The sequence below is a fragment of the Phalacrocorax carbo genome, chromosome 3 (genome assembly GCF_963921805.1).
Source record: "Phalacrocorax carbo chromosome 3, bPhaCar2.1, whole genome shotgun sequence".
Lineage (NCBI taxonomy): Eukaryota > Metazoa > Chordata > Aves > Suliformes > Phalacrocoracidae > Phalacrocorax > Phalacrocorax carbo.
Window position 1 is genome coordinate 31,279,829 of NC_087515.1, and position 142,213 is coordinate 31,422,041.

The 142,213-nt window shown below is 44.1% G+C and overlaps 4 protein-coding genes and 1 long non-coding RNA gene across 10 annotated transcripts in view; 3 read left to right on the forward strand and 2 right to left on the reverse strand.

Moving 5' to 3' along the window:
* The first annotated feature begins 353 nt into the window (after positions 1–353).
* On the forward strand, positions 354–64,905 carry XDH (xanthine dehydrogenase). 6 transcript variants are annotated; one of them, XM_064446403.1, is made up of 39 exons: positions 354–401; positions 802–899; positions 9,577–9,782; positions 17,388–17,445; positions 19,820–19,916; positions 21,131–21,239; positions 22,385–22,511; positions 23,347–23,408; positions 25,613–25,681; positions 26,499–26,567; positions 27,018–27,104; positions 28,421–28,562; positions 29,353–29,445; positions 30,232–30,383; positions 31,333–31,426; positions 32,482–32,591; positions 36,314–36,498; positions 37,020–37,194; positions 37,655–37,744; positions 38,411–38,580; positions 41,135–41,258; positions 41,670–41,789; positions 43,390–43,486; positions 45,456–45,580; positions 46,284–46,417; positions 47,932–48,019; positions 48,654–48,740; positions 50,150–50,341; positions 50,834–50,979; positions 51,569–51,650; positions 52,243–52,338; positions 53,054–53,182; positions 54,191–54,265; positions 55,108–55,160; positions 56,293–56,407; positions 57,062–57,127; positions 58,891–59,079; positions 60,357–60,524; positions 61,511–64,905. In XM_064446403.1, the coding sequence occupies exons 3-39, from the start codon at positions 9,726–9,728 to the stop codon at positions 61,559–61,561; spliced, it is 4,083 nt and encodes a 1,360-aa protein (XP_064302473.1). In that variant the 5' UTR covers positions 354–401; positions 802–899; positions 9,577–9,725; the 3' UTR covers positions 61,562–64,905. The 6 variants fall into 6 exon arrangements, with proteins under 6 accessions (XP_064302473.1, XP_064302475.1, XP_064302477.1 ...); XM_064446405.1 differs by lacking the exon at positions 9,577–9,782 and having other exon boundaries at positions 355–401; XM_064446402.1 differs by lacking the exons at positions 354–401; positions 802–899 and adding an exon at positions 7,921–8,021.
* LOC135312503 (carbohydrate sulfotransferase 9-like) lies at positions 64,784–68,605 on the reverse strand. Its single transcript, XM_064446408.1, has 2 exons — positions 68,361–68,605; positions 64,784–66,904 (listed from the first exon to the last, which is right to left on the reverse strand). The coding sequence occupies exons 1-2, from the start codon at positions 68,458–68,460 to the stop codon at positions 66,096–66,098; spliced, it is 909 nt and encodes a 302-aa protein (XP_064302478.1). The 5' UTR covers positions 68,461–68,605; the 3' UTR covers positions 64,784–66,095.
* Positions 68,606–72,534: 3,929 nt separating this feature from the next.
* Positions 72,535–81,161, forward strand: LOC135312504 (uncharacterized). The gene is made up of 2 exons (XR_010372068.1): positions 72,535–73,225; positions 77,522–81,161. It is a non-coding gene; the product is annotated as an uncharacterized LOC135312504 (long non-coding RNA).
* A 12,656-nt stretch (positions 81,162–93,817) lies between these two features.
* On the reverse strand, positions 93,818–123,872 carry EHD3 (EH domain containing 3). The gene is made up of 6 exons (XM_009510369.2): positions 123,219–123,872; positions 116,502–116,678; positions 111,386–111,483; positions 98,571–98,983; positions 97,358–97,522; positions 93,818–95,864 (listed from the first exon to the last, which is right to left on the reverse strand). The coding sequence occupies exons 1-6, from the start codon at positions 123,443–123,445 to the stop codon at positions 95,337–95,339; spliced, it is 1,608 nt and encodes a 535-aa protein (XP_009508664.2). The 5' UTR covers positions 123,446–123,872; the 3' UTR covers positions 93,818–95,336.
* A 6,731-nt stretch (positions 123,873–130,603) lies between these two features.
* Positions 130,604–142,213, forward strand: part of CAPN14 (calpain 14) — a 22,254-nt gene continuing 10,644 nt past the window's right edge. Inside the window, 10 exon segments of the mRNA XM_064445483.1 lie at positions 130,604–130,646; positions 132,643–132,984; positions 132,987–133,000; positions 135,434–135,503; positions 136,462–136,580; positions 137,200–137,336; positions 138,463–138,637; positions 139,355–139,420; positions 140,949–141,002; positions 141,004–141,035. Of these exon segments, the coding sequence (XP_064301553.1) occupies positions 130,604–130,646; positions 132,643–132,984; positions 132,987–133,000; positions 135,434–135,503; positions 136,462–136,580; positions 137,200–137,336; positions 138,463–138,637; positions 139,355–139,420; positions 140,949–141,002; positions 141,004–141,035 (1,052 nt within the window).

A 142,213-nucleotide genomic window follows, 5' to 3' on the forward strand; every position in this document is an offset into this window, starting at 1 on the left:
ATAAACAACTGGTTTTGTGGGTTTTTTTGTTGAAGTTCAACATAAGTAATGCTGTATGAGGGGATCTCAATGACTATTTTAAAAAATGTTTTTCTTTTTTCCAGCCTAGGCGAGCTATATTTTAAATCAAATTTAGCTTATACTATGTCTTTCCAAATGTTTTCCATCTTGTGTATTAAAACCAGAAGAGGACAATCAGCTTGCTGAGGTGTATTCTGGGTGTCCCAATGTAACGTGCCTTGATTGCTTAAACAGATTTTGTAATCTTTTGCCCTGTTGCTTGCACAATGTGGATTAAGTTAATTATTTATAGTTTGTTAGGGCAGCTGTTGAAGTGTCCTATGCAATGCAGGAGAAGTTGAATCTGACAGGAAGCCATCGACTCTGCCTTGTGAGTCTGGGTAGGGCCAGAGAACTTTTAACTGATAGATGAAATTTAGAGATCTTTTTCCCGGAGAAACAAACGTATCATATTTGTGCCCTCAATTTTCCTGTGTGTAACTTAAAAAATGGCTTTAAAAGTGTCTTTATTCTTTCCTTTCTCTAGCTATTGTTTTTTCATCTTTTGGTGGTTATATTATCTGTGTGTCTGTCTCATGGCCCTCCTAGCAATACCAGGTGCTCCCAGACTATTCAGTTAAGAGACTATCTCAAGTTGTAAAGAATAGCCCCTAGATGGCATGCCAGAGACTGAGATAAGGGCAGGGAGATCCACTGAGGCTCAATGCAGTGTATATACTTGCTCACCATTATAATTTATATAAGCAGTGGGATGTCTGATTTTTTTTTTTTGTTTTGCAGGTCTGCTTTCCTCCTTTAAGGTCTACTTATGAGAAGGTTTGCTGCATTTAACTGATCTCCACAAAGTCTGAGCCTGGAGGAGCAACCCTCAGTGGATGGTAAGCCGTATCACACTGCTGGGGTCCTGCTGAGGGCTGTGGAGTGACTAGAGCAGGGCAGGCAGGAGAATTACCCTGCTGGCCATCGCTGCCTGCCCTTGCTGGGCACAGGGCCCAGGCACTATCTGTCGGGCCATTGACCTTCCCCCACAGTCCTGCTGCTGACCTCTGCAGCTGACCAGCTCTGGGATCTGCTCCCTCTCCTCATCCAATAGGGGCCTGCCTTTTGCAAGTTGCTACTGAGTCAGGCTTTCACAGATCAGCAGACCCTGACCATGAAAGTTCTTAAATTTTTTTCTTTAGTTTATCCTGAACATTGTGTCATCTTTCTGCATTCAAACTTCCCCTGACGTTGGTGTAGGGCAAGGGGTCACGGACAACTATGTTTTTCTTAGAAGAAATGTTGGCAGGAACACTGGTCAGGTTAGGACACCTAAGAAACTTGAAGCATGGGAAAAATATCTCATAAAAACAAAGATGTCATCAATGGTGCCCCAAAATTGGTGGGTACTCAATTTTATCTATAAACTTTTTAGCGGTTTTAATGTAAAAAGCATTTCTTGTGCTGAAGAGATGTGAATAACTATAAACCATTCAGTTTATATCTTGGGAGACTGCAACATTACTCAAGTTGAGTGGCTGTACTCACTACAAATCTTTATCCAAATAAGACATAATGGATGTCTAGGAATTGTAGTAACAGAATATGCTTTGAACTCTAAACTCTCCTGTTCTTGGAAATTCAGTGGATTAGGCATTGTGGAATAAGCTACTCTATAGTTGCTTCTTATTCCAGAAAACAAAACTCTTCCAGGAAAATTGGTAGTTGGTAGTGCTGTGTTAGTCAAGCTTATGTTGCTTTCATGCCTTTCAGATCAGTGTGGGAAAACAGTCTAGAGTGTTTACTTTTGTTTTAATTGATCTCACTTTGACTTTGCATCCTTTTGCTGGGGCATCAGTGCTGGGAACTGTAAACAAAGGAAAGATATGCACATGTTGTGTTTCAGTCAACAGGGTAGAGGTTCTGGGTTCAGATTCTGGTCTCAGTGAAAACAGTGGGTGGTTTCTCACTAGGGGGAATTTTTCAGAAAGCATCTGATGTTTATTTAACTTCTCTCCCACAGAGTGTAGTGAGAAAGGAGCTCAGCACTGAGCATTTCTGAAAATTTCACCTTGGCGTCATCATCGTTTGTCCTGCTGTTTGGTCAGGTCATCTAACTTTTCTGTACTGCAGTAATATATTCTGTACGATGAGAAACTCAGACTAGCTTTTTTATCTACGTAGAAATGAGAAGTGTTGTGTTTTTAAAAAAAGCTGTTTCTCTGAAAAGGATGTTTTCTTAAAAGGTTGGTTTTGTGCACTTTAAATAACCTAAAAGGTAAATATAAAAACAATGTCATTTTTTGTCCAAATATTGGTTCTGCGCATAGAAAAATGGAGACTACTCAATGCATGACTCCAATAGATGGATCGAAGTGGGAGTTTGAAGGCCGGCTTGGTCAAGGTCTGCATCTCAAAGGAGGAGACAAGTATAAGAAATAGGCCCTGCCTTCATAGAATAAAATGTAGCTTTCAAGACAGTCCAGTGAAAGCCTGTCTGCCATTACTTCAGAAACAGCAAAAAGTAATAATCATCATGTATCTGATTGGCTGCCAATCCTTGATCTCATGGGTGTTCTGAGGGATTGTGTTTTTTTCCCCTAGTCTGTAGCTACTTTATCTAAAGTGGAAGTGGTTGAGCAGAGACTGACTCTGTACTCTGAACTGGCAAAGAGACTAACAGACTGGAGCGCTGTTCTTGATCTTTGTTCACTGTCACAGTAAAAGTGGCTGGCAATAATAAACTTGTAGATTTGGGAGATTAAATGTAAAAAGTAAAATCTATGAACACACACATTAGTTGACCAGTACAACAGATAAATTCACTAAGATGAGGATCTGATAAAAGATTGCTCCTGTCATGCACAGTTGTGATATGGGATGATGTGATCATGGAAAAAAGAGGTCAATTCAGATGATTGAAGTTCCTTAGGATCTGGGTATTTGATATCAATGGCTTAGTGTCAATGATGCTAGAATCTTGTCAGTTCTTCTTGTGTTTCGGCTCTCAGTGCAGGTTACTGTTTGCATTTGTGTTTCATATTCTGTAAGACATTGAATATACAGCAGGTTGCATGTTACAGGCTCCACACTAGTCCCTCCTAAAAGCTATTATCTCCTGCAGTAATGAGCACCATAAAAATAAGAACTAGGTCTTTCCTCTGGGCTCTCTTAGCCTTTTTTTTTTCTTCAGAGGCTTTTAGTTTAGATTGCAGGCTTTGGCACAGAAACTGAAATCTTTCCCTCTTATTGGAAGTATTCTATTGTGGTAATAAACCAGATAGTATCATAGGACCACTGCTGTAACTCTCCTGGGACAGAAATGTCAGAGCTTTTGTGTAGAATTCAATTTAGGATTGGAACCATCATAGTTTTCAAGGGAGATGGATTTGAAATTTTGCATTCAACTCCACTGTTTTTATTTGTATAAAATACCTTATAATTTGTTCAAGGGAATAAAATCTTTTTGTCATCTTATTAAAGCAAGTAATGTTGGGTACTCTGACCACTTAAACTTGAGATGCTTTGTCTAGGTCTGATTTATCTCCTGGAAGGATCACTGAAAAATAATTGCAAAGAAACTGCGGGCTTAATCAGCAGAAACCAGACAGAGGTGTGATTGGACATTCCTGTATTGCTAGTAAGAGAGATAACAGAGCAGAAAACAACTAGTAGTCTGTTATCAATTTCTACGATCCTAACCTTGTTAACCTTTAGGGCACACTTACCTTGTCCTGGGAAAAGCAGCTTTGAGAATTCCAATATACACACATCTTTATACCTTATCTTACTCTTTCATCATTTTTCTCCAAGTATTTTTCTAAACTGGTTAAAGTCCATCTTATCTTAATTTAACAAGGTTGTTAATCATGTTTACATCAAGATACATCAGCAACATCCTCCCAAAAGTACAGATATATCTGTACTCGTTAGGTGTCTGCTTTAGTCATGCTGGATATCCTATTGCAACAGCCTGTAGCCCCTTTGTTGGTAAATATCTGAACCTCATTTTGCCTGCTTGAATTTGGCAAAGTACCCTCCTGCCCACCCATGAAACTATCAGATCTCTCTTTTGTAGTTAGATACAAATAATACAGGATATAAAACAACAGTGGGGTGAAAACAGTTTTATTAAAAAAAGGAAGCCACTCCAATTCGAAAGGGAGATGAAAACTTTGTTTGTCATCAGGTGGTTCAAAGGGCAATCATGGTAAATGATGAGAAATACCTGGGATCTGTACATGCATCATGCAAATATAGGAAGAAGTATAATGGCAGGAGTACATTAATATCTCAACTGGTTTCCAAGTGAATTCTTGAAAAGTGGAGGTAACTTTCTTCATGAATTGGAAAGCTTCAGGAATGATGAAGGTGTAAGACTTCTATTCAGTGCCTTTAAATCTTCATACTTGGGCACAGTCTATCACTGAAGGCAGCGAGTCTAACTAATGAGGTACTTATGCTTGAAAATAATCTAGTTAATTAAGAATCTCTTCTGAGTAGTCAGGGATTCATAGACATGTTTAAGATGTGTATCTTTCTAGGCTTTCTATATACACTCAGCTTGCTTCCCTGTGCAGTATTAATAAAATAACTGGGAGTATGAAGGCTTTTTTATTTCAGGTTGAGACTGTAGAATATCAAGAACATGACTTAAGAAAATCTGTTTTATGGACATGAGGTAGGATTGGAAAGGAAACACAGGACTTGAAAACTTTCAACTTCTGTAATATATGCCTAACAGTCCAGTTCTTAGGCTGTTCAGGATTCCTTTTGAAAGCAGTTAATCTTTTTCATGCACTGCTTCTCATGGAACGGTGTTCTTCAGTGTTACCGCTATAATGTTTATGGCTTTTCTAATTTTCACCTTAAATGATTCATGCTGAGTTTATAGCAATTGCCCTTGAGCCAGCACCGTCCATGGTTTCCCAGTGGGGCTTTTCCTTTCCTGCCTGATGTTTGTTGTCTGTTACTATTACTTAGTGACAAATTATTTAGAATGAGTTTGTTTTGAAGAGAAGTCAAGACAGTCTGGAGGATACAAGCTGACCATGATGGCTGTAATTTGAGACAACTAGCCTGTTCCAGCAATGATGGCGCCCGCTCTCCTGCGTTATACTGATAACAAAGCTCTTCTGAAATTCTCTGGGGGACTGACTCACCATACTTGTCCAGTCTAGATAAAGCATACTTTTGACAGCTGTCAGCCATCTTAATGGTAGAGGCTACTTGGGAGCTAGAAGGAAATCTAGTACAAGGTTCTAAGTTATACAGGGTGTTTAGGCAGGGTCTGTGAAGAGGAGCAGACTTCTTAGGGACAAACTTAAGTAGCTGGAGAATGCTCACAAGCTTTTGGCATACAATTCCTTTCTGGACAGAACAGTCAAATGTTAGGCTGATTCAGGAAGCCTTTTTTGTTATCAGAAGCAGCTGTGGAGGATTTCTTGTCTTTTGGACAAACTGTCCACCAAAATACTGCATTCTAAAATGAGAAAGTGATTAGCAGTGAGATACACAGGACAGCCAGAGGGCTTGCGCAAATGCCCAGACATGTTTAGGACAGTATGTTAAATATAAATTTACATCATATAGCTGGTATCACATTTTTGACAAGGAGCCATATGCTAGACTGCATCTGGTGTATAGACAACAGAAAACTAGATTTAATGGTCTCCTGAGCAAAATTCATCCATACCTTTGCAGAGGAAGAAGAAAACAAGGGAGACAGACCTATGTGTAAAGAATGTCTCCTGTGGAGAAAAGCAGTAGAAAATTAGCCGTGTACTATGCAAGCTAGGTGTGGGAACTAGCTTTTACTTATTTAGACTGATCCAGAAGCTCCTACTTGCCTGTGCAGGGATCTCGGAAGATCAGGGTATTATTTGATGCCAGAGAGGAGGTGCTTTAACAGCTCTTCAGAAGAATGAAGAGCTCTATACGTTGGTTGCAGTTGCCTGCCCCCTCCAGCCTTTCCTCTTTGAAACACTCACTGGAGACAATGCTTCTATGGGTGACAAAGATGACAGCCACTCTCTGCAAGAGGACCCTGCTTCCTTCTCATGCATCCTGGGACAGAATTATAATGACTAAATACAGAAGATACTCCTAGAATATCAGCAGAATAAAAGAAAGGCCAAGAAGAAAGATTGAAATACCTTACTGATTTTATTGAGTTAGATTATCAGGACAAGTGTCTGAAGCAAAGAAAAGACATCTGATGGATGTCAAATTAGCTGCTGCTGAAGACAAGGAGCACATTTTAAAAAGCCTGCTTGAAAAGAAGTTGCGTTTCAGGTCAGGTATCTAAAACATCCTTTTAGTCCACTGGAACTAGGTTATGAAAGAAACTGCAGATGAATTGGAGCAAAGGTCTTGTTTTGCTAAATGTTCTGAAGACTAGTGACAATCAGTACTTCTCAACAGAAGGTGGAATTAGCTTCGTTCATTTCTTCTTGCTGTCAGGAAGTCAGGTGTTAGGACTAGGAAAATAACTATAATTAAACTCCACCCTTTTTCAAATGCAGGCGAAGAGATCATAATTCATGACATGAATCCATACAATTAGATTATATTCATACAATTGTAAGCTGAGCACTGAATTAGTGATTCATGAATAATGAGCTAGTATCTACTCACAAACCTCAATGAGGATATCCAATTTATATTTGCTTTGTGACTGTGATCTTTTTCAAACCTATATCTGTAACCAGAGAGGAATTTAGATGCCTCATAAGAGAGCGTGGAACTTACGTTTTTTTTTTTTACCCTGAGAAATGCCTTTGAAAAAAATAAGCAGTTCCTTACTTCATACTCATTTGGCAATTTTATGGATTTTTTGTTATTGTAAAGCAGTAAGTTTATCGCCTGCATTAAGATCCTGAAAAAATTGCATTGCCTTAAGATCCTTTGGGAGACTTTGTCAATAAAGCATGAATGTCCCTGTCTGGTCAGGTAAAAAGTCCACTTATTTCAGAAGCCTGTCTTCAAGAGTGGTCAATAGGTGGTGCCAAGGGAGAACAGACATCTTCAGGCAACACCCTCTGCCTTCACATTCCCAGTCTGTAATTGACACAGTGATTTATTTTTTTCAAACTTATTCAGAGAACACTCACAACAAAGCAACATAACCACTAATAGTTTATGCTCTCAAAATGAGTCTTTAAGAAGTAAGAGATATGGTGTGTAAAGCCCTAACTAACCTGGTGTGCACTCATAGTTGCCCCTAACTTTGGCAGGTGGAGACCTCTTGAGATGCCTGGAAAGAGTGCCAGTGCATGTTCCCAGAAAGGATACCTGTGCCAACTGAAGAGGGATATCTAGATCTAAAGCAAACAAGTCATTTCCACTTTAGCTGAAAGATGCTGGCCATGTCTTTTAGGAACAGTGGATACTTTATGAATTTGTAAAAGCAGTCCAGCTATTAGAGAGGGGCATCAGTCACACAGATTTAATATGAAAACACTGGAACATTGATACACAGGGTACTGCATTAAAGCACTGACTTGGGACTTTGCTTTACCAAACTGCTCCTCAAAAATCCCTCCACAGAATCCTCTTCGGAGCTGCCTGTACTTTCTTCCCTCCCATCTCCTGCAATAGGAGCATGAGAACAAAGCAATAAACCGTCATGCCTTTGTTTTATTTACTTTTCTTTTATTGCTGCTGGTATTGGTTTGTTCTTGTACTTTCATGCATTTACCTAATTCTGGTGGTAGATTCCTTAGGCAGGAATGGTGTTTCTGTGAATTTCACTGTATTGAACTGTGCATATGATTATTTGCAGAACAGATTATCATTATGATTGCAACAGCCAGATCTGCAGATTAACTAGTCAGAAAGAGAAAATCCAGCTGCTTTCTTTTTTTTAAGTTCTTGACTAATATCAGCTGGTTTCTGAGCTCTTTAATAAGTGAGTGAGACTGCAGGGAATTTTGAACTTCTAAAACATACCCATCTCCAAGTTATGAATGGGCCATGGGATGATTTCTAAAATGGGAAACTTGCTAGACTTTAACTGACCGGTAAGTCAGAATACCTTGTCAAAGTTTGATTGACAAAAGTTTTTATTTTTAGCTCATTTAAGGTAGTCTATGCTAATGGAGATGTTCTTATTTTATAGAAGTTTACTAACAGTTTGGGGTTTGTTTGGGGTTTTTTTCCCACCTTTCTCCTCAGTCTTTTCTGGTAATCCTCTGTCCTGTTTAGGGTGGGATTTCCAAAAATGGTTAAGGGACTTTAATAGCACAGGCTGTCATGCTCTAGAGTTATTTAGATGATTTGGAAAATTCCTGTTCTAAGTGTCTTGCTTCTCTGCCTGTGAAATCGTTATAGTAACAGGCTATCCCACCAGGGTGGTGAGAGAATGAATGGATTTGGTATTGTGTGATCAGTGACACTGTTGAGATGAGGTCTGAAGTTTTATGTTACTGTGTAATCTACATATAAAGGTCATTATCATGGATGTATTTATCTTTATTTTTATACTACACATACAGTAGGTTGACGGGTCAAAAATAAATGTTATGACGGAATACCATAAGATGATGTTTACTGGTTTAGCAGAGAGGGATAGTTAAGCTATAAGGCTTTCACCAAGGTTAGGCAAAAATTTGCGCATGGGATTCCTTAAACACGAGATGACATGATTACAAGTGTTCTTTAAACCTAAGAACATCATGGTGCATTATGGAAAACACAGATTAGGAAGCTAAGCATGCTTGATTTTGGTGTTAATGCTGTAATGTCTAGTTGCTTTAAGGTTGCTGTAACATGTTACCTGTGGTTATGAGTAATAATTATTTCAAATATTACAAAACTATTTACGAGTACTAAGCTTGCGTACGCTAATTTTGAGATTGATATTTGCTACGTGTGGATAGTGATCATGTAAATTTGCACATAGATATAAAGCAATAGAGCTGAAGATTTGTTGGAGGAAATTGTAGTTTTTCTAATATTCCCATACTACAAAGTGGGAGGTGCCAGACAATAGGTGTCAGTACTGTTTCAGCTATGCACAGCTTCACTGCAAAGGTAGATTAAGGCAGCTGGTGTTAAGTGCAAATTTGCTGTGAACTATATTTTCAACAAACTGAACACCTGTAAAGAAGTGCTGAGACAATGTTTGATACTTGTTATAAAATGGATTTTCTAGGGGGTAGGTTGGGCAATATAATACATGAGTCAGAAGATAAAAGTTGGTAAAAATAACATATGTATTGTATTTATTCTGACATATTTCCAAAATACTGAAGGAAAGACTGTTTCTGAAAATGGTAGTTTAATTAGGTTTTGTAATTTTGTGAATTGTACAGAGAGGTTCCTGGGAGGGAGACTTTGAAGTAGTGCTTTCCCAGGGATTTTCAGAAAATAAAAGAAATAAATTGAAACTAATAAACCTGTTATGCTGAAGAAGGAAAGCAAAGTCACAAAAATCAGAATGGAGCAGACAGGATGAACTACAGTGCTAGGAAACTTCCATGAGACTTTGTAATCGTGCTGTTTTGTGGAGGAATTTTAAACTGGAACTAGGAGGTTAGATATTTTGTTCATGAAACCAACGCATGTCATATCTAGGGGTCTGTGGACAACTCTGACAACTTTGGAGTAAAAACCAGGAAGACTTTAACAATGAAAAATGTATGGTTGTGTAATGGAGAAACCAGAAGAAACCATCACCAAAGAAATGGAAGACAAAAAATTCTTTAAAGAATTGGAATTCCTCTATGTTTCACTGGCAACATGCACCTAAGATCCGGCACGTGAGGATTAAGCCAAAAAAGGTAAGTCCAAAAGCTTTAAGAGCCCAGTGAAAACATGGTCTTAGCTCAGCACCTCTTTTGAGGCACTGGATCAGAGTTTCAGTTCTCTAGAATTGCTTTTATCTAGACAAATACATATCTGTTTAAATTATGTGCTCACAGGTGGAGGACACTGTAGCTTTAAAACTCAAAGGAAAAATACTGCAATAGTCTTGCAGTCAGTCTACTAGCTGATGTGCATATATAAAGGAGTTTTTAAACAAGCAGGTGCTCTCCTTAGACACCTCTGTGTGGTGAATGCCAGGGGGATGGCTATGCACAGAGCAAGGGAAACAGAGCTTTTTCTTGTCAACATTCAGTGAAGGGTAGTTGGGAGAACTGCCCCCTCCCCCCCACCCCGAGTTTGCGTTGTATTGCAAAATACAGTGAATTCCTGGCAGCCATTGCAGTGGCACACTCCGAGTGCCCTAACCCTGGCAGTATAATCTAAAGGGAATGCAGTTGAATTGTAATCTATTGCTATATAAAAGGGGGCGGGACACTGCTCGTTCCAGCTCCTTTTCTGTCATTACTGCTGCAGAAGCACCAACCAAACGCAGCTGGCACGCCTCTTTGTTGGCTCTTATATAATATGGGGTTTCACAGGGCACTGATGTAGAAATAAAGTCAAACATTCTTGAGGCAGACTCATATTACTTGTGATATCGCTGGTGCTCACTGTGCTGTGGGGTGTAGGGCTGCTCCTGGAAGGGTGATCTGTGGCCCTGTTTGTGTGAATTTTGGAAGGTGTGCAGGATGGCTCCAAACGAGACAGGGGATGAACTTGTTTTCTTTGTGAATGGTAAAAAGGTAAGGAAGATTCCAGCTTTCTGCCTGGCTTGCTCCTGGATTGTGGATCGATTATTTATTTTTCTAGTATCTTTTTCCTCCTCTGGAGTTTTCTAATACCAGCACAATTGCTGTGACTTTTAAATGTTAAATTGTGAAGACTATTTATTGCTTTGCTAAAGTGGCTTTTTCTTTTCTTTGACTTTACCTTGTGAATTATTCAGAGAGTAACACAACTATATAATGATCCTTCTACATTTTAGATTTGTTGGTGATAATTTACAGGGTGTACTGACTTAATACAGGCATTTCTACTAGAAATATATTCAATAATTACAGCAGATTTGGTAAATGTAAGTCAAATGTGAGCATCCATATCTAATTCGTAGGTTCAGTAAATAATTCTGACATTTGATTTTTAAATGGGATTTAAGTAAAATGTTCATTCCATTTCCATTTAAGAAGCGAGAAAACTCTAAAATCAAAGCCCATTAACTGATTGATAGTGTTTCCTAGATCAACAGCTGACACTTAACCTAAGAAGTGACTGTGTCTCACTGGAGTGTGAGGTGGTCCTTGCACATGATAGACACCTTTGAACAGTTTGTCCCAGAGCCCCCTTTCTCAGGCTGGACTTCCCCTGGCTAGCCTTACAGCCTTGACTCTTCAAAAGCTTGTAACAAGTCAAGGTCGCGTCTTTTGAACGATGAGCACCAAGTTGGTTCTTTTTCTGAGCTCAGCCAATGCTAGTCTTGCCCTGTCACCTTCGCCTTGCCTAGATACTTGGGCAGGGAAACTTGTGCCAAAGCAGCTTCCAGCTCAGAAATCTGGGGAGAGGGTTGCATATCCACTGCGAACTGTGGAGCAGAGTTTGTGGATCTTCCCTGTGTACTGCTTAGGGTTAAATCACATGCAGCACTAAGTCTGGGTTAGACAATTTTCTGATCCCTTGAGGGATCACACAATGTTCTTAGCTGGTTAAAAAGCTCTGTGCTCTGCCCTACAGATGGGCACAGTATTACTATAAACTTTGCTTTTGTTGATCTTTCATGCTAATATAATCAAGGGTAAATGTGGATAAGATTGTTGCCACAATTAAGGTGATTTATTTATTAATTTGGATTCCAAACTTGATCGGAACTTGAACTTTCCAAGGTACTACAGCATTTGATATCAAAGTTCTGTTTTATCTAAGTATCAATAGTTAGGTGAAGAATGAAGTTTATCTAGTATGGATTATAAATTAGTCAAAGAGCTTTTGAATGTAATTTTGATGGAGAACCCAGCCCTGGTTCTGAGGTTTTATAAGAAGGATGACAACCGAAGCTTTACTCACACAGATCAGTAATGGTTCATATGTCAATGCTAATTGACTTATCAGCCATTCATTGTTTCTAGAGGGAGGTGAAAACTTGAAGCTCTGAGTTAATCATGACTAGCTAATTGAGTCTGGTAAATTGAGATAGTGAAGCAGTGGCACAGAACGATCTGTGAATTTCAACCGATTATGATAGGTACAGGTGATGTACCATTAACTCCTCATCTTCTGACTCTGTCAAGGTTTTAGTGACTTCAGATCCCTCCTCTGTGAACCCCAATCTTTAGAGGGTGAACTGGGAACTTTCTGAGTCTTGCAGTAGGAGGTTGCCACAAACATGTTGGGCAATCCAGACCCTAATACAGGCCAAATGTACTGTCCTCTTTTTCTGGTATGCTGTCATGAAAGAGAATTGTAGTTCTGGTGTCAGACCAGTTAAGGTTCAAAACCAACACGGTAGGTATGAGGAGTTTATAAACAAATTCCTATATACATTTACAGCTGGTGTCTCCGCATTGGTTGGTGCCCAGGTATTACAGGAGCATTGCTCTGTGTAAGTTGGTAGAAAAGTCCCTCTTCCTGGAGATGACTCCTGGGTAACAAATGAAAACGTGTATTAGTCAAAGCAGGAGAGAAGAGACTGAGCTGCACAGAACTGGTTCTGTGGGACTCATGCATGTTGGGTGAGGCAGAGAAGGGGAGAAAGAGCAACCTAGATCCTGCAGGCTAGCAGCAGAAGATAACCAGTTCCTTTCGTATCTGCTGTCTGTCCTTGTGATGTGCTGGAGCTAACAAACATGCTGTGAATGGCATTGCCCTTTGTGCATTTCCGCAATTTTTATGGAACTGTAGTTCCTGTTTATAAAAGCCACATCTCAGACTTGACCTTGTGCACGTGAAAGGGATTTATCACAGTGTGATTTTGGCAGTTGTTGGTTAAAAAAATAAAAACCAACAAAACCAAACCACATGGGAATGATTAATACTACCAACAGTATCAACTCATTCCATGTGTCAAGGCTGTCTCGGCACCCTTCCCTGCTGGCTCATGGAACTGGCAGTGCTAGTGAAGGAGCAGGTTCCACTTGCTCAGAGAGGAGAGGGCTTCCTGGGTTGTGCTCTGCCCAGAGTCTCCAGTGACTTTTTTTTCTATTCCCTTTTTGTGTATGCTACCAAAATGGCTTGAGTTACACCCCCACCAAATGCAGGTTTGAGAGACTTGGACTCATGGGACAATCTGTTCCATGGCAACAAATATGGAGTTTGTTGGACATTTCTGCACACGAGAGGCTATGTGTCAGAAGGGGTGGTGGGAAGTGCCTGGGCAATGCTGCTGAAACAGCAGGTATCAAGTTAGGATGTGGCTCCATGCATCTGGATTCCTGACTAAATATTCTGGTCAATTCACTGCAAAGAATGTGATAGCATGGCCAGTGGGAAAGGTTGCTGCTGTGTGAGTTTTGACAGCTTGATATTGCTAATGGGCTGCTGATATTTTGTCATAGTACAAAACTGCGTGATAAGAGGTGGCTGATAAGAGAGGGACTTTCATAGCAGCAAATCCTTCACTCTTGCATTAGCCAGTCTGCGATGCTGTCAAGAAAAAGTCTCCTCAGAACAGCTGAGCATACTTCACATTCAGGACTATTTATTTTAAGCACCTGTTTACTTCACTAGACATAAAGCTTGGCACACAACTAGCACGAAGTTATCTTGATAGTCTGCCTAGACTAGAATGGAAAACAACACACACAGTTTAAAGCTAATAGTGGCAATTTTGGTCTCCTCAGCTGACACGTCTGTCTCATGCATGTAATTTTAGTTCAAACACGTGGAGTCAATATTTCTATTTCTATCCTAAATGTTAAGAGGGGATCTATGCTGGAAGCCACATTAGGCCTTATCCAAAGCTTGGGATGTTTGACTGCAGACAGGACTGGCCAAAATACAGGATTCCTTTGAGATTTGGGACCCTCTGGGTTCTACATAAACAGTGAATTACAAGTTTTTAGTGTGCTGGTTTAAAGCAGAACAAAATATTCTCATGACCAATAGCAGATTTACATTGTGTGGTTATTCAGTTTGTTCATTTGTGATCTAAGCCTTTTCCTCAGTAAATTAATTTGAAATCTCTCACTGACTCCAGGGAATACACATTCACCTATTTTAATGTCCTAGGGGACATTTGTTGTTGACTAGTCTGACTTGCTGTGTGGCAGTCTGGTTAAAACCTTTCATCTTCTCTTCTTGCAACTAACTGAGTGACTCGGGACTAGAGATTGCATGGGAGTTTGTCATTCAGAAAAGCATGTTTCTCATTTAAAGACCCTAGCTGATGGAAAGCTTAGCATGTTGTTTGGTAAACTAGGATAAATTCTGCTTTCTTTCCCTTTTTGTTCCTCTATTTACCTTGCTTAACTACTTTTCTTTTAAATTGAAAAATCCTTTCTTTAACTTTCTGGGAATACTAATTTAAATATGTTGCTTTTTGTTGTAAAGGCAAAGTTATCCGAGTTAGTGAAAAGCAAGTAGAGAAAATAGCAAACAAAATATTTATTGAAAGCCAAGTTTTTTTACATTAAATCATGGGGAGGTGAGTTCAACACCTGTCTGGACCAGCCCACGGGCACTAAGTGCGTAGAGTAGTGCTTAGGAACTTTTTTCAGTGTTGTACTTAAAGCTTGAAGAACTGTAGGCTCAGGCTGGGCTCCCTGCCGAGGTGATCTGAGTATTTAAGATTCCTAAAATTGGTAGAAAAAAGAGATGTGTAGTACAAACACAGCAGTACAGAGCAAATCTTTTGGGAGTCATTTGACTGTCAGTGCAATCCTAACATTTCCAACAAAGTTTCTTTCTGCATTTGATTAATATTTAAGCTAACACATGCAGTAAAATCCACAGTTTTGAATCTGTCAAAATGTAGCCATCAGTCTGAAGTATCTGGCAACATGAAGTTTGGTTTAAAAAAGCCCTAAAAGCCAATAACTGAGCAAAATGGAAATATTTCTTTAATTGCAATATCTAAGGAGGCTGATCCTACTCCTACTAAAGGCAATGGATGGAATTCAGTTTCCTTCTGTACAAGGACACTGGGGAAACGAGCAAGAATTGTTTTGATGGGTAAGATATTGAGCTGTGAATCATACTGTTCTGGGCATCAGAAAAGAGAAGATGTTATCCCAACCCACAAGGTTTTAACATATTTTAAGAACAAATCACAGCAGGTGATTGTAACAAACCACTGGAGGAATGACCTACTCCTCAGAACCAGCATCAATGGCAATGAACAAAAGGCTGCAACAGTAAAAAGTTCTTGCTCTGTAGCCAACAAGAGACACTCATAAACAAGCATTCCCCCATCAGGAATTTGAGTGCAAATAAATTACTCTGCTCTCTGACGTGTGAGATTTGGTTTAATCGAGAATGTTTTCCAAACTCTTACTCCTTATCTCCCTCTAATCCCAAGTCTCTGCCAGCATTGCAGATATACAGCTACAGTGAAGTAGTTCGAAGTGAATGAAGTAGGAATCCTGGGCTATTGGTTCGAACAGGATAAGAATATGGATTGTTCAAGACATGTTCTACTGCATAGTGGGAGCCATGTTATCAGAAAGTTGAGCAAAGGTTTGACTTTGGGACTTAAACATATAGTTAAGTACTTCACTAGGGGTGTTTGGAGCTGCGTGTCTAAATTCTTTGCTGAGTGAAGTCTTAGGCCTGTGTTTTCTTTCTTACTTAACTTCCTGAAAAGGAACCATTGGGCCAAACTTGATTGCTCAGTTTGAACACATAATGGAGTGCTTCTTGGAGTCTTTCAAGAAAACCGCTTGAGACCTTTTCTTTGGTCTAAGCATAGAATTATGTCAATAGTCTTTACCATTTGGAAAACTATTCTGAAGCTTTTTTTCTGTGCCTGACTATCTGGGAAGGGTTTGCAATGGCCATTGGCACAGACCTGAGAAAGAAACTCAGCTTGACAGTGAGGGTATGAATTGCTGGGGAAGGCTTTTTGCCTGTGAAATGGCTGTGAAAGGCCTTTTGCCCATGGGACACTCATAGTCACAGGAATTTTTGGATTTATCTGCTTATGTCTGTCTGTTTACCAAATTACTGTAGCGGGATATATGTGCTTACACTGAACTGACTGGTCATGAGAGCACCACTGTGTGCTCTTCTTTCTATGCATCCAGATGGTGAGGGAACAGGAGCACTCTGCTCTGAATAGCAGTAGTGAGTGCTGCATGATTTACAGTAAGACATCCCCAAGGTAGAAGAATGAACTCCGTTTCCTTGTAGATTATCCCCAACGCAGGTATGAGATGTGCAAAAAATGACCAGTTGTGTTTTGAAGGAGCAATTTTATTGGATAGTTCTAAAAATGTGGACTGAAACAGGAAGTATGAACCTTGTCTCTTTAGAATAACTCTGTCATGTGCTGAAGGTGTAAAACTGAAGCAGTACAGAGGCTGTGAAGGTCTCTTATCGGTAGGAAAAAAGGCTTACACAAAAGATCTTTGTTTCAATTTGCCCTTCAAACTAGGACTGATTAATTTAAATAAACTGTGACTATTGTACTTAGGACTTGCTCAGTGTAAGAGCTGAGAGCACATGATTACATTCTGGCACACAGTGAATTTGGAAAAGTTTCTTGATTCTCTATTAATAACAGAAAAAGGGGAAGACAAGCTCTATGGTCATTTGGAGGCAAGGGCAGAACTTTGGTTTCTGACCATCAGGCAGAGGTTAAAGTAAAATTTAATTTTATGTCTAATAGGTAACTGCTAATAGTGTTGTTCACTAATAGGATGGAGCTGACTCAAAATGTGCAGAGAAAATTTCTCCTTGTTTGGAATTTTCACATTCCCACAGTTAGGATGGCTGTTAATGGAACACTGATTAATTTAACATTAGCAGGGAAAAAAGAGAAACTTCAAGATGATTGGCACTTGCTGTCTGTCCTGCAGCACCTGTATTGGTCATATTAGGGTTTCCACTGTTGTGCTTTTTTTTTTTTTTCTCTGCAACACCTATTACTGACGCTGTTTCTGTCATTCTGTTTATTTCCTCATTTTCTCTGTCTCTTCTAATGGTAAGAAGGAGAAGGGACAGAGGTCAGTTATGCATGGCCAATAAAGACGAGATGCAATTTGGGGAGGTGTCAAGAATTCAAAATCAAGTACAAAACACAGTTCTGTCTCTGCTCACTACTAATTCTCTTTGCCATTTTTGATGAAGGGTTTTTGAAGGTTTGCCTCAGTGTGCTGTGGCTGAAAAAACTCTGAGGCGTGTAACACACATACTTTTCTCTGTCACAATAATTTCAAGGAAACATTGTGTCTGGGTATGTGACGAACATTGCTGAACCCAGTAAGGGTGGTGGTGGTTCTGCTCCTTGCTTTGGAAAAGAAGTTGCAGAAAGACCAAACTTTGTCCTTCCAACTAACATACCTGTGTGTAACAGTACCTTTCCCATTTTTCAGGTGGTGGAAAAAGATGTGGACCCAGAAACAACTCTGCTAACCTATCTACGAAGAAAATGTATCCAATGTCAGAAGAAACTGCAGAGGCTTTAAATGTCTATGGCATTTCATAATTGTTTACTGTTCTGCCTGTCACTTGAGTGCTAGGCAGATATTGTGCACAGAGTATAAGAGGGAGTGCTCTGCATGGTCTCATATTTCTTGCTGGGCAAAGATTACAGCTGGTACTCCAAGCTTAAACAATAGCAATTTTTAAATAATATACATTAATAAATTATTTGAAGTTTATTTAATATTTAAGGGAAAAGTCGCAGAATTGCTAGGAATTAGAATATGATGGAAAGAAAGCAATATTGAGATGACAATAAAATTGAAGGACATTTATGTATGTTTCACACAAATCATAAAGAATTTTCTGGCCAAAACATTAGAGCCACTTGAGCTGCTTGCTGTATCATCTGATAATTTGGATATTACTGGATAGTTAATATCCAATAACTTGATTATCCTATGGCCTTTTTATCAGATGGCCCAGGGATGCAAACTCAGAGGCAGGAGTTCCCGCCATATACCATGGGCATGTTTACATGGGTGGATGCAAGCAGTCACGTTTCACTCCAGTTTGAAACTGGCCAACACATGAGTCAGATTAGCTTCAGCAGCTGGGTAGCTATTACTGTGATGACCAGCCTGGTGATACTAGGTCTGGTCCAGTAGGTAGTGTCATTCCATGTTTTCTGAGTTTTTGTCTGACCAGCTGAGTGTGTACATATGCCAAACTGTTCACATCTGTGTTGGTGTATTCCTTAAAAAGAATCATGCATGCTTATTTTGCCATGCTGCCATGTTCTATTTGTCTGGGATCTGAAAGAAATACAGGGATATAAATCACTCCTCTTTGGGGTTTCCAGCAGAACTATCAACAGCCCTATTCTGTCTGACTGTGTCTTGGGCAGATAAAGTTCAAGGGGAAAAATAAGTGGCATGACTCTCCTGCCAGTGTGTGCTTCTTACCACTAGACCTTTTATATCTAAGCTTGTTAGTATTTAATGCAAATAGCTTTGTAAAGAGATAATTGGAGCTCTTCAAAACCTTCTGATCTTCTACATGAATATGCTGATGAACTTATTCTGTAGATGTCTGGTTAGGGTCAGACAAATACTTTGAGAAATGTTTCAGTGAGGCAGACTAGCACTGTTGCCAAGAGAAACATTGGATGGCATAGAAAAGTTATATTTCTGCTGAAGCAGGCAAGTGATTATATGAAAAGTAGATGTGGTGCTTCAGGACATGGTTTAGTGGGGGACTTGACAGTGTTAGGTGTACAGTTGGACTCGATGACCTTAGAGATCTCTTACAACTTAAATGATTCTATGATTCTATGAAAATAGTCAGTTCCAGAATCTTTGCAGTGAAGGAAAAGATGATTTGAGTACCCTATATTAGGATGCCTGTTGCTTTTAAACAGGCCTAAGTTGATTATCTCAACACAGGCATGTATCCATTGCCAATAAAAGCAGCTGGTCTTTTCCCACCAAAATTCTCTCAGTATCGGCCAACCCTCTTCACAATAAATAACAGCATCTAATTACCTTCTAATGAATGAAGAAACCCAAAGCAGAAGTGACTTGAGGAATTCTCTCCTGAAATCCTTTTGCAGAACATTTGATGTAGTGCCCGATTGTACAGATATGTACTCTGCAGGCTGTGGAGGAATGTACTTAGGCCAGTCCATATACTTTGTGAGTTCCCAGGTGTCTGTGCAGTGGTTCTGTGCATATCTACTAGTTCTGGCTCTCAGTGTCTCCCTCCTGTGGTTTTATTGGAACCAGGCTACTGGGGAGTGTGCTTGGCTGGTTTTGTCCCTAGCAGTGGGGAAGCAGTCATAAATGGGGCCAAAAGAGAAGCTGGGGTGGCCAGATCATGACTCTTGAGATGCAGGTAGTTTGTGAGCAGTTCAAGTGCAGCTCCGTGACAATGCTAAATGCATGACTGCCCTGCCTGGCTGCCTTCTAGATGGTAGGAATCACCAGGTGTAGGAAGAAGTCCACCACCACTGGTGAAAGGTGCTGAAGGAGATGTCAGAGTGTGTCTCAGGGATATGGCTGCATGCCTGAACAGCTCCTGCTCAACAATTACTGGGTGCTTTATCTCCCTTATGTCATTTCCTCTTCTGAGTCTAATGGAAAGTGGGAAATGTTGAAGTTCAGAAATTTTTTGTTTATTCCAAGGATGGGGACTGCCTCCTTATTAGAGCTTTGGGTGTTGATCTCAAAGCTCACATGCCAGCATTTGAAACTTTGCTTGTGTTAAATTAGGCAGAAAAAAATGGGTGCTTGGTTTCCAGCAAGAATTTATTGCTAAGCCTTGATTGACAACTGATTAGGCTTCTGCCAACACTCTGTGTTTTCCTTGATTCCTGTTCTCTCAGTGGGCCTATGTGGAACCAAACTAGGCTGTGGAGAAGGTGGATGTGGTGCTTGCACTGTTATGATATCAAGATATGATCCTTTTTGGAAGAAAATCCTGTATCCTTTGCAGTCTGAACTGTTCAACAGAGAAATGAAGTGGGGACAAATCCAGGTTCTTGACATTCCAGACATGGTACTATTTAAAAAAAAAAAAAGTTATGTATCTTTCTGCCAAAACATAATTTTTCACTTTGAGAACGTAAAATCATAAGGCTAAGACAAGAAGGTACTTTTTCCTACAGCACTTCACAGTGCTGGTGGGAAAAAGATTCATTGTGCCCTGAAATACCTGCACGGACTCTAGCACGTGGGCTATCTGCCTTTCTCAATTCAGAAAACCTTCATGTTCCTTACTTTCAATGTATGATAACTTTTTGCTGTGATGACCCAAATGATTACTATGATAAAATCTTTATTGCTGTTGTATTACTACAATAATCTGGTTTCTGTATGCCAGCAGATATTAACTTTTTCTCTACTTCTATTGTAACCTTCAGAATTACTCATTTCCTGAGACATAAACTTTCCTTCTGTTTTTTCTTTAATCAACTGAAGAGAGAAACAGTAGAATCAAACAAAAAGGGGAATGGAGAGAGGGAGGATAAGGCAGAGGGACAGGCCCCAGTTTATTTTTACTGTGAGGAGTCGAAAGTACTGAAATCTTGGATATATCTGGAATAATGGTTAGACATACTTTAACTTGGGATCATCTAATTTAGTGACTCTGCTTAGTAACATGGCCTTGAATAGAATATATTTAGGGTCCTTATTCTGTCTTGATAGAAATAAAGTGGGTAGTTCTTATAGGAACTTTGGCAACATTATTCTATTTTACCTTCAGCCTCAATGTTTTCCCCATGTGTGCCATCTAGAAATGGTTTCTTAGGTAAAAGGCCAAGAGCTCCATGCTTTTATGTAACTTTGCAAGTGGGCCAGGCCAGCTGTACAATATCTTGGTATTTGTAGTCTGCCCCTATAAATTACTTACGTGGGTTCTGTAGCTTAACATGCGACGAGGATGTATAAAGTTGTTATTTCTGGGTCAAATCCTGTGGTGCATACTCAGTTTAAACTTCAAGTGAAGTTGATGAGAACTTTGGCTGACTAGGTGCTATAGAATTTGTCTTGTAACTAACACCTGTATCACATAGATTTAAATTCTCCTGTTGTGTCTATTGCTACAGTTTCTGAGTGGTCTTCAGTCTTCCTTTTCCCTTTTTCCTTTGTTGAGCAGCACTGTCAAATGAAATGACCTTAATTTATTAATTTAGCCACCATACTGCCAATGCTTGCCTCTTCCCTGTCTGTGCCCTGCATCATGTAGCTGTAACTACAGTTGAAGGCATAGGAAACACAAAATCCAGGCTGCACCCAGCCCAGGTAAGCTATTAATACTGATAACTTTAAAACCCTTTATCCGTGTTTCTTCTTATGTTAACTAGTCCTGTTCCAGGGTGTTGGGACCTCCATCATAATGTCAAAGCCAGGAGTTTGACTTTCCACATGAATAGTCTTTACTTGCAGGAATGACTAAGTGATGAAATCAAACTCCTGGGTCAATGCTGCAGCTCTGTTACATCCTAATGAGTTAACTTGGTGCTATCCTGGCTGAATTGCTAATGCTTTTTTTCTAGGGCTGTGTGGCTGTATTTGATCCATATCCTGGACAAAATCCCAGGAACTGGGAAGGCTGATGTTGTGGTGAAAGCCTATACAATGACTTGGAGCTAGGAAATCTGAGTTGGGTTTTGGCTCTCCTTTGGCCTTCTATGAATGGCCTTGGTTTCTTGTTGTGCATAGTTAGGAACCTCCCTTGCAGTGGTGCAGTAAGATTGGGTCCAGCAATGTTTCTGGAGTCCCAAAATATTCTTGGTGGGGAGGAGTGACAGGAATGAAAAGTTTTGCTCTTCTAGCAAGGTGCTATAATGCACATTTTATGGAAGCAAACTTGCTTCAGCTTTGTCAGAGATACTGCTTAAAGGTAACTATGATTCATCTCAGTTTCTACAGTCAGTAGGACTTGTGCCAATATCTGAGACAGTAAACAGCAAAGTGAAAAATAAGTTAGACAAGCATGAATGGCTGGCAGCTATTCTGACTGTTGTTTGCTTGTCATCTTTCCCCTACCTCCCCTGAAGATTCTAACAGCTAAGCTTTGAAATGCAAATCAGGTCTATACAGGTAGACCCAACCTTTCTGGCATGGTAGGTCTAAAGAATTCCTGGTCTGACTGGAGGGTCTAGTTGCCTTCAGTTACATTGGGAGTTCAGAGCCTGGATGCAAGCTTTTCAGTGTTCTCGTCTTTGAAGTCTGCTTCATAGATTAATTGACCACCTCATCAGAGAACATCTTAGGTCCCCTGGTGAGATTGTTTGGTTTCTTTGGTTTTTTTTTTTGGGGGGGTGGGTGTTTTTTGTTTGTTTTTGGGTTTGTTTTTTTTTTTTAACAGAGGTGTTACAGAAACAAGCACAAGAATGAACTCACCTTAATATTATGAGCTGATGGTTGTTTTTACTTTTTCTCAGGAGAGAATAGCAAAAAGTCATGGATCCCAATGTGGCTTTTGCACTCCAGGCATTGTCATGTCCATGTATACATTGCTTCGGAACAAACCTGAGCCCAAAATGGAGGACATAGAAGATGCTTTCCAAGGTAATACTCATAGCCCTGCAGAGATGAAACCTATTCTGCCTTCATTGTGTCTGCTTCACCAAATGGGAAGAAAATGCACCTTTTAAAAAAGTATTTCTTTAAAAAGAGCCGATTGTTGTAAGGTTAAGAACTAGCTTTTTGACCAGGAGACTGGCCAGGTGCTATGAAGTGAACAAAAATGGCCTGTGGAAAGTCTCACAAAAGCTCACTTTTTGTCCTGAAGCTGGAGCAAGTGGCCTCAGTCTTGGATTAGGACCCCACTAAGCTTAGCACAGAATAAAAGGTGACCTGTCCCAGGGGGGCTTATAAGAGCTTCCATGCCTGCTTGTTTATTCATTGCCATCACATGAGTCTGCAGAGGTGACAGACTGCATCTGGACTAGCCAACCTCAAGTAAAGGACAAAGACAGCAATATACCTGATGGAGAGGAGCAGAATCCAACTGTGTAAATCATCTGAGAGGCTGCTGTTACTGCTGAGGTTAGAGCTGTTACCATGCTTCCAGAAATCAGGAGAAAGCAGAAGAAAGCCACCTCTTTGTAATTCAGGAGACTGGATAGTTGGTATACTGATTTGACTCACACAATTGAGGTAAATCAATACTGAATAGGGAAGATTTAATTTTTTTTTCTAAATTAATTTCAATTTAAAATTTCAACAAAAAAAGTTGTAGGATTGTTGTAAGAGTACTAATGTAACTTTCCTCCTCCCAGTTTTTTCATTAGTTTTATCTATATTTGACAAGCTTTTGTAAGAAGCAATAAAATGTTCTAAAAGAACAGTAGTTCTCAGCCAAATGACACTAAATCTTTATCCTTTCTCTCTGGCAATGCAGGGAACTTGTGTCGGTGTACAGGGTACAGACCCATTCTGGAAGGATACAGGACATTTGCTAAAGTAAGTGGCTTCGGAAAATTTTTTAAAAAGTCTGGCTGTCGTTCTGTTACTAAAGTACACCATGAGCTGAAATGGAGAGGAAGGAAATATATATGCTACAACAACCTAGCTCCAAGTCTTGATCCCTTTGTATGTGCTTCATGCATTAATAATGCAGGAAGACCACCCCCTTTACTCGCTCCATTTGCTGGAAGTGGAGCACTTTAATAAGATTTGCCTGGTTGTCCCTTTTTAGATCACAGGTATCAGGTATTCAGACTCTATTCTTTTCTGTAAGTCTCCAAAAAACTCAGCATCTCTGGATAATACAGCTTGCAGATGATCCCTGGTATGGTTACAGTAAAAGGTATGGTGCATGAATAGGGACATACTCTAGGGGAATCTGAGAAAGTTGCTGTCTTGAAAGATCAGCTGCAGAGCTGAAATAGCTCTGGAAAGAAGTTGAAGTCACTGCTATATAGCTCTTGCCCAGAACTCATCTGCTGGTTTGGGTGAGGCTTTGCCCTAAGTTTTTTCTAGTCCCTTTTTTCCTGAAAGACTGCTGGAGGCTGTGAAGAAAAGTTCTTGGGTACTTCAGTGATTACTAGCCACTTATGGGGCTACACTGGTATTAAATATCAAAAGTAAAGGGTTTAGAATGCTGCCTGTTAATTTCATTCTATTATCCAGAATTGCGATCAACAAAAGAGCATACAAGCAGGAGTGAGATCCATTACAAATGGTTGATAAACCCAATCAATACAGTCTACTTGGATTTCCAACAGGTTTTCAGCAGTGTCTCACCAAAGCCTTTTAAAGACAATAAGCAGCCATGGGGTAAGAGGGAAGATGTCTGTATGAATGAAAGATTGGTTAAAAGGCAGGAAATGGCAGGTGGGAGAAAATGGCGTATTTTCACAATGGAGGTCACTGGTGAAGTTCTGCTGGGACCCATGGTGGGAGCAAGGCTGTTCAAGATAGCCCTAAATGAGGTGGAAAAGAGACTGAGCAGCAATGTGAGAAAATAAATTAACTGATACCAAGTTAGTCTGGGTAGTGAAGACAGGAACAGACTTTAAGGAATTTCAGAAGGACTTTAGGAAGCTGAGAAACTGGAGAACAGAATGGGGTACAAAATTCAGGGCAAATAAATGCAAAGCAATTTAGAGAGTGAAAGGGGGTGCTGATTTCACATAATAAATGATAGGCTGTGAGCAGACACAAGATCATCTTCCTGTTACCATGCAGGAAGATGATCTTGGAGGTGTGGTAGACAGTTCCAAGGAAGCATTGGCTCAATGCTCACTGGCAGTCAAAACAACACTTCAAAGGGTAGAGAACAAAACAGAAAACTGCCGTGTCACTGTCTGCATTGTGGCTCTTCCTACGCTTGAGTACTCTGCGCAATTCTGGTCCTCTCATCTGTAACAGGGTATAGCAGAATAGGAAAAGATTCAGAGAAGCGGAATAAGGATCACATCTATGGTAATCTGGCTTCCATACAAGGAAGCCCTGAGTAGGCTGGGATGCTTCAGCCTGGAAAAAAAGATGTCAGGGAGGGGAAGGGACTTTACATAGCCCATATGGTGTTTTGTGTTGACCTCTGATAGAGATCTACAAAATTGTGACTGGCAAGTGGAATGTGGTGCAACACAAGAGCAAGGTGTCAAGAAATGAAACTAGTATGAGTCAGGTTGAAAACAAACCAAGGCAGATGGTCTGCCATGTACTAGGTAGCTGACCTGCAGAAGTCACCGAAGTGTGTTGTGGGCACCAAAAACTTATGCAGGCTCCAAGTACTGAGCAAGTGCTTGGATGGAGATCTACTGAGGGTTACTAAAGAGACAGAAACTACACTGGGCTAAGGCAGTCCACTGAGCTGAATGCAGTTGGATGCTGGTAGAGTGCTAGGTATTGTATTGTATATCCTTGTCCCTTTTACTCTTCTCGCATCTCCAGCTGGACCAGAGATACTGGCTGAACAGTCAGAGTAGTTCTAAACCAGAACAAGATGTCTATCAGTAGACTGGACATGACCTAGCCATCACAGGCAGGGTATTGCCTTCCATTGGCAAGGGAAACACCTATTTGCTTGGCACCTTCCGTATCCCATTTCTGCTTTGGATATAGTAAATGTGGGATCAATTTCTCTCAAAAGGGAATCAAGCCTACTTCATTTCCTTGGAATATGCACGTTTTTCTCAGAACAGTTTTTGTCCCCACAGGACTTGAATTGCTGTGGCAGAGTAGCCAATGGCACTGGAAGGTGTCTTAGTGAGAGGGAAAATAGCATGGTAAGCTGAATTTTAAAAGCCATAACCTCAATTTGCAATATAGTATTAGAGTTTTGATGTAGTAGTCACCTCTCTGGCTGTACTGTGGTGCAGATATTCAGAGCCGTCTGACCTGGTTTGAATGTCTGTCTCTTGGAAAACACTGTGACTGCATATGTCCTGGTTAGTGTGACTAGCCATCATGACACAGGTTTTACAATAGTGAGATAGATATGTTCCTTCTGAATCTGTGAGGTGCAACACCTGTGAAATAGCATGGTGACAACTGTAAGCAATGTGTTACCAGCTTCTGGTACATTGAAGGAATCCATCTTTCTGTGAAAACGGGTCTAAAACCCAGTTAATTCCCCACTATGATTCTTCCCAAACTTTGCAGTCCAAGGATGAATGAAGTAATTTAATCACCATTCCAATAAATTGTACAATTGGAACCTTTTGGAATATCTGGAGGGAAAATAATCACATTTTATGTACCAGTTGAGGTACAAATGATGGAGGGATGAAAATGAGGAATTAGGGCATAAGGTACTGTGAGTATAAAATGTATTTAGAAAAGAGAGATTATAATGAAATTCTTTGCCAGGAAATGCCAGTGAATTCCTGTGGATTCTTTGTAAGGAAGCATCCGGTGTTGCATGGAATATTCCAGCAATTAGGACTGCTTGGAGTTCTTTTGTCAAAGTAGTTTATTAATGAAAAACATCACTGAAAATTTCTGTGATCCAGGGATTGAATAAAGGGAAGGAATATATCCTGTAAAAATTGGAATGTTCTGACTTTGTGTAGAATAGCTGAAGCGTACATGTTTCTTCTTCAGAATGGGGGCTGCTGTGGAGGAAAAGCCAATGGTCCAGGCTGCTGCATGAATGGAAAAGACAACAACGTGGTAAGGTGCCTCCCAACTATTCATGTTTTCCTCTATTTCTTCTGTTTAGAAGTCTTAGCTCTGGCTTGTTCTCTGCCAAAGCCCAATGCTTTTAGTTTAGCTGTATTTATGCAAAGCGGTTTAGACTAATTTATATTTTATGCTGGGCTTACCTCAGAAAAGGTAACTTTGATGTAATTTAACATGCCGATATGAAAGTGATGTCACTTTTGATAGGCAAAAACCTGTTAGTGTGTTCAAGGTTCATGTTTCTGACGACATGCATTGTGATCAGAAAAATACGACTGAAGAACCTGAAACAGTGGATCAGGTGGCACCTTTTTGCTGTGTTTGCCATTCTTTGCTCCGTGAAACAGTAATAGGTATTTGACTGGAAAGAAGAAGAGTTAGGGTTGTGTGTGGATACCTTTTTCCTCTGCTGCTCATCCATTTGCATTTTCTCTGTCATAGACAATGATCTCCTCCAGCCTGTTCAATTCTTCTGAGTTCAAGCCGTTGGACCCTACGCAGGAGCCAATCTTCCCACCAGAGTTAATGGTAAGTTCAATCAAAATGAAATAGTGTGTGGTTCATTGGCTTCATTGTTCTGCACGGGGTTTGAGTGTCTTGTAGCATCTCTGCCCTGATTAAACGGCAGTGCAAAAGATGGCTGCTGGTAAAAGATGATGAGTGGGCATGAACACTTTCCTGTTTTATAGAAGGATAGGCTTTTAAGCCAGGGTGGCTGAAAAGATATGCAGGCCAAGTGCCAGCCCCAGCTGGCTGGCTTTCCTCTCTGTTTCTCACCATACATGCCTGCTCTTGGGTTGCTTTCCTTTACAGTCACTGCCTATCCAGGGGTGGAACAGTTACTGATATCTGGATTTCAATTTACTAGGTCAGATGTGAACTTCTACATTAAATACAGCTCTACCTAAGCTAAATGCTCTGTGCTCTCTTTATAGTGTAGGAAAAGAAGTAGGAGCTATAGGATGTAGCTGAATATATGTTTCAACTAGATGACTTCCCCAAAGCACCAACTTCTCTCTACTCAGTGTAGCAGGAGTAGAAGTTGTCTGGCCCACACTGACATCAAAAGTTAAGTGAGATGAGTTTCTCTCCATGTTTTGTTCCTTTCTTGGGGTAGTTTTCCCCTAAGCAAATATGTCCCAGCCAGGAATCTAATTCATCATACAGCATGTTTACAGCTTCCTTCACATTTAAAAAACAACTGAAATTCAATTGTTAGTTCTGCTGCTGCACCCAGCCTAAATGTGTCATGAGCTACAGCATGAGTAGGTTCTCATAGACCGTAGCATAATATATGTTCAGCTTGAAAGAGGTGCCCTCTGTTTCTTCTCTAAGGTGTTCTCCTCCCTAAAGTTTCATCTGATGTTGCTGGGAGGCAGCCATGTTAGTCTGTTTTCTTCAGTCACTGGATGAAGGAATTAAAAAGGGAACCAGAATCTGGCCTTACAGCTGGTAACTCAAATTCAGCAGTACTAAAGACTGACATTTTTGCAGCGAGGTGAGAATGGAGAACCCATTAATTCTAAGATGACTGAAGCCACAGGCATCTGCCAGAACTTTGGTCAGAAGGAGCTTGCTGGCAGAGGTCTTGGTAGGGAGATGTGGCAGCAGGATGCATCTGGCAATATCAGGAAGGGAAAACTTTTGTCAGCATGAAAAAGACTTGTCGCTGCTAATAGAACCATGAGGAATGGCTAACTGCTGACAACAATGTGGATATCACAGCCACCTGTCAGTTACTTGAATGAGATGGAGCCTGGCCTTGGCATAGTCATGGCCAACACGTGAGCAGGGATTCTTGGCTTGATGTAGGGTCTGAGCTCTATCCAAATTCACTTTTGCAGACTCAGAGTAACAAACAGCAGAAACAGCTGTGTTTCAAAGGCGAGCGTGTGATGTGGATCCAGCCTACAACTCTCAAGGAATTGGTGGCTCTCAAATCCAAGTACCCCAATGCCAAGCTTGTTGTGGGGAACACGGAAGTGGGTAAGAAGAGCTGATGCTCATTATGTGCAGTTGGAAAACTTTCCACGGAGTATTTTGTGAGAACCATGCAAATGTAAACCTCCCTCATGCCACTGCTGTTAAATAGCTGTTTAACCTTCAGGTTGTACATAGGAACAAATTTTCTTCTCTGGTAGATTAATCTCACAGTGAATGTTTTACCCTGTTTTTTGCTGTGTTGGGTGGAAAAAAAATGCTTATCTAGACCTCTGAGCTTTTGTGCTAGTTTTGTGGAATTTTGAGAAGGCGCGAGTGGCACAGGGTGAAATACTCTCATAATCAAATGAATTTGGTTGTGAAACCTGTGTTCTGAAAGATTTTTCAGTGAGTAAACTCTCAAGACTTGAAATCTTACTGTGTTTCTTTCCTCCCTTCTAGAAACATAAGTGCTGAAGAGGAGAGTTCAGATGTGTTTAGTAATTCTGGTATCCTGAGCAATTGGTTCAGGAGACAATCCCAAACTTTGTATGATTCATTGTATTAATTGTTCTTTCATGAAGGATTATGTACAATAGCCAGATTACACAAGTACTAAACAGTGTATTTAGAGTTATTGTAAGCCTAGAAAAGAGTCTCTAAAACTTTCCTGTGAGAATTCTGGTACTCGTGGAAAACAGCTTTTGGTTTGGCATCTCTGTGACTTTATATAATCTTTGTAACAGATGGTCAATGAACTGACTCTTTAACAGGCCTGCTGCGTTTCATTGGGAAACAGTTAGCTTAGGCTCTCTGTCACCTGTGTGTAACTGAAGGAGTATTACTTTTTCTTAAGGTATTGAGATGAGATTAAAGAACATGTTGTATCCAGTGATAATAGCACCGACATGGATCTCTGAAATGAACGCTGTTCAGCACACTGAAACAGGTGAGCAAAAAAGAGGCAGAATGCCTGTGAAGTGAGTGAGGACTCCACAGAATAAGAAAGAGGATATGAAGGAAAATCCCCAGGTTAAAAACTGCTTTCTGTATGCATTAATGCCTCTCCCATGCAGGGAATCAAGTGAGTGATATGTAAAACCAATTTGAGAATCAGAGAGGGCTTTCACTAGAAGGTTTATTAGATATTTTATCTGTTTGCATGGTGTTTTACGTATACTAACTGGGTTAATAAGACGTTTCAATGGGCAATACTTTTATTTAGAAAGGTTTTAAAACTAGTAACTGGGGGAAAGATGCTGGATTTGACATGGATAAGTGACTAAGTGAATTATTGCATTTATCTTTGTGGTGGAAACAGGTCAACCTTACAAATAGAAGTAATTAGGACAAGGTAGTGCATATGGCCCAATGCCTGGTAGCATGTTTAAGGTGTGGAAAGTGGAGAGGAGTTGGAGTTCAATTCTCAAAGGACAAACTAATACCTATAGGAGGGCAATATCATTCATAATACACTGAGGCAAAAGGGCGGTGGGTTACTGTCATGTGAGAGGCAGTACCACCATGAGCTGTGATTTAAAGGTGAATTTTGTTCGAGGGTGTGACGTTTACATACAGCACATACAAAATAGTCTAGCGTGACTGAATGTCTTCTCTAAACCCTGCTGTCTAATGAAACTCGGTAGCATCTAAGCTTTGCAGACATAGATATAACCGTCCTCCTGTACCTTAATGTTTGGGAGAACAACAATTCTTTTCATTTGTTTGTTTATAGGGGTCACCTTTGGTGCTGCCTGTACCCTGCGCTTAGTAGAGGAGGTACTGAGAAAAGCAGTGGCAGAGCTTCCTCCTTACAAAACAGAGGTCTTCCACGCTGTCCTTGAACAGCTGCGGTGGTTTGCAGGGCCACAGATCAGGAACGTTGCCGTAAGTGACTCAGGAGCATCAGGGGTTGGAATTGAAAGCTCAGTCTGAGGAGCTGGCCTGCCTCATCCAATGTCAGTGTGCCTTGTGCTTCTCACAGGAGAACATTTGCAAACCTAGGCAAAAAACTCTAGTACATATAGACCATCTGCAGGAACTGATAGCAACGTGGGTCTCGGTGTCTGTGCTACACTGATATCACAGATTTAGCAAGCAAGGGAAACATGGCAGCTGTCCAGGCCTTCTATTGCTGTTATCAGAATAAGTGGGGGAAACTGTCGCGAGATTTGACTAATTTAACAAAAATATATTTAGACTGCTGGACAAACTTCAGAGAAGCAGGTGTGTAGATTTCTGACAGCACAAACTTGGTAGTCATTGTGTCAATGCATCAGATCTGGTAAATTTTCCTCTATTTTTAAAGGGAAAAAGGAGATGGGTTTGGTGTGTTCAAACTCTATATACTAAAAGAAAAAAAAAAAATCAAGCAAGCAGATGAACCAACCTACCAAACAAAAAGTTTTAACCCACAAGATACTGTGCCATACCTTTGTATTGCAGCAAAAAACTTTCTGGATGTTACTTAAAAGAGACTCTGTACTTTTATGGATCTTCCCTTAATTGCGGCTACAATGATTGAATTTTGGCATTGCTGGGCATGTGGTGTGTGGTTTGAGCATAAGGTAGTTTTGATGCATTAACCAAACACTGTTTCTAAAACTGCTTCATGCAAATGTTAGCGTTGACTGGGACAGCAATGGATTTCATGGGTTTTGCATTTTCCCACTTCATTAAAGGTCTAAAATTGCTGTGAGAAAAAAGATTTTATCAAAGCAGACTCAAGCAGAGCTAACCTAGTGCACTGTGTATGGAGTAATGCAGGATTTCAAGACGCTATTTCTGTATCTTCAGGTTTTTTAAGATTTATCTGATGCATATATTATCACTCTAGGCTCTTGGTGGGAACATAATGACAGCAAGTCCAATTTCTGACTTAAATCCTGTGTTAATGGCAAGTGGAAGCAAACTGACTCTGATATCAAATGGTAAGTTACTTATATTTCCTTGTGGCACGGAGGGGAGTGGGATAGTCAACAGTTTCCTGCCATGGATTGTAAGGTCAGGTCAGAACTTGAAAGCGGAAGTTAACATTATGTAAAGAATCAGAACCACAGGTTGGAAGGGACCTCAGGGATCATCTAGTCCAACCTTTCTAGGAAGAGCACAGTCTAGACAAGATGGCCCAGCACCCTGTCCAGCCAAATCTTAAAAATGTCCAATGTGTTGGAGTCAACCACTTCCCTGGGGAGATTATTCCAATGGGTGACTGTCCTCACTGTGAAAAATTTCCCTCTCATGTCCAATCCTGATGTCCCCGAGAGCAACTTGTGTCCGTTCCCCCTTGTCCTCTCCATGTGACTCCTTGTAAAAAGGGAATGTCCATCTTCTTTGTAGCTACCCCTTAAGTACTTTTTGAGGCTGAAGTCTAAAGGCTAGGCCTAAGGTTGGCTTCCTAAAGAATTTTGGACTGCTGTGCCAGAATGAATCTCTGGTACTGTGTATGTACTTACAGACATGTCCATGTGAAGAACTGGTTGAACACGTCTATTCATGAAAAACAATAAGCTTGAAACTGTTTCTGTCACTATCATACTTTAATGCTTGTGGATTTTTTTAGATTGAGATTGAAACTTTTTTTTTTTCCTATGAAGAAAGCCAAATGTGTCTCAATTTGTATTTGCTCTTAGGAGGAATTTTTTAAAAATAGGATCCTTGAAGTAAGTGGACTGTCTGCTCAGTGACTTTCTTTTGTAGTGGTTTGTGTGCAGGCTAAGGAAAGAGGAATGCATGAATTACATTGGGATGTTGGGAACTGGTTCACCTGGAGGCTCAGCTTTAATTAGATAGAAAGGGAGGAGGTCTCTTTGATCAGTTCCTGTGCAAATAAAATTCCTTATGGTGGATTTGGTGGAAGAGGGTGGAAAAATGAAAACTGGTAACATATCAAGACAGATTTGTGTAGGTTGAAGGCTCTTTCACACATATTATTGCCATTCTGCGTCTGAGTTATTCATCCACCATTGGTCTCCTTGCTCTACAGAGGGCAAAAGGACTGTCACGATGGATGAGAAGTTTTTCACTGGATACAGAAAGACAATAGTTAAGCCTGAAGAAATACTTCTCTCTGTTGAAATACCCTACAGCAAGAAGGTAAGCTTGTAGGAAAAGACTTCAATGTCTGTGGAGCTAAAATGCTGTTATTTGAGTGTTATTTTCAATGTTAGGCACTTTTCCCTTGGCAACCGACCTCTGAATGCTTATGTAGTCCCAAGTGGACAAGGAAGAAAGTAAACTATTTGGTGAAAATCTAGCAGCATACACTGTTTGAAAAGCAAGGGGAGCTGAGCTCTGTGATAAAGTATGGTAAGCTCAAGAAGTTTTCTAGTGCAAGAAATAGAAATTTTACTGTATTGTCCGCAGCTTTTTGAGTGCATACAGTAATGATGAAAGGTGACAAAGTGATGTTCCTAGAGGTCTAAATTCTGTTTGCAAAGCAGTACAGCAAGGATGCTAGCAGTTCCTGAAGTAAAGTGAAGTGAAGTTTTCCAAGATTCCTGATTCATTTCTGTGACCTGAAATGGGAAAAGCGTGTATGGATAAGAGGGAAGTTCAGTTTCTGCATCCTTGCCTTGCAAGACTGAAACCACAAGGGCTGATTATTAGGGCATTTTGGCAATGTAGTCTTGCAACTTCAACTGAACCTGCAAAACTTCCTTTGGACAGAACAATGAACACCTCTCCTGTGTAGCAGCATGAACCATAATAGATTCAGAGTGTCTAAGAGGTAAAACTCTTTTTTCCCTTTAGGGCTGAGAACATCAGACTGTAATTTTATGGTTGTGAAAGTATTTACCTTTTCAGGGCTTGAGGCTACAAGTTATAAGATGCAAGGATTCACAGTATAATGACACATTTTCTTTATAAATGGAAAACACTGATTTACTTGAAAGCCATCATATTATGGGATAGAACCAATAAATCCTTTGTCTATCCTCTCTAATTTTGGTATCTAACTATTAACGGAACACAGTTGTTTTATTTATGGTGTTTTTCCATCTATTTCTGCGAGATTCTTCTTTGATCTTGTGGTAATTGCAGGAAGCATTGCTTTTTGCCAAAATGAGAATCATGCTGAGGTAGTCAGTGGAAAACACCATATTCCCCCATCCATCTAACAGTCATATGGCAATTTCACAAAACAAACAAATGTTTACCAGCAGGGCAATGTCTTCATCCCTAGGTTATATGCATCTGATTGATCTGAAGGACTAAACCAACTCTCTACTTCATGGTTTCTTGGCTGATCTTTGCTCACAAACATGAAGTCAGGGGGAGTAAAGTTCTTCAGGGGATGTCTGAAGGTGCAGGCATGTGGCAGGCAGAGTCTTCTGCAACTGTTGTGATTTCCTCACAACTGGAAGGAGGGCTGTGTCAGCAAACAGCTAGATCTGTTTTGTGTTGGGTTTTTTTGTGCTTACGTTTGTTTAAAACTGATGTTATCTCTTGTATTGATGTGACTTGTCACACCAAGGGTAAGACACAAAGAATTAGACCAAAGTAGTTTAGTAGTTTACACCATTCAGTTACTGTACGAGGACTGAACTCAGGGTAGGGTTTATCACAGAGAGAATGTTAGGGGAGAGGAGGTAACATGTTTTTCTCCTGCTAGTTTGTGTGTCAGATATTTAAGATATTCAGGGAATAAAGGTTTTTGAGTCTCTACTTGTAAGGGGATTGCAGTTGAGGGAAGACTGTATTTAGAAAAGGAAAGAGCTCACTGGATTAAAGATAAAATATGAACAGATTCCAGAAAAGGAAACTCCTTAGCTTTTTGTATATAACAAGGCATTCCTAGAACAGGACATATCCTTTATTTAACAACCCTCTTTCACTTCTGGGCTATAAAATAATTTCTTGTGTTCCAGATAATGTTCACAAATATTATGCACCACTTGCATTATTACTCAGTGACCATCTGTTTTTCATGTCCTTTCCTCTACATACACCCTTCCCTTACTGTTACTGTTCTCATATTGTTAGTTAATTTTTATAATACTGTTCTGTGTGACATAGACACTTACTGGTTTTCAAGTAGGAAAAGCCTGACAACACAATGCCTATGTATTTCTATCTTTGGAAAACAATCTTAACTTACTGTTTGCTCAGTATTGCCATCATAGGCTCATAGTATCACAATGCTTGCCCTGCTGAACAGACAGAAAGCAGTTGTGAAGTCTTACTTCATCCTTTAAATTAGTGTCCTCCAACTTTCATCCATTACTGGTCCATATATTCCACAGTGGTGAACTGAAAAATTGATGTGGAAACAATGTTTTTGCAATCATGAATATTGCCTATGAATCTCTTAGAGCCTATGGATTTCTTAGTGTGCTCCTACCTGTTGCTGCATCCTGTCCAGAAGGGGAGACAGGAGACTAATCTAGGTGTCTAATATGCAGCCCTTAAGACTAAAAGTTGCTTGGTTTTTCTGTGAGAATTACTAACACCTAGAAACTTTCACTGTGATATTTTAGAGCAGATGTGTTCTGTTGTTTTACCAAGAGGTAGGGCAGACGTGGGCAGCTGATGTAACCGTTACCTTACCTACGCTCCTAGTGAGGAAAAATAGCGAGTGCCATTTCTCCCACAGGACTCTGAACCAAGAAAACTAAGGTGTCTTGCAATGACTGAAGGCAAATATTTCCCTTTTGTTGCTATCATGTTATTGGAAATCTTTTCTGAAGAGTGCAGTAAGAGAAGAGGCTACTTTATCTCCTCTTTGAAAGCTAATTGATTTAACAAGCAGAGTGGCAGAATGTCCTTGTTGGGAGGATGCTATTGATGCTCCTCTGCTATTATCTGCTGGCTGCCCATTAATTACTTGAATCCAGGAAATGAAACACACCCTTCAGTTATATCTCCAGTAACAAGTTCTTGATGTGCAAAAGGGGCCTTTTGTGAAACTGTTCTCATTGCCAACAATAGAGGGATTGTTCTTTATAATAATGAAGAGAATTGCTGTCCACTTCTGATTAGAAATAATTAATGGAACAGACTGCTGTGCTGTGCAGAGTCACTTGGCTAAGCTGTTAGAGAAGAAATTTGGCAGAAAACTCCCCAGAAGGGCCATGCAAAGACATCGGCTCTGATTACTCTCTTACTCTGCATTATGTCTGAGCAGCAATTTGTCATAATGTGCAGACAGGCAAGAGCAAAAACTGTACTGTGACTCCACGGTGATACTGTTACTCAGTGTATACTGGTAGAGGGTTAATCTTGTATTTACTGTCACTCTTCACTGGAGCTGCTGGTTTTTGTGACTTGTAGTTGCTGGTGCATTTAAAAGAATTTTCTCACTCTGTGGAGACCAGCAGAGAATTCAGAATAGTTACTGAGAATTGTATTTGCAGTAACAGATTGAAATTGTCTTATATTAATTATTCTGATATATGCTAGAACTGTGAAATGTGTAATTATTGATTTTAGTTCTTGTAGAGTTCAAAGACTTCTGAAGGGGTTTAGGATATGGGTTTTATTACTTAGTCTTCCAGCTTAGCAGCCTGGGAGAAAAAAGTTGCTGAGGAACTGTAATAAGACAAGTATGAGATGATCTCTGTCAAAGCTCGTTTCCCACACAGTCCTAGGTTGGCTGATAACCACTGAACTAATACATTAGAATTAATTGTTGAATCATGTGAAAATGTACAGTGCTGCTTAAACAAACATGTCCTACTCGGCCCTGCAAGATGAATCAACTGGTTACAGTTTCCTGGAATAGCTCATCAATGTAGAGAGAGGATAAAAGCTTGTCCATATTTCTACTCCAAAGCATGCCAAGGTAGAGAATAAAGAAATCTTTTCCTGTTTTCTAGGGTGAATACTTCTCAGCTTTCAAGCAGGCTTCCCGTCGGGAGGATGACATTGCTATTGTGACCTGTGGGATGAGAGTCTTGTTCCAAGATGGCACTAGCCGAGTGGAGGAGATAAAACTAAGCTATGGAGGAATGGCTCCTACAACTGTCCTGGCGCTAAAAACTTGCCAGGAGCTCACTGGCAGGTAGGGATTTTTCTGTGATAGAAAGGCTGTCTAATGGAATGGTGCTGATTTTTACAGGAGTAGTTCAAATACCCTAAATCCTCTCTGATAGTACACAGAAGGAGAAAGGGGAAGAAGTGTAGCTACACTTCTGTATCAGTCTATGTTTTGTGTGATGCCATGCTTCCTCCAGTACTCCTTACCCTCAAAGATCCATGTCAGCCTCTCATTCAGAGAGCCATTTCCTTGCTAAACTTACTCATCTGTTGAAGTGGGCAGAAGCTAGATGTGGGCATGACCTACAAAACTGATTTTCTTTCAAACTGGACTGAGAAATCTACACCTTTATCATTTAATAGCTTTGCCACATCTTTAGAGAAGATGACATGAGCCCAAGATGAGAGCAAAGCTGACACATACTATAAACAGATAGAACAGGTGGCTGCTGCTTAAGAGCTTGCAATGCTGCCGTGGAAGAGTTAGTCGGTCCAGTGATACTTATGGCTGGGCAAGGGCTCTGTGTTGCTTTTGTTCCCTTGCAGAGACTGGAATGAGAAGCTTCTGCAGGATGCTTGCCGCTTACTGGCGAGTGAGATGGATCTGTCTCCTTCTGCGCCTGGTGGGATGGTGGATTTCCGACGAACGCTTGTGCTCAGCTTCTTCTTCAAGTTCTACTTGACTGTCCTTCAGAAACTGAGCAAGAACAACCATGGCACTGTGAGTGCTGCTAGGGAAGGCAGATTTGGGGAAGGATGACCTGTGTGTGCTCTCTTGATGGGGAAAGCATGGGGAGGGTTCAGATTCAAGCAGAGTCATACCTGATAATGAACTCCATTTTGCAATAGCTGCCAGAGCCCCCCTACTCCTTACCTGCATGACAGTGACTAGTGTATCTTCCCACTTGCTTCCTTGTGGCATCCCTACCTTGCTGTGAAAGGATGCTGACCTGTGGGTTCACAGGAGGATCCCTGCACCTCTCCCCTTTGTTGCATTATGACTGCTCTTGTGGGTCTGTGGCTATTCTCTGCGCAGGGCCTGAGCTCTGTTGGCCTTTCACCCAGTAAAAGATGAATTATCTTCACTGGAGGACGGAGAATGGAGAGTATCCTGGGCTATTGGGGAACATGAGAAAGGGACTGGCAGGGAGGATGATTGTTCTTTAATATGTCTCTGGCAGAACAATCTGTGTGAGCCCATCCCTTCGAACTACATCAGTGCTACAGAGCTGTTTCACAAAGATCCCATTGCAAATGCCCAGCTTTTCCAAGTAAGTAGGATTACCTGCATGATGTAGACCCAGGCTTTTCTGTAGCTTAAACTGTGCTTCTTATCTTGTTGTCTCCCTGAGTAAGGGCAATACGTGAACTTATATAATGCCATTCCTGAGGCTTCTGTTTGGGTCTCAGTCCCTTCCTTGCTTTAGGATGCAATGTTCTTCCCTCGCATTACCCGAGACTGTTCCTGACATGTACAGCTTGATAAAAATCGCTGTTGGTAGCACTTTCCTCCTGCACCCAGCTCCATATCCAAACTGAAAGTGCCCTTCTGCTTTCCCTAGTTGCAGCCTGCCTTTCTTTGCATTTCACAGGCTTCGGATTCAGGATGCATCTTCTTCCTTATTTCTCTTTTAATGACCTGTTCTCTTCGGCTTTCAGACTAGAAGCCAGCTTCAGAACTTGAACCTTTTATGCAAGCTGCCACATCACACCCTTCTATTCCACAACAGTCTCAAACCCTGAACCCCTTTTACTTAATTCTCCATAGCCCATTCTGTGTATCTACTCCATCTTGTTTACCATCCTTTCCCACAGGACTGAGCCCCCATCCCGTTCCCCATCTCGCTAGAATGTCTCATGGTGCCTTTTGCTCTCCCATCGATGATTCTGTCCCCTGCAATATGAGCAGTAGTAGTCAGTCATATGTTTTACTCCAGGAAGTGCCCAGGGGGCAGGCAGTTGAAGATATGGTGGGCCGGCCTTTGATGCATGTTTCAGCAGCCAAACAAGCATGTGGAGAAGCTGTTTACTGCGATGACATCCCTCACTATGAGAATGAGCTGTATCTAACACTGGTGACCAGCACCAAAGCCCATGCTAAGATCCTGTAAGTGTTGCTTCTGAGTTTCAAATATTGGAACCATCCAGTGCCTGGTGGCTTAGAAAACATTGACCTGTCAAGTGGCGGGTGAGGGAAAGGTTTTAGCATTAGTGGGAACTCCAGTTCATTGCACATTGTTATACAGAGTGAGCTGTATGTGTTACAGCTGCCTTGCAAGTCTGTGTCAGTGGGAATATGAGGGAATTAACACCAAACTCCGAGCTTTGCTGAAGCACAAAGCCCTCAGACCTAGGCAACCTTCTTGCATGTCCTGTCTCTTATACTCAAGCATGCAGGATTAAAAAGGAGCAGGGTAAGAGAGTACCACAATGTTTGAGATGTCATTTTAATCACTAACCAGAGCATGGAGCTTGACCATGCTCTTTCCTATCTGCCTAAAAATTTAGGTTGTAACATGCAGTTCTGCCACAGCAGTCCTGTGGCTCACAGCACCGGTGAGTAAGCTCTGTGTGTACTGTCTTCTGGTTTTTGCCTTGCACAACGCTTGCTTGCACTGGCTATGATCAAGCCCTCTGCATAACAGTCCTATGTGAGTTAGCTTCAGCTATTATATGTAGACCTGTTTGTGCTTGGCTGTAGCAAGGTGGATAGGGCAGTATTTGGAAGTGCAGCTGCCTCTGAAAACATCTTGTCCATGCAGGGTGTGACTGATGAATAATTTATTACAATAGTGACTAACCAACTCTAAAATGCCTATCCTGGCAGGTAATGCCATCTACATTCTCATATGAGTTTCAATACTGTTATATTGTGGGACTGACTGCCCCCCACAATCCCTAATTTTACTTGCATTGTGGTGGCTCTGCAGGCTCTCTTCTGCCCTCAGCTGATTTGACGTGGGACACTGCGTTACATTGCCTCGTGTCATCCTCAGTAGCCGTGCTATGTGCTGTTGGTTCCTTAGGCAATACTTCCTGCCTACGTAGGCTTCCCGTCCAGAGGTTTCCCACAGTGGTCTAACATGGGATGGGCAGTGTGGTGGTCATGGATGCACAGATGTAGTAGCTGACTCCCAGGTTATGAAAGAAATTGGTCTGTTATATCATAGCTAAATCTTAGGTGTCGCAACATGGTCATTGATGAGTGCTGCAAACATAAGCATTGTTACTACTACCAGTGCCAATGAGGCAATAGAGGAAGCATCAGATCTATGCCTGTGGCCACAATATGCAGTATTTTCTAGAGGCTGCTGTACACATTCTCTGCATTTGCATTGTGCACTCACATTTCAAGCTGTGAGTCTGTGTTTTTCTGTAGAGGAAGAAGTAGAATATTTCTCCAGGTGACAAAAGTATCTCAGTCTACAGTTTTGCTGGTCAAAATATTGGCTCCAAAAGCTTCCACTTCACCCAAGTTAGATTTTTATCACCAAGTATAAATTAGAAATCATCTGCCTCTGTATTTCCAACTAAGGGAAACTGTCAGGGGATTGTGTCTGAGGAGTTACTGCAGAAGCACGGGAAAGTGAACTTTCCAAGGAAAAGTAGCATTGTCTGCAGTTGCTGCAGTCTAAGAGTTCATGTGGGAAAGTTCATTCATACATTTAATGTCTTTTTAAAAAGGTCTGTAGCTCACTGGGATACATAAACAGCTACTTTCATGCAGTTTGTATCAGAGTTTCAGGAATCTAAACAAGCAGGCTGAAAACATTGCAGCAATTTACAGAAGACAATAAATCATTCAGTTAGCAGAAAGAGGGCCACAGCTTTTGTGTTTGCAACAGTTCCCTTGTCAAGCAAGTCAATTATGTAGCCAATGACAAAATATCAGAAAAGGAGCTTGGAAGTCCTTTATAATACAATTTTAATGAAATGCTCCATATAAAAATTAAATTATATTGCACTTTTCTAATTACTTTCTGTCCTGCTTGTCAATTAGTTTTAAACCTGTATATGATTCAAGCAGACAAGCATCTTGGTTAGATACCTCTTTTGCTGATGACTGAAGAAAGCCTTTCATGAAGCTTTTTGTCTTTTGGAATGGCATTTCTTTTGCATCCTTTTAAATACTCTGCAGCTTCCTTGTGATTGATACTCAACAACTTCTCCCTGACTCACAGCCACATTTTTCTCTAGAGGTGAACCCACAGTAGATGACATGTGTCTGCAGGAATTTTTCATGTTTGTCAATAGCCAGGGAGGAGTCGTACCTTCACAGAATCATGGCAGCCAAGACAGTGGAGGCATACCATCACTAACAGCAATCTGTATTTGGTGAAGGGTGTCAAGGCATCTTTACTATGCATGGTGATTGGATCAAGTTCAGATATGTCTAAGGGAAAAGTTGTATGATGCAGTATATTTCAAAGAAGCGGACTCCCAGTCAGGATTCAGATTATCATATAGATCATAAATTATTTTAGTCTAATATGTTGCCCTTTCTGCATTGGTCTCACATGATATTCTTGTGACAAACTCCTCCTCTTTTGCATAGCTAGACTTCAGGGAATCAAGCCTGAAAGTGTATGGCTATCTCATAAGTGCTGATAAAAAGAAAAATGAGAAATAATAATGTTGCCTCTCCTCCTTTCTTTCTTTAGTTCTGTAGATGCATCTGAAGCCCAGCGTGTTCCTGGGTTTGTGTGTTTTGTTTCCGCCAAGGATGTTCCTGGAAGTAACATCACTGGCATTGCTAATGATGAGACTGTCTTTGCTGAGGACGTGGTATGTTGTTAAGAATAGCCTTTTTCAATCACACTGCTCAGGAGATGAGATTTCTCATATTGCCCAGTGAATTCCTATACCATACACAGAGATAAATCTGAACTAAACTGAAGTCAATAGAAATCTTGGTGCCAAATTCAGTAAGGCCTGAGCCCTGTTGCCCCATGCCCCTCTCCTCTGTGTTATCTGCACTGTTCTCCTCTAGGATGCAAGCCACTGGGACAGGCTCACTTGCTTAGCGTCCAAAGTTGTCTGTGACTGTTTTCCCTTGACCAGTTTTAAATAGACCAGTCTGAAAAGACAGATGAAAAACTGTACAAAAGGAATAGATGAAGAGAATTATCTTGAGCTTCTCAGTTACTGCATATATATACACACCAAATGATAGCGGGTCCTAATCTTTGCCTGTAGGTCACTTGTGTTGGTCATATCATCGGTGCAGTTCTTGCAGACACACAAGAACATTCCAGAAGAGCAGCTAAAGCTGTGAAGATTAACTATGAAGAGCTTAAACCTATTGTCACAATTCAGGTAAGATGTCTCACAGCTGTTTCTGCAGTTAGCTTGAGACTCCCTGATGTCCAGTTAACTTCTATTCCCACACATGTGGTTATTTGGTCATGTGTTTTTTAGTCTTTGTGGGTGCAGCAGGATATGGATAGAAGGAATAATTTGTATATTTAAATATAAAGAGTACAGACCTTTCATGTGGTGCTGATTGGGAGTCCATTAACTTGTTCTGTGTTTTTTAAAGCTAAACCAAATAAAAATAGAATGTATTAAAAATATATTAAAATATAATCTGGTAGATATATTGTGCTCAGCACAAATTTGTTTAAATTAACAAGGTTACTGTCAGTTACATTCTTACCCACAGGCACTTGCTTTCAATATTCTCTGGTATGACCCTGCTGGCTTCACCGGTGTTCATTCTTTCTTCATTCTCTGATTTATAACACTCAATAATAGGGTATGAAAACATCTCTTCTAGTTCTGTCGCTGCATTACTCCTCTGAGATTTCTGCAGACCATTAGTCTAGTTTCTAAGCTGATTAAATTAATTTTCAGGAGTTCATTCTCCACTGTGAACATTTCCACTGACCATATGGACACAGCCCTTAAGTGGCTTTTCTCAAAGCTGAAGAAATTTGTGATCATTTCATGCCTTTTTTTTTAAATAGAAGGCTCATTGACAAGATTTCCTTATATGACAATAAAAGCAAATGTTAATATCTAACACAGTGTTCACATCTAGAAATGAGAAAAAATGCATGAAGCCATTCTTACTGGGGAGAAATTAGAACCATGGGATTCTAATTAATTTTTTTAAATGGTCAGTATTTCATACCATGTATTTTGTAATGTGAATTGTATTCATGCAAATACAAAGAGTTTGTGCACTGTGTAGTACAGACTGTCATCTGTGGACAGAGGTTTGGTTTGTTTGCGAGATTTGTGGGTTCACAAAGAGTGTGTGAAAACTTTTCCTTTCTGAGGATTCTAGCTGTATATTCAACTAGAGGAGACGAGAGTGGAGCCAGAAATGTGCTGAGTTGTTGTTGTTGTTGTTGTTGTTGTTGTTGTTTGATCATTCTGTGGGTTTTTTTGTCATTAAGGAAAATTTCAGTTTTTGCAAAAGTGAAATGCGTTAGTAAAACTTCCCCAAGAAAGATTATTGTGTATTAGCTCAGAAGTGAACTACTTCTGCAGAAGTTCTCATCCCATCTGAGAGATTTAGTTTTCTCCTTCTGTCTCTTTTATTTTCCTCACTTCATTTTTTTTTTTTTTTTTTTTTAATTTACCATTCACCCCCCTTCTGGGCCTCAGACTATAGTTAACATAAGTTGTAAGTCATAGCTTTGGTATCTACAGACCTTGAGGTTCTGGGTCTGTCATTTAAAATGGGTCACAAGGAACAACCCAAGATTTTCCAATTATGGTGCTTATGTGAAATTGCTGTGTTGCCAAAAATTATTTAGTACTGCTTTAAGTCAAGTCACTTGGCTATTACCATAGTTAGTGTCTGATAAGTTTTTGTCCTTTTTATCTTGCATATTTCTTATTCAGTCAGAGGAAGCTTTGTTTTCACTCCACTTCCACAAAAATTTCATTGTGTCATTATGTTTCCTAGGAAGCTATTGAGAAACAATCCTTTCTTAAGTCTATAAAGAGGATTAATAAAGGAGATGTGAAGAAAGGATTTGAAGAATCTGATCACATTTTGGAAGGTGAGACTAAGCAATAATCCTTCTTTTAAGATAGGATATTTTTGACAAAAGAAGTCAAGCTGCCACCTTCCTTTTTATGCATACGATACTGAACTCATGAAAGTAAGGCTTGGGGGGACTAAATTAATTTAATATTAAGTTTCAACTAACTGTTTGTATACAGATAGCTTATGAAAAATTTAATTTTGGTTTCAAACTTGGATGCTCCAAGCTATGCCCCTGTAAACACTCTCTTCCAATGTAAGGACACATTTTTCTTAAGCAAATATTCTACAAAGTCATTTTTTTTTCCTTCCATGAAACATATCCATATAGGAGCTTTTTCCTGTCCAGACACAGTCTGGCCTGAATTTTACAGACAGTCAGTTTCCTTTAACCTGGTATATGACTGTATCTTATGAAAATGGGACATACATGTGTCTGTAAACCTGATCCACCCACAGTGGTGGCCGCAGGTATCATGAAGAACGTGGCACTGCTCTGTCACTCTTTCTCAACGTTGTTGGTCTGTATTTGAGGAAGGGTGTTTCTTTTGTGTGCTTCTTGGTTTCATTCAGTTGGAGTCTGCCAAGCGGGTTGTAGAGACATTGGTAAACATTGCAGTTATCAACAACTGCTTAAAACCCCTATGTGTTAGAAGTGGAGAGTGCCAGAGCTGTGAACGGGAGTACTCTGTCAGACCCATGTCATTGCTTGGTGTCTGTATCACTGATCAATAGCTGCTGAAAGGAAGAGTCTCAAACATCAGACCTTTGGAGAACTATGTATTTATCGAAAACAGGGTGTTGTATCCCTCTTACAGATCTGAGAGGGAAGTTAAATCAGTTACAGACACAAAGCCTGGTTGTGAAGGGATTACTCTTGAAGATTAAAGAAGCATGCCCCCTAACCTCCCCATGGGGAAAGTGGGGCATTATTTAACTAAAACACCCATTTCCAGGTCTGTCATTTGTTGTATTTTTATATGCATTGCTGAGATTTTCTTCTGCAGTCAGCGATTGGTGCTGGCACTTCAAAGGGTGTCATAAGCTGTTGTTAACAGTTTCTTATAGTGCACTGTAATATACAAAACGAAAACACTGCGCCAGACAAGGCAGAAATTTTTCTGAGCTAGAAGAATAGGTTATTTAAAAGGCAGCAATCTTGTGTGAATGTCAGGCCAACCCCCTCGAGGAGACAAGAGAAAGGCCCCTGCTACATATCAGAGTAGGCGTTGTCTCAGACAAATGTGCATTTATCACTGATGTATCTAAAGAAGGCAGCTATTTTGTTGTTGCTGAATTGAATAAAAGGAAGAGAGGAACAGGATTTTGAGAACTGCTCTGAATTTTAATTTTCATGGCAGCTGAATAGACATGGGCCATGACTGAGAAAGGAGGGGGATTCTGATGTTTAATAGTGTGTAGCATGACTGGAAGTGGTACCCTCAGCACTGCTAGGTAACACATGCAGTGACAGAGAGTTGATTCCCAGTTAGATCTTAAGGCATTTTGGGTTTCTGTTTTTGTTCCCCCGTTTCAAAGTCTCTAACTTTGTATTTGATCTGCTCAGATAGACTATACTTGATTTATTTTTATCCTTCATCTCAGTGGTGTTATCAGAGCAGTCTGAAAGGCATGAAACACTGCATCTTAAGGGATGCTGGGTCAATGGCATGGTGTGCTGGCTTATCTTTGAAATGCCAGCCACTTGTGTTTTGGATTGAAGTTTTCTAGAAAGTGGAGGGGGAGACATGTGTCTGGACTTTTTGGTGTTTTTTTGTTTGTTTTGTTTTTCTTTTCTCTCTTCTTTTCAGTTTTCAAACCAGAAGTGTCAGTTTTAGAGCTAGGGATATCCAGTGTTGGGCAGTGCAAAAGGTTGTCATTTAACACATGTCAAAAGGGCAGTAGCTTGCAGGCAGCACATGATGGGACATGCCTTATAACACCAGGGACACACTATCTTTGGGGAATTTATTTCAATTTTCTAGGGGAGATGTACCTTGGTGGGCAGGAGCATTTCTATCTGGAAACTCACTGCACTGTGGCCGTGCCAAAGGGGGAAGATGGTGAGATGGAACTCTTTGTATCAACCCAAAACCTAATGAAGACACAGGTACTGTCTCATTGATCTGCTACTTAAAAAGCATTTTTTTTCTCAGTTTCAGACTAGATAAACAGTTGTTTTACAGTTGGTCCTCTCTTGTCTTGAACAAAAAAAGCATATAAGCTTAGAGTTGGGTATGGGATCTAAAGTCCTCATCCATCCTACTGGTATTATGAATCCGCTTCCAGGTGACAGAGGTGTTTCTAAATGCTTACCCTTTCTGGAGTGGGTGCCAGCTGGTCAGTAGGCATGGCTGTTGAATGATATATCAGAAAGAGAGGTGGTGTAAACACTGAGTACGTATACGCCAACTCTGTTATCTTGTGAGATAGGCAACTGGCACTATGGGGTCTCTTTGGCCTGTTTAGTGACTCACCAAGACTGTCCAAAGGTCTCATAATAGAGTGAGGAGAATGGTCACAGTGGTATGGACGTCAAACCCTGTGCTAAATGAGACCTATGTCTTCATAATCTCATCTCATGTCAGCCTCTTCCTGAATCTGCTGAGGCACTGTGTGCCTTCCCACCTCAGGGAAGACATACTGGGCTTATTGGTTCCAGTTGCATCAAATCCAATTGCAGGACCGATAGGATCTGCAGTGTAACAAAGTATTTGTACTGTTGCAACGGTTGCAGAAAGGCAATGTGTTGGTATCTAGTTCCTAACACCAGGTCAGCTCTGTACATGTTCTGCTGTTTTGTTTTTCTTTAGGAGTTTGCTGCTAATGCATTGGGAGTCCCTTCAAATCGGGTTGTGGTTCGAGTGAAAAGAATGGGAGGAGGATTTGGAGGAAAAGAGACTAGGAATACTATTTTAACAACTGCAGTGGCTGTTGCAGCCTTCAAGTAAGTTTGGGTATGGGGAACAGGGCTCTTTCCTTTCAGACTGTCCCAGCCTGCCTCTTTCTGGAGCACTTTGAAGACTCTTCATGTCTTCTTACTGTACAGCTTATAGCAAGCCTAGGATTCCCAAAGGAGGTGTCTTAGCTCTTAGCTGGTAGGAGAAATTGAACCTGCTGAGAGGGGCTAAGCTTATGTGGGAATGTCAGCTTTTGATAGGAAAGGGGGAGAAAACCCTTACTCTGCTGTCCCTTTGGTGTTCTCTGAAAACTCTTGTATCTCAAATTATCTGTCTCTCCACTTCGCCTCAAACCCTTTTAAAATCCAGCACTAGCCATGCTGGTTGTTCTGTATAATAGAGGTATGACAGTCTCTTCCTTGCTCAAAACTCTACTGCACCAGCCTTGCACCGCTGTTTCTCTGCTCTTCTGCAAACCCTCTCTTTGGATTTTTCCCTAGGAAGGGTGGCAGGCCACTGAACAGAAACTCACTCCTTTCAAACCCCTGAAAGCTCAGGGAATGAAACTAGACCATAACCATTTGTGAAGCGTAGATTGGAAATGTGCTTCTGGTTTCTGGAATTTTTTTTTTTGTTCAAAACCCAGAGTATTTTGATATGTGCTCATCTTTGTGCAAGTTTCTGTGGTTATAAGTGAACACAGCCTCTGAGATGACATTTGTGCGCTGTGTGTAACACTGCCCTTCCCAGTACTGCCCTTGTAGGTGAGGATGTACCCTGCTGGCAGTGCTAGGTGGGTCTAGCAGCACAGCAGCAATTTGATAAAATACCTTCAGAAGAGAACAGCCAAAGTGAAGTTTCTGTACTTAATTCAGATTTATTTTTCCTGTTCTGAGTAAACCACCTGCTTCCACTAATTAATCAGTAATACATGTACATATTTTTTCTTTCCTTTATCTCTGCCAGCCAAACCACTGTTTTATATCCCAGAGGTTATGAAATAACATCCATGGCACTCCCTAGATATTTTTACAACCTGAGGGGAGGCATTGGGAAGGCAGAATTGTTAGAAGATGAAGACCAACTCCTCCTCTCCTCCTTGTTTCCCTCCTCAGATAATAAATAAGCAAACAAAAAACAAGGTCAAATTGAAGGCTAGTTAATACTTTATTTAGCATTATTTTGTAATTCACATGGCATTCTCTCTTGCAAAGCCAAGAGAGTGCCTTGAGAAACAGTCTGGAAAGCAGTAATTGCTCAGTTATTAGCATCTGTCTTGGTAAGAAACTATCCTTTTTATTATTAAAGTCTCCACAAGAGTTTGCACGGACAGGTCCCAGCTTCTAAGGGCTGGGGTGTTTGTTTGTTTGTTTGTTTGTTTGTTTTTTTAACCTCAATATTGCCGTTTTCTTAAGAGGAAGATATATAAACCAAGCAGTTTACCCGTAATTCTCCATTGCCACTCTGGAAAGACAATCCTAATAAAAAAGAGGAGAGTCTTGCTTGGTAGGAACTATATTGTGCATTTTAGGCTTTGCCTGATAAATATTTCCTCTAACAGAACTGGCCGCCCAGTAAGGTGCATGCTTGATCGAGATGAAGACATGCTTATAAGTGGTGGGAGACATCCCTTCCTGGGCAGGTACAAGGTATGCATACATATGAAATGAATGCATGTTGTCTCAGTGTTGTCACCTGAAATATCAGAAAGTAGTAAGATACTGTGAAAAAATTGCTGCTCTGGTTGTTTCACTGCTGATCTCCTCTGCTGCCGATGGATCAGCTCAGCTGGGTTAGAGCATTTTTCCTGTTAAAGTACCGCAGAAGTTCTTTCTGTTCAGATGGTTCCTTTCTTGTGACCTCAGCATAAATACTTCCCTCGCCCTTGCAACCAAGACTTTGTCCCTGTTGACAATCACATTGCTCTTAGATGCTTCCCCTTTTGTTTACAGTGTCATACTATTGTTTGTTTTTGTTACCTTCCTTTCCTCTTCAATCCCCATCCAACTGCTTCTGCTTTTCAGAGCAAAAGCCTGTTAAGGAAGGTGTATCTATGACAAGTGGCCAGCACTTATTTTAGAAGAGTTCTCTGGAGCAAGATTAAGATGCATACGTGGACCCTTTACTGGGAAGCTTCCTCAGTTGCTGCCTGCACTTGTCCTGTGCTGCTGCAGCAGAGGACAGTCAGCCTTTTTCTTGTATGAGGTCCATTCAGGTTTTAGAGGGAAGCATGAAACAGAATGTTTTGTAGAAAACGGACTACTGAGGAGACTCTCTTGACAGGTTGGTTTCATGAAGAATGGGAAAGTCAAGAGTCTGGAGGTGTCATACTACAGCAATGGGGGCAACTCTGTAGACCTCTCTTATGGTGTAAGTAAAATTTTCTGATGGCTAACTAGCTGGAAGACGTTTCCCTGTGCAACCTTTTGCTTTGCTGCCTACAGCACTGCTTGCACATCCTGTTCTCTGACATGGCTGAAAACAGACCTTGATGGGTTTTTGGAGCTTCTGCAACTGCTTTCTGAGCCAATTCACCTGCCTTGGCATGTGCCACAATTCTTATCAATGTTGCAATAACTTGGATTAGGCAAAAGTGTCAGGAAAGTTTGCTTTGCATTACAGAAGGCTGTGATGGGAAACTTGTTGCACAATGCAAGATGACTGATAGTTCCCCAGCGTTGGGGAAAGGTAATCCCTTAGAATAAGAAACATCCAAGTCAATAGGCTGATGAGGGCAGAGTGCCTAAATCAACAAGCTTGTTAAGGACTGGCTAAAGCTAACACTGGGTTCACAAGCACTAAGGACAAGAATGGGCCTGAGTTCTGAGTTTGCCTCTAAGAATTGGTATGCTGCTGAGTAAAAAATGTCTCCTTTTCTGTCAAGTGAGTGATCAATCCAATAGCCTAGCGTCAGTCACGTTTATTCTAGCCTTTCTCTAATCCACTGAGTCTTTGATAATTTTCTACCAAAATGAATCCATTTCAGTAGGAGAGAACTGCAAGAGCTCTCTACCAGAGCCACCTTTGATGCTAGCAATGTGGTTGGTGCTGTGCAGAGCAGTATGGCAGGCAAGTGTCTTCCCATAAAGTAAGGGCCTGGTTGAGATTAGATCTATGTGAATTTTCTTTTTGACTGTATCTGAATCAGGGGACTGGAAAGTGCTTCATGTTGAAATAAGGTTGCTGTGTGCATAATCTCCTCTCTGTGCTGCTGCTGGAAGGGAAATCTGGGAACACAAGCCAGAAGGAAGCTCTGGCCCTGTCCCAGGTTGGACAATTAGTGGACAGAAATCTCAAATCTTGCAGTTTAGATGTAGCTATTGAAAATATTCATTTCATATAGTTGCCCTTACTGCCAGAGCCCAGCTGCTGAGTCACTTGATATCAGCAAGACTTGTCCAGTAACAGATTACTCAGTATAATTAAAAGAATATTCTTGCTCTTCCAGGTGGGTAATGGCATTTAGTAGTAGTTGGCTCAGCATGAGCCCAGGGCCAACAAAGGACCTTGAAGCTTCGTCTGTCCCAGCGTCATAAAAGCCAGCAGAGAAGTGTGCTTATTGCCCTGTCCCTCAGGAGGATACTGCTTGACACCCCATTGCAAATGGGAGTAGTAGCTGCACCTCAGTGCACTGACAGCAGAGCTGCAGGGTGCAAGAGAAAAGCGCTGGTTATTGTAAACTAACTTCAGAGCTTCCCAGCCTGGCTTTGGCAGCTAGTGAGAAGTCTGACATGTGATTCATGTAAAATGTGTCCACCCTCATTCCCTCTCTTCCCCAGGTTATAGACAGAGCCCTGTTACATTTGGATAACTCCTACAACATCCCCAATGTCAGTAGCGTGGGCATTGTCTGCAAGACCAACTTGCCTTCCAACACAGCCTTCCGTGGCTTTGGAGGGCCCCAAGGAATGATGATTGCTGAGTGCTGGATGAGTGACCTTGCTTGGAAGTGTGGCCTGCCACCTGAGGAGGTACAGATCCACTGACACTTTTCAGGGAGGTGCTGCCTTTGAACAAGCTCTGAGAGCTGGACACAACCACTAGAAAGTTATTAAGCATAAAAGCTTTTGCTTCATTTTTGCAAAGCCCTTAGCAGGATCTCAAACTTTCTGTATGACAGCTACATTACAGCATGGAATATCTTCTGCTTCGTTAAATTCCCTCAGTAGCATGTTATGTAACACCTTGCTTTAAGGATAGATATTAAAAAAAAAAGAAAAGCCCCAAAGCACTAGGTACCTTAATCTCACAATGTGCTTAAGTCCCAATCTCTCTTGAAAGTTTCCAGCCTTAATGCTTTTGTCCCCATTTCCCCATAAACAGATGTGTCTGTTAATTCTGTTGTTCCGTAGAGTGAGCAGTGGAGTGAAACTAGGAACCAACCTGCTTTTGTTGTCATCCTTTAAAAAGACCTAGTCTGAAGCATTTAACTTGGCATGTCCTTTATATGTCTCTTCGGAAAGGTGCGGAAGCTCAATCTTTATAATGAAGGAGACCTGACTCATTTTAACCAAAAACTGGAGGGATTTACTTTACGAAGATGTTGGGATGAGTGTTTGTTGAGCTCTAGCTATCATGCCAGGAAGAAACTAATTGAAGAATTCAACAAGTGAGTGTTCTGGAGCTGTCATGTTACTGGGTGCACCTGTTGCCTAACTTCTGAAGTTCTCTTAGCAAATGGAGTGATGTGAAGACAGACCTTAAATTTGCAGAGTGACTTCTAAAAGTTTCTCTTTTTGAAATTCCTTCATGCTCACTGTGGGAAGAAACCTGTATCAGTGAGCTGGTAGCTTAAATAAGGCAGGAATCAGACCTAGCATGACATGATTTTTTTTAAGGGAAATGTAGCAAAGGAGAGGGGGTCTGTTAAGTCCAGCTATGCTTTTCAAACAGCTATCAACGAAATTTGTTTAGGCTTTCCACTGTCTTATAGGCTTTTTTTTGTTGTTATTAACTGAATAGTTAATAGTCCAGACAATTGCTTCTATAATGCCTGGGGGACCATCTTCAATTTGGATTTCTTCTTGTTTGGACCCATAAACAAAGCCAAATCTTTCATTAAAATTACTGATTAATTCTGTCTATATTGCATTCAGGTATTTAATTTCTGCTGTGATACCCAAGCTGTCGGAGGGAAGCGTAGTATTGACTTGTGGTGAAAGTCTCATGAATATACAAATAATGTTCTTTCCTTGCAGGCAGAATCGCTGGAAGAAGAGAGGGATATGCATCATTCCTACCAAATTTGGCATCAGTTTCACTGTCCCGTTTCTGAACCAGGTCTGTAAGCGTCATTCGTCTTTTCAGTAGTGAAGCTAGATTTATACTGCCTCCCCCAGGCCCTCCTCCATTTGTACCAAACTGGAGCTTTCCAGAGTAGTAGTAAATTAGGTAAGAAAGAGCACACATTTTTCAAACCAAAATGAGCAACACTACAGTTACCAGTTTAGACTGTCCAAAAGACACCACAATGCTATGTTTCCATGGTATTGTTATGTCAATTTCCCTGCCTATTCCCTCTTCCTCAATGGTTGAAACACTGTTCCTGTGTTTTCGCATTCTTGATGGACTGTCAGTGGTGTTAGCAAGTTCAGGTGACAGGTGAGTCTCTGTTTCAGGGGGGCAGGTTAGGTTTACTTCTCCTGCTTTCTGAACTGAAATACTGACTTATGTTTGTTATGTCACTGGAATTTCTAATGAATTGGTGAGACTAAACCACTCACCTCAGGTGTAAACTAGTAGCTTTAGTTACACCAAAGAACAGCATTGGTCTAGTTCCAAATTAATTTTCTCAGTGGATTGTAACTGAAATCTGCTAAGTATTCGACTAATTAATTTATGATGACTCTTGGATTAATGTTCCCTTTTATAGGCTGGAGCTCTGGTCCATGTGTATACAGATGGCTCTGTATTACTTACACATGGGGGGACTGAGATGGGTCAAGGACTTCACACGAAAATGATTCAGGTAATAACAAGTTTGGACTTAACTGAAGTCAGAAAAACTACACTGACTCTATAGTATTGCCTCAGATAGTTTGACAGTTCCTCTATGTGCATGTGTAGGGTGACAAATCATTACTAATTCCTCTTAATTGTTTCAGCAGCAGTGCTACATTTCCAGAATGTTATCACTATTGAGTATGAGAATTAGATTCATCATCTTAACTCTTGTTATGTAGATAATGCAGGTTATGCTTACAATCTAGCATCTCTGGCAACTTCATTTCATCCCATAAAACTACAGCTGACATTTTATACAAAAATTAGTCATATTGCAAACATATTTATCTGCATATGCTAATGACTTTGTAGTTAAAAAGGCCTAAGGGAGCAACATTGCTTTGGCAGGGAAATGAAAGGGAAATCTACTAGGGCTCTTTATCCTCTGATTCTTATAATTGTTGAGAGAAGAATTTAGTCTCACAATAATGAAGTAAATGTCTGTCATTGTGGCAAAAGAGTACGTGTACATGCTTGCACATATTCAGTCTGCGAACAGCAAACTTAACAACTTTCTGGCTAGCTCTCAAGTCACCAAATCAACTGAGTCTTCAAGAAAAATGAAATTTAGGATGGGAGAGGGTAGAGGTTGCAGTGTGGATCCTAGCAGTGTAAGCAATGAATGGTAATGCTCATATATAAGAAAAGCTACTTACCAATTGTTTACCTTTGCTCTGCAGGTTGCTAGCAGGTCACTGGGAGTTCCCACATCCAAAATTTACATCAGTGAGACGAGCACAAACACTGTCCCAAATACCTCCCCAACAGCTGCATCTGTCAGTGCGGACATCAATGGAATGGCTGTCCATGTACGGAAGTGAAGTTATTTAAACCAGTGGGTTATAAGCTAGGACTCCAGAACATGAAAAATTGACGTGTGTTTACCTATTACTTAAGGAAAACATAACCATCAAAAGGCAATTCCAGGCTCAGGATACCTCATAACTTCTTTGCCTGCTATAGCTGCCAGAAGTGTTAGATGATGAATGACCATATTTTTTTCAAGTTGTTCAAAAATCTCTTTCAGTCCTTTTGCAGTTCTAAAATGGAGTGTTTGTGATTACTCAAAATGAACAGAACAAAGCATCCATTTCAATAGCCAGCTTCTTAATAATTAATGCAGCCTTATCTATAACAAATAAATTGCGCTGCAAATATATTAATAGCAGATAGTCTGTGGGCTGTGCTCCAGAACCAAAGACCTCTAAGTGCTGATGCACTCAGAACAAACATCCTTCTGTAACAATGACATGGTCATGACTGTCTCTGACACGGTGGAGTTACCAATGCATATATTTGCAGGGTATGTGAGGTTTCATTTAGTACTGGTCATTCTCAGGTTTAAAGAAAAGAGGAATTGTAACCTGTGAAGTGAAGTCATCAGGCTGTTTTTATTCTCTACAGCTCGCCCAAGTAGGTTGAGTTTGGCAAGAATATTTTTTTTTTTTTCAGTGTTATAGGATCATCTTGCTAGATATGCTAAGATGTCCTGCTATGACTTGGTACAGATAAAGTTACTGTATAAATGGGTAGACTTCTGATATTTTGTGTCATGGTCTGGAAAGTTCTGTGCTGTATTTGGGATTCCCTTCTGCTATCAGCCCAGACAATCTGCTTTAAAATCCTTTTCAGTAAACGTTTCTTCCTATATAGCAAAACATCTGTTAGCGAACTTTGTTCTTTTTTGTGATATGCTAAAGTCCTAAAGGCAATATTGATTTAAACAGAAGGTTCTTTGAAACCCTTACAGGGCTCTTAATACTCCAATCCGACTTTTCAAATCTTAAAATATTACTTCTCTATCTCTTTGTTTCTAGAATGCGTGTCAGACTATCTTAAAAAGACTTGAGCCAATCAAACAGTCTAATCCCAAAGGGTCCTGGGAAGACTGGGTAAGCTGTTTGTATCTGTTGCGAGACAAGCGGGCGTTGTCAGAAATTGTTTCAGTTGTCAAACCCTGTATGCAGGTATATCCTCTAGGCCTTCTGCATCTCACTAGCAAAGGTTTTGAGCAAAGACAGTGAATCAGAAACCTGGCAAGGGAAGTAACCAAAGCTTGCAAGAGGTCATCCCGAAAACATCAGTTATGACTTGAATAGTGAGATTTCCCCAGATCCCGGGGCCTGCCTATCATAGACTTGACCAAAGGAAAGTCTTGAGTGGTTGGATATATCTTCCTAGTCAGGCTACAGTCTTGGACAAGGAAAAACCTGATTTGTAGTGAAGGGATTCTATGACAAAAGTGACTCTCTGAGCTGCCATCCACCTCCTGTAGTGCTCCTTCGCTGTAATATCTCTGTACCCTCAATAATAGGAGATTGGTGTGCTGTAAGACTCTCAGGCCATTTTCAGATCCACGCTCTTCTCTTCATGGAGGGAGCTTTGACTTTGTGATTTGGAAGTCAGGATAGGATTTCCCCCGGCCTCACTGAAGTCAAGATGACTCAGTTTAACCTTTGCCTCTGAGGTTGAAAGTCTAACCTGTAGCTGAAAGCCGAACAAACAATCCCTCTGCCAATGGACAAGTTCTGCCCTTGGTAGCTGCTGACGGGGCTATTTGGGGAAGCAGCTTCATCATGATGTTTCCCTTGGCACTGCTGGTGCTGGGTAGTGTGACAGCTGTCTGTCACTGGATGCCTTCTATTCATGCTCTCCTGGAAGAGTGTTTGGGGTAGCTATATTGGAGGGATTGGTTGGACAATTACTGCTTTCAAACTCTTGTTCACTTTGCCAGATTAAAGATGCCTATGAGAACTGTATTAGCCTGTCGGCCACGGGGTTTTATAGGTGAGTGAATATTCGCACTGCAGAAGCACAGCTCTTACTCGATTGCATGGATTGCATCCAGGGAAAATCTGGGAGGCCTTACAGACCCTATCACTGCTCTAATTTAGGGCTGCATTCCTTTTCCTAACTAGAAATGTTAAGCTGAAGTTAACACTCTCCTGGCTGGGGAGAATTCGTTCCTGATAGAGCACAGCTCTTAGGGACAAGTTCAGATCTCATGTAAATCTGAAGTAGGTCTAACTTCCCTCTAGGTGACCTAGGTCTGAGAAGGCATAAATGAAATCAGAGCTTTGCCTGCGGCTTTTCTCTGTGTCAACCTCATGGCATAGTGTTGCACTAGAACCGTCGTGCAGGGAAAAAGGGAGCAGGGGTTGCCCTTGAGGACAAAGCTACTTATGGCAATTGGCTGGAGTGGTATCCTGTCTGTTGTGGCATGAGGAGACACCAGCGATTTCAAATTCATTCTCCCACTTTAAACTCTTGCTGGTTACTATGCAGTTCTGAAATGAGGCACTTAGTCAGCTTTACTGCTGGAGGAAAACAGAGATCCATCATCTTTGATGCAGAGAAGTTGACATAAAAAATAAACACAGTGTTGAGAAGGGCCTAGTTAGGACTAAAATAAAATATGAGTTCATTTCTGTTGCATCTCTGAAATGTGTTTTTCTCTTAACCAAGTGACTGTTAATATTTTAATAAACCAGTTTTCGGGTAAAGTATAAGTAGCCATATACAAAGTTTGCCATGAACTGTGCTTAAAATCAGTTCTTAGCTTAACCCGGTTTCTGGTTCAACTTGATTATGCTCTGAAATTTAATGATCTTCAAGAAATGTTCAACTGCAAACTAAAAGCAAAATATTTGCTACTAGATTGGTGGGAATAAGTTGATAATAGTCATCACAAGCCCTAAGATTCATGGGAAAATAAAGATGGCTAAAATAGTTTGATAGTTTTAGATTTTGAAATACAGAGCAGATTTTCTATTTATAATTGTTTATACTTTTCACTCCTGCATGGGTTTGATGGAAGGGATGAAATGAGTGAATAAGGATTTTGATAAGTTGCAATTTGTTTGTATTCATTTTGACTGTTCATGGAATGAAATGTGGTTTTGTTTTTCTTTGTATCAAGAATTCCTGACCTTGGCTACGACTTTGAAAAGAATGAAGGGAAACCATTCTGCTACTTCAGTTATGGCGTTGCTTGCTCTGAGGTTGAGATAGATTGCCTGACAGGTGACCACAAGGTGAGGGGGTCAGCAGTGAAATAGCCCTCTGTGTTTAGGTGAAGGAAACATTCACAGGGAGTTAGAACAAATACTGGGTGTCAGCCTGTTCCTAGCTCTGTCATTGGTCTGGTGTGACCTTCAGTAAATTTCTTAACTTTTCTGTTCCACAGTGCAACAATCTGTAAAGTCTAATAAAACAATAATTATCTACCCTGCAGGGATATTAGGAGACTCAGTGGATGATTGCAAAAGTTACTGGATTTGCTAAAGTAAGAGATAGCAGCGCTGTGTTAGCACAAAAGATGAGAAACATACTGGAATTGAGTTAATAATTAAAAATAGCACTGAAAACTTTTAGAAAGAAAGAAAAAAGAGAAAAAACTTCATCAGAATCTCCCCTAGTTTGTTATGCCCAGGTACAGAGCACTGGTGCTAGCAGCTTGGAACTAATAGAAATTGGGTCCATTGGATCTCTGGGGAAAACCGCAGTGAGTTCCTTTGATTTACTTTAGGGATGAACTCAGATTAAAAGTCAGTATCAAGTTGAGCTGAGATTGTTGAACACTGGCCAAGTGTGGGTAGTGCTTGGATACATTACTCCTCCTCATACAAGACCAGGGTGTACCACTTTCAGCCTTCTGTGCTGATTTATTCTTTTTTTCTGCCTTTTAGAACATTCGCACAGACATTGTTATGGATGTTGGTACCAGTCTGAACCCAGCCATAGATATAGGACAGGTAAGTGGAATAGTGTTGCTATTTCCTCCATGTTAAAGTGATCACACTACTCTCAGGCTTTTCTAGATGAGCCATTATCCCTCTCCAGGTTGTGCCTTTGCAAACAACGCATTTGAGTATCCAGTGAGGCGTTTTAGGCTAGCTATGAAAGCCAGTTTGACCTACGCTTAAGTATGCAATAGGCACAGAATTATGTAGGGAAATATCCTGTTGGGGTATTTTTTTGCCTTGGATATTAAGACTACAGGATATTCTCCAGTTACCACCATATTGATGCTTTTCAACATCTGTCTTGCCTAAGGAATGAATGCAGATAATACTAATATGACAGAAGAACCTCATCCCAAGCTTGGTTTCTACAATGTGGCATACGAAACCAAGTCACACACCTGATCTTTATACTCCTATCTGTCAATATCAAGCCCCATTTAATTAAGTGAAAATTCTTCTGTGAATAAAGAGTTAGGGTGGTAGATTCTGTCTTCCAGCTACTGCTGTTTAGGGATCTCAATAGAAGTTGGACTAGTCACTTAGCTTGCAAATTCCTTGGGCAGTGGCAGTCTTACTTCCATATTTTGTGTGGTAATAATCACAATTGTATCTCTCAGCAAACAAAGGTAATAAACACAGGGTTGTTTGATATACCCAGAGATGAATCTTTAGATGTTTGCACATGCTCATCTAGTCATATTAGCTCCCTTGCTAACTCTAGATGTTGATATAGTGTAACTCTAGTGAAACTGCTGCATGATTTGGGGTTTACAGGAGACCATGAGTTGCAGACCTCTGCAATAGTTAAAATGGAACTTCTTTGAAAGCAACATTTTTTTCTGAGACACACGTTTTTTGGAAGTGGCCCAGGCGAGAAGGAGCCTTTCTGTCTTTGTAGCCTTTTGGTTTAGGTGTGGGAGTAAAGAGATGGCCTATACAGAGCCTGTCAGAGATCTCCATTTCCTGCGTCCTTCCATGAATTGCTGCAGAGGGTCTGGGGGCACAGGAGAGAAATGATGTTGTATGATTGCAGGAACACAACTACACAGAGCTGAGTTAATGAATGTTTGTGCCAAATCTTTAGATTGGTCTGCCTGTCAGATCTCTCCGTAGGCACAGACAACAGACCTTCTTCATGTAGCATTGTCCAAGCACATTCTCTTCTCATAGTTGCTCCCCCTTCCCCCCCCCCTTTTTTTTTCTCCAAAAATTTACAGTAGAAAAATTATGCAAAGAAGTCTTTAGTACTTGAATGGATATGGAACAGTTTTTGCAGTTGTCTGTGCTGGTGACCTGAGAATATGCAGTACTTAGGAAAGCATTTATACTGAAATAGAAAGGGTAAAATAGTTTGTCTCCAAATATGTAATCTTCAGTCCTTTTAGTCATCTTGTCCTTTGAATTATCAGCAAGTACAACTCATTCAGTGTTAATCTGCTTGTGAAGATCAATATTTTGGCATTGATTTTTTTTTTTTCCTTTGATTCATCAGAAAATTCCTGTCCTGTGTTTACAGCATATCTGTTTATGTGTATTTGCAAATTGCTTCACCTGCCAGGGAAATGCAGCCACGTCTATATGGGAACACAGGAATTGTGTAAAGGTGCCAAGCTGCACCTGGCAGAGGGGACAAGGGTTTAGAGATGAAAAGTGGGAAATCAGTCAGGAGGGGAGGACTGAAAACTCTGGTGGAAATCATCACTGTTTGTTCTTGTGCAAGGAACAACAACAGCAGAAAAGAAGAATGTAACCTTGTTTGGATGTGTTTGTAGATAGAAGGAGCGTTTGTCCAAGGCCTTGGGCTCTTCACAATGGAGGAGCTGCGCTATTCTCCTGAAGGGAACTTGTACACTCGAGGGCCTGGGATGTACAAAATCCCAGCATTCGGAGACATCCCAACAGAATTCTATGTGTCTCTTCTCCGTGACTGTCCAAACAGCAAGGCGGTTTATTCATCCAAGGTATACCTGCGAGATCTGCAGGCCTCTTACTGCTCTATGATTCTGTGAAGCTGAGTGTGCTAAAGTAATGATGCATGTGTCTAAACAGTTAAACTTGTTATTCTGGTTTTACTCTGGGTCAGGATGTTTTCCCATTCCTTATGAGAAATATGTATGCCATCCTTTATAGTTAGGAAGAACCGAAATAACCTGCACGTTACTGCCCTGATTGTCCATTAGAGAGAACTGAAATGGCTTTGCTGCACCAGTTCTGCTGTAAAAGAGGCTGCCAGCCTCTGCCTGCATGTCAGCTCCCTGGTTGCCCTTCCCTGGTACCAGAGCCACCTCTGCGGGTAACACTTCCTGCAGTGTTCCTTCACCAGATCTGATATACCAAGATCTTGCATCTGAGTTTTCATGTTTTGCTTTCTTTACTGTTTCACAGTGCTCATGTCACCCTTAAAGGTCCATTATTAATCCATGTGCCCTTCAGCTGTTTCCACTGCAGTCAGTGCTGTTCTCTGCAGTTAGCGAAGGCTGCACAGAGCAGGGCTGGATGTGCAGCATCAGTGAATTTGCTTTACTTATCTTTCAACGCAGCATTTATAGGCCACCCAGCATCCTTATCTGTATATGCCTGGCCTGCCTCCTTACAGTTTCCCATTTTCCCTCCATCCACAGGAACATCTTCATCAATGAGGAGAACTTTCTGGGTTATTAATGCTGATGACAGAATTAGGAGTAAAGGGTCTGGCAGGGACTTCAGTACTAGACAATACTTGTGTAATCCCTGAGGGAGGTATTCCTGCTGGTTTGCAAGGACCTCCAGTGATGGAGCATCATGCTTTCTGCCCAGACAACTCATCACTGCCTTATCTGAATTCCCTTTGCTGCAATTTTAGCATCATCCAAAAGGTTGTGGGAATGGGTTAGTCCCTTTTTCCTTCGGAACAGCCTCACTGTGTCAGAAAGTTTCTGTTTTCCTACTGCCTCTTCTTTAAATGGACTGGGGATTGATTTAGCTCAGCCTGTCCTCACTCATCACACCTGGCAGACTGGAGGCTGTTTTAGCTTTGTGTTTCCTCACTGATCGCATCTGGAAGGCAAGGGGCTGTTTCGGCTTTGCCTTTCCTTCCTGATCACATCTGGGAGACTGAGAAGTTACAAAGAAGGAATGAGGAACGTGAACAATTCCTGATTGTCACGTAGGGCTTGCTCATCTTTGTTAGCTTCATTAGTCTTTCCACGGCCAGGACTGTTTTGGACTGCAGCCTCACTCTTGCTTGTGCTATGTCTAGGCTGTGGGAGAGCCACCACTGTTCCTGTCTGCCTCAGTGTTTTATGCCATTAAAGATGCCATCTACTCAGCAAGGAAGGATTCTGGCCTGACCGAAGTGTTCAGGCTGGACAGCCCTGCCACCCCAGAGAGGATCCGCAATGCTTGTGTGGACATCTTCACCAAAATGGTAACAGCTTCTGGTTTCATAATCTGCTCCCTAGCCAGTCTACCCCACACGGAGTGTGTGTGCTGGTCATAGCGGCCCAGGTCTGCGATTAGGGCAGGATGGGTAGACTGTGGCCCTCCTTAAGCAGGTGGTTTTTATTTCATGGGTGTTATCCTTCATTTAACATGCCACCAAATAAGACACAAATCCACACACCAGCATTGCTAAGGCTTCCATTGCAGGAAGGCCTGCCATACAGGACTAGTGAGGTTGCAGTTCATTCCTCCATCCCCAAAGTGGTCTCTGTAGAACAAAGGCACTGACTTCTTGTCCTGATGCTCCTGACTGTCACCTCTTAGGGGATCACCACCACTAATATATCTTGCAGGTTGACTCTGTGATTTAGTGGTGTCCTTCAGGGTGGGAGGGAGAGGAAAGTGTTACTGAAAATGCTCACTTCTCCCCAGTGTTATGACCACAGCAGTCTCCTTAGAGGCTGTGGGCTTGATCTGAAAGAGTGCAGGAGTTAACCCTGTCACTGTCTCTTCACAGCTCCTCCTCTGTAACGGTGTCGTGGCAGGGCTGTGTAGGAGTGGGTCCTTGCACAGAGTCTTGCTGATTCCTGTGTGACTCAGAAAACACAGCTGTCTGTCCATGTGGGCATCCTCCAGGCTTTTGTCAGCTTGAACCCCACTGTGGTTAACAGCAAAACCTGGCTATCTTAGTCCTTCTCACTTAACACCTGCATCACTGTCTGGGAAGAAGGACTCGGAAATGGTTTTGAGAATTTGCACGAACTGTTAACCCTCAGGCCTTCAGCTAGAGCCAGGCACAGCCTCTAATGGAAGTGCCATGAGACAGACATCTCTGTTTTGAAAGACTGGGATACGAGCTCAGATCTTCAACAGTACAAAGTCACCGACCTCAAAGGGAGCATGGTGGGGCATGCTGAACCCTGGCCACGACCTTCATTTGTTGCTAACTTACATATCTTTTTCTCTTTACAGTGCCCTTCTGCTGAGCCAGGGACCTTTAAGCCATGGTCTGTGCGTGTATAAAAGAGATGTTTGAGGAGCAAACTGTCCTCATGAAACTGAGCTTACACCAGAGGGACCACAAGGCAGTAGGACTATAATGGAGATAAAAAGATCTGTTTTCATGTGGCTCACCCGCTGATTCATGGAGCTTTCACTTTTAATTGTCCAATCATAGTCTCCTCTAGGAGATGGAATTGCTGCCAGATTATAGCTGTGAGGTAAATTAAAATGAAGAGTAAGCGGAAGGTGATGTTATCCAGGTATAATTGAAAAAACTTGTAGGTTTTATTTAAAATTGCTGCAATGATGGGAGATACGCTTATTATCAGCCGATATGAAATGGCAGGGTGGTTGTTTCTTTTTTCCTGCTATGGGGAAAAGATGGATCACCTTGTGATGCCATGCCCAGAGGGACTGAAATGCATTGAACCCAGACAAACTGTCCTCTAGCTGAGATGGAGGAAGGCATGAGAGGCACTGAGGCCTGGACCCTGTTGTGTCCCCTCTTCACACAAAGCCAGATATATGCTAGAGGAAGATGAGGAGTTTTGATGTTAGCTAATGAAGATGGTCTTACCTATGTCACAGAAGTGGTTCAGAGGAAAACACTAAAAAGTGACCGATAGCTATATTTATCCTAAGTTAAATGATGATTGCTTTACCTGCACCAGGGCTTTAATGCATTCTTAGTTCACGTGCTACCTTGTCTTCTCTGATTAAGGATAAAAATTAGAGATACCAAGATGCTGCTTCATTTGGCACAGCCTTTTCCTGCCCCACACCTCCACATCTTTCCCCATCTTTTAAATAGAAAAGGACATCAGAGACCTTGGAGTAACAGAGAAAGTTACTCATTGTTGTTCCCAAGGCAATTTATACCAGCCTAGGCAAGGGACTGGAGAATGATGGACACAGCCGGGGGTCATTGGCTCTGGGTACCCTTTAAGGTGAATCCTTTGCTGTCATGCTACGGCCTTGCCTTCTTTTCAAGACAACTCTTAGCTTTGCTGAATGTAAGAGAATGGGTATGTTTTGCTACAGTGGCTGCTTGTCTCAAAAATATGCTGATGGCGGTGACCTCATGCCTTCTGGGTTGAATGCATTTTTCGTGTTGGATTTATTGCTGGGCATCCCTCTTCACAGGTTTTGTCACTGTCAGATTTAACGCTGTAGTATCATGTTATCTCTAGATGATGTCAGCCATGTACTGTACCTGCTCATCATGTGCAAACTTTTACCTGTTTCTCTGGGCCACATCTTTATGAAAACATATTTTTTCTATTTTTGCACTCCTAGGGCCGCCAAAAAGTATGGTGTAAGAGGATGTAACTCCATTGCCTTATATAAAATTTTGCTCACATACAAACTGCTTAAAATTGGCCTTCATCTTAGGACTTAACAATGCATGCACAGTTTGAAATATTTTTTTGAAGCACTCCAGGGTATATAGCTTGGAAATGCGTAGATTTATTTTTCAGCTTAAAATACTGTGGTTCTACCATCTAGAAGAAGGGCATTTATATATGTGAGTTGCAGAAAGTATTTTATGCCTGCTGGGCTTGCTATGTAATTATTTTATTAATTGGAATATGATATTGGTGTTTATTAAGCTCTGAGGCACTGGGCAAGAAAACATTTCTCTTTTCTCCTGAAAGCTGGCAATACGTAAAAACCTCTTAATGACGAAAATGTGATCATTTGTGTGCAAGAACACACATTGGAGTGTGTACCACGCTTGCATATTCATGTTCTTGGTTGTCCAGGAAGGGATGCAAAATATAAAGTCTGTAAGCTAGATTGGTATTGGCACTGGTTCTGCAGCATCCGCCTCATGGGATCTCTGAACATGCTTATTCAGACCAGGCTGATAAGAAGTACAAAGGGAACGTGATGTGTGCTAATGCAGAACACGGGGAGCTACAGGCAAAGAGTGTGATATTGAGGGGCTTCCAGCGTCACCTCAGGGGAAAGCCACCAGCATTCACGAGAGGCCTGCTCCCTGTGAGGGTCCGGGGACGTGACGGGATGTCACTAGAAGGGTGAATAAGTGCTTTTTATCCCCTGTGGGTCTGGGAGCACTTTTTTCATCATTTCAGAATGGTTTTGCTGTATCTCACATAGCCCCAGTGACTGCCTGGTCAGGTGAAATTTTTTTGAAATTAGATGTATCAAGTCTCTCTTTTGTTATTCACTTTGTGCATTAATTTGAAGTGTATTTGCCAAGTTATGTGTACATGCAATGGTCAGAACAGGCTAGTTCAGTGCAGTCCGTAGCCTGTGGAGCCATTTTTGCTGCAGCATCAGTGAGCCACTCTTTCCCAGGCACCAGTCCTTGCCATCAAGCCCAACCCAGCTCAGGCCCCTCTTATTACCCTTCCACAGCCACTAGCTGATGGAAGCAGGAAACACCTGCCTTTTGGGGTGCACTGAAATTGAATGCAAATGATATCAAACACCTGAGGGGGGGGGAATGGTATAAAATCAGGGTTGCAAAGTAATTATAGAAAATGGTTTTGAGGGTGTAGGAAAAAGGGAAGCTTAGAGACTAACAGGAATTTACAGAGATCAGTGTAATACCTGGCTGGGCTGTGGGTGAGCCAGGGACCCTAAGGAACATGAAGCTGAGATTTTTTCATTTCACCTCTCAGTGTCTTAACATTTCATACATTGCTTTCCCATGGAACTAAGTGTCAGGCACCCTAGGGAAGGACTGGGACCTGCTCTGGAGGGCTGGCAGGAAGAGATGATACTGGTACAGGATAGCCTGACTTAAAGCGTGGTCTGCACTGCAAAGCTGTCCGAGAACAGCTCTCCTGTCGTGAGTGCACAGCACTGTCCTCTGCTAGGTGCTGCGTCAGATTTCTCCGTGCACATCTCGCTGCATGGGATTTCAGCTTGCAGTCGCTGAGGGGAAAGCTACTTATGAAGAGAAAAACGTTCCTTTTCTAGTACTTTTCAGTAAAATACAGCATGGATGCATGATTCTAATGTTATGTATAATTGGAAATTTGCTGCTTCTCTCCTTCCAGAACTGTGTCCTCAGAAGAGGAACTACGCCATCTTGCTAGACTGCAAAGTATTACGCACAATAATGGCACTTAAGTAAAGATTGCTGCAGCTGGATAGTTTGTGGGAGGGTGAAATGAGGCCATCTGATCTGATGTCTTAACATTATTAATCGCATGTCCCTCGAGAGAGGGAGGCCAAGTTTTTGGTAATTATTTTAGGTCAGTTCTAATCAGCATCTTTCACTATTGTTCTTTAATAAGCATTGTCAAATTGGTGTCTTTGTCACATGAATGTACGCGGAATTCTCTGTGAATGTCACAACATTGCAAAATAAAGCAAAAATATTCTGGAAACTAGTATGCTATAGTAAAAGGCTGTCACAATTTGAAAGCTGGACAACTTCAGCTCATCCTTGGTGTTTGGCAAGGATAAACCCTTCCCTGAGGCTGTGAGGCAGATCAGCTCAGTGGCCAAGGATGGGAGAGGGTGGATGGTTGGTCCAGCCTACCCAGTCGGATGCAGCAGGTGAGCCAACTGGAGAGCCTGGGTCTCCACGCAATCACGCTGGAAGCCAAGTCCAAAAGAGAGCAGAGTCAGCCCTTGCACTTCTCTGCCAGGAAGACCTTAGAGTAGCTGCATTGTGTTCTCCACAGCAGCATGGTGATGCCTCCTGATGCTTCTAGCTGCCTCCGCCAGGCCCACCAGCTGCTGAGAAAAGGTGGAAGGCTGGCTGGCTGCATGGCGTGGCTGGTACCTGGTCCAGACTGCCGTATTCTTGTCTCATTGCTCGTGAGTAGAGCTGAAAGCTAGGTTTGGCCTATTTGAGTCAGGCCTGTAATTCAAAATTTGTGAATGGAGCAAGCATCTTGTCGCATCACCGGGGCCCTCTTGAGCCTAAACACACAGGAGATGGGGGGTTGTAAAACAGGAACAGTTCACACAGAACAGATAAGACCAAATGATGAGCCAGGCCTGGCCTTCCCCGAGTATGAAAGGATATAAAACATCACCAGTGGTTCCCCAGGAAGGTGTGCCGCCACCTCCTTCTGCAGAGTGGACAGACTACAGGTGATGTGCTCCTTTGGGAGCACTGCTTTTATCTGCGTGGGGAGATTTGTCATGAAGAAGCCATTGCCAAACCTCTTAGCTGAAAAGGGAACCCAGAATATGAAATGGCAGTGCAGGCAGAGCATGTGCAGATGCTGCTGTGGTTTGCAGGAGGTCCAACTCACCCTACCCCAAAATGCTAGGTTTGCTGAAAGCCTTTTACCCCATCACAGTGCACTTCATGCAGTTTTCCAAGCCCCAACACCGTGCATTTCCCTAGTGCCTGTTTTCGCCATATTTAAATGTAATTCAGCCATGTGAAGAGCCTTGATACCCTGCCTCTGGCAGTGGCCTGTCTTAGCTCTCTGATGTGTCTTTTGGAGCTGTGACATGGACAAGCGTGCTGAATGCAGCTGTGGAGCAAGGGTCCAGCCAGTATCTAGAAGCGTTTGCATTTGGATTAATGCTCTCAGAAACAGTCCCTCCAGCCAGGGTGTTTCTACCAGGTCTCAGGGGTGCTGAAGAGGCCTGACAGAAAACTGCTAGAAAATGAGAAAGCAGCAAGGTCCCAGCGGTAGAAATGAGACAACTGCTTCTTCTGTTGGAGGGACAGCTCGCTGAACATCTGCTCTGATAACCAGCTGTATGTCCACTGCACTTGGGTGTCAGTGAACTCAGGGAGGAAGCTGTCTGCGGGCAGCCCGGCCCGCTGCAGCAGGTGACCCAGCTCCTGGCTGAGGAAGCCAAACACCACCACATAGTCATACTGGATGAGACAGGGCTGGCAGAGGCTGACAAGTGGTGTCCAAGCCACGTTGGAGTTGTGCTGTCCGCTGTCTAAAACATCCTGAACAAAGCTGCTGAAGGAGGAGCTGCTGCCCATGTCTTGCATGAATGTGAAGATGAGCCTGTGGAAAGGGTCCCTGACAAACAGCACTTTGGTGTAAGACCCTAACATGGCCTCTGTCTCCGTCAGGTTGAATTCCCTCAGCTGTGTTTCCTGACTGTGCTGCCAAGGGTAGGAAAGCGGCACCGCAGGCGTCACGTTTTCCTTCTCTAGCCTCTCCAAAAGCTGCTGCCATTCCTCCGTCCCTGTTGATGGCACTTGGCAGTAGAGGAGGTCCAGCTTGGTGCTTACCCTCAAATTTGAGAGCAGGCGGGCTCTCTCCTCCCGGCTCCTCGGCAGTGTGGTGACTTTGCCTGATTGGCTGCAGAAAGCTCTCAGTCTCTTCTTCCTGAGCTGCTGAACGTGAAGGAAGGTGTCCAGTGTCAAAGTGAAGCCCTCCTCTGCCTTGGGGGCCAGGTCACCTGGGAAACACCATTTGAAGATGGGGCTGAGGAAAGCCCATATTGGACCTCTGCCCTGAGCCGGCAATGCAGCAAGATGCTGCGGCAGGCTCTTTTCCAGTTATTCCAGTGTGGAAAGGATATTGAAGGAACAAAGAAGGTGAGTAGGAGAGGGGGACCGGCCCTGCCAGGCAAAGAGCTTGGTTTTACTGGGAAATGGGTTTCTGTCCCCATGAATGTGTGAGATTATGGACACCCAGACTGCCCTTTCCCCAAACCGCTGTGTCTGAGCACTACTGATCTTGGCCATAGCTTTGTGCCACAAACCCCGTTCTCCACTAAATCATTATTTTTGCTTTTAACTCGTCCATTTTGACTGAGCTTAACTGAGGTGAGTTTACCAAAGCAAGTCAAAAATATCCTGAGAGACTGAGGAGCAGTAAATTGGTTTGCGGCTACATGACCATCTGCAAACACTTTTGCATCTGTTAATTAGTTAACATCAGCTATCGAATACATGCAAAAGCAAGAAATTCTTCATAATGGCTTGGGGTGATTTAGGGATCCAAATGATGTAACTTCTTGCATCACACCCATATGTAAATTTTTTTCCTGTAGATAAAAAGGCAAAAGCAAATACAAAGCAAAAAGTAAATAGAAGCGAGAAGACCACAAAGCAAATACAAACGGCAAAAGCAAATAAAAAGGCTCTATGATGGTTTAATATCTCAAATTTCAGCTTTGCTTTTTACTCTTAATCATTTTATTTTTGATGTGAAGAGGCCATAGTGAGTTTGAGAGCAGAGGACGAATGCCTGCCTTGCTACTTTAATTTTTTTTGTAGCAGTAGCATGTCTGCCTTATCTGCTCAGTGTAGGCATTTGGCAGCTCTGGGGAGACAGTTAATTTGATGGTTTCTCCTGGGTGCTTGGGAAGTTAAATATTTCCCACTGATTTGGAGAGGCCATTACACAGGGAAGAGAAGTACTGTTAAAATTAGGAAAAGGACACTAGGAACACAGGAAGAAACACAGCAGTGCCTGAAGCTATCGGGGCTGCTCTTTGACATGCCCAAACCCAGACCGACAATGTCTGCAAAATCTAGCAATGACTTTGCCCTGGGATTGACCAGGACTGGAAGAAAGTATGTTTTAGCCAAGAGAGGCATTAATCACTGATTTCCCTGCTCCCTCCTGCATCCCCAGCGGCATTTCACCCTTCCCAGCAAAGGTTCTGCACGTTACCTCCAGCAGTCTGACACCTGGTTTCCCCACCACACCTGAGATCAATGACTCCACTAAGGGCATAAAGCTGTAGGGCTCCACATAGGAGCTTTCTCCAGAAGTTATCCTGCCCTTGGGACTATGCAAACAGCATTTACCTACCAAGAACCTCCAAAAAAATGCTCCAGGTCATTTCCCCCATGGTACAGAAATGCTTCCAGCCATACAGAACTACCACGGTGCCTGGGTGTTACCTCCTTGGCTTGTAGCCGGGCTCCGGAGAAGCAGCCTCCAGCTCAGGAAGGTGGTGATGACCAGGGCAGCCAAGACGATGAGGCGGGGAAGAAAACGCATTTCTCAGGTGCTACTGCAGCGCTGGAAGCTGAACACCATGCCAGCAAGCAGGTGGGACTTGGAGGAAGGGTGTTGGGGAACCTTCCGTGTTTATTTAAGAGGAAACACGCCCAGAGCTGGGTTAAGGTACTGTTTGGGCAGCAGCTCAGCTAGGGAGAGGGAAATGGCCTGAGGCACAAAAGGTGCCTCCTGTCCTATGTTTACAATGTGAGCTTTTTGAGGCAGAATCTGCATTTTTATTCAAAATCTGTGCCCTCCTTAGCACTCGGCCACACCAGATGACTGTGGTCCCTGTGAGAAAAGAGCCCTGCACCCACAGCCCCATGCAGTGTCGTGCAGAGCTAGGGGGTGTGAGATGTCCCCAGTCCCCTGATACACTTTGTCCTCCACTGGCTTTTCTGCTTGGTGAAGCACTGCTTAGGGGAACACGGCTGTGAGGAGCAGTGTGCCCCAGGACTGGGACTGAACAAGGAAGTCCTGGGTCATGGGCCCTCCCTCTGTGGTGCTGCTGGGCCTTTTAAGGTAGAAGCTGGAGCAGAGGCAGTGATGTGATGGGGCATATCCAGCCATGTGGCAGGTCTGTGACTACCCAAGGACTGGGAGCGCTGAACTGCTGCCTGTGCCCTTTTTGCTGGGGGCTACTTAAAGTTTATGGCTGCTGTTTGTTCTGTGAGAGCAGCTGGAGAGCCCAGGCAGAGCAGAGGCCCCATTATACCAAAAAGGGGGTGCACACACATGCAGGCGCACATGCTGCTCCTCCCCTTCCCCAAGGAGCCGCAGCCTGACCCGGGAGTGTGACAACTGTGAAGAAAAAAGTGAAGGGGACAGCAGCAGCCTGGGGAGCATGACCTGCTCCCATCTAGCCCCATGGTTATCATGGCAACAAAGACTTCAAAAGCTGGGAGTCAGAGTCATGATTTAAGAATGGCTTTTTCACGGCGAGAGTTGCTGCCTGCCACCAGCAGCATCCCTCTGGCAGCCAGGCCGTGGGCTGGCTGGTGGCAGGGAACCAGTCTGGCTGAAAGACCCTGCAGCCATGAGGGGTTATAGTGGCCAAAAGAGAAGGGGTTGCTGCCTCGAAGCTCGGGGGGAGCACGCGGCCGTGCTGGGCGCGCAGACTGGGGCAGTGTATCGGGCCAGGCAGTGCCCAGCAGGCATGGGTGCAAGGCCTGCGTTGCGTGGGAGCCTGCCAGTGAAGCAACCCTGTGTGATGGAAATCCACCTCCCAGGTGGTCTTGACGGAGCCCAGTCTTGTGCCACGGGTGGATTTTCTCTCCTTTGTCCGTGATTTTACCACCAGAGGGTGCTCCACGGCCGAAGAACCCCTGCCCACCTCAGGGCCGGAGGTGGGGTCGGGCTGTGTGGGCCGGAGGTGGGGTCGGGCTGTGTGGGCCGGAGGTGGGGTCGGGCTGTGTGGGCCGGAGGTGGGGTCGGGCTGTGTGCGACGCTTCCCCGCTGCGGCTCGAAGAACTGACTTCACGGCCGTCATGGCCACATTTGTGACTTTTAAAGTCTGCTGGGACTTCTTCGAGCCTTGGGAAAGCTGCTGGGACCCTGGGAAAGGCTGTGAAATGCTTTTCATCTCAACGAGGAGGATATGTTTCCTCCAGGTCCTCCAGGATCCCCATGTTGGGAGGTCAGGTCTTGCGGCCAGGCTCAGCTGCACGTGTCCCTGCAAACTGTCCCCCCAAATCCAGGAGAAGCAGGGTACAGCCCAAGGTCAGGGTGCGTGGGGGCAGGAGTAAATGGCCACCCTTTGCTTCCCTTCCCAGCAGAAGACACACATTTTGCTTCAAGCTGCAGGGCTGTGCTTACTCCTCCCAGCCCGATGGGTCTTAGGGCAGCAGGGTGCCTGAGTGAAGGATAAATCTTAACTGAAAACAAGTGTTTCTTGTGTTACTGTGGTGCTGACTGCCCCACAAGGGCTGCGTGATCATCGGGAAATTACTGTGGTGCCAGGCTCTGTACAAGGCAGCGCGTTCTGGCCAGCCCATAGCTGGCACGGAGAACTGTGCCGTGAGCCTTCCCTGCTCTGGGTGACCAAACTGGTGCTCAGCAGCACTTCTCTGCAGCTCCCAAAGCTGTCTCTCAGACAGCTGGGCAGCAGCATCTATGGCCAGGCCGCACACCTGAGCAGCAGAGCCCTGCAGGGGCTGCTGCAGGAGCCTGTCAAGGGGCCAGCGGACCTGGCTTGAGCCCAAGGAGGTCCTTTTTATTAACAGTCTGTGGCAAGTCCAGTAAATAAAAGGGCAGAAGGAACTCTGCAGGCTCTCTTAGTTAAGCATGTGGCAGTAGTACGTGCCTTCCTGCATTAAAATATAACATTTCAGCAGGGACTCTCCCAACTGCAGCCCTGGCAAGTGAAAATGCAGCTGAAACTGGTAGGGAGAAATACAGTTTATTTTTATTTTACAGTCATAAAGTGAAAGCAAAGAGATGTTCTTTGCCTGAAGGGCAGAAAAAAATAGTGAAAACCCCGCTTTGCTTTGCATTGCACAGCACTTATAAAGTTTTATCAGTTTTTAAAAGTTGTTTTAGAAATTTTATAAGTTTTATAAAGTTTTATCTCTTCAGAGGAGCATGAGATACAGCATATGCTATGCCTTTGTGACCAGCAAAAGGAGGAAACTTCTCCTGAGCTGCTTGGGGCTAGTTTTGGGGAGCAGATGCTTTGCCATGGCTGCTTCAGCTGAGGGGCTGCCTGGGGGCTTGTGCCCCAAGTACAGATTTACTTTCGTTAACGGAGCATAACTGGTTAAGTTCATTAACTGGAGGTCGAACTCCCTCTCTGTGGCAGGAAGGGCTGCGCTAAGCCTTGCCAGTCAGCGATGCCCAGTGAGGCCTCACGGGCATTAGCATCCGATGCCCGTGTCAAACCCATGCCATGGTCTCCGTCTTCCCCCAATCAACAGCAACGCTAATGGGCCAGGGGGTGCAAGGATCTTTCACAGCTGACCATTACCCTTTGGCTGCAGAGCCACCTCCAAAATATGCCTAAGACTGCTGTGGAGGTGAGTACAGGGAAGAGAGAAGCAGGGAAACTCTCTTCTCTCTTTCTAACTTCTATCTGCCATTTAAATGGTTAATGCAGTGATTTCCCCACTCCCCCCCCACCCCAGGTTTTCTTTTTCTTTTTTTTTGGTGCTGAAAAGTTTTCTCAAGTGTCTGTAGACACTTTACATTTAAACTCAATGCTAGGCTTTCCCTGCTCGTCTTCCATTGACCGCTTAGAAGTGGTCAACAAGGCTGAGACTGCAGTTCTTGGACTGAAAGGCTTCCTGCCCTGTGCGGTAGGCAGGCAGCACCCTTTTCAGGCACAGAGGCTGAGCTAGGCATGGAAACACACTCGCATCTTACTATTTAGTGCAATTACACAAGGGAATAAATTAGGGAATTCATCTGAAGCTTCACCTTATTTAGGAAAACTCTTATCGCTGTGAACGTGAGAAAAAGCTATTCTCTTTTTCTTTACACCAGCAATAGGGTTGCCTGAATAAGGATTTCCAGATTTAGCCCCACCAATAGCTTGAACTGGATTGCCTCGCACTCCCTTTTTTTTCCTCATAGGACAGAAACCCTTTGGAGATATTCTTATATGTTAATAAACATCCTCATCTTCAGCCTTCCCGCATTCCTCCCACACTTCCAAATTTTGCAAAGTATTGTCTTGTGTGACCATGACCCGCAGGCGCTGGTGTGCCGGTCCCCCCCCTTGTTCCTTGTTCCTCCTTGCGCCTGCCTGCGCTTGTGGGAATGTGAACTTTGCAAAGTGATGGCAAATGCCACCTCACTTGGCCAGGGATGTTTTTACGTTGCAAGTAAAGGAAGAGCGGATAGGAAACCTTCTTCTCCCACTTCTTGTTTGGGAACTCAGATCTGACATTTAAGTTTTGCATGCGAAGTTGGGCCCCTTCGCTTGGCAGAAACACAGGAGCAGCCGAAGGAGGAATGAGCTGCCCCGCTCCCAGAGCATCATTTAATGCAGAAAGAGTCTCTTGCCTTTGAGAGGGGCAGTCCCGAGAGCAGGGCTGCCGGGCTGCTGGCTGGGGATGCATTGCACTGAGTGGAGGGGGATTCCTCAAAATCAAGCCAAAAAGTTGAAGGGAGGGGAGCCGGTATTTGTGGATAAACTGGGGATGCTGCAAGCTGAGTGGGTGGCCTCTTCTCTATCACATCTCCTGATTCCCCAAGCTTCTCTCTCTGTGCTCATGGAGGAGCTTGGCTGCTCAGCTTGCTTCAACACTGGAGCACACTTACCCCATCACCCACCTGCAGGACTGCCTTAGTTGCAGGGGCTGCTCAGGATGAGGTTTAGCACTTTAATGTATGAACTGGAGCACATCTGTAAACATCAGCTCCTTTAGTCTTGTGGTCATTTGAGACATTTGGCCAAAAACATCTATTCTTGGCTGCTTTTTGGCTTTTCTGGTGGGAAGGATTTGGGATTTTCTTCTATCTAGCCAGATGCGGGCAGCTGTGGGATGAGCCAAACTGCCCTAGGCTGTCTCCATCTCCCCCAGCACTTGCATTCAGTGGTGCTGCTGAGCTGCCAGCATTAGTGGTGGGTTTGAAAGGTGGACATTTGTCCTTCTGCATTGGACAGAGAGCACCAGGCTGGCTTTAGGCAGGCAGTGAGAAGTCAAAGGCCACAGGGACTGTCCCATGCAGCAGCATCCCAGGACTGGCCAGCGCTGGACCAGAAATAGTTACACAAGGCAGAAAGGAAAGGAAAGCAAGTTCACACTGCACTCAAGGAGAGGAGCAGGTAGGACAATGTTTGGAGTGGTTGTACAACTCCGGGGCTTCCTGTTTTCCAGTGGGCAGGAGCTGTGATTGTCACTTCTTATTCAGCTCCTCATCCTGGGAGGAAGACGGTATCGGGCTGTACGGGGGCAGCAGGATGTTTATGTGGTAGGCTGAGTCAAGGTGCTGCTTTTAATACTCCCCAGAACAGAGTCATTGGGGAAAACGTACATTTTAGATTTATTTTTTTTTTAAGAATGCTCATAAACATCCAAAGTGCTTTGCAATTGCCATGCAGGCTGCATGGCTTACTGCCAGCGCTGCGTGACTTTTTCTAAGGCTATTACATGAGGATTTTACAAGGTGCCATGAATTATTGGTAATTTAGTGAGGATTTATGTAATTAGTGATGCTATATTGAGATGCTTTGTTTAGTTACTACATCATCATCAACTGTAGTGCTGAGAGGCTAAGGCAGCTGTGTAACCTCTGCCACATACCTGCCCGGAGGACCCCTCTCTCCCTGCTTTATTAGGGATAAGTGCATTTTTCTGGGAGAGGGGGACTGGGGGGCTCAATGGGCCTGAACTTCATAAAAACTGAGGGGATTACAGCCATTATCTCTCTGTGGTAGTAGATGGGAATCCCATGGAAAAAAAATAGTGTGTGTTTGGATCTACGCGTGCAGAGGAAGGATGCTCATGGGACTGGCGGCCATCATCTCCATCCCAGCAGCTCCTCATGGAGCTCCACAGTGCTGCCTGAACAGCACAAGACCTTTTACCACTGAGCAATTCTCTAGCCAGATCCAAGTCTTGCTTTGCCTCCCGAGTACCTCCCAGTTCATCCTGGCCTTCCTTTTTCTTCCTCTGACTGTTATAACGCAGTAGCACTGCAAGGGCGGGGGAGTAACCCGAAGTGCTCACAGACAAACCAGGCAGCTCCTATGCGTGTGTAGTAATTTGGAAAATCTAGTTCTTCACCTTTTCTTTCTCGTTCATTTTCAATATGAAGCAAGTCTTGTCCTAGCTGTTACGTTCCTTAACATGTGCTTTAGGGTGCAACTCCCAGCTGCTCTTTATGTTTTAGGGCCCTGACTGCAAGCCAATAGTGTAGTGGATGCTTATTTGTTCCATCCAGGTGCTTCTCCTCTTTGGACCACTATTCCCTTTGGGACCAGAGTAAGAACAGGATCCACAAAACACCCTTGGGAGCCACTTCTCACCCCACCAGTGTAGGGGCAAATCATGTGCTTGACCCCCAGCTTCATGGAGATTGCCCTTTTTTTGTTTTTCCCCTCTTGAGTGGCCGCAGCAGCACTGCTGGGGGCTGCATGGAGGAGATCTGGGTCTGAAATATCTCAGGACCTCCTGGACAAGAAGTGGTGGTGGTGAAAAATATTGGCATAATGGGAACGAAATCTTGGATGTAAAACATCCCTCACCAGAGCCACACTTTGATCTCCCTTCCGTGGTCCCTGGAGGGAAGGGGAGGTGTGGGCTGGGGGGAGATGGACAAACCAAGATGGGATCTCACAGGATTTGGGCTTATGTCTCCCATGTGTCCTCTTTTCCTGAGCCTCCGCTCCCTCACTGTGAAATGGGGTCCCCTTCCCCAGGCTTCATACCCTGCGCTTGCCCCATTTTTGGGGGGGAAGCATTTTTGCTTTAAGGTTAGGGTGGTGTTTTCCCCTTTTTGCCCTTTTTTTTTTTTTTTTTTTGGTGCCGCTGCCTGGATGGGCAAGGAAGGCTCTCGCACGCATCTGTTGCTGGACATGGGGGGATGGTTTCTCAGGCAGCTTTTGGCTGAGGGACTGGCTTTTGCTGATGCTCCCCAAAAACCGAATTTGTTCAAGGGTGCACCCAGATATCTGCCCACCGCTCCTGGCCTCTCCTGAGAAAGTGCTGCCATGTTACGCCGCTGGCTATCGCACTTTTGGTTGCTGCTTGATTCCATTATTCCTGTAGCAACTCTTCTGAGATCTCTGACTTTTTCTGTGTGACTTTCGGAGGAGACGGCAGCATGGCTTGCTTGGGCTGCCTCCACACCTGGCTTTGCGGGATGTTATTTCTGATGAGCGACGTTTTCGGGAACTCTGGAGTCTCTGGTCCTGGCTGTTTGACTGTACCAGAAGTGGCAGGGGGAAAAGGGTTTAAGGTCTGTTTGTTTTACTTTTTTGTCCAGACAATAAGCCAGCAAATACTCCCAGGTTGTTTATATTTGGATAAGGCTGCTCCATGTCCTGTGAAAGGAAAATGACACATCTATTTCTCCTGGGGAGAGATGGTGTGGGACAAATGGACCCAGCTGCAGGCAGGCATGGCTGCCAGAAGCCTCTTGATGCCACTGGTGTGATGCATGGGGTGGCCTGGGTGCTTTGGGCCAGCCAAGCTGGGCACAGCATGGGCACAAATGCCTGGTTTGTTCCCCATTGGTGGCATTAGGGTTGGGGGCAAATGCACAGGAAGGGCAGAACTTGGCCACCAGTGCCAGCCCCACACTGCCACCTCATCTCCCATCATCTCCTGTGGGAGCGGGACTGTGGACACTGGGACATGGCCTCATCAGTCTTCCCATCCAACAAGTTGCTTTTTGGAGTCTGTGGGATATGAACCGCAAACCAAAATTCTGCTTTTGTGCGGTTTTTTTCCAAAATCATGCACCTCTTAGCGTGACGCCGGGCAGGGAGAGGGCAGGAGGCATCATGGTGTGGTTCGGCTGCAGGGCTTTGGGCTGGCTCTGCTTGGCTCCCACCATCCCCTCTCTGGCCACCGGGCACCTGACCCCACCCAGGGACACCCAGCTCATCATTCCTGCATGCCCCGATCCCTCACGGGCCCTGAGCCTCATGCCTTCCCGCAGCTAATGGCATTTAGCTGCTGCAAACAGGACTGGCAGCAAAGCCAGTCAATGCCCTGCCCCGTCCAGCTGGCTGACAGAGCCCCTTGCCTCGACATGAGCCTTGTCTGAGCACGAGCAACTGCAGGATTCATTTAGGGGTACACCACATACAGCATCCCGGCTCAGTGACACCCACCCAGGGCCGGGTCTTGTGGATTTGGGACCCTCTCATCCCCTGTCTGGCCGCACAGAGCTGAGGGATGCTGTGTCCTCTTCTCCTCTATGCTGACAGACTCCTGCAAACCAAACGTCTACCTAAGACGTTTTGGCAGGAGCTGGGCAGTCCTTCATGGCTAGGGACAACCAGGAAGGTTATAAAAGCATCCTCAAAATGGTGGGGAGTGTCGTGTGTATTTATTTTTTAAATTACTCACTTGCTGAGAGCACTAGCTTCATGCCTGAAAGGGAAAGGTCAGGAAGGGAAAAAAATGCAAGACCCTGAGGCCCTGCAGCACCACCAGAGCTGAGACACGTCAGGGGAGAGGAATTTTCTTGGCTGGGTAGATCAAGGGCCTGTGTTACCACCATGGAGCCTCAGCAGCTCCCAGGGCAGCTCTGCCAGCTTTACTCTAGGGCAGTCAGTTTGAGAAAGCGCAAGGAACTCATAGCTCCAATGCAGTCTGTAGCTTCAGTTCAGTCCAACATCCTTGATGTCAACATTGGTCAGAAATTGTTCTGTTTTTTTTTATTTCCTCGGGGTTATTTTTATCTAAAAGTGAAGAAAAGAGAAACCTACTTCTCTTCCTATTGTTTTTTTTCCCAGCATTCTTGGATTTGGGAAGGAGGAAGAGGGGAAATAACTCTCCTCCCTCATTCAAAGTTGGCAAATGCAGCCAAAAATTGCGGCGGCCTCCTCCTTTTATTGTACCTTTATTAGTAAACCTCGCCTAACTGTCTGTAAATTGGGCATTTCTGTGGATATTTTCATTCTGTGAAAAAAAAAACAAACCACCTCTCCTCTCTGAGGAGCCTAAATGGCAGGTATGGGTTGAGGGGACTGTTCTCCACGAGTTCAGGGCTTTGATGGACCTATCTGGGGGTATTTGGGGAGATGGGAATGTAAGAGCCATGCACTTCTATCACTCCTCTTTATCCACGTCTTCACCTGTACATCTCAGTTGACAAGAGTTACCTCACTGCAAAATCTTCCATAACCCTACTACCTACCACCCTCCTAGCCACCTCCACCGCTCCATGAAGGACATCGCTTTTGGTGACTAGCCTTGCTATTCATAATGGCACATGGCCTCCTCCTTAGTGGTACCCTCTCCGTTTTGGGGTGCAGCAATTGCAGTGTGGCATTGTAATGTGTTAAACTACATTGACTTAAATTTTTTTTTTTTTCCTCCCTTCAAATGGTTGTTCTCAAATAGTTGTGACAATGTTATTCAGCAGGATTGCATTTGTCTCCCTGCAGGTGCTGAGGCGCATTTGATTTCAATCTCTCCAAACAGACTGGAAACAGGGGAAGCAGCTACTTGTCTCCTGCAGCACCAAGTTTCCACAGAACAAAAACACCATGTTACAGATGAAAGGGCCTGGAAACACTGGAAAAAAAAAACAAACCACTTGAGAAGAAAAATTACACCAAAGAGCAAATCGTCCCAGAATTAAAGAAGCAGCAGACCCTGGTATCAAGGCATTTTTGGTCTGAAAAAGCCCAGAGGATTTCTGCTATGCTTCCTAGTGAAGGGCATAAAATGCAGCAGCTGTTAAAAGTCACGCTCTGGTGCTCCACCTACCCAATGTGCTGAATTCAAAAGAAGGTGACGAAACTCTTAACAGGGCAAGAAAGGCATAAAATGGAGGATCAGAAACCTGTGCCCGAAGAAAAGGTTCGGGAGGGGCAAATGGCTCTTTCACCTCAGCAGCCGCCTGACTCTACAAGCCTTCGTCTTCCCCTACACCTATTTCCACTGAATGCAATTCATGGGAACAAATCACATTTTGGGAGCTCTTTGGAAGCAGAGATTTCAGATGTGCCATTGCTAACTCTTAGGTAAGACCTTGCTTCACGTTTTTACCTCTGGGAGCTCATGACCCCATCCAGTCACTGAACCCTGGTTGAGCATCCTCAGCTGATTCTCCTCGTGAAGATGAAGGAGGCAAAAAAGATGGGTGATGGAGAGGCAGCACCAGGTTCTCTCCCATGCAAGCCCTACACCCTGCACAGACCTTGGGAAAGGCACCTGCAAGCAGGCACCTATAGCTCACTTTGGCCCCTGAGGGAGGGCAAGCCAGCAGTGGAGGGGTGGGAAGATGCTGTAGAACCTGTGCTAAAACAGAGCTTTCAACAGCTCCTGAGCGGTGGGAACTGGCATCATTGCTGGGATTGATGTGGGAGTGCTGCCCCAGCCCTGGCCCTTGGGGTTTAACTGGAGCAGAGCACTGAAGTGCCCCGAGGACCTGGCTCTCGGGTCCTCCAGAGGCTTTTTTAGATCCTTGGCTGGTGGTTTGGTGTTGCTCCAGCACATACCTCACTCCCTTACTCCTTCCCCTGCAGTCCCTTTCCAGAAGACCATGCTGCTGTCCTAGGAGAGCTGCCAGTGCCAGCTGCCTCTATAAATACTCCTGCTATAAATTTAGAGAGCTCAGTCCCTGGCAGGCACAGCCCTGCCTCCATCACCACGTTGTAGGGTGTCGGGCTGGAAACTCGCAGGCTGTGAGCACTGTCACAAGAGAAACAGCTATTAATGTCCTATTAGAAGACTTACATTTTGATTTTCAATGGATTAATGAAAGCAATGCAATGGTGGTTCTCTGGTACTGCAACCTTCCTGTTGCCTTGGTCTTATTTAAGCCAAATATGTTAATTTTTGTACCAGGATAAAGTGTTGTGTTTTTTTAAAGCAAACTAAGACACGTAAGCATGCAAAAGCGCTGCAGTCTCTGCTGCAATAAGCCTGGGAGCGGGGGTTAGATGTCAGTGTCTTGGGGTCAGACCTGCAGGTCTTTGTCTCGCCATTTCACAGAATAGTCAGCATGAAGCTTCCCGCGGTTGCAGGATACATCCTTCCATTTCAAAGGCTCCAGCTTCCCCAGCAGCAGCGGGCTGAAGGCAGCTCTCACCCCCTGTCCCCCTTTGCTCTCCCCAGTCTGGGGAATAGCAGCAGCGGTATTTCTCAGGTTGATCTAAAGGGATGTTGTTTATGCTGTCTTTCCCCAGATTGACTTTCTGAACCTTTTCACGTTCGGGCTGATACCCCAGGAATGGCCCTGTGGGATTCAAACCGATGCAAGGAGGAGGAAAGCCTTGCCTGGCTACATGTTTCCAACAGCCCCCTTGTGATGTTAAAGACCATCTCAGGGATGGGCTGCAGTGGGAGCTGCTTTCAGTCCTGAGTGCCACATCATCTACAACCACACTTCCAGTGAGAGAATCAAGATTTATTCTTACAAAGAACGAAATATGCACTTTTCCTCTTTTTGGGGAAAGCTCTCACTCCCTTCTACTCGCTTGCCAGGAGGAACGGCTTGCTGGAAGTTGAGGGAAACTTCTGCTTGAGACCCAGGAAATGCATGAATTCCTCTTCACGTTTCTCTTGGTGCACCTCCTTTTAGCACGCAAGAATTTCTTTCCCAGTCACAGAGAAAAGCAAGCAAGAGAAGGAGCCGGTGGGCAGCAGAGCCCCTGCCAGCGTTTTATTTCCATAAGCGATCTAGTGACCTTGGTGGCTTTGAAATAAGGTTTTGGTGGGTGAGTACCTGGCCAGTGCAGACACAGCTAAGAGGACTGATGCTTTTGCATTACAAGAGACTGAGAAAATCATTGGCATTCAGGCTTGAAACAGCCTGTCCTGGAATTGCAGTACTCCTGTTTCCTGCAGAGGTGGGGAGCAGCCCCCCTTCCCCCCAAGGCAGTCCCATATGTACTGCTCCTCCCTGTGGCTCCGGGAGCTGTGTTGGGGAGTGTGGGCGCCATGTCACGGGGGAGTGGGAAGGGTGGGAGGAATGACTGTTCTCCTGTGCTTATATTTATCTCCTGGTCGATGACCAAGCTCAAAAGGCAGGATACGCCTCCCTGGAGCCTGTAAAACTCACAAACATCTACCTGGGAAGGATGCAAACCCGAACCCCGCTACTAAAAATATTCAGGCAAACAGAGACTTTCCAAAACAGAGTTCCAGAAATGCTAAATTTGGTGGTGACTCGTTGAGGGAGGGGGGCACAACTGCTTTATTTTTTTTTCCCCTAAGGCAAACAGGAACAATGTAAATCCCAAACGCCATTCGTCCTACCCCCTCGGCTGGGCTGCCGTTCTTTGAAGTGCCCATCAATAACCCCATAGGCACCGGCTTCCCAAGAAGGCGGACCTGCCGCAAAAACAGGAATCCCTTATCGGCCGGCAGGAAATCCTATTTTTACACGAAGTTCAGATTAAAAATAAAAGGGAAAGATACGCGCCGGGGGTGCGGGCTAAAATTAAACCTTGAGCTTCTCCCCTGATGGCTGGCTCCTGCTGCTCGCCTGATTGAGAAACTGATGGTGAACGCCAAGAAGGAGCCTGCTGGCACTGCCTGCTCTCAGTGGGGTTTGCTCTGCAAAAGTGCGTTTCTCCTCACAGCGAGCTTTGTGAGTGTGCCTTAAATAAACCACCCTGGACCACTGCTGTGGCCAAGCTGTGTGTCCCGGGCAAGTGGGAAGAGGCTCTTTCACAGCTTCTTCATGCAGCTCCTTGATGTGTTTCTGAGCCAAAGGTTTGGTTTCTGGCTGGCCCGTGAGCTGCCCTGTCCTATGCCCAACCCAAGCCTTTCTCTGACCAAGCATCTCTGCCTCCAAGTGTTTGACATGATGTATTTGTGCAACTTGAGAGTCTGCCTTGCCCAAGTGACTCCCTTGTCACCAGCAAAGGATGGCCCAGCACATCTGGTCTGGATTTTGAGCACCACCTTACAAAGTTTGCTGGATTCATAAGTAATGAAAGAAGCTCTGGGCCACAATCCCCAGATCTCTTCCTTTCTTGCAGTCCAGCACTGAAAAGCGACTGCCAGAACAGCACTGTGGTTGTGTATTTTCATTACCACTGTGATTTGTACAATAAATGCAACCCGTTTGCAGCCATGCTTTTGTTCTTTGGCATCTTAGGGCTCTGCCAGCTGAATCCACGCTTGGGGCTTTCCTCTGAGCTGCATCAGCTTTACCAGCTCTGTGGGCAGGGTGGCACTGCAGCAAGTCCTGCAGGGGCTGTCCATCATGAAGGTGGCCCTGATGGCACCTTGCCAGCAGGTCTGTCAGGCAGCTCATTTCAGGCTTACCTGTATCGGACCTTGGACAAAAAGGCTTTTTGCTTGCCTTGCAAAAAGCAATTAAAATGTATCCAGAAAAGTCACCTAGTAAAACAAATGCATGGGGTGCACATCTCCTGACTGACCGCACTAACATTTTTTTTATGTGCATATGTATAGGCACAATCTGTGTCCTGCCTGAGAGAAGTCCCTTTTAAGTGTAAATGGTAAGCAAGAGGGCTTTTGAGCTCAGGTGGGGAACTTCTTGCACGAGGACAGGATTTTCAGCTGGGTGAGAGAGGGCTATAACCAGCTGCTGGGGGGTTGAGGAGGGATGGCCACAGCTTGCTTTATTGGTGCACAGCCAGGGATGGGTGTTCTACGGCTCCGAGGACAAGCAGCACAGGAGCGCAGCCTGTTAATGTTGACACAGCCTAGGAAAGCAGCGAGTCTCCAAAAGGTGGCAAGAGGAATGCAAATAGCAGTTGGAGATTATGATCCACATGGGCGAGTTGAATGTTTTGAAGCTCAACAGGAGCAACAGAGCAAATGTGCTGAGCCTAGGGGCAGGTCAGCCCTTGCTTGCCCTGGGGGTACCACCACCACCTCTGCCTAGGCTGACTCTACACAAACTTTACTCAGTTGAGTTGCTTATTCTGAAAGGGGATAAAAGAAAAATGTGGGATGACCTTTTTCTGCAGCAAAGCTATGCTCTGAGCCTTTGACTGCAAAACATACTGTGAAATGTTCACTTGTAAGAAGTGCTTGAGGGCACTTGCAGCTTTCCTCAGGAGAGAGAAGCCCAGAAAAATTGAGTGGCACAGCCTGAGGTAGCCAGACCCCTATGAATACTCAGCAGAGGTCTAGCTTGCCAGGTGAACAGGTGTTTGAGAGCAGAATTTCTTTCACCTGAGCTGGTCTCCTCCAAACTAATGCAATTATAGGCAGGTTTAAAATGTTGGGGAGAGAATAGTGCTGGTATGCTGCTGCCTTTGTTATTGAGAGTTGTGCAATTGGAGCTGCCTTTAGAGAAGAGGTAGGGAAGGGGAGGGAGGATGAATGAATGATGAGAAGCATTTGGTGCTGGTTTTTGTACACCCTTGAATGCCTAGGGCTGGAGGGAGCTGCTGGGGTTGTTGCTTTGGTCATACTGTTGTTTTAGAGGGTGGCTTTTGGATTTTGGGAGAGTGTGAGGTTGCAGTATGTGTCTCTGCTCTTGTTTGTGGCTGGCCTTGTTAGCTGCACGTATTGAAATTTGACATTGTAGCATTGTTTGCTTTGCCTATTTTTTTTGTGTACAGAAGCCGGTATGTCATGGTATGACAGCGGCCAGAAGGGCCCCTGTCAGCCTTGATAGGTAATATGGGCAAGAAATTAAACCCTGTGTGTGAATGACTGCACATGCAGTGACAAACGAACGTCTGAAAACCCACAAAAATGCAAGTCTGTGATCTCCCCTATGAAGTGTAAGTACTTCTCTATTCTGTCGTTTACTGTAATGTGAAGTGGTGAAATCTGGCTTAAAGGAGAAGTGATGTGAAATGGTGCCTAGTCTGATTTGGAAAAAGCACTGAGCAGAGGGCTGGTCTTCCTCCATGGGGTGCAATCTGTTTTGAACTCCACCCTTTGAAACTATCTTGCTTATCCATAAAAGGCTTTGCTTTGCAAAGCATCACTGCTGTTTTGCCCCCTTAAAATCACAGGCACAGCTGTCCTGGCTGCTCCTGTGCTGGAGAAGCTGGGGGGCTCTACCCCTGCCTTCTCCCTTCCCAGACACTGGGACTATGTACCAGAAGGCAGACGGAGTGTTTAAAGTTATTTTTATTTAATTTTCTGGATTGGACTGAATTTCTAGCTGGTTGTTCCTCTTTTAATGAGAAGTGAATTTAGGGGTTTAAATAATCCAGGAATGCAGCACAGACTGGGATCCACCTGGCTGGAGAGCAGCTCTGTGGAAAGGGACCTGGGGGTCCTGGTGGACAGGAAACTCATATGAGTGAACAGTGTGCTGCTGCGGCCAAGAAGGCCAACAGGATGCTGGGTTGCATCAAAAAGGGGCATCACCAGCAGAGATAAAGAATTCATTATCCCGCTCTGCTCAGCGCTGGTCAGGCCACACCTGGAGTACTGTGTACAGTTCTGGTCCCCGCTCTATAAAAAGGATGTGGACAGGCTGGAAGGGGTCCAGAGAAGGGCCACCAAGATGATCAGAGGACTAGGAAGCCTGCCATATGAGGACAGGCTGGGAGAGCTGGGTTTGTTCAGTCTTGTGAAAAGGAGGCTCAGAGGGGATCTCATCACCATGTACCAGTACTTAAGGGGTAGTTACAAAGAAGATGGAGACTCCCTTTTTACAAGGAGTCCCATGGAGAGGACAAGGGGGAATGGACACAAGTTGCTCTTGGGGACATTCCGATTGGACACCAGAGGGAAATTTTTCACAGTGAGGACAGTCAACCATTGGAATAATCTCCCCAGGGCAGTGGTTGACTCGGCCACGTTAGATACCTTCAAGAGTCGTCTGGACAGGGTGCTGGGCCATCTTGTCTAGACTGCGTTCTTCCTAGAAATGTTGGACTAGATGATCCCTGAGGTCCCTTCCAACCCGTGATTCTGTGAAAAGTTAAAATCCTGTGTGGGAATCTGGTGCTCCTAGGGGATATCTTGTATCCATATTTGATGTTGAATCAAGTGCGTGTAGCAATTTTTCTCTTTACTCTGAAGAGAGGCTTGTGGGGCCAGAGAAATCAGAGGTGCATCTGAACAGGCTGGGACTGTGGGGTGAATCGTCCACCAAAAGTCCTTTGGGCAGAGTAGCACTTACAGGGAAGGGGCAACTGAGAGGTATTCCTTTCTCTGATACACCCTGTTTAGCCTGGGTATAGGACCTATGGTCTGACCCCGATAATCAGGGACAGGGAATCCAGGAGGTACGCTGAGGTGATGGAAAGGAGAGGGCTTCCCATGGAGGCCATTAGGATCTCTGGGCTGCTGCGAACATGGGGCAGTCAAGGCAGGAGTGCTCACTGGTGGCTTTGGGGATCTCAGATGAAAACCTGTGTCTGAGATGTCCCATGTGAATATAAGGCAGGTCGGCAGTAAGCAGAAATAGCTGCCCATCTGGTGGCTGTCCTCAAGCGTGCATACACACCCAGATATAACGGAGGTCATGCTACCCCCAATAAGATAGGTAAATGCAGAACTCATCCTCGTGTCCCTGGAGATTTCAGCTTTTTTTGCGTGTGCTAGAAACCGTGAGTGTTGCTGGAGTGCAAAATGCAGAACTTGAGAGTAGAGGCTGCAGGGTAGGACCAGAGGTGTGTGCTGAAGCTGATCTACTATCCCTAAGTGGTGATAGACTTGACATGCTCCTCTCACCTGCTGCCTCAGCTGATGTGCTCGGGTTTCTTGGACCTGGTCCCCATTTCACATTCAGCAAAACAGAATGTATTTTGCAACACAACATGGTTGGGGGAGGAGAGGGGGGAGGAATATGTATTGGTCCTTCCTTGAGAAAGTCAATTTTTATCAGAGGAAAAAAAACCCAACCCAAAACTCAAAACAGGAAACTCTTATCAGCTTGCCAGGAAGCTCTATTGCTTTGTGGAAGTGTTACCCTACGGTCATTGCTACTTTCCATAGCTGTTTGTAAGTAATTTATGGCTTTAAGATGGGCGTCAAATCTTCCATGCAAGCAGGGGAGAGGCCCTAAACCTGGAAGGGGTAGTGGTAGGAGTGGAGGGTGGAGGGGAAATACCAAGGAACAGGATTTGTATATCTTACTACATATATTTACAATGATAAGATTTTCATTGTCTTCTATGGTAAATTATGATCCTGTTTTTGTTCTGTATTTGGATCAGGAAACAACAAACCTATGTCTCAAAAAATGCACAAACTTTAGTCTTCAGTGACTGTTATTCAGCAGAAGTAATCGAGGGACTCAGGATGATACGCAATTTATTGGCAGGAGAACTTCTAAATTATTACCGTACGAAATTCTCTGTGCTTGTATTCCAAATGTGTGTGTCTGTCTCTCTATCTAAAACTACACATATACATATAAAACTATTAAAACTTGCCACGAGGTGTTGGCTGCTTCTTTTTCATGCCCCAGTGTTGATGTGCCTATCTCAGACATAGAGGGCTTGCCCATGTCCAGAATTAGTTTCTTTAAGAACAACAACAAAGCATTGTTGGATTTTAAAAAAAAAAAAGGTATGCGATGGAGTAAAAAGTATCTGTAAACTGTGTGTACGTGCGCTTGTGCCTTATGTATTGAGATCAGGGGCTTACAATTCAAATCGGCCAGGTAGCTGTGCTGAACAGTGCTGGCTCCTTGCCCGGTATTTCCTTTTATTTTACTATTTTGTCCCCTGGTGTATCTGTTTGAGTGCTTTGTGGATTGCTGACACCCCTGTAGTCACCTGACATTACAGCAATCTTCCCAACAGAGATATGTGCTGTCCTGTGAGCTCTACTGGGCATGAACGATGCAAAGAAGGAAGTGCAATGCTGCTGCCAGGTTATCGTGTTCGTTGCAATGACTGCTGACTAAAGTGCTTGTTTATCTTTTAATTTGTGCTGGCAAATATCTTTTGCTTAAAAATAAGATTTGAACTTTTGTCTGGAAAGCTGAGCTTCTGGTACGTGAAGGAGAAAGAGAATTTCCAAGTGTATAACCCATGACCAGTGCTCTTAAAGGCAGTTTGGCATCAGGACTGCATACTGGGATGATGCCCCTGGTCAGCTTGCTGAGTGCCACCGGTGACCCAGAGCACATTTCTGTGGGCTCCTGGGCTCTGGCCTGGCATTTAGAAATACACTATGGCATGACCAGGCTTTGGGAGTGTGGGGAGTGTTGCTTTTTTGGGAGCAGTGCTATTCTCAGCATGGTTTGGGATCCTTCTTGGCTGGAGGAGTCCTGTGAAACCGACATCCGAGAGGGTGAAGATCTCCATCCTTCCATCTCATCACAGATAACGGGTGCGTTTTGAAACCTGCCTGCTTCTGCTCTGATATCCATCTTGAAACACATCTTTGAACACACAGATCAAGTTGGTTTATTTTGTGGTGGTTTTTGGTGGGTTTATGAGTTTGGTGGTTTTTTTGGTCCCCCCCACCCCCTGTTTTTTTTAAATGATGACTTAAACCCAGATCACCCTGTGCAAAGACGTTCAGCACACCAATGTTCAGTGCTTCTGGAAAACGGTGGTGTTTCATGATTGCTTGAAGTCTTTGGCCAAGCATAGTTGATACACAGAGGTACAGCACAATAGCGTGAGGTGCACTTGTATGTGAACCCATTTTTCTCTTTTAATACGCACTTATCTTTCTAATAGGGCATTTGAAGACATTTGTCTGAAACCCAGTAAACAATGGCCTTTTTCTCTCCTTGGACTACATTCAGTGGTTGCACTTGCACTTTGTTAGGAAGTAAATAGCTATTTGCTGGGACTGTAAAAATCACTCTTCCTCTCCTTGTACCTTATCTCATCTTCCTGGGCAGAAGTCAAGAGCCACTTTCTTTCCCCCCGCCCCTTCCCTCTTGGCTATACAATTGAATACAAATGATCCAAGAGGTATAACATGCCAGGTATTTTGCACACTCATCGCTGGGGAGCTGATAACAGCAGCCTGTCTCTCTTGGAAATGGCCTTTTGGCCAGCTCTCTCTTGCTGGAGTCAGCAGTTGCTTGCAGGGCTGGGAGGTGCTTGTCTCCCTCATCACCCCTTCAGTGAAGGACTTTGGGACAGGCAATAAGGTTGCATCTGATGCTTTGAGGTGCCTCAAGAATAATTAATGCTATAAGCTCATTGACAGGTCCTGTGGCTTAATTACAAATCTCTAGCCAGGGTGGTGGGGTCCTTGAAAGATGTTTTCTTAGCTAGAGGGGGAAAAATGGGCTGTGACAGGTCTGACTAGCCCTGGGGATGGTGGGAAGCCAGATCTGAGCATCCTCTTTCCCCAGGGGAAAGAGCCACCTCCAAGTGGCTAAGGTGAAGCCCACCAGCCCTGTATCACCCTGACTTTGGCAGCCTTTCCTCCAGGTAAATCACAACGCTGATGTTCAGGTCTGCAGCAAGAAGCTGTAGAGTAAATACCCTTCTGGGGAAAGGGGAAGTGCTGCAGTTGGTGAGTGCCTCTTGGGCCGTGACGGTGGCCCGTGGCTCTCGGCAGGACTGCGCCAGCTTTTGTTCCTAACTGTCCTCCTGAAAGAAAGTGGTGAAAGGCCGCCAGTCCACCCTTATTTCTGTGAAACGAAGTGAAATGAGTGAGGCGACCCATTGGAAGCAGACCATTAGAAATACTTGTGACCTTGCATGATCCCTACAGGGCTGGGATAGAGGCAGCTGGAAAGGGCAACGTGTCCTTGTTTGTCACATTAGCAGTTTACCCTCTCCTGCCCTTCTCTCCTGTGAAGGAGACATCATGTTTCCTGCTGGGTGGAGAGTAGCTGCTCTCAGGTGGCTGGACAGACCCTCCATGGAGGCATGACCTGCTTTGAACATGCTCTGCTTGCAGGCAGCCTGTACATTGCACCATGGCCAACGTCCAGCAGCTTCCCTCCTGTCCCTTGGTCCCATCTCTGAGTCCCTGGGGTTCCCTTTGTGCCTTTGGCCACTTCTCCCAAGGGCTGGGCTGGGAAGCCTCCTCTGCTGGGTTGCTTTGGGACCTGACACAGGCTGCCTTTTTGCAGGGGGCTACAGAACAAGGGCCATCAGTCTTGCCTGTCTCAGAGGGTCTTTGGGATGTCAGGATAAGTACTTTTCTTTCCCCTTCCCACTCTGCAGGCTGGATGGAGATCTGTATTTTCCCCAAAGCCCTAGAGAGAGGGGAAGAAGGACAGAGAGTGACCTCAAGAAGAGGAATTGCTATCAAAAACCACAGGCAAAGCTCTTAACTGTTGCTTCCAGATTCTCACAAGAGATGTGAAATGACCTTGGGTCTGTACTGAAATGCTTCTAAGGCTGAGATGATGTGGCGCTTCTGGGCTTTAACTGAGCCTTTGTAGAGGAGTGAGGGGGAGGCAAAAGCTGTTCAAGCCTAGGCTTTGCCACTTCATAGGCAGCATGTGGTCTTCTCTGTGCTGTTCTGCCTAAGGGCTGCGCCTGAGGCCTGGAAGAGCCTCCTCCACAGCATTCCGTCTCCTCACAGACTTGGGGAACGTAGCTTGCAAGGCTGGGAAACTACTGCAGGCAAAGGGCTGGAGCAATTGCATCAGCAGAGCTTAAAGGAAAGTACTGCTGCCAAACCTCACTGCCTTGTCAGTCACCATTCCTGCAAAGGGTTGGGGGGGGTGGGGTGGGTGGGGTGGGGCGGGGACGGACAGACAAAAAACATCAAAAAACCCACCACCATAAAGGCTGCATGCTTGCATGGCTTTAGGCCAAGTACCATGGTCTTAAATAACATCAGTGGTCCATGGATTAAGGTTTCGTTGCTGTGGGCATGGACGTCTCTGAGGCATTGCTATACTTGGTGCCTATAGCTGGCAAGGCAAAATCCATGTGTAGCTCTGTCAAGAACCAATTGCTGGTTATAGCATGTACTGCCTGCCTTGGGCTGAAGCAGGGTTGAAGCAGAGCTTACAAACTAGGTCCCAATGTATCATTGGTACTTGACCATAGTGGGTTTTTTGATTAAGGCTCCCTGAGAGACCTGGGATTGACATTTACTCCTTGCATAACTTGTTCTCTAAATACCTCTGTCCACACCTGTGTATATAAGACATCTCTGGGCAGTAAAACTTCTTTTTCAATTGCTCTTCCAGTTGCTGGATTATCTATTGCCCCTGAGCAGCCTACAAAGCTCCAGACTAGCACTAAATGGTAACTATTAGATCATCTTTCCCCTTTCAAGGCTGCTCAATTTCAGAAGGAAGAGTCAGGTCTCACATGGCTCAGAAGGAAGAAGGGATTTAGATGTGCTTTGCTAATGTATGTTGGTGACTGCGGGTGGGACCCCAGGGACCATGCCACCATTTCCTTTTATGATTTAATCTGCAAGCTGTGGTTTCTTGGCAGAGAGGATGGTCATCGGTCTGCTTTTACCATTTAGCAGGCTCAGTCATCAAAGATGATGCTATTAGAGAACTAATCTTCCTGTGGCAAATGGTGTGAGTTCCCTAGCTTGCCAAATGTTTTCTCCTTGCTAGAATTGGATTGATGGGTGCTAGTTAGCTGTTATGGATGCTTAAGCTACTTAGGACTTTTCTGTGTATACAGAGGAATTGAAACTCCTGACTGGCATATGAAGGAACTCTTTACTGACGGATTGGGTCCTTCCATGCTGATTAGGGAGCACCTCTGCTTTTGAGAATTTAACATACCTACTAGCTGCCAGCTGGGACCCTGGTTATGCAGTTATGGTACAAACCGGGAGACACCTGTGCTGCGTGACATGTAAAGTTTAAAGGTGGTTGGATGCAGATAATTCCATTTTGTCATCTTTGTGAATGGCTTAAACAAGGTAGGCAGACAGGCAGTGAGCTCTTATTTTGATTCCTTTCCACTGTCTAAAAAAACCAAACCAAACAAACAAACAAACACACCCACAAAAAACCCTGCTGAAATCCTGCCTTGAAAGCTTTTCGTTCAAGGAGGTAAGTGAAGTGGTCAGAGTTTTCCCTGGGAGCTGCACTTCCTTCTGACCTCTGTGCTGCCATTGCCTTATAAGGAGCTTCTGTGATTCTCATCTTGCTGATAAATGCGTAGGGTGGTAGGTTGAGCAGTGGGTAAAAGCTGCCTAGAAAGAGTTTTTAGTTGGCATTTGCTTGCAGGGATCCTGTGTGAGGTGTAAGGAGAGGAATTCCATGCATACTGCCTTTGTCTGCATGACAGCACAGGAGAGGAGGACAATACAATCCAAGGCCTATAAATACTTCCCACATTCATGTCTTCAGAAGACATTAATGGAGCCCTTGCTGATGCTTGTTTACACGACACGTAACTAGCTGGAGAAGAGCCCATTTTAAACCCTAGCAACCCATACAGTGTTTGACGTGCTCCTGGCCAGCGAAGCGATCAGTGGAACGGGTGTGCCGTGGAGAATGTGTGCAGTACTCGCCAGGGATTTCTCTCCCTTCGGGCAGAGAGGAATTGTTTCAAAATGCGTTCATCCTGCTTTAAATACTAGCTTTGTTACTCTATCTGCAGTGCCTGAAGAAGTTGGAAAGCTACACAGCGACTGACTTGCCTGCGCTAGCCTTGAGCTTCTTACCATGTTGAGTTTCCAAACTAAGCCTTGGTTTTCCCCCACCCTTGCACAGACTGGGAAGAGGAGGGAACTGCTTGTAAGTATAAAGAAGGAAAGTGAAAGACCAGAAAATAATAGATGCTGTATTGTGAAAGCTCCACAAAAATAACTTGGATGTTACAGTCAAGCTGCTCCTCTGGAATAACTCAATGCCATCCTCCATGAGGGTTTTCAAACACCTGTCTGTCAGGCTTTGAAGGACTTGAGGACTTCCTAGTCTAGGAAAGGGTTAAATCATGGGGTCTATCATGACCTTTGATTTGCCAAAGCCTAAATGTGGAGCCACCTAATTAGTCTTACCACAGCCTGTCCCTATAATAAGAGAAACATTGAAATAAACAATAGCAGAGGAGGAAGCTATCCGTGATGCAAGAGGTGTAGCATGTTCTGAGGTAAATTCTGGAGAAGCTTGTCCCTGGTTCCTGCTGGGCTCGTAGAAGCACTGTTGCTCCACGTAAGGTCAAATCACCCATAACTCTGTGTTCCCCCACCAAAGGCTGCCATCATACAAAGCGTTAAGGTATAATAAGGAGACCAAGTTAAAAGAACAGTTTGAATTTCATTGTTGTATGAAGTTTATGTTGGAACTTAAGATGATGGAAAAACTGATTCTAACCTTTTCTGTTTGATTAAAAATCCCTCTGAACTCCAGCATGCTGGATAAATTCCAGCTCACAGAAGTAATTGCCTTTTGCTAAACTACACACCTCCTGTGAAATCTTATTCAGGGAACTTTGTGTAATTACTATCCTTCCCTTCAAATACATGGTTCTATAGCACTGTTCATTCAATCTGCCTGTCATGTTCCACAGTAGAGAGAACTTAATTTTCAAGCCCATATATTAGCCCATATAGCATGTAGGTGCAGATTTTTCTTCCCGAAATCCTTCCCAGAAAGGAATAGAAATGAAAGAAGACCAAATGCGTTCCTGTCTGGCGAAAGGACCTTTTTGTTCTTCTGACTGTGTGAAAGCTCTTCTGTCTGAGGATGGGTGGAGTGAGGCATGAGAGAATCAGAGAAGCAAGTGGTACTGGTCTGTTCATGTGATTAAACCCTCCCTCCTCCCCCCAACATGAGTAAATAAATAGGTTCCTCTGTATAACGTCCTGGGGAAACCTTGTCCAGTAATTGAGAACTGCTCTGAGAAAAAGGAAGTGCTGTCGGACACAGATAATCACCTTTGAGACCGTGGCTCTGTGAACTGGCAAGAGCATGTGTGGGCTGGAGGGCTGTGTCACAGCCTGAGGTCCTGGTGGACTGGGGAAATCACATCCTTGCCACCGATGTGGGATGCAATCCAGGTGCCTGGGATTGCCCAGATAGTCATAACTCTGAAGGGGGGAGGAGAAAGGGGGGGGTGGGGATGTGCAGCTGCTGTCTGTGGGAAGGGGATGGAGAAATAAATGCATCTTTTAATCGCCATACCATTTGTACGTATAGAGAACCTCAGGGTGCTTGAGGTTTGGTGTGGGTTTTTTGCAGTTTTTCATTTTTTTTATTTATTTCCTGAAGAGTTTAGCAAGTGTGAAATGTACTGGATAGACTTATCGGAATGTGGAGGTCTATCTGTAAACTGCCTCTCTGGAAACACAGCCTCCAGTTGCTGTCCTGTTCCCTCTCTGTAACAGGGTTGATTTGTCTCCTGTCCTGTTGCTGAACTGCAGTGCAATCGTATTAAGTAACCGCATGTTTCTCACTAAAATGCTGGTGCTGGTTTTTCCCCTCTGGTGTGACTGGGGAAGTTGCACTCTGACAGCACAAGTGGTTTCTGAGTGAGTGTTGAAAGAAACCCCCCCCACGCCACAGCGCTGTGGTGGTGTTCTGAGCACTTGACCTGGGCTGGCAGAGCTCTTCGTGCTGCTGGCCTGGTGGCACTTGAGGGACTCCTGCTGAAACTTCCTGGTGAGGCTGGCGTGGAGATGTAAAGAGGAGCCTCTGCACGATGCACGGAGCAGAGGCAGGAGCTGCGGCATGTGCTGCAGCGCTGGCAGGCCCTAGCCGTGGTGTGTGGGGCGACGGCTGCTACCAGTGACACAAAAAATCTTGCTGTTTCCTGTTTAACAGCAAGGGTTTTTTGTGATGGCTAAAGCACAACTGTGGGCAACGCAATGAAACCTCATGTACTACACGTTTTAACAACAGGCTAGGGATTTGGTTTGTGACCTCAGATGCCCAAACAATCAAGCACAGAAGGCTTTGTGCCCAAAAGCCATTTGATACCTCTTACAATGACTTTTTCGCCTACCTGAGCGCCTTGCTGGTGTATGCTGGAAAAAGGCTAATAGACCTCATCTCCTCCCACCCCCTCTGAGAGAATCAGTAAGCTTCTGCTTTTAAATTTCAGCATGACACGCTTGGCACAAGCAATGTGCTGTATGAAAGTGGTGCCCACACAGAGGTAGGCCTAATTCAGGGTGCTCTGTTCACCCTCGACCTTGTCTCTCAATGTGGAGTCGGATACAAGTGCCACAGAAAGACCTGGAGAGCATTATCAGATGTGCACGCTGTAAGGCTGGTTAAACTGGGGGTTACTGGGTAACTGAACTAGTGTGACATACAGGCTGCTGACTTGTCCCTAAATCTGCATTTATTGCTGCTCGCTTTCCACCCTATGACTTCCTCTCCCCTTTTCTCTCATTCTGTGCAAATGCTAAATGGAAACTCTGCCTACCGTTACTGCTCACACCCTCTTTCCGAGTGCCTCCCCAGCACTTTCCTATATGCTCTGTCTTATTCAGTGCATCTCAGTACCCCATTCTGGGGGTAACGATTGTTGTAATGAACATGCAAAGAAAGGGCAATGAAGAAGGAAGTAAAATTAGAGCTAGCAAGACTTGACTAAGATATTTTTGTGTCCTTTTCAGGTCTTCATCAAGCTATAGCGTTCTCATTTGTGACTGGCAGGAGGAAACTCTTTCAATATATTCCTTTTCCTAAAGAAGTATTTATTTGGTTGGTACCTCTCCCGTGTTGAATAAGGTGAATGGTGGGTATAATTCCACTTGCTTCAGCAAATCTTGAGGTTGTGATTAGACTGCCAGAAAAGAAAGGAGACATTGCAGATGTTAACCAGCCATTCAGCAGTGCACATCCGAGTCCGGCAGGGCTGATCTGTACACGCACATTTGGGAATGTGCTACCAATGGTTTCCTCATTCTGTTGCATGTAGCAGTAAGCTTTTTTGTTTTCAGCTGCATTTCATTTTGCTATGTAAATAAATAGACAGATCTGGCCTTTCTTTTTTAATAATGTTTTAGGACCAGGGTACAAAAAAGGTTAATGCATTAATTTTTAAGACAAGTGATAAATGTTCTGCAATAAGCACATACTACATACACAGAATATATTTCTCTATATAATATGAACACAGAGATATAAAATAAGTTATACTTGTCTTGGTTTTTCATCACAGTAGGAGCTCAGCTTATATAAAGTGACAACAGGAATTGGAACAACACGCTGCTCCAAAGCAACAACAAAAACCAGAAGAGTGCCTGTGTGTGTGTGAGTGTGTTTGGGAAACAAATTAGGAAATCGAGGGATTTCTGCCAAAATCAGGTCTTGAAAACAAAATTTTTGGGAGAGCATGGAAGACAGGGGAAGGTCTCTTAGCTCAGGGTAGAGGTTCTGGAGGGGATCAAGTGTTACTGTGTGGTGAGGAGGTGGGCGGGTGAAGGCTGTTAACACCTCGGTTGTATTTGTGGGGGGTGCAGGTAAGCTCTGCCTGCTGTCCCACTTGATCTCTGCTCTTATGATGGACTATCTACCTGACAGTGTGGGGTTCTTCACTGTAGGAATGGGACCTAGTAGCTTTCACTGTGCACAATGAGAGTGAACATATCACTTCACAGGAATGATAAACACCACCGTTGCTCAAAGAGAAAAAACACTATCCACTAGTTTTGAAATGTTCAGTGAGCCTGGGAGTGTGTTCCTCCCTTCCAACCCACCTGATATCTGCCTCTAGTGCCCCCTCCTTCTGTTCCCCTTGGCGGGGTGGTTCTCTTGGCCATGCCTGCAGAACAAATCTCCCCTGGGGACTGAATGGGAGGTAGAGGCGAGTGGGAATTCTTCGTGCCTGTCCCACAGTGAACAATGAGGAACTCCAGCTGTCCAGTTCAGAGCTGTTTCAGATTTTATTTCTATTTTCTCTTTAAGGACAGGGAAATTCTTGTAAAATTTGCCATCTAACAGTGAATCAAAGTTCCTAAAATTCTTAACACTGAGGTTTAGTATCTAGTATTTTAGTGTGGGCTTATGTTAATTAGGAAGTGCTCTTTAGTTTGGCCAATAGTTTGGAGACCTTGTGTTTCCTCTTCCCTATCAAGATCTTGTTCTCCTGAAGTTTGTGAGACCCATTAAAGAGCAGAAGGTGCAGCCAAAGCTCAGGAGTGATTCTGGCAGTCAGCAGATTTCTATTGGTGCCTATTCCACTCTCAAAAAATGGAGCCCATTTCAGTTTTTCTTCTAAGTCTGCTTATCAGATTCTCCTAGTCTCAGTATCCTTTCTTTACCTTCATCTTTACAGACTACACATTAGAAAGCAGGGACATTACACTGGAAGAGTTAATTGCATATTATCGTGAAGAAGATTGGGCTTTTTTGTTCTGCTTTAGTTTTTTTTCTTCATACAGCAAAATAGGTATAAATCCAAAGGTGATCTCACATCTAAAGGTATAATTTAAGTAAACATGTTTTTTCTAGATCTTTTTTCCCCTTCCCTTTCCCTCTCCCCTTTAACCTTCCTTTCACTCTGTTATTTTCCTTTTGGATGGAGGGAGGAGATGGGAAGGGAGCTCATTTGGCAGCTCATGACCCTCCAACTTGACTTTAATGAGATGATTCGCCAAGGCAAACTCCTCATCATCCAGCATGCCATCTTTGTCGATGTCAGCCAGTTTCCATATCTTGCCTAGCACCGTGTTGGGCAGCTTAGACCTTACCATCTCCTTCTTTGCATTGGCACCAGTTATTTTACCATCAACAGGCGAGAGTGTGTAGAAGATCTCATCGTACATGGGCTTGTCCCTGGCCACCACCCACTCGGCATCATCGATCCCTTCGCCAGCGCCTTCACCATAGCCGTGGCCAAATGGCCCATGCAAGGTGCCCTCAAAGGCTCCTCCCTTCACCATCTGGGTTGGCCGCTGCGACTCTTCCTGGCGTACAAGCACCATGAGCTGGGCAATGTCATTAGCCAGCATGTCTTCCACAGTCTCCAGCAGCTTGCTCTTCAGAGGCTGGAACTTGCTAAAATCCTGGGCTTGCAACTGATCCTTAAAGTGGGACAACATAGCAAGAGGTGAGTGACATAGCTGTGCACAGTGCAGTAACAGTGTGGGGTGCGATGCCTGTCTGCTGCTTGGCTCAAGAAAACTGCTATTGCAGAGGAGTGGGGAGCTCAGCATTCCCTCCTGATAGCCTTGCTCCTCAGCATGCGATAGGCTCTCCCTGGCTGCCCTGGCTCTTACTTAAATCCTCTTTAAGCCTACAGAAAATTATCTTAGCTTACAAAGGGGGGCTGGCATGGTACAAAGAGGGGAAGTGGTTTACTCAAAGGCCCAGGTGATGGTCGTACGCAAATAACACTTCTCCTTTCCAAGCCACATAGAAGCAATCTCCCTGAAGACAAATTGTTCAAGGCAAACTGGTTGTGCAGCTCTTGCTACACCCTCCAGCCAGCGCTCTGCATTCCCTCCCCCTCTGTGCTCTGCAAAGGAGATACCACTCTGGCAAAAGATTATTTTACTCATCGTGCAGTGCATCTTCAAAATGCCATAAAACCAGTAACATGTCTGTAAAGAGGTGAACATGTCTTTACAGTATGGCTCAGCTTCTGTAATTTTCACAGCTAAGCACAAGTGCTTTGAGCAGGGCCTGGAGATAATGCTCTTCTAAAACTGCAGAATGACCTACAGCCTTATCCTTCACCCTCTGCTCGTTAAATCCACGCTACTCACCCATACTGGATTGGTACAGTTATTTTTAAACATACATTTTTAACAAGCAGTGAATGGGATCTTCTACTGGATACACTCCATAGATCTCATTCCCAAGAACTTATGGAAAATATACTTTAGAAAAAGAGCAGATGCTGATTTTTTCCATAGGGAGCTAGTAATGACTTCAACAGCTAGCAACTCAGAACAGGTTTCTGCTTGGACTGAAGCCACGCAGCAATGTAGAAGTGTCCAGCATTGTTTGAATATACAATACAAGGCTCTGATCCAAGGTCCTTTGAAGTCTTTGACTTAAATGAACACTGGGTCAGGTCTCAGCTCTGCAGAGCAGAAAACTGGCTTCTTTGCTTAAAATAAAAAAGAGGCTTTAAGTTTTCACACCCTCCTTTCTCTCTTTCTAGAAACAGAAAGTGAAGTAGACAAAAAAATGCCGCTCTTGAGGAGAGGGGCACATGTAGGCTTTTCGGGATATAGCTTTCCTTTTAATATAAATTAGCAGTATTCTTAGCCCTGAAAAACCTGCAAATGGAACCTGGAATGAAAAAATAAAGAAAAATAGACGAAATAATTTGCTGTGAAGTGCTATTCAGGCAAAGATTTCAGAAATGAAGGCAGCTGTAGCTTCACATGAGCTCTATGTGCAATAAGTGTTCATGCCCAAATATAGCCTGCACATCTCAGCATTACAACCGGGCTTCCCCACAAGCAACAACAATCAACGTCTGTGTGGCTTCTGTCCCATTCCCTGTGGTTACTCTAACGTGCTTTCCTTGGATGTTTGGTGCCTTGGCCAAGATGCTACTGCTTACCTGCATCTTTCTCAGATTAGGGAAGTCTCCTGGTGAGATCTGATGCTCCCGTTCAATCCGGGCATAAATCTCTCCCAAGTTGTTAACAAGCTCTTTCTTTTTATTGTCTTTCCCAAACATTGAGGGCATTTCCTTCTTTAGGGAACTGATGATGTAGGCATGGACCTGAATGGCATTAAATGATATGGAATGAAGACGACAAGTGTTAAAGCACACATCAGAAAATTCTTCCCAGCAGAAAGTATCTGTGATAGGACTCAGCCCCATCTTGTCCCACCCTGAAGAGCAAGCTCAGCTCCTCAGCTTGCCTATACCTACTGGTTATTGCTCCAGTGCTAAGAGCTGCTCAGCTGTGTGCTTTTGTGTGCTGCAACAAGGTGAAGGCAGTGTATGAGTCTGGGGCATACAGAGAGTAACATTCATACGCACCTCCTAGAGGGAGTGGTGTGTGTTTGTTTGGGTGTTTTTTTGTTCTTCCATTGGGCATAGCCTTCCAGGGAATAGTCCCTTTCTAGTCCAAACCAAACGTACAGGTTTTGGAGCTCTCCAGGCTTTGTTTAATATTTCAGTATGAATACCAGTCCTTAATTAATGTAACATTTTGGCTGCCTTTTTTTTTTAAGGGTGGACCAAGCGGTTTATCTTAGAAATGAAGACCTTTGCACAGAAAGCTTTCTAGGGATATTTTAATCTCTTTTCTCAATTGATATGGGGTTCTTCCCTGTATTCTGAGGGGCTTCATTCAGCTCACTTCAAATATTCAGAGGTATGGTAGGCTTATTTGCTATTCTTGTGAGTGTCCACCACCTCTGCATCCATCTAAACTAGGTATCTCTCGGCTAAGAAAGTTTAAGGCAAAAGACATATAGCTTACAAACTCCCTCGGTGTGTCATTCTGACATACTAAATTGGTCCTAATTCTCACATTGCTACCACAGAGCAACTGCTTTCCACACCCCTTCAAGTGCTACCTGCTTCAGTCTGTGGCTATCTTCCTCACTCTGGCCTGTCATAACTGACACACCAAGCAGAGGAGGTGCTTTCTGCCTTGAAGTGCATAGGATTAATATGCTGGGCCTGAGTGAAGTGGGGTGCAAAAAGAGTAGGATCCACCAGCTCTGCAAGCCGAACTGGCCAAAACCACTTTCCCATAGCCTTGCATACTTCAGACAGCTCAAACTGAATGCCTCGGTTCTTCTATGCCAACACCCACCTTGGCCAGACGTGCTCGCTTGATGAGATCATTCAGCTTCCTCAGGGCTGCATTGCGGGGCAGGCTCTGGATATCCCTGAACAGGTCCTGCTCCTCTGCCTCAAACAACTTGCGGTTGTCAGGGATGAGCAATGGATGGGACCAGAAGGAGCCAATGTAGACCCTGATGACCTCAGGAGTGTTTACGATCTTTCCCAGGGACCACATGAGGGCACCGTACACCCGCATCAGCTGTTGAGTCTCTATCTGGTCAGCCTTGTTGAGAACAACTCTCATCTTGTCCTCATGGTTCTTCAGGGCCTTGATGACCTCAGAGAATTCATCAGAGATGTCCAGCTTGTGCGCATCAAAAAGTAGAATAATGCGGTCAACCCGCTCTGCAAACCACTCCAGTACAGCGGCAAAGTCATAACCTGCAAGTGGTGGAGGAAAGGCAGAGATGTACATGCATATGAATGGGAGTAGAGAAGCCTGCTGTACCCGAATGATTGCTGTCTGAGGGTAAGCTTGAAAAGAGGAAGCTTCCCAGTACCTCAGGTAGCTTGATAAAGGAAACATCAAACATCATTCCTTACCCCAGAGAAGGTGGAGATGAGGCACTGTCCTTCACACTGAAACGCTCAAGATGCACACAGTTAAGGACAGCTCTCATCTTCACATTAAGAGATCACCCAAAGTAGTCTTGAACTTGGGCCACAGATGCTTCAGTCAAATGTATGTCATGGGGAAACTGCTATATTCAAACAGCTACTGCAGAGTCTTGCATGTGGCAACGAGAGGTCTAGCTTCTCAATTTCTGGCCATCAGCATAGCCTACAAAGGCTGTAGAAAGCTGGATAATTGCAGTGTGTGCACCCAGGCTGGTCTGAAACCCATATCTACTGCTTAATAATTCTCAGGTCTTGTCTGATTGTGTGAGACTAACTTTGTCCCATCCAAATCAAAACTCAGGATGCAAATAACCTGCCTTACCTGAGTAATCATCCTGTCATACCTGCTACATGTGCACAAAGTAAAATGATCTGTGTTTACTTTGCTAAGTACTTGATGCTTACAAGACAGCATTGCTGTGAACACCAGAGGCAGACCTGAGCTACAAACAGTGGGTTCAAATTTCACACACCTCAAAACTAAGGATAGTGGATGCACAGTGTTATTAGACTTGGGTTCAACTCCATGTGATACAGGGCATGATAAATAGTGTGTGTGGAGACGTTTTTAAAACAACAGCAATGACAGCAAGCAAATGACCACCCTTCCTAGCTCTGGTATTTTTTCCACATTCTCTAAAGCAGCACTGAGAGACTGGTGCTCTCCCTTTGCTCTGTCAGGCTCTCCTACACTGTGCAACATTTGGGGTTATCTGTGTTGCCAGTGCGCTGCACTCTGTTAGGAGAGATCAGATCAGAGCATATGCTACTTGCATTCGAAGTCTTTAACATACTATTTTAATCTTGGCTTTCATGAATAAATGTATGATAATTAGTTCAGTGATTTTTCCACTCCCCGCCCCTTTTTTAATCTTTTTTTTTTCCTTTCTGCGCTCTCCAAAACCTAGAGGGCAACCACTCTATCCTAGTCTTTAGATCAGAACTACAGAAGGGAGGACTGAGCTCTGATCTTGATTTTTGCCACTGGCCTTTTCTCCCTTGTGACTAAGCAAACTGGGGTGAGATCCTGTCTCTCAAGTCAGGAGTATAGCCTGTGTAAACTTTCTCTTCAGCTGGATAAATTGGTATTAACTGTTTTCTACTGAGAATTTTTATACAACTGCAAAGTATTATTAGTGGGCAGTGTTTTGCTTCAGTCAATTATAGTTTGTTCCTTACAAGAAAAAGGCGGAGGGGGGGAGAGTGTTCTTGCATGTGGACAGCTTGCTCTGCCCTCTTCCATAGGATATACAGAACTTGTAGCTGGATGAGACAGATGTTTGTCCCACCAGTGGCTTTCTGCTCACTCAGGATACCAGTGCTGCCTCTAGCAGCAGCAAGCAACGCTGGGCCCTGGCTCTTTCCTCAGCTATGTTTGACGCTGACAACTTCAGAGAATTCAGAATTGCTATTACCTTTGACAGAGACCTGCTGAGTATTCAATATATTATATTGATATCTGTATATCTTGCCCAGTCCATGTGTCTGACCTCAGTAATGATCACGAGTCAGACCCTCTTAAAATTGAAATAAACTTGGTCCTACTTGCTTTCAGATATTAACAGCCTTTTAACCTTAGATGTTCTCACTGTAGGGAGCTCACCTCCATGAGTCTAACTGCATATCTGCAACAAAGCTACGCATGCCGACCTCTTCCCAAATTGTACTAGGAGGCACTGGCAGCAGGACAGAGTGAATGCTGATATCTCATTTCACTTGGACTCGGTGCAGGCTGTAAGCTGTCCCTCTGCAAGCAGATCAATGAATTTGCAAATGGGGACACTACCCCAATCCCTTCAAACTTTGTTAAACACGGAATGCACACCCACACCTAATGTTCAGTTCTGCCTGGCATGTACTGGAAGCCATCTAGTGTGGCAGGATAGTTTATTCTTCATACACAGAGCCACACAGCTTGCTTTTTTACCATGGAAGCAATGAGTCAGGGCGACTTTGTTTGGAGATGTTTGTGCATTTAATCTTGTCAAATCTCATTGACTTGGATGCTTTCTTGTCAAGCCAGCGCTGGTTTGAATTGCACCAGGACTGCTTCTTCCAGCCTTTTTCTTGTGGGGATCAAGGGGGAAAAATGTAATTCATCCTAGGGCACCTTATAATTCTACAGTGATGTCCTGTCACAGACTGTGTGGATGCTTTCCCTCTGGGAGTAGATGAACAGCCACTGTTAGAGTCTCTGTGTTAACAGGGGCTGGGATGAGGTAGGGAAAGAGTCTACACCAGACACTCAGCCCACCTTTTAGTGATTCAGTAAAAGTGGGGACTGATTATTTTAAAACAACAACAAAAAAAGGGTATTGTAGTTTTGGTATTAGCTGAGGACCTGGAAGACTGACCTTAACCATTTGATCTGCCTGGGTCTCAGGGTCTCTCTTTCCTATTCATGAACAGAAATGTTGCTCTACCCAACAAGAAAAGGGAATTTATATCTGCTCAGACCTTTTGTATGTTCCCAGCTGCTACAGTAACATACACTGAGTCTTGAATGTCCCTGCGGACTTCATTAAATGTCTGGATTGATTAGCAGACTTTCTTTTCCAGCTTCTTTGCTTGTTAAGAGATATCCTCTTGACAGTTGTCCTGCATATCTCCACTAAAGAGAGAACAAAGCCCTGGGGAGTAACACTTGCTGTTGTGACTGCTCTGAAACATCACCATGGATTCATGTGCATCCTGTGCTGGGACAAAGGCCCAACCCACACATTCCTCTTGTATAGTCTGCTAGCTTTGGTGCTTAAGGGAACTTGTGAGACCTCTCCTGTTGGTGCCCAGCTAAGCAAGAAACATCTCTCTTTGTGTGCAGCTCTTAACAAGTTGTTTAACAAGTAACAAGTGCTGATCACATGTGCATCCTCCTGTGTGGAGGTAGTTGGCAGGAAAAATAAGTTGTATGTATTTTGTTCTTAAGTGACAGAATACTTTAGAGGAGGAAAGAGAAGAAGATTATCATGAGTATTGTACTGTTGCTTAACGCATAGCATGGCATGTGGAAAGGACAGGGGGACAGACCTCTGTTTACAACTATCTAAGAGTCGCTGACTGTGATGGTGTTTTCTCACACAGAGAGGTGCCTAGAGAATTGCTACACAGGTGATTCACAGGGTTGACATTTTAGTTTTGCTTTTAGCATATAAAAGAATAGATTACTACTAAAGCATTTGGATAGTGGGGTGACAGTGTAAAACTCTACGGACAAGCTATTATTAATAAAGAAGTTTAAAAATAGGGTCTTAAATTTGTATTTTAATGTTTAGTTCAGAGCTTTCATTTTCAGAAGACTCTCCAACAGCATAGAGAACTCAAAACCTTTCGCCTGACTCCAGCCAGAGCTGGAGGTGCTCAACACCTGAAAACAGATAAAGCTCATTCTGTAACTAAATCTAAGCACTATAGCCTTGCTTCAGTTCCCCTCCTGACCCTTTTTTATTTCACAGATGCATAGGGCTTGACTATACTTTCTTCTGGCAGTTTATTACAGTGTGAGCTTAGACCAAGAACTGATCTTGATCTACAGCTAAATTAGGAGGTTTCTAAGTGTCCCCTTGCTCATTTCATTGCAAATACATTATGTCTCTTTATGCCCCCTCTTACTGTTGTACAGTGTTGCCAAGGCCTCTCTCAAAAGCAGCCAGTTACTATCTCTGATTTGGCAGCATTTTAGTGATCGGTGAAGCTACCCACATAAAGTACAGTTTTATTGTGAATTTAGAGGGCATTGGGGAAGCCATCTGCTTGCCAAAGCTGCAAAAATGCAAAACCATTATTACAGGGATGTTCAGACAGAAATGTGAAGGGGAGAATTTTCTGTTCAGTAATTCCTGGCTGTTGTGGTTGCACTTGCATTTCTGTTGAAAAATATGATGCGTATTTAAACATTCTCTAATATCATTGATATTAGACTTCTTTCACATATGATATTAGCAGCTTCTTTCACAACCTCCAGATAAGGTGACCATTAATAGAAAATGAATCCCAACCACGCAATACTAGGACGACAAGATGAACGCGATAATAATTTTCTCCTATCATATGCTTTTTCATGGGACAGATTTCCTTCTGACAGCATGAAAAGGACTCAACAGACTTAATACAAAGCTGACAAGTCAGCAGGACTGTCAGTGGATTCAGCCTCTAGAGAAAAAATTATCTTCTTGCAGACACCCTGCCACCTAGACACCATAAGGCAGACTGGCTTAATGAATACTTGTCTGTGCACTATTGGAATACCTGGCAGCACGCATTTCACTAAGATCTGTCAGGATTATGCAATGACATTTCTGTCAAGTCAGACCAGGCATGATAGAGTCTTTATGCTGACTGTGGGAAGACGGATGATACCTGACCCAGCATGAAATCTGCCTGGCTGTAACATTTTTAAGCCAATTTAAACCAGCAATGAGTCAGTGTGTATTGGTCCAGCATGTTCACTGTGTAGCTGCACTGGTGGTTGTTTTTTGTGGTGGTGGTGTTTTTTTTTTTCATCTGATAGTAAACTCACTACTGGAATTCCTGTCTTGTGGAACTGGCCACAGCCCCTGTGGCGGTGGAGTTCAGGTGGGATGGGTGGGGCAGATTAAGATCTGAAAAACCCAGAGCTACTGCTTTGCACCAGGTATCTCACAGTTTGCTCACTGTACTGCTTTAAACTGCACTGCTGCTTTTAGAAATTTGCCTCTCTCTTCTTGAGTTTTAGTCACTAGGAGCTCCCTTTGTGACCTTTTAAAGGTGGTATTATCCAGAGACTGAAAATTCACTAGATTAGAGGGCTGCAGGGCAGAGCTCTATGGCTGTGTCCCTGTTTGTCAACTGACAGATTGGCTCTGTGTCTGAGGACAGCATCAGAAGAAGATGGGATAGTTGGCATAGTGAACACTGACTACCTAGAGAGGGAGCAGCTCTTGGAGATGAAATGAGTGCCTATTCCAGGCAGCTAATGACTTGATCTGAATTTTTAAATTGAGTAAGAGGCTTTGGAGGCTTAGTCTAAGTGGTGACAGTGATGTCCTGCATGAAAGCCCTTCAAAGTCCAGCGAAGAAGACTATCTTATGGCAAAACAAGCAGGCAGCCCACACACTGGAGGGGGAAAATGTGCCAGTGGGGGCAGGTGTTACCCAAGTGTGACAGATGGCTGTAAGCAAAGGAGAAGGAAGGTGACATGATGGTCAGGGGAAGAAAATGAGGGGAGGAGGGAAGGGGAAGTGACACATCCCTTTGAGGACCCACAAAGTGAGTGGAAAGCAGGGTGAGTGGCTGTTGTGAGACCCAGGGAGGGGTGGCGCAGCAGAGAGAAGAGCATGCTGGGGAAAAGTATGAAAGATGAAACAGCTGGGACTGGGTGGAAGAACTGTGATTTGGGCAAGTTTCTCTCAAGGTGAGGAGCTGGTGGTGCCAGCAAGGAAAAGACAGAAGGGATGATGAAAAGTGAGGGGTGGGTATTGGATATACCTCACTGCAGCTCATCCTAAACCATCTCTGTAAAAGGCTGCCATACTCCTCTCTGGAAGTGGCTGCTTTCCAAGGGGATATAAAGAGATTCCTGTAATATATATCTGTGGGTGTGTTGGGAAGTAGACAGAATCCTTCAGGATGAAAGGATTTCTATGAATGTTACATGTCATAATTTCTAGAGCAGGTCTCAGCTTGCTGATCACTTCTGCCTTTGCCTATACTTAAAGAAATAATCTGTCCTGGAGCTGGTGATTTGCAGCACTAATAGCTCTATCTTCCAGCCAGTGCTCTGCATTTCTTCCCCCTCGGTACCACAGAACTAATGAAAACATTACATATGTTTTGGGGACTTAAAAGTTTCCAAAGCAAAGGCAAAAGGACTCAATATAAAGCACGGCAAATCTGCCTATGTTCTCAGCTAAGAAAGATAGGCTGGTGTCAGACTTCTAATGCCAACGTTTACATTAACTAGTACCTGAAGTGGCAGACTGGTCTTTTGCTTTCATGTTGTTTATTACAAGGGCTTCAGGATTTGGAAGAGACCTGGAGCCTGACAGTGCTCTTGCTTTATGTCAGTGGAAGTTGAGTGAAACCTCACTAGACACATTCAAGTTGGGTGGAATAAAACTGATGAGAGCATTGTCCAGAGCAAAGTTTCCTTAGGACAGCCTGTTTAGCTTCTCTGTGCACACAGCAGAACTTGTCCCCTCTACCCTTTACATATTTATATCTCTGTCATTTGTGACAGATGGATTGAGTGTTTCCTGGTACTTGGGCCAATCCTCAAAACAGTTCCTAGCCAGATTTCGGGACTTTGGAAGGCATCTGAATATAGGCCAAGTTTTTGAGAGAGGTCAGTGCAGAGTTGCACTGACACATAACTGGAATTCTGAGGAAGTTTTTCTTTACTATGGTGTCCCAACACAAACTGAATTCTCACAGTACACATAGTTTAAATTTGGGGAGAAATTATGCTTGAAAACCTGACCTGAAATGGCCGTCAGTAACTGATAGCTCCTACCAGTGACCAGGAAACACAGTCCTTTTCCATTGTTACTCAGGATGCTGAAAGAATACATGATGGGGATAAATAATGCAAATTGAGGAGATGCTGATGGGCATGATGAAACAGGATATTTCTGGAGTACACAGTAGACAATAAAATGGACACATTGAACAGTTGATCTAAAAACCAGACTTGATAAATCAACTGTTCAAAATCAGGCAAAATTTAAGTACTTCCTGTATAACAGCAGTGGAGAAAAAAGCATAGCCCTTTCTATCCACACAACTATTTAATCTCAGTTCTTTTGCATTATTGCATTATTTTTTTCTCTTCCAGTTTTGGAAATGCAAAATATAGCAGTATTTCCAACGCAAATAACGAGGCCAGCACCTCCCCCCTCTCCTCACCCCAAACAAAATCATGGTTTGGTTTCCCAAAACCCAAATAGCACCTTGAGTTTTTGTCTGCATCCTGCTTTCAGGTCAGAAGAGTTAAGGTTGCAGCTTCGCATATTTCTATGAATAACAAGAGCCAGAACTGTGCAGGCTTTATGCTCATTTTTGCATTGCTCTTAGAGGAAGCGCAGCACTGTGTGATTGTAGGACCTGAGCCTTTCAGATGAACAGTATGCCTTTGTGAGACTGTGATAAAAATCACACAAGTTGGCAGAGTGGCTACTGTACTGCAATAATGGAGGTGAACTAGGAAGTCAAAACTAACCAGTGCACTTTCATCCTCCCAGGCAAAGTGAATTACAAAACATAAGCAAACATCACCAGTGGGGAGTATTACAGCAAATATTTGAAATGCCTCCCTTTTAGAGGCTTTCAGGGCAGATGCTTTCAGTTGTGTATCATACTGTTGGTAGCCCACATGACAAAACTCTCTGGAAAAATATTTTCTTATTGCCATTGTACCCTAAACAACATTGCATGAAATGGGAGAATGTTAATTCCCTCAGTGTTTGCCTTTCCCTTCCAAGCATGGCTATTTGAGACACAGTCAGTCTGAGAGCTCTTCACTGCCTAAGACTGTTATCCATTAGCATTTTTCTTCTCACTGTCAGGCTGGTGAGTGACTAAATATCCCTGGTGCTGAAGCTGCTGATCACTGGGAATTCTTCTTTTCCAGGAGAGACAGAAAGCCTAGTGTGTGGTTTCCTTGGCTATGGGGAGCCTGGGCTGCACTGCAGCCAGTAGAATGGAACTGGGTGGAAGGCTGGAGAAAGGCTGCAATAGCAGTACTGGGAAGAAAGCTGATGGGCAGTGGCACTGCCAGTCCTTACCTCCCGGCTAGGACCTTGTGCTCACTGCTAATGCAGGAAAGGGAGGTGGTGACATACATAGGGTGAAGATGAATTAAGTGTTCAGGATATATTCAGGAAGTACTACCCTGAAACAGGGATCAAATACAACTTGGCCAGGGCATCACCGAACTTGGTAGACTTGGATCTGCTTAGCTCACAGCACGCGTAGGTCGAGACTGATGGTCAGCAGAGCATGTAAGACTCACTCCCCCAGAGACAGCACTGCTACTGAAGTGCATGAGCTGCTGTTACCAGGTGCCTCAATTAGCATGGCAGACTGCTCAAGATGATGAATTATGAAGAAGTCCTAACTCCTGCCCTTGCTCTGCTGTACCGCATGACCTGCAGTCCTTCCCTTTGTCCTGATTTATTTCAGTACAGTCATCCCTTTCTCATCCTCCCTCCCAGCAGGATGGTCTGGGCTCATTATGTGACACCATACCAGTGTTTTGCAAATAGACAGCATCGATATTATTACCAAATTGTCAAAGCAGCCAAAACTGCGCTGCTTTGGTACCTCTGCTGCCTGCTGTTGCCTCATGCTCAGCTGGAAACAATAAAAGAAAGGAGAAGAACACAGGGCAAGGGATAAGGTAATGCAATGCCTAGTTCTTTACATGTGAACATAGATCCATGCCCCAGTACGTGAAAAATACCAGAAGAGAAGTGGCTATTCTCCAGGCAAGGATAATACAGAACCAGTGAAGGGCAGGATGCATTGGGCAATGACATCCTGGGAACACTTCCCACCGTGCCTGTAAATGAAACCTGTATGTCCTAGGGGGTCTAGCTACCATACCTGTGACATCATGGGTGCCCACCACAAAGAACTGTATGAGTCACAGGAGCTCAGCAGGACAAATCACTGCAGGCAGCTCCTTGGCTATGCTTCTTACTGGAGCCTGAGAGCTACAGCAGCAGCTGTGTCAGTGCTGGTGATCTCATTGCATGCTGAGGGGATGTGGACTTCAGCTATGACAGACTGCATCACCCTCAACTGCTTGACAGGCCTAAACCTGAAGGTCTGCTACTGGGAAACTTCATGGGCTGCTCTGTGGGAGGAAGGAGGCTCTTATGATCATGTAGTGGTGTCTGGAAGAGAGCCAGTGCGGAGCTCTGTTTCTCAGGATTATATAGCATTCCTTGGAGGAAAGCTTACTACCCATTTGCAAAGCCCTGCTGCTGGCTACATGAAGCTGACTGCTGCTAGCACTAACACTGGCATACTGCTGCTTCTGCACACTGTCTTGTCCACTGGGGAAGGGACTGCGTTATCTGTCACGTTAGTCTTCCCAACAGTCACGAGGCAAAGCTTCAGAACCTGGTCTTGGCCCCTGATTCATTCCTTTAAACCAGTTTCCTCGCTCCTGCTCCTTGAAACGTGGATGCAATAACAGGAACAGCTATTGCCTTGAAATTCAGGGGTATAAGGTGGCTCTCGTGGATTGCTAAGCTTTGATACCATGGTTATTTTGCTGAGCTGGCACTGTATAGATCAGATAATGCTCTTGATGTCTAATGGGAAAGGAGACAGACTTATGATGTTCCCAGTGAGAGGAATTTCCTATTTTTAGAAATGCTGCTGGTTCTCATGGAATGGGCAGGCTGGGAAAGCCTGCCACATCTTCTGCATCTTTACTTTTCCCCTCAAATTTATGACAGAAAGCTGCTTTACTATTCACTCCCTTCCCTGACCTTGCATCACAGGTGCCCTAGTCTGAGGGTCTTAAAACCTACTGCTAGCAAACAATGGAGCTAAAAGCTCCCCTGCTCCTAGCAGTTAAGAAACTTCGAAGTGTCTCTTGGGAAACCTCTGTAAGAATCCCTCAGGTCTTGCTTCATTCCCAAGTGAAACCTGAGGAGGCTGGAAAGGTATAGAAAGGCAGGAGCATTTTGTTGTGTCAGCAGCTTTTAGTACTGTCTTGTTTTCTGCCTAGAAACCACATTATTGCTCTATCTGCCTCCAAAACCAACTTGTTAATGAGGGCATCTGGCTTGTAAGCTTAGTGGCAAAGGCGCCAGCCTCACCACTTTTTCCTATTCCTTTTCCATGGGAGCCTAGAGGTGAGTAGTCCCTTTGAAACACCAGCTTCCTTCAGATATGCTCAAGCCAAAGCCTGGCAGTAGCCCTTCCTAAACACAAGCACCTCGGTACTCTTTTGACTCTTTCTGCTCCCTGGGCTGGATCCCCCGCAGACAGAAATTGCTGGAGTTCTACAAGCTTCAAGAAAGCTATGTTGATCTAAACCAGATGAGGATCTTGTCCTGTAGCTATTGAAAAGCCCTGATGCGGCCCATGTGAGCAGTTTCAGAATGTCCTGCATATAAATGATGATGCAGTGAGATCCCACCTAGCCTATACTTTTAACTGTTGTGATTAGGTCAGTTGACAGCTGGGTTGTGACAGCCCCCTTGTCTGGCTAGAGGTGTAGCAGAGCAAATTCCTGGGATTGTAGGATGAGGAGATGACTGTGCTCCATCTAGAGTTCTCATCTCCTGGCAAAAGGGTGAAGTGACCATACACTGTAGTCACAGGGCCAATGCACAAGCACTTAACTGCACTAAGGGCAGAAAAACTGTCCAGGAAGAACTTGCCCCATATGCTGAGACAAGCCTCCAGTCCTACAAATAGGTATAGTGTGCAAAAGGTTAGAGAACTGGGAATCCCCTTTAGCCTTCTCTGCTTATGAGGAATATTCCCTCAGCTGTTCCCAAATGTTTGGAGAACCACTATTGGCTTGGATCATAGTGCACCAGTGAGTTTCCTAACACTGCACAGCTGTGCATCAGTATGTTCTGGCATTGCTTGCATTTACTAGAGTAGCTGCAGAAATGAGACACCAAGACCCCCTGGGAGGCTGATAAAGAAATTTTGCAAAAGGAGGAGCAAGAAGTGCCAGAACATTTTGCAGAAGAATATTTTTAGTACTGGAAATAGCTGGAAAATACAAAAATATATGCCAGTATTTGAACTGGTGAGGAGATTTAGGAAAGGGGCTATCGAAACTTTTTTTGGGACTTGAAATGGGTCCATTTTGACTCATGCACAATGTTGGTTTGGGGTTTTGTTTTGTTCCCTGTAAGACCAAACGTATTTCCTCCTAAGCAAGTTTTCTTCACACAAGAGAACTGGTTGTTTTCAGTGGCATTTTTTGACTTAAAAATGTTTATACCACGTAGTGTTTAAAAGTAAAACATGCAAAAATTTGTACTTTCTGTTGAAGGGAGGAATGCTTGCACAGCATGTTTTTCAACCTTCTGATGAAGGCTTGCGCATCTTACTACCTTTTGTAGACTGCCTGGAAGGAATTTATGATCCCCTAGCAGTGCAGAGTCCCATGTTGGAAAAGCTTAATGTGAGTGTTCAACTAACTTTAGCTGTCCTTTATAGCTTTATTGACACTTCTTTAGCTAGGGTCCCTGCGGTGGAAGATCCCAGTAAAACAAAAAAGACCTGGCTCTGTTCTAGGTGGCTGCTCAACTGAAAGAGAAAAGCAAGTTTCCAAGAACAATTTCAGTGCAAAGGAGTGTTATAGAAGTGGGAAAGGCACAAGTCATCAGAATCTTATGGGACAGAACGCTGAAATATGAGAAAGGCCTCAGCACTTTGCATAGAGCCTGTGCTGCTGAAATTTAATTGTGCATTGTTAATAGGTGGTGTGAATGAGAACTGATCTTCTCAAACCTGAATGCTGTGATTACTACTCTTGGCTTTCTTCCAATTAAATGATGCATAGCTACCAGCTTTGTCTAAGGAACCAGTAAGAAACGTGAACTATGCCACCACCACCTTACAGGCTAAGAAAATGCTCACAGATGTTAGGTTTAAAGTATCAAGATGTTGCCCACTTCAGAGGATCAGCCTGAGACACTCAGAAGTTCACTGAGAGACTTTGTGCTATTCATCAGATCCATTTAGTACCCCCAGGATTTCCAGATTCCCCACTGCAATGAGGAACTTGGGTGCCAATGGCTCTTAAGCCCGGTCTAGTCCTGCACTAGATTTAGGAAGCCTGGACAGTGCAAGAAACCTGCTAGGCCAACTGGAAAGAAACCAGGTTGATTGCCATGGGAGCCTTGCCTATAGCTCATCAATAAGTCACTGAAAGCAAGTGTTTCTGCAAAGTAGATAGGAATTGACTCTTTCTGATGGAAATCTGTTCCACTGGAAAATACTGGACTATGACACAGGTACTGCTGACCTGGTCAGCAACCTTTCCTGAAAGCATTTAAATTCCCTATAGCAGATTGCAAATCAAGTCCAAGGGAACACTAGCAAAGTCATGCTGTATCTGAGAGGCTCCTACTAATGTTTCTGGCTACAGCTTAAGATGAAACTCATATAGAATCTGTTTGGTTTTCACTACTGTTGTTTGGAAGACTTACCTCTGCTAATTCTTTGTTTTTCTCCAGAAAGGATTCCTGGTGTATCAATGACACTGATGCTCTCTAGTACAGGATTAGGTAGCTGGGCACAAACAAACCTGTGTGAAAAGAAACGTTTTAAAAATAAAAGCAAAAGGCATTTATGATGTGCTGAACATCATAGGCAGCACGGGACAAGCCAGGCTCTGATCTCAGTTACAAGTCCTCACTGGGAGCTTAGAGCTACTCTTGCTTTAAAGAAATGAGAAAGAAGCCAGAACCGAGCAACTTCTATGTTTTGCTTCTGCTGGAACATGGGTCTCAGTCATGACCTATGACAGGTTTTTTTAATGTGGCCCCCAAATTATGAATTATTACTGAAAATGTGGAAACACAGATGTTTTCATTTGCTGTTTAGATTTTAGCAAGAAGTGGTATTTGTTTTTCTTCAGTTAAGCATTCCCCTGCAGAGTCCCGAACTCAAGTGAACTGAAATAACTCGAGTTTAAAAAAAATCAGCAATGTTGTAGAAGTTTTGCTTTCTTTTAAATCTGGTCTTAAACAGTCAGAAAATGTGCTATTCTTGCACCACAGACAGCATCAGATCTCAAGAGGTTGCTTAGTCTATCCTCCTGCCTCAAGGCAGGATCCATCAGATCTTTGAGGTGTTCTTCAAATCCCTAGCAATGCACTCACCAGCATTTGCTGGGAGTCTACTCCATTACTTAATTATCCTTACACCAAAACCTTTTTCTTAACATCTTATCTAAATCTCCCATGCTGCCATGCCTTTCAGTCTCAAGCACAGTAGATGTGGAAAACAATTTATTTTTCCCTTCTTGTCACAACGTATACTTTTGTCATCCTGTCTCCCCTCAGTCCTTCCTCTAAAGAAAAGTGTTATTGGTTTTTTTCCCTCCCCGTCTCGTTCCTCTCTAGCTGCCTTTCCAGCTCATTTCTAAATCCTTGAAGACCCTTACAGGCTTCCTTTGGGTCCTCTCAAACTGCTCCACGTATTTCTTCAGGCATGACGCCCCAAGCTGATGTGGTATTCCAGCTGTGAGCTTGCCAGTGGTGAACAGAGTGGATGGATTGTTCCTTCTCTCTTACATGAGACAGTCCTGTTCGTATAGAACAGCAACCTCCTTACTGAGATAACAGCAGTATGATGCTGACTTATATTCAGTTTGTAATTCACTCCTCCCCCCCCCCCCCGCAGCTCCATTTCTGTGTAACTGCTCTTTAGCTAGTTGTTCCCCATCTTGTATCTATGCAAATCACTAAGAAGAGTAACTTGTGCTTTATTCTTAGTGGGTTGCAGCTCATTTGTTTCAGTTGCTGGTAATAGCACAGGACAGTAAAAGCCTATCCACTTACGTGGCTCCTGGTAGCATTTCATGGATAGCCTTTTTGTGATGGCATTCCAGGCAGCTATAAATATGCATGTGTGTATGTACATATGCATATTAATAGGGTGGTGTGATATCCAGGCATAAAAAACATGTTGGTGTGGGAGAAAGCAGAACCACAGAAAGGATGGGGGTTGGCACAAGGGCCACTAAATGCAGTCAAGGCAGACAGCCCTGCAGCACCCTGATGAGTGGCTGGTTCTGAAGTCCCTGCAGCTATGAACACATCTGGGCTACACTACAACCTCACCCCAATTTTTCTACTTGTATGACTCCAAGAAGATTCTGACAAGAGTGAATCCTCATGGGTTACATGACTGTCTTCTCTCCTAAGCTGTCAGCTATTTCAGACCACATACTACAGCCTCTCTCTCCCATGCCTGCAGCTTGGCAGGTGGCAACAGGGACCATTTCTGAATGTGTAACACTTCATGTAGGAGAAGGGGTCTGGCTTGATTCTCCTGTTGAGTGCCAGGTACAGCAGCTGAGAACAAAAGGCTCGGGAGATCATGTTATTCCACTTTCCTGCCAGGCCAGGTTTGCTTGCTACCGTTACAGCCCTGAGCATTCCTTGTGGCCTAATACTAAATGGCTCAGTTAAGGGGACTTTCCACCAGTTTCTTCAGAGAAAGTACTCCACAAGAGATTTCAGATACAAGGTCAGAGGCCAGTGCAAGTAAGTACATTCTGGCCCTGTTGGCAAGGTTGTTAGGGCTGCTGCCTTCCTGTTGTCTCAGCAGAACTCCAGGACCTCAGGGAGCATGACCTAGTTCTGTCCGGGGCCATACGAAGGGAAGAGTGTGGTGCCAAACCAGACTTTCACTACCTTCACCCCATGCTCTGCCTGTAAAGGAGGAGCCTGTTATCCATGATATCTCCTACTTCTGACAACACAAAAGCAGGACTGACTCCACTGTAGCTTCTCAAGACAGACTTTGGGGCTGGGAGGAATCTTGCAACCAAGCCAATGTGATATGAAAGTAATGGCTGAGATTCCTGATTTTGCTCCAGGCCTTTGGTGCCAAACACATCCTCCTGATAACAAGGTACAACCTGTAATCTCTCTGCTGGGATCCTTCAGACCTACAGTACTGCCAGAGTTGGAGTGAGGAAAACGGGCCTTTCTGTCAATACCCAGGAGCCACCTGGGACAAGGAGAGGAGGACAAGAGACAGGGTCAGAGCCTGGTACTGCAGAGCCGCTATCCTTTCAGCTGCAGGCAGTTTGTCAGCCCTATCTCTGACCCTAGCCAGGAAGGTATGGGTAGGTGCTCCATCTCCTGGGAACGAAGGGAGGGAGGAGACAGGCTCTGAGCAGCACAATTAGCTGCTGTCTCCCAGCCAAATCCTGACTGTAGCACTCTTCCTCTGCTTCCTGGAAGGCAGCAGATCCCAGTCTCTGCTGGGAAGGGAGTACCAGCTGAGGCTAGATGCTCACTCCTTCTGTTCCTTCACTTAGCTCCCCTGGAACAGCAGGCTCAGCACCCTACAGGACACAGTCTGTGGGCTGACATGTTCTCAGCTGAGACCATCATGGTCTGCATGAATGGCACTGCCTTATGCTGTTCTGTTCCTTTCCACTGGTGCCCATAAACAAATGTTACCTTTAAGCACCCAAGGGTAAAGCAGACTTGCCCATGGTCACTCTCTTATCTCAGTTTAGAGGGGTTGCTCCTGGAGATTACCTCCCTTCTTTAGATTTCCTGCTTACAGCCTCCTAGCTAAGGTTACTGCCTTAGTAAACGCGTAGGAGCAGCAAGATATGTGCAAGGCAGACCCAGCTCTGCACTCTCTTGCCACGAAGCCAGGCCCACAACAGGGGTACGTGTGGGTGGCTTGATCCAGTCCAGTGGGTGTACCCTAACTTACATCTGCTAAATTTCTGGCCCTCTGAGTCAATTCTTGCATGCACTTAATTTCCTAATTAGCTGGGTATTACCGTCTGCATTTTCAGCACTGTGATGCTCACATTGCTGAGCTAGTCCCTTGTAGCATGTCTTCCTCTGCCAGTTTAGAAGTCATTACCCTCCCCCACCCTCTGCTTTTTTCATGTTAGCAGAAAAGGGTTTAATTAGCTGTTGTGGCTACTCCCTGTGTTGCTAGCAGGACTGCATTCTGCTGCTGCTGAATCAGTGCTGTGCCCCTCTGCCCTGCCATCCTCACAGGCACATAATTGACTCTTTCCTCACAGGAGAAGGAAGAGTAGCAGGAGGGTAACAAGAGCACACCACGATACCGTGACCTGGGCTAATGGACGCAGAGATCCCTTGCTGTATTAGGAGTAAACAGCATTCAGGACACAATCAATCCAGTGCAGGCATATTTGCTTTTTTTGCCCTCAATGCTCCTGGCTTCCTTACTCCTGATGTTGCTTCTTCTCTGTAGCAAACTGTCTGCCAGCTGTGGCTGTTCTTGGCTATCAGCAGAGCTGCTCTGAATGATGTTCTCTTCATCTGGTATCTCCACACTCCAGGCAGAAGGCCTGTTATTTTCTTAAGGCAAACTACCTTCCTCCCTAGTGTGGGGAGTGGGCAGTTACCTGACCTAACTGTTGGCCAGGTGCAGATGTTCTGGGCCCTATAAAATATTGAAAACGTCTCAAAGTCTCTCTGGTGCAGGACCATATTGATGCATTTGAATGATGAACCTGTGTGGTGATCAGATACTGCTTCCAGAGTCACCCCGAGGCACTGTGAGGTTCTCTGCATAGTAGCAACTCCAGCTAGGTCCCTCTTCTCTCATCAAGCTTCTCCCTACGCTTCTCTGCAGGTCCCTTCCCTGTCTCACTGCAGCTTACACCAGCACTGCTGTGGTCAGTGCTGGTAGGAGATGCTGCATTCTCTAGATAGACAGTCTCTAAGCTCAGAAGCTAGAAAGGGAGCCAAAGCCCAGCTTTCCTGGTAGTTTGGCTGAGCAGCTGCCATGTTTGCAACATCTCCCACACTGTGTTAGCAGGGAAGGCGCTGATGACAGGCGTAGTCACAGTTTGCTCCCATCTGCCTGCTATAGCACAGTTTGTGCTCATCTAGGATATGGGTGTGTGCTGCTGGCTTCCTGCAAGGCCTAGATCCAAGACTTACTATGGTTGGGCTAGGTCTAGGGGATGGAAAGGTTACATTCCTCATGTCACAGAGCCACTGTCCAAACCCCCTGCTACAGTTTTTTTTATGGGAAAGACATTATACCTGTCATCAGTTTGCACCTGAGGGTATATATAAGGCATCAGAATGGAGAGAGCCTGGTTTTGTTACGGAGGGTACATTCAAGCAATGTTTAAAAAAATGCAAGAAAGCAAAGACTTTTGCATATTGCACCAGTTCCACTTCTCTACTAACTTCAGTGGTTATGGCTGGTTGGACTGTTTAATTTCAGGGAACTGAACTGATCACAACACAGAAGAAGCTAGGAAAATAAAAGAAAGACAGTGAAATGTAATATAGATATTTACCTCTAGACTCCTACATGATGAGCTTGACAGGCTGCGCTGTGGTTTTTTGTTTTGTTTATTCAAGTAAAATGAATGTTTGCCCTACTTGAATTTGTTAATCTGCCCTTCAGTGTTTGACTGATGAGCACCCAGTAGGACTGGAATGGCTTTGCATCAGCCATGTGGATGGGGGGGGAAAAAAAGGAAGATAGCATAATACCTTATCCCTTTAAATCGCTACCTGTGCTGCTCATTAGGTTCTAGCTTTATTCTCCAGAGCAACTAAGTTCTTGAGTACTGACCTGTTCAAAAAGGCATTGCCAAAGGCATTGAGTTTCCTGAATGGTTTTTTGGGATCCACCACCAACGCGTTTCCAGGAACAATTCCTTCCACATCTCCTTGCATAACTGCTATAAAGGAGTCAGTTGTAGGCTCTGGTCCAATCCTCATCCCTGGGAAGTCCTGCTCCAGCAGGTACCTGTAGACAAAAAAAAAAGTGTGGGCATGAGACATGAGCTGCCTAAGTCTTCAATGAGTTATACTGAAGATTGCAGTGTAATTATGAAGCTCAAGAGTATGGATCCTTCCGGGACTATTTTTAGCACTGTCACTGAATTGCTTGATAAATGTCATGGTAGCTTTTCTACTCAAGATCTCCACATTTAAAGCCTTCTTATTTCAGATAGATTAGAAAATTAAGAAGATTATAGCTGCTGGAAAGAGATTCTCATTATGATTGATCGTTTTGTGTGTTTTAATCCTCAAGACATTTGGAACAGATTTGGCATAGCAGAGAAAAAAAACAATAGTTCATTGCAATCACAGAGTGAATCTTGAAACCTTACTGGCCTTTGGTGCCAATATCAATTACTTCACTGCTGCTCATTTCAGCAGACTCATCCAACAAATGTGCTTAGCCCCCAGTCCAAATCAGTTGCTCAATTGACAACTTCTCCTGTACTTGACTGTGGAAGTCTCAAGTCTCTGTTCTTGTGTGCTTCTGCAATGCAGCTACAGGTCTGCATTACAAACTGCTCAAGCATATTAAGCATTATGCACGTATATTCCAGTATTTGTTATCAAGCTAAATAGTACAGCAAGCACAGCAGCATCCCTTATTATTTCCTAAGCCTCTGGCAGCCTCCCTGAAGGTACATTTTGGCAAAATTCAGGGAAAGATAGTCGCGCATTGGGCTGTAGGACTTTGAATAGGATCCTGGCACCACATCCTGACTTACCCTGCCAAATTCAGGGTGGGTCAGTGGTGGGCACAGGACAGTTCCTTTTGGTTCATGAAGGAGCCAAATGCCATCACTGAGGTCAGGTCAGTATTCGTGCATGTGGGTGCAGAAAACATCCCACCTGCTGGTCCTGTGCTGAAAACTAAGACCACTGTGTCCACATGGCTTGCAGAAGGGAGCTAGAACTGGTCTAGTCCTCTGTATGGCATGATGTCAGGCCACCTGACCTGGTGATAAGCTCTGGATTGTTATATAAAGAACATGATGACTGCCAGGTTATGGAAGTTAGTATAATCCAGTTCCCAATGGGCAAGGCCAAATCAACTGGATCTAGATGTAAAACACACAAATATATACCCAGGACATACTATGAATCACTGCTACTTATCTAGCTTGGTACTCATTAATGAAGAGAATGTCTGCAGCAAGAACAAGTCCAGCAATGATATCCATAATTCCCTTTGGAGCTGACCACCTCCTTTATTGCTTTTTATCATGTATTTTCATGTCTTTCATCCAAAGTGACTTCTAAATCCTGTGCTCATTAGAACTGACTTCTTTTAATGGAAGCAACTCAGATGGAACAGAAGCTGTTTAGCAGTTCCCAAAAAACCTAAATAATCCAGGAAGGCAACAACCCTCTGACCTTCTATGCTAGGGTGGATACATCCTATCTACCTAAAGCCTATGAAGGGTTTCCTTGAACTTTCCTATAGAATGGGGTCATTACTTAACAAAAGCAGACCACAGCCAATGCTGGCATGAGCTGCCTTCCTGGCTGGTGATCACAACACACCTTTCTGGCAGCTACAGTAACATTCCTCTAGCTTGAAACAGTTGAGAACAAGGAGGAGCTACTTTCCTCCCACCAAGGGCTCTGTAGACAACCATGTCAATGTTCTTGGCTCCATTCCCTGGAAAGGTCTTTACACTGAAACAAACATTTGCTAGATTAGAAGCCACTTGGCCAAACTCTGGAAACTATACTCAGGCCTTCTGGATAGCAATTCAAAAGTATTAGCCCCTGCTGGACACTGCTGCAATGCTAGTCACTGCTATTGGCTTTCCTCTGCTCCTACTTTGTACTTTGCTTTTGGTCTGACATAGCATATTTAAGAGTGATATATAGATAGACATCCGCTGAATCCATAGAAATAAATCTTTGGGTTCTTCCCTTGCAAATACTAGAGAGAAAAAGAGAGAGGTAGTGAAAACAATTGTTAAATGCAACAAGCAAAGTGTTTTTGAGAAACACCCCTCTCCCAATGCCAGGTCACAGCCTTGCTGTAACAATAACCTGCTTGTTTTTTTACAGGTTTGAGATGCATGTGTAATATGATAGCTTTTGACCAACAGATGAAAAAAAGCCTATGGGTTTTGTCATTTATAGACCAAGCTTCTGAAAAAGTCTAAGCAAAAATCCTATATATAATAGCAACGCTCTTCCTCCAGCCAGGCTGCTCAGAAGAATTTTATCACAGCTCCACTCAGCTAACATTTCAAAGCATTTCTGAGTTTCTTTCTTACATAAGACTTAAAAATCCCAACAAAAGCACTCTCATATAGAAGTCACTATAAGAGGAAGTTAATTGATTTAATGTGCAACAAGTGGTATGAAATCAGAGATATGAGGATTTGCACTGCCTAGTATCATAGCATCTATTTTAAATAAGGCATCTCTGGAATACTTGGGAATATTGTGCAGCAGGGTATCTGCAGCACAAGAACCTCATTGTACACAGGACAAATACAAGGGTATTTATTGACACTGTCTGATGGGGGGAAGGCACTTCTGCTAGGCAGTGACACAGGCTGCCTCTGATAACAGAAGCAAACTAGAGAACACATGCTATTTTCCACATTTGTGGGGATTTCTAGTAGAGAAGAGCAAACAATAGCTGTGAAAACCCCTACCAACAGTGAGCAATTTCCCCTGATAGTGCAGCATGCCTTACTCAGAGCTGCTGAACACCTTCAAGGGCCTGGGGGAAGCAACCTCCAGCCAGGTTGGGGAAGCCTGCAGAGTGGTGCCAGGCAGGAGGTGAATGTTGTGGGTGGTTTGTTTGGGTTTTTTTTTGTGGGGGTTATTTTTTAAATAACCAATCTGCTTTTTAGAGAAGTGTCTGGAATTGGTATGCAGCTGGGAACATCAAGCTGTTTGCCCCACTTCAGGCCTGTCCCCACTCCTGGTGAGAGGGGAGATAAGGGGCAAGGGTAGGAAAGCTGCATTAGTGCAGCCTGGCTTGGGGTAGCCTTTCCCAGGTGGGTTTGGAGCAGCATAGGAGCCAGGCAAGGAGATCCCAGGCTCTCTGGGCAGGAGTGCCGCAGGATGTGGGGGAAGGGGCCGTTTACTCGTGATGAGTCATGCAGGAGCCCTGCAGGATGCTGTGTGTGGCAGCAGAGGTGATGCAGAACGGGAAAGGGAAGAGGGGCAGAGCAGGAGGAAGTGGTGACAACTGCCTGGTGCAGGCAGAGATGAAAGGTTCAGGGCCACATGGGGAGGTCACACCAGAGCTCTGCATGTAGCCTGTGACAAAGTCTAGAGAGACCAGGACGTGTAAATGATTATCTGTAGCAGGAAGAGGTGGCTACACCAGAAAAGCAAGCCATGTTGACAGTTAGTAGGACTCTGGCAGGCTTGTTTATTTTATTAGCAGGATGGCTGGATAGAAGCCAGGATTATTTTTAGAAAAGACCACAGAATCTAAGTCAATCAGGAGAGTAATGTTCTGTCCTGCACTCCCACCCTCTTACAGGAAACATAAAAAGCAATAGCATTGCAGAAGCAGGCTCCAGTGCCATCCTGCTGTGACTGTCAGGTATTCCCAGGTAGAAGTGTTGCCTTACCCTTGCCATCACAGGCTTTCAGACCCCAGCTCTAAGGAAAAGCCTCAGCCAAATGTATGCAGATGAGAAAAATGGGAGCGAGTGAGAGGAGAGGATACAGCAGGAAGCAGGGATGTAAAAGCTGCAGTTAGTGACACTACATCTTTCACATAGCAAAAAAAGGCTCAGTTCTCTGGGTCCCTGAAAGCAGGGGAGAGAACCACCTGGTTCCACTTAAAACAAGCCAGTGCTCTTGTCTCGCAAGGCTGGCTTTGACCCACACAACTCACCTCCCTCCTCCCCGCCTCAGCCTCTAGGAATGTTTCTCATTGCTGACCTTGACTGCCTTCTTTCTGCTATCAGCTCCTGACAAGAGAGCAGCCTCACTGCAAAATGCTGCAGCTTAGGTGCTTCAAAGCCTTGCATTTTTTCCTTGTTTCGTCTCAGATTCCCCAGGAAGGAAAGATGTTTGGGAGACAAACCCACCTCAGGTAGACAAAGGACCTTAGTTACCTTTTTTTAAAATGGTGTACTCAGATCCAGCTGAACTGGGATTAAGTTCATTCCACATAAGTGTTTAGTGGCATTAAGTCACCTCCCTAAATTGCATGGCAGTACAAGCAGGATGGAATATAAGTGTGGAGGGGATACATAGGGATAACACTAATTATGCCCATGCTGACAAGATTATGGAAGGCATGTCCAGAGGTTGTTTCTTGTTTCACTCTAATACCAAGACATAAGGGTTGTTTCCCCTCCCACTTCCTCCCCCAGTCCCCTTTAACTCCTCCCTGTTCCAAGTTTTAGCTCCCACTCGCCTTTCCCACAATAACTCTGGATGCTAATCTGGTGCTTATCACAGCTCTTTAGTGACCAGTGCCTGCAAGCTCACACTGGAAACCTATCACAAGCAACACTCAGTTTTCTGGCACCTCCTGCCTTTGTTTGGTTGGGATCACACTAAAGTACCAGATGCCCCCCACTGCTATTATAAAAGGACCTGGGTTCTCCAACAGCTCTCAACTGTCACCTTCTTATGCACTCTTTTACACAAAGGAAACTCCACCTTCCCAAAAGGCTTATCAGGTCTGTTTTGTGCTCCTGGTCACATCTGCTTGACTACAGTCCCTGGGTAGGCTCATCCCAGCCCTGTGCATAGAGGAGGCTGGGAGATGAAGACACTAGCACTGGTTGAAGAGAGGCTCAGATCAGCTTGCTGACAGCAGAGCAAAGGAGTTGCTGCCATCCCCCAGAAGCAAAGACTCAGTCCTCTTTTGCTTGCAATATGCTTTAGGCACCCAAACTTCTTGCAAAAGCAGCTCAGGCTTACAGAAAAAGGACTTTACTGAACTGGGAGGGGCAAAGGCAGGAAGTCTCTGCTAACAACAGCATGCAGGTGAGACTGCAGGGAAAAGCAGATGCTGGCAATCCAGAGAGAAGCATTAGGAAGAAATTCTCTACGTAGCTGTGGCTGTGTAACTATCAGGGATGGATATTCAGAAACCTCATTGTGTTCAGAGGAAGGTCTGCTTCGAGGTGTCAGTAACCCAGAGGACAGAGAAAGCCTTTCAAATAGGTTTGGTACCAAGTCACAGAACAAGGATCAGGGGTGGAACCAGACAACTATGTTATTCAGGCTAGCCTCTGATTTTTAGAGGAGCAAATCCCTTTCCAGCCATGTGCTAAATGCTTCTTAGGGTCATTCATGCCCCTTCACCATCTACTTGACCTGTCACATGAGAAAAGTCTTTCTACTCAAAAAACTTTAGTTTGCCAGGTACATGACAAGGTAGCAGAAATGCATTCTGTTCTTGGCTCCTAGTTGGGGCATTAAGTAGCAGGAATATTACAGCACACAACACCCCTCACCTGCATTTCTCAAGGTCGCTCCTAAAGAAGTAGTCAGTTTGATTCACCTCTCCCTACTCTCCACAGCTCCCTCCTCCACCAAGAAATACTGGTGAAACAAAGGGCTGGCTGCTTGTGGCTTGCATCCAGATTGACACTGGGGTAATTCCACAGATTACAACACAGCCACACCAGAAAAAGGCTGGAATTTAACACTAAGCTTATGAATCACATAGGAAATGCAGACAGCACAGCTTCAGCTATGATCCCAAGAGAAAGGTTGCTGCAAGTTGAATTAGCAGTGTGGCTGAACAGAGATCCCCTGCAACCAAGTCCAGCTGGAAAAGTTTAACCCTCTCTTTGACAGCTTCACATCCAACCTGCTGCTGGCAGCTGCCCTTTCTTCACAGTTAGGGAAAAACTCGATGTTCCCAGTATCTCGGCAGAGCAGGACAGAGTTAAATCAGGGCTTACTTTCAGAGCCCTAAAGATGGGCAGATCTCTCTTGTGCGGACACACCCCCCCCCCCCAGCACACATGCTTCTCAAACTAGGCTCCAAGCGTTGTTTCTGGGAACAGTGCAGAGAAAGAAAGGCACAAGAGTGAGACACAGACCGTTACAAACCCAAGCACCCACTTTAAGGTTCCCTAGGCCATAGGTTGCCCCACCACCTAAAAGCTACATCAGGTTGAAAAGAATGGCTGTTAGAGGGGCCACCCCGACCCAAGCAGTCACGGGGATCCCCTGCGTGAGGCTTCCCGCAGCCTTTGCACTTTGAACAGTGAAGAGGGCCCCGAGTGACTCACATCTCCACACTAATGCCCTGCCTGCGCTCCTCAGCCCTGCCCTGGGCTACTTTTTGCCACGTCGGTGTTTCACGGGACATCTCACTCACCCTGTCCTTACAAAGGAACACTCTCGGATTTTGAGTGGACGTGGATTTTCACTTGAAAGCTCCTGATGATCAGCAGGGGTATGGAAGGGGGAACAGAAGAGAGGGATCCAGGTAGCAAAGACCCCCTCTGCTCCACCACAGCCCACGGGCGCCGAGGGTGCGGGCACGCCCGGGAGGGAAGGAGGGAGGCAGGCAACCGGGTTTTACCTGATGAAGGTGGTCTTCCCAGTGGAGTACTGCCCCACAAGGAGCACCATGGGCTTGTTGTCGAAGTCAGCATCCTCCAGTGCCGGTGAGTGGAACTCGTGGAACTTGTAGTGCTCTTCCAGAGGGAGCAGCTTGGTTTTGTAGAGCTTTTTCAGGCCCTCGCTAACCGTCTGAAACACCTCGGGGTCCTTCCTCCGGCGGTCGTCGGTGCCCAGCCAGCTGAACATCTTGGGGCCGCCTGAAGCCAGCTCCGCAGTGACCACCGAGGCTGGGGCGTGGGGCGGCGGGCAGGAGAGGAGCCGCGGGCTGGTTGGCTACTGGGCGGGCTACCCCCGCATGCCCCCTCAGGCCGGCCGGGCGAGCGGGCGGGCGGTGGGACCCGGGGGATGGCCTGGCAGGCCTCGCTCCCCTCCGGCGCCCACCCGCGAGGGCCGCCTCCCGTTACGGGACCCGCAACAGCCGCTTTCAGTCAGAAAACGGTCCCCGTGGGAGGCTAAAAAAGCCGCTCCTCTCCGCAGCCTCGGCTGAGCGGTGCCGGTGGACGCCGCCTACCCTTCGCGCCGCCGGCTCCCGGCGTGGGCATGCCGCGGAGGCAGGGCGGGAAGGGCGGGCGGCGGCAGCGGCAGCGCCCTCTGAATGCGGCGGGCGGTGTTTAAGGGCGGCCCTCCAGGAAATGGGCCGGCGGCGGAAGTCGGCGGCTCCTGGCAGGCGCCGCCCGTTCTCCCCAGCGGGTGAAGCCGCGCCGGGCGGCGCCATGTTGAGGCGGGGCGCGACGCGATTGGGGGGCCAAGCCCGCCCCGCGGGGCGAGGCGGGGCATAGCGCCCCCTGGGGGCCGCGGCGGAGGTTTGCAGCCTGGCCGCCATTTTATTCCTCTTCCCACCTCACTTTAAAGTAAACCCCTGCATGTGCAAATCTGGCAGGCAGTCGGCTGCTTCCGAACGCTGCCACCCCGAGCTGGGCCCGTGCGCCCAAAGCCAATGAATCGGCTGCACTGCTGCTGCCCCTCACTTCTCGGAGGCTTGCAGAGACGAGGATGGCTGTGCCCAGAAGAGTTCACCATTTAAGCAGATGAGACAGGCAAATTAGCTGCTGTCTCCACTCCTTTATTCCCCCAGCAATTAGGGCTGACAGGACAGCTGCTGAGCGAAGGCTGCAGCGCTCGGGCTGAAGCCTGCATGGGTTTTCCAGCAGTGGCCTGTGGCTCCACGTATCCCTGGCTATCAGCTGTCATGCCCCACTGCCAGGCTCTCCTCGTCACCGCTGAGCAGCTGGGACAGAGCAGGGAATTTTTCCTAAAATATCTCCAAAAGTCTTTTTCACTTGAGTTGATCCAGTGGGTCCAAGAAATGTGGCAAGAGGCTGTTTTGGAAGTGGTCCCACTATGTGCCAGACTCCTGCCCTTTCCCAGCCATTTGTGGGCAGCAAGAGCCCGAGCCTTGCATGAGCAGAGGTGATGGTACATTAAAAGCAGTTGCTTTTCACGGGCCAGGGGGAGATGACATTCAGAGACGTGTGTGGCCCCTGTGCCTGGACAGCAATCCAGGTCCCTTTCCAGGCATCTGGCTGCAGGAGCAGCCGTTTTCCTGGCTATTCCTCTTGTGTGATCCCTTGCACTTGTATTGCTCTGTGGCACAGCCTGACTCGTGAGGTGCGAGTGACGATTCCAGGGGCCAGTTTTCTTTTTCTGGAACAAAATAGCAAGCTGACTCTGTTTTCTGAAGGTCAAGCTTCTCTGCTTTGCTGCCAATGCCTAAAGCTAGTCTGAAAGTGGAATTAATGTTTTGAAACCTCCTTAAGACTATTTTCCCTCATTTCTTCAGTTTTATAAATAGAGACTTTTGGCTTTAAGAATTTGATGACTCCTTTCCAGTGAAAACTCCTGAAAATGAAAGGCCCCAAAGAAATCAACACGTTTTGGCAAGAATTCCTCATTTTGTAGGAAAAAATCACTTTCATCTTCTAGATAGTTCTGCCATTTAAGGGCTGTGCGCCTCCAATGCCATTCTGGTATTTCTACAGCTATATATGAAGTCTCTTTGGTGCTTGCTTGTGATATCCTCAGAGCTGAGTAAAGGTCAGGCCAGGAAGCCTTTGATTGTAAATCTCCCTAGGCCACCTTGATGCCCTTCCTGAATGCAATGAATGAGGGAGGAAAGCAAGGTCTCTCTTGTGCAAGCTGTGGGAGCTAACTGCTACAGGTATAGCAGAGGCATGCTTGTCCCACATTTATAAGAGGAAATATATTAATCATCAAGTTACGCTAACCAGAAACATGTATACCTGATGACCAAATGGCCAAAAAACGTTTCCTCGCCTTGTCTGAAGAGAGTCCCTTTCCTTTGGATTCTTCATCAGCAGGGCAGATTACAACCAAACTTGACAGTTTTGTTAGAGTTTCTTTAGGTAACTTACAAACATTGCACAACTTTATTTATCTTTCACTGTTTTCTTAGCCATTTTTCTCTGGAAGGCTGACTTCCTCAAGAACTCTCTTACCTTGAAGTTTAGATCTTGTCAAAAACACAGGGGAGTAAAATTAGGAAAGGAAGTTTAGAGTATAATTAGGTTTTTCTTTTGCCAGAATTCTAACTGAAAATTTTGACCTGTTTTCATTGTTTATTCCTTTGAATTTCTTAAACAGGAGTGTTTTAATAGATGGTTTTCTGTTGGACACACTGGTCTCACAGTGCAGTCTTTAGGTAATTTTAAAAAAAAAATATAATTTACATTTTTAAAATTTTGAAAGCAGAAAATGAACAAAATCAATTAAATATTTTTTCCAAACAATGATTTTTCATTTAAAATGTCACTGCTGGAAGAAAGGCTGTTTTTCTTGAAAGTTTCTGAGCTATATAAATGCAAAAGCTCTCTCTTGAATACCCTGCACAGAACTACTGTACTGCAGTGCTTGGGATATATCCGTATCTGCTGCTGATAGGGGTCTGCTACTGCCCTCTACTATAGAATTTGTCTTTTTCTCTTGAGCCGTGGTGGATTAAACTTTTAGCTCTGTAGATTCTGCGTTGTAACATGGCTGGCAGTCCCTTAGCTGGATGCTTGCCTTGACTGGGAGGGAGAGACTTTGCTGGAGAAGATTCACCTCCACTTTGATGGAAGTAAATGAATGACAGAATCATAGAATCATAAAGGCTGGAAAAGACCTCTAAGATCATCAAGTCCAACCATCAGCCCAACACCACCATGCCTCCTGAACCTGAAGTGCCACGCCTATACATTTTTTGAATGCCTCCAGGGATGGTGACTCCACCACCGCTCTGGGCAGCCTGTTCCAATGCCTGAGCACTCTTTCAGCAAAGAAATTTTTCCTAATACCCAATCTAAACCTCCCCGATGTGACTTAAGGCTGTTTTCTCTTGTCCTATCACTAGTAACTTGGGAGAAAAGAACACCACCCACCTCACTACAACTTCCTTTCAGGTAGTTGTACAGAGCAATAAGGTCTCCCCTCAGCCTCCTCTTCTCCAGACTAAACAACCCCAGTTCCCTCAGCCACTCCTCATAAGACTTTTATCCAGACCCTTCACCAGCTTCGTTGCCCTTCTCTGGACACACTCCAGCACCTCAGCATCCTTCTTGTACTGAGGGTCCCAAAACTGAACACAGGATTTGAGGTGCGGCCTCACCAGTGCTGAGTACAGGGGCACGATCACTTCCCTACTCCTGCTGGCCACACTATTTCTGATACAAACCAGGTTGCTGTTGGCCTTCTTGGCCACCTGGGCACACTGCTGGCTCATGTTCAGCCGGCTGTCAACGAACACCCTGCCAGGCAGCTCTCCAACCACTTCTCCCCAAGCCTGTAGCGTTGCATGGGGTTGTTGTGACCAAAGTGCAGGACCCGGCCCTTGGCCTTGTTAAACCTCATACAATTGGCCTTGGCCCATCGATCCAGCCTGTCCAGATCCCTCTGTAGACCCTTCCTACCCTCGAGCAGATCACCACTCCTACCCAGTTTGGTGTCACCTGCAAACTTATTGAGGGTGCACTCAGAATGGGGCTGGACTGTGTCACATAGTATTTGCATTCAAAATGAAACCTAATTTTTTGGGGTGAAGCACAACATTGTATCACTGAAACTCATTTCACATAAAATCAAGTCATGGTGATGTGTGTGCTTGCTTATCTCCTGCCTTAGGTTTACTTCCTGCAAAAGATCATCTGAGGATGGGGACATTAGCAAGTCACCGAGTTTGAAAAGAGATGGTAACTCAGTCGATACTGTAACACTTTGAAGAAGCTCATGGGAGCAGTGTAGTTCAGTAAAATTCACTTCCTGCCAGTACTGTTACTGTCCCTGTTTGTTCATTACCAAGTAAGAAACCCAAATAAGCAGTGTCAAAAGTTCAGGTAGTGATTGGTTCAACAGGGAATAGCAGGGTTTGTGGGAAAGGGACAAGGGGAGAGTAAGGTGCAGCAGGCCCCCAGAATTAAACCAAATAGACTAACTTGGTAACTAATGGAAGGAGAGTTTCCTCTGGTTCAGCTAGATCAAACTTCTCAACTAGCTGCTGTTGCCATGTGGCCTAGGAGTAAAATTGTCTGCAGCATAGTCTGTCCCTTTCCCCACTCATTGCTTTGCCTTTACAACTCAGAAAGCTGCTGCCTTTGTCTGCTGCCTCACTGTTCCTTCATATTCCTCTGAAATACTTCCCGTTACATTCCTCCTGCCATTGTTCTCAGATGGCTTTGTACACACATGCTGTCCTTTTCCCTACCTGCTCCATACTACTCTTACCCCCTCGTTGCCTGGGGTGGAACAAGGTGCTGGTACCCAGAGGTGCCATCAGAAATGGAGAATGTGGAGTTGGATAATGTGTATACAGTGAGGGGGAAGCGTACTTGATTCCAGAGAGTTCACTCCGTAAATAGGTATGGCAAAGAAAGTGTGTTGTGTTGCACATGAGGGACCCGTCCCATGTGATGACTGTAATAGTGCCGGAAAGAAAAATCCTCTGAGCCCTTAACCATTCCCACAGAGCAGAAGCTTGGAGCTCTCTCCTATAACTCCTGGATGGTTTTGACTGTCTCTGTCATAGGACGTATACCTCCCTCAAACTTACATAAATATTCTCTTTAGAAATTGCTCTGATTTAGTGATTGACAGTGGAGACCCTCATGGCCCCATCTGTTCTGAGCAAATGTGGGATTTTTGAGGGTATTTCTTTTCTGAACTTTTACCTGAAAGCAGAAATCCTGTTAAAATTTATTAAGACACAGATGAATGCATCTTCCTGTTCTACCTTGTCAGCCATATATGGAGAAATGTAGAGTTTTGTGCTTTGAATAATCAGATGGCTAATTAAAGGAAGCTGCCATCCACTGAAGTGATGGGTGAGTCAAATGGAAGTCTGCCTGATGGGCTGACCTGTTCTTACTTGTCTTCTGTGGGATATTTTACATTGGGCTCTTCATAAATTTTCTGGCATTACTCAATATACTTTTTTCCCCACCTCCTTCTTCTACCACAGTGCTTGATAGGTTAGGACTAGCTCTCAGGATTACGTAGGCAAGACATATAAATATGCATGCACATAAATACATACATAGGTAGAGATATCATATAGACAATTTTTAAACAGCACTCATCACTGCCAGTGGAACAATTATCCTTTGCTGTGTGGACACAACTGGATAAGGTAGGACATCAAATGCCAAGTGCTTTGTAGAGGGATTTGGTGCTGGCATTCAACAGTAATATGTGGCCAGCACAGAGTTAGGGTTTTCTATGGGTTTGAAAGGCGTATAACTCTGTCACCGCTCCTTGGAGGCACGGTGCCAAGAGGAAGCTGTCCTCTAGGATCAAATGGATGTATTCGTTACACAATGCTGCTGGCTGTGCTGAATGCAGCAGCTGCTGCTGTGCTTTCCTCTGGAAGTGTTGAAGGGAAAGGCAAAAAGTTCATATCAGCAAACATGAGAAGAATGGGTGTGTTATAAAGCAACTAGATGAGCTGTGTCAGCTGCCCTTCATGTCACAGCTCCAAAGCTTCTGCCTGCCAAATGGTTGGGAACACAGGCTGGTGTTTTAGCTAAGCCAGATTTTGTGCGCTCTTGTTCTCTCAGTTTTGCAGTTTAGGGGTGGTTTAGCTGCTACTTGATCACAAAGTATTCTGCAGAGATCAAAAGTTTCATCTTCCTTTAACAGGAGTTGTGGGCAGTCAGAATCTCTAATGATTAGGATGATTATTAATAGGATCTTGAGTCAATGAGATTTTCATATTTCCACGGATTTTGATGTAGCTTGGACAATTTACACAGCAAAGAATATGTATTTTAAATTCTCAACTAGAGTCTTTAAAAGTGAGTCTTTGCTCAGAGAGGTATTGTTTGAAATTCTGAAAGCCATCGAGACATTTTTGCTATGGACTTTTTGTTAACATCTGTGGGAGGCTCTGGGGCAGGTTCACTGTTTGGCCTTGAAAATCTCAGCTCCAGAAGGTGTTAATCAAATTTTGGGCCAATAATCTAAGCACAGGAAATTCAGGGCAAGGTCCTCCACCTGTCTGTATGTTCATTCATTTTGTGAGCAAACACAGGTCAATGCTTCTTTTCAGGATATTTCTATTTGCTAAGAAGCCCACAGGAAGAGTAGGAGTCAGCTTTGAGTTTTTATTTCTGAAATACACCGCTATGTTTAATCAAAGACTTGAAGTTGTACCTTGAGTTTTCATACTGTGTGTTTAGAGACTAATAAAGATTAACAAAGTCTAATACAGTCACATTTCCATTTTGACTAATGACTGCTGATTTCTGTAGATAATGTTCTGCTGTATTATGAGAATGGCTGTAAAAGATGGCCCTGCATCATTTGGTCTGCTCACCATAAAATTCATTATTTTGCATGCAAACATTTTCCCTGTTCCACACAATCAGGAGCAGCTCCTCAGCCCAGATACAGATTGTCTTCATTAAATCAGAGGAGCTGGGCTGAGCTCTGTCAGCTCCAAGTCTAGCCCTCAAATTGTCCACTGCCCCAGTGTTGCCTGAGATAAATCCTCTCACAAAGAGAGTAAGAGGCTCTCAGAGAATTCTTTCACGGTTCAAACACTTTTACTAAAAGTGAAGGATTGTCTGTGGTTTCTTCAGATTCTCATTTTAAGACTTAGGAACAAGGCCACTTCGTGGCATCTAAGATGTTAAGAAAGACCAGGGAGGTCACAGGATGCTAGTGTAGTGGAAGGACTTACATCAGATGGCAAACATACTAACTAGGGGAAAGTGCAAAAAATAGCAAATCAATTCCATCCAACCTGCTCGTTCACAGCTTCCATCTAAAGCTTTTAACCTCTGTCTGCTACACTTGGCTGCTTTCCCTTAGAAATTATAATTGCTGGAAGAGATATGCACATACTCTGCTCCACCCATGCCAGAGGACATGGTGGGACACTCCGATTCAGATTGGTTCAGTAATGTTGCTGAGTGGAGTACAAGTGATTCCCAGGCATACTTTGTCTGTATACAACTGTATCTGGCGCCTGCTTGTACACATGACTGCAGCCAGACAGCAGGCAGAAGGTTAAAACACAAAGTGGAACACCTTGTAGCTGTCTTAAGCAGTGACTGTTCATGTCACATAAAATGCTTCAATGCATCTTTTGTTCAAAGATTTCCAGGTAGTTTGGAAAATAGTTTAAAACAATATACCTACAGGCAGGTTCAGCTGGGAGGTTTCCAAAACGTATAAAGTAGCTGCATTGTTGGCTCTCAACACACACTGTTACAGTCAGGGCTGCTAGCTCAGTTTCTTGAAAATAAGGGTACATATTCAGGAGATTTAAACCTCCGTTTTTGAAAGCACTGTTTTTTTCATACTATCTCTGGGTTTCAAGGCTTATCTATAAAGTTTAGTTCTTTTTCAAATAAATGTCAGACTGAGGTGAGAACTGGTGAAGGGTTACAATGATGTTAGCATTGTGGATGCTCTGCACACCCAAAAATCATGTCTTAAGTGCTTGCTCTTCAGTGTAGCTGGATGTATGTAAATTGCTCACCACGTCTTTTCCTGGGGAGCAGCAAAATGAGAAATTCTTCTTCATGCATGTTTTGTCTGTCTATATAAAGTGCAGCCAGTCTCCAGGCTGTTTTCTTCCTCTTGTTTTTCTCTTAAATCTATCTCTCTGTCTGTTGCTCATGTTGTTGTAGTGGTGAAGGTCAATGGCTATAAAAAGGCAATGTTTGGAGGGAGAGACAGTATTTTTCATCTGGAGAAAAAGTAGGCAAGTCATTAGGCACTTAAATGCTTTCTCAGGTCTGAAATGTCTATTTGCAGTAGAAAACTGAATTTTTGTTTCCAGGGTTATATTTTGAAGATTTTCTCTTAGTTGCCCTTGAGGATCAAGCCTTGTGGATCAGTTGTAGATTTTTTTTATAACAAACGAGGGCTCTGTGTGGGAGGATGGTGCAGTCTGTGGTTGTATGGCTTCTCACAGGGAAAGCAGGTGACCTTCAGCTTCAATGGGAGTAACAATCAACTGGTTCCTAACTGAGACCAGTTTCCTAGGGTGCCTGGGGCAGTGATTTTGAGTCTCAGAGAGCCTCCTCTGCAGGGAAGCCTTCCAAATACTGTATCATTATGGCATGTGAACCATTTATTGAATTCTGTATCCCGATTCATTTTTTCAGTCCACAGTGTATGAATATGAATAATGATTATGATCACCTTGTTACCACTGATGGGTGTGATTTGCCTGCTGAGATTTTAATCATTATTTCTCCCAGGAGCCTGCCACTTGCAGCAAAAGGTGATGCCTGCTAATGTTTAGCATAGCTACTAATATTAAAAAAGGGCTATGAAATCACTCTTTGCTGTTTTCAGTTGGGGGATGAGAAACATCTGTCTTGAATGTTACAAGAAATAAAAATATCTCAGCATACGATTTCATGTGTGAATCTGTGGTAATCAGCAAGATGGAATGTGATCTCTTGGGGGAGATTGTATCGTTCTCCAAAATGAGGCAAAAAGGGCAAAATAACCATTGGGGGTTGTGAGTAATGGCTTTGTAACACCTAATGTATTCCATTTTTCTGTTAGCCTTTGGTTTATCTTGCTATTTTTCTTTTCTTGGGAGGGGAAATAACTGACATGCCAGAATGTGATTGAATAAAGACTGTCATTCGTGTTGCAGCATGTTATGAAAATATCCTGGAGATCCTAAAATAGTCCAGAGAGAGACTGAGAATAGCTGTACCTATGGATTCAAAGCCCCTGTAAAAGTCAATAGGGTCACTCATTTTGATTTCACTCAGATCTACAGTGAATGTAAAGCCTTGAAAGTGCAGTGATAGGTGCTAGATTAGAATCAGATGGGTCCCCCACTTCTGGGAGTGCCACCCCCCACTAGCTAAAGTGAAAATTTAAAAGCCATGATTAAATTGACTTTTTACACTTATTTTAATTATTAGGAATTCTTCTGGAGAAGACGCACCTCATCCCAAGAAACAAGGAGTTTCCAGCAGGACTGTGCAGGGTGAGATCCCTGCAGAATCCTCAGCGGAAAAAATTATCCTGGTGTTACTGTGGACATTGCCATGCCTTTTTGGCTGTGCTTGAAAAAAAGAAGAAGTCATCTGTGCTTTTAGGCAGGAGTATCTTTCAAAAACACACCCCACCTTTCCAGCAGAACTACCAGGCCTTGCTGGAGACGTGCTTGAAGAACAAATGCCTGTTCACAGATGACAGCTTCCCTGCTCACATCAGCTCTATTGGAATGGGAGCACTGCTAAAGAAACTACCCCAAAATTTACAGTGAGGAGGCCACATGTAAGTGACTTTCAGTGAATAATCTCATGTAAGACTATGATTACAGCTGATAGTAAGCAAATAGTGTTAGCACTGAGGAAACAACTCTTAGACTTTAATTTAGGTGTGCCTTAATGCCTCCAGAGATTACACTTACTGTATCAGCTGTCATTTTGTAAGCTGGAGTACATGGAGTTTCATAATTGCCTTTGAAGTATTTGTTGCCCAAAATCATAACCAGCCTCATTCAGTTTATATCCAGTAATGCTCGGAGCAGGCAGGGAGAGCAGGCAAGGGAGCGGGGGGAGCCAGTGTCCTTGCAGCTGGCCGCTCTGATGATCCCATCATGATTCCATGATGGTGGGTCTCATGGCAATGATCCCTTTCCCCAGAATTCAAGATCTTGACCTTTTAGAAGATTTCCGAGTCTCTAGACAGTTCTTAGCCTTTGACGCCTCTCCCATGGACCACATACCGTTGTGATGCTGGAGGCTGCTACTTTCACTAGCACAGGGAGGTGCCTTATCCTCTTGCTGGACTGTTTTTTTTTCTGCTTAACTGTTTAGTCTATTCTTTATTGTGCTTAGAGCAGTCTTTTCACAGTTCTCAAGGTTGAGCTGCTGCCACTATCAGTAACTGCCCATCAAGCAGTGAGTTGTTTTTAGTTCTGGGACTTCTGTTTTCTACTTGTGCCCGTATTTTCAAGGCCTTTGCTGGCATCCCATGCTTAAACTGAACATCACAACAAGAAACACCTGGTATTGAGTGCTGGACACAGAGCAAGTTCTCATAACAAATAGATATCAAGTCTTGGAGGCCAGGACAGGGGACTGGCACAGTTAGATAAACCTGTTAGCTCTGATGTGTTACTAGAAATGGTAGTTCTGTTCTTACTGAGCCACTGAGCGATATATTGACAATCAGATAGTCCTGAAAACAATGTATAGAATTATCTGAGAATGTCAGTAGCGCCATATCTTTAAGAAAATTCTGCCAGGTAATACAAGATAACATACCCTGGCTAAGTTATTTTATAGCTGTCATGCTTTGTCAGATTTAACAAATTTCTTAGATGGGCCGAGTTTCTGCAAAACTAATGAAAATCACTGGGAAAGTAAAGGCACCTTTGCAAATTGCTCAGGAGAGCTTGGGAAGAACAGCCCCTGATCTCAGTTTCAGACACAGTTTGGTCTCACAGATGGTTTGTGTTAAGTCAGGATCTGCAGAGGAAGAGTGCAATCCTCAGGGGCCTGAGCTGGGTTGTGCCAGGCACTGCAGCTGAGGCAGCTATATCAGCAGAGAGGTATTTGGGAGGGAAATGTCAACATGAGTCCTGGCCTCTACAAAGCCCTTCAGGTGTTCCCTCCACCCCAGAGATTTTAGAATGGACTTGAAACCTCCTCTGTCTCTCAGTCCGCCATGCTGCTGCTCTAAAACTACTTCATGAAGAAGGCTGCCACTTGCTCTGAATGCCAAACTTGGCCCATCAAAGGCTTGCTGCGGCTGGATGCTGTGCATCCTTCAGTCCCTGTGCTGCAATAAAAACCGTGAAATTCTGCCATTCAGCCTGCAGACTTGTGGCTTACTACATCTACAACTGATGGCCCGCAAACTGAACACCCAAATTCATGAAGGATAGGGGTTGGTGTCTAATTACTGTAACTGCCTTCTGAGGGTTTGCTGTTTCTCCGCTACTGCCTGAAGGGGAAGCCAACAGTGTGAAAATTAGCTTGAGCAATTTGTGGGCCATTAGAGTGAAACCTAAGTTTGACACTTAGGTTATTAATTTGACCCCAGAGGCACTTGTGAGAGGAAAAAAATAACAACATGATTTCTCTCTGAACAATTATTTACAGATACAGTTTTGTGTCTGTACAGGAACTTCTGTAGCAGCCATCAGTCTGTAACTCGATTGTCAGTCAAATTGTGGAGACATCAGCCAGGTTAGCTGAAAGTTTGAACAGTTACACTGCCATTATATGCTTTTTTTTTGTCTGAAACTTGTCAGTAATTACAGAGGAGCAGGGCTGGCAGGTCTAAAGGGTTGCCTTCTCAGCAAGGTCTTTGTGGAGACCCATGGTGATGCATCTGAGCATCAGTGGCTTATGTTGGAGACCAATTTCAATGTAGACCAAGCACAAATGTGTGCCCAAGCTTGTGTCAGGTCAGCCAGAGCACGTGATGGCACATGATGACGCTAGAGTTGTACCTGAACCAGAACAATGCCTGCTGGGACAAAGGGACCCTAAGTATTTTGAAAGCTTTGAACAGGCAGAGGGAGCGTTTTGTGTCACATATCCATTAGGTTTTTACATCCTAGGCTAGGAACTCACCGGATTTCCCATCTTACAAGACTGCAGCTCTGCACACAGAAAGTCCTTGACTTCAAGCTAAACCAGCTCATGTTGCTGACTTGACTCTCTCCCTCTCTTCTTTTGATTGTGTGCTTCCCAGGCTTTGCACAGAAGTCCGGTATTTTATGCTGCAAACAGAAAGCAGCTTGATCTCTGCCAAGGACTGGTGGGTAAGGAAGCTCCTCTGTATAAATATCTAAGTATTCTTATGCAAGATAACCTTTTCTGTGGAATGTTGACTGTATAAAACTTGGCATAGAAATAGAAGGTGCGCATATCCTTATCTCTTCACTTGGCATGGTGTAGATGAAGCAATCATTAGGATGGGATAGGCTCAGTAAAAAACCTGGCAAGCTTCAAGGGGGGATTTGAGGGGTGAGAGGCATCTCCACAAGCTGAAATCGCCGTTCTCTCTGTTGCTTCTGTGCATGCTAGTACTGCAACAGGAGGTGATCCTATGCTCTTACTGGTCTGTAATGTTGCTGTTTGACAATTGAACAGAGACCACAGAAGCAAGAAAATATGAGACTTTCACTACCTTTGGCTTAGTATGAGTGCATTCTCTTCCCAGCTTTGCAGTTAGAAAAATCGTATTTATGCCCATGTTACCTGAAGTCAAAGGGTATATTGTCATCTGCAAAACAGGTAGGGACAGGACTAAATTAATTTTCAGGTGCTTTAAGGCCTTAAACACAAAGTCTGATAAGTACAGTCTTGCATGTGAGATCTATTGGAAATTATTTTCTCTTCTGAAAAGTTGATGTTTTCAAAGCAAAAGGGAAACTTTGTTTCTTTTTTTATAATACTGTGCCTTTACAAAGAACAGAAAAAGACCAAAGTATCAGTAAAAACCCAGAATGTTTCCACTGAGAGCTATTTCTTGCTGGATTTCTAATTTAACCAAACAGTATCCAAATGAAAAGATCATGAGAGAACAATTATAAACCAATCATAGTTTGGTTAAATAAAGCACACGTCTGGATTGTCTCATTTTCTGTGTATGATTTGTTATAACTGTAAAGACATCAGCACAACAGCTCTTCTGCTAGGATCTTTGTGGTGTTCCTGAACTTGGCTGACAACCCTTGCTTTTCAGCCAACTGCATGTGTCCGTTTGTCTTGGCGCAGAGAACTGCTGGTTCCTGGTGGCCCTGGAAGCCCTGACATTCCACCAGCACATCTTGGCTGCAGTTGTACCACAAAACCAGAGCTTTGAGAAGAAATATGCTGGCATTTTCCACTTCTGGGTACATCTTGCTCCCCTGGGGTGTGGTAAGGTCTTCAGAAATCCTCTGTCATGTTTTGTGTCACACCATTAGATAATTTGTACATGATTCCCGTTGGCCAGGGGTAAGTGGACAGAGGGTATCCTGGCCTGGAGGGTAGCCCGTCACCCCTTCCACAAAGCAGTGCAAGCCCTGGATCAACTACAAGCCAGTCTGAGGATATACCTCTGCTTTGCCTTTCTCTCCAGCTGCACCCTACTCATACTTTAATCCACACAAATGTCTTCCTACATAGTAGCAACAGTCAAGGGGGCTTGATCATATCTGCTCCAAACTTTTGCCCCTTTGCCCAGCTCTTGCTGCAATGCTGCTACGCAGCAATCAGGAACTCCTTCCCTGGAAGCCCAGCTATGCCTAATTTCCCTGCTTAATTCTTTTACATCTCATACAGGGTTTGTTTTCTCCTCTGGCAGGGTAGGGCTGAGGAGTTGGCTCTGTGGGTGAGTTAGCTGACTGAAAGTAGCTCCCCCCACAAAGGCAGCTTGTCCTGTGCCCACAGCTAAGCTATCTTGCCTTTCCTGTTGTTTCAAGGGGAGGTCCCTTCCAAGGGAAACATCAGCTTATTCTTTTCCTCTGACAGTTCTAGCACTTTGGTGAATGGGTTGACGTGGTGGTTGACAATCGTCTGCCAGTGAATGAGGCGGGGAAGCTGGTCTTTGTTTCCTTGGTCTATAAGAACGTGTTCTGGGGAGCCCTTCTGGAGAAGGCATATGCTAAGTAAGTGACTCATTACAAGTTATGCAAATAGTCTCTCTAAAATATGTTGGTTGGTGCCTACGCGGTTTGTTCTTGTATATAAATGCATCTCCTAGGTCTTGCCACATTTGGAGTGTAGTAAATGGTTCTCATCTTTCTATTATTACCCAGTAAAAGCTGCCACTGCAGTAGCTGTTATCAATCCAGGCCCTTGAGTTTAAATCCAAGGGCTTAGGAGGAGGCATGAAAACAGACCTATCCTGAGGGGTTGTCTTCTGAATGTTATCGCTGTTTGGAGTGTGTTGCCTAGGATGATGCCTTCCTTGTAAATACCACAGAGGAGCTGAAGGCCACAGATAGGGATTTTTCAAAGGTGATGATTTCTTATGCCTCCTTTGATGTATTATCAGTTTGAGGAAACCTCCAAGGAGTCTCATTTTGGGGGTCTACTGAAGCATTGTACTTTGGTTTTGGTGTAAGTTCCCGCTCTGGGGTCCCCCAAAGCTGAGACATTCAATAGGTCACACGGCACAGTGAGGATACTGGCTTCTCCCCAGGGTGTTTTGTCTAGAGTGGTTTATCAGGACTAAGAAGAAAAGCAACAAGGCATAACTGATGGAGTTTGTTAATTTTGGGCTGAACTAATCTCTGCAGAGTAGTGAACAATCCTAGTTAACATTGAAAGAAAGATCACAGCAAAGGAGAGAAGTTCAGTTATTTTCATTTGGTGTTAGTGTTAGAATAAAAAGACTGGAGAAAGTTGCACTGCAATAGTAAAGAAAATCCCATTGGAGACTGAGCTCTCAAGACACTATGTCTTTAGATACAGCACAGTGTCTGGTGATAAATTCAGGCAACATTCACTAAGGCAGAGTTATCAAAGAAGTAGTGCTGGGCATGTTCTCACTATTATGCAGTGAGGGATGACAGTGAGTGAAGAGTCCCTTTCAGACTGTGGACAATCTTGGAGGCAATTTGCTAGATTCCCCTCTTCCTAAATGCCAAAGATTCCCTTAAAATTAAATATGAGTTACAGCTTTCCTTTTGCTTTTGCAAATCTTTATTGTATGTTTTCATTGGCACGCTGTTGTCAACCTATCATCTGTGATTATAACCCTGAGAATATATTGATATCTTTTTTTGTTAGACTCTATGGCTTCTATGAGGATCTGCAGATTGGGCAAGTTTCAGAAGCCCTGGTGAATTTTACAGGTGGTGTTAATATAAGGATCAAGATTGCAGCAGCTCCTCCTGATCTGTGGGATATCCTGACAAGAGCAACCTACGGCAGGTCTCTCATGGGCTGTCAGATACATTTAGGGGTGAGACTTGGAGTAACATCAAATGGCTTCCCAACTAAAAGCCTTTCCACACCTGTTTCCCTCTGCTCAGCTAGTTGTTGTGACTCAAAATGTATCAAAGCTGCCACATGTGGCTTTCTGTAGAAATCACACTCTTAAACTTCGCACATGGATTGATTTCCTACTGCTCTCAGCTCCCTGTTGTTATGTTTAGAAACTGATTTATCTATAAAAGAACCTCCGTTAAATAAGGATTTACTGCATTTTCCCATTTTTGTTAAGTAAGTTTTCCATTTTTACAGATGGTGTAGTAAGACACAGAGATTAATGGAATAAGCTTATAGCTAAGATAGAGAGGTGTGTAGGTAAGAACATAAATTCAAATCTTGGCTTCCAAGCCTTAAGCTAATACTTCTGCTGTTGAGAAACCCTACTACTCTGAAAACCAAAACCCAACCTCCTGGACTTTTTAAAAAATGAGATGGTCTCTAGCCAAAGATCAAAAACTTAGGAAGGGACCTTCCCAATCAACCTTCCAGTTCCAAGCATACTGCAGAATATGGCTGTTATGAGCTTAGACTTAAATTTTTTTTTCAGTTCAAACTCTCTCATTCTCCATTTGCTTTGAGAGTCATTGCTTGCAGAGATACAGGTGTCTGGTATTTGTATGAGTCTGCTGTGTAAGTAGGGATAGAATAAAAGATTTATTTTCCTTCTGTTTTTCTTCCTTGTGTACAGGCAACAAAGGTCCTGAAGAATGGGTTTGTTGCTGGCCATGCCTACACAGTAACTGATATTAGAAAGGTAAGACTATCCCTAATGTCCTGTGTCTGGGTTAGTTTGGATGTCACCAATTTTTACTGCAGTCATAGGTTCAACCCTTAATCAGGGCAACTATGGTATCTCTTCCCCCAGTGTTCTTCTCTTAGTCTAAGGCTAAAAGAGACTGTGTGCTTTGTAAAGATTCACTTTCAAGTGTGTCCATTTCAGTATCATGACCTTGATGTAAAGGACAATGGTTATAGATCAGCATATCTCTAAGGGTGAGAATGATTCATAGGGCTCTGCTGAGAGCATCACCTAGAAATGCATCTGGCCTTTGATAATGCTGGGAGGATGTGCTGAAACCTTCCTGGGGTAAAAAGCCCTCTTCTGAAGTCAGAGGAGAGGCCACAGAGAAGTAAAGATAATGGAATACAAGGGCCAAAACATGAAAAACTGCAGATGGAAATGTGAGTCAAGGCTAAAGTAAGGGAACTGAACTGGGCCTCTGTGCAGAGAGTGCAGGTGGACCCCGCTGATCTGCAAAAGCATCATTGGGAGTCCCCTAAAGATACTTGTCTAGAGGTAAGGGACAGTAAAATAATAGGTCCCAAAGAGTGGGACAAAGCTCATGTTTTCTGCTCTGGATTGATGGATTGGTCAGGCATTGGAACAGGCTGCCCAGAGAGGTGGTGGACTCACCATTCCTGGAGGCATTAAAAAAATGTGTAGACGTGGTGCTTCAGGGCATGGTTTGGAAGCATGGTGGTACTGGTTTGGCGGTTGGACTTGATGATCCTAGGGGTCTTTTCCAACCTTAATAATTCTATGATTCTATTACTATCTTGTTGTTTTGGACATGTAATATTGAGGTGGGTGAAAGTACATTTGGTACCTCTAGCAAGAGATACTAGGAAAGCTGGAAGAGATACTATGAGCTGGATGATGCATGCCTGTGTCTCCCACACACAGCAGGGAGGGTTTTAGGTACAGACTTTTTCAGTGACAGCTCTGTCAGTCTGGCTCCTCTGATGGGATGAAGAGCCAGGTAAGAGTAAGGGACTGACCAAGCATGTGGAGCCAATGTGAAGTCAGCTGTTCGGCTGTATGCTGCCAACAAAGCCCTTAGTTGGCCTGGCTCCCTCTTCTCCTGCCATGGCATCCCAGTTCAGTAGGGACTAATCTATGTGGTCACCCCATGGGCTGCATTGTGCTGTGCCATTGCACTGGTGTAGGACTTAGCTTTCACAGTAGTACAGTCCTGCCCCCCATTAGCAAAAAATGACCAGGTATGGAAAGAAAGAGGAATTTGCAGTCAAGCCTTGATATTAGGAATCTGTGAGGTCTCTGGTTTCAGTTATAGAAGGTAAGATAAAGCATGTTAATCTCTTTGTGCTGGCATTCAGTGTTGCCTGTTCTTAGATTTTTATCATCATACTTGCTCTTGCATCATTAACATAATTCTATGAGAACAAACAAAATTGTTGTTAATATCTGACACAGTACAGTGATATAAACCAGATGAGAACTGCTGCGGCACTGGTAAGCACAGTATTACTGTTTTCTCTAGGTGACCTGTCAAGATGGACCAGAAAACCTAGTTAGACTGAGAAATCCATGGGGAAAAAATTGAGTGGAAAGGAGACTGGAGTGACAGGTGAGTTTAAAAAAGGGAAGGTCTGATGCTGAGTGGGAGAAAAGGTTTCTTGGAGGAAAGATGCTGCCATCTTCAGGCATGAATTAGTGCTGAGAGCAGCATTAAGATAAGTAATAGTTGTTCGCACAGGCCCTCTGGTGTCAAAGCAATGACTTAATAGATTTGTGTTCAGCAGGTCGCGCTTATGTAGTTGGTCTCACTTCACACATGCAGCTTCAACAAGCTCAGTTCTGCTTTTCCACTCACTAAATGCCGGAGGAAATGTAATATGAACATCAGATGCTGACCACATTGCTGTGATCTGGATGGCGTGCAAAGTGACAGATAGCTGTGCAGGAGGCTCTAAACAAGCAGCATGTTTCAGGGCACACAGCCCTTTATCACAGGAAGGACGGTGTAGAGTCCTCCACGGGCTGCAAACTGTTGGGGTTGAGTGGCTGCAAAAGGAGTCCTCCATCCTGGCTGTTTGGGGAAATACAACTGGGTATGAGATCAGAAGGAACAACTAGTGAGGCAAATGGGCCCTAAGTTTGCATCTGTCTGAATCTTTTGATTGGGATCCATGAAAGACAGTGGTTTGCATCCTAGACCACAGGCAACTGTAGGCTTCGTCCTATTCCTCTTTGAAGCAGGGCATATTCCTTTCTTCCAAGCTTTACTTTATTCCCTGCACAGACTTTGTTTGCTGAGGCTCAGAGGTAGGGAGGAGGGAAAAGCACAGGGAGGTGTTGGGAATGTGACTCTCACCTTGTCTGCAGAGCAGTAACTTCTCTGATGTGTGTCTGTCACATAAGGACAACATACCAGCTGTTCCTGTTGAAGAGCATAATGAGCAACATACTGTAGGCCTGCCTTTTAAGTGACTCCCAGCTGCCTCCTGTGCTGTCCTAGTCATTCATTCATTATGCCAAACACTCTTTCTGTTATGTCTCCTTTGACAGAAGATTAACCAACAAAACAGGTCTAGATTTTTATATTTTAAGTACTTGGAAGTTGTGTGTGTAAGTGAATGGACTGGCTGATGGAAATGGAGCATTTCTGGCTTCTGCTGGAGAAAAGTGGAGCCATTTAGCTACATGTCCTGGGACCCTGTGGAGAGTCTCCTGTGGCTGAAGGCATAGGGGACCTGTGTTTAGTGGGGGTTAAATGTGGAGACATGTGGGGACAGGGATTTGGCC

Bases quoted from the DNA above. Each gene is read 5' to 3' on its own strand.
- XDH (XM_064446403.1), top strand. From the start codon at position 9,726: ATGTTTCACTGGCAACATGCACCTAAGATCCGGCACGTGAGGATTAAG. The intron at 52,339-53,053 runs GTAATAACAAGT...TTTGCTCTGCAG, and splicing joins TTCACACGAAAATGATTCAG to GTTGCTAGCAGGTCACTGGG. The intron at 56,408-57,061 runs GTGAGGGGGTCA...TCTGCCTTTTAG, and splicing joins GCCTGACAGGTGACCACAAG to AACATTCGCACAGACATTGT.
- LOC135312503 (XM_064446408.1), bottom strand. From the start codon at position 68,460: ATGCGTTTTCTTCCCCGCCTCATCGTCTTGGCTGCCCTGGTCATCACC. The intron at 66,905-68,360 runs GTAACACCCAGG...GGTGTTTCCCAG, and splicing joins CCCGGCTACAAGCCAAGGAG to GTGACCTGGCCCCCAAGGCA.
- EHD3 (XM_009510369.2), bottom strand. From the start codon at position 123,445: ATGTTCAGCTGGCTGGGCACCGACGACCGCCGGAGGAAGGACCCCGAG. The intron at 116,679-123,218 runs GTAAAACCCGGT...TTTTGTCTACAG, and splicing joins GGGAAGACCACCTTCATCAG to GTACCTGCTGGAGCAGGACT. The intron at 97,523-98,570 runs GTGGGTGTTGGC...AATGCCATTCAG, and splicing joins AGCGAGCACGTCTGGCCAAG to GTCCATGCCTACATCATCAG.